General features: G+C 41.6%; 2 protein-coding genes and 1 pseudogene across 3 annotated transcripts; 1 reads left to right on the forward strand and 2 right to left on the reverse strand.

Annotated features, from left to right (window-relative positions):
* Positions 1-13,244: 13,244 nt before the first annotated feature.
* Npepps (aminopeptidase puromycin sensitive) lies at positions 13,245-90,358 on the reverse strand. 2 transcript variants are annotated; one of them, XM_090350718.1, is made up of 23 exons: positions 89,956-90,358; positions 78,382-78,466; positions 65,563-65,640; positions 52,783-52,904; positions 46,301-46,408; positions 43,210-43,410; positions 42,563-42,659; positions 42,411-42,444; positions 41,202-41,316; positions 36,944-37,108; positions 35,704-35,808; positions 34,144-34,204; positions 32,180-32,289; positions 31,622-31,685; positions 28,834-28,973; positions 27,226-27,360; positions 25,638-25,857; positions 19,923-20,065; positions 18,331-18,387; positions 15,558-15,665; positions 14,902-15,057; positions 13,952-13,999; positions 13,245-13,673 (listed from the first exon to the last, which is right to left on the reverse strand). In XM_090350718.1, exons 1-23 carry the CDS (start codon positions 90,220-90,222, stop codon positions 13,521-13,523), a joined length of 2,772 nt encoding a protein of 923 aa, XP_090206844.1. In that variant the 5' UTR covers positions 90,223-90,358; the 3' UTR covers positions 13,245-13,520. The 2 variants fall into 2 exon arrangements, with proteins under 2 accessions (XP_090206844.1, XP_090206845.1); XM_090350719.1 differs by lacking the exons at positions 65,563-65,640; positions 78,382-78,466; positions 89,956-90,358 and adding an exon at positions 55,249-55,334.
* Positions 71,427-72,060, reverse strand: LOC150051657 (small ribosomal subunit protein uS5 pseudogene; annotated as a pseudogene).
* A 36,735-nt stretch (positions 90,359-127,093) lies between the features above and the next one.
* On the forward strand, positions 127,094-140,037 carry Mrpl45 (mitochondrial ribosomal protein L45). Its single transcript, XM_090350720.1, has 8 exons — positions 127,094-127,170; positions 128,141-128,318; positions 129,430-129,547; positions 131,092-131,190; positions 134,300-134,348; positions 137,897-138,046; positions 139,000-139,173; positions 139,376-140,037. The coding sequence occupies exons 1-8, from the start codon at positions 127,105-127,107 to the stop codon at positions 139,460-139,462; spliced, it is 921 nt and encodes a 306-aa protein (XP_090206846.1). The 5' UTR covers positions 127,094-127,104; the 3' UTR covers positions 139,463-140,037.
* Positions 140,038-144,179: the final 4,142 nt, after the last annotated feature.

Raw genomic sequence — 144,179 nt, forward strand, 5'->3', positions numbered from 1 at the left:
CATTATGTAGCTCAGGCTGCTTTTCAAACTCTATCTTCCTGCCTTCTGGGTGCTGGTATTGAGGGGCTGCACCCCCATCCCTCCTAGAAAGGTCTCAAGAAAATTGGAGGCTATATGGAAAGGAGAAGCATGGGTACAGAACTCTGTTTGGAAGTCATCACTATAATCTATGCAGAGTTGATATGAAAAGGAGAAGTATATATGTAATAGTGGAAACAAGTATACGGCACTTAATGACTGACAGGAAGGTGAGGTGCCACTGTGCCCGCTAGATTTCTGGCTTACACGGTATTGATATATGGATAAATAGCACTTTACAATGTCCTTTCCCTCCCTGCCATCTTTCTCCTTTGCTCAAGACTAGCACTCTACCACTTGAGCCACAGCATCAGTTCCCAGCTTTTTCTGTTTTCATGTGGTACTAAAGAATGGAAGCTAGGGCTTCAAGCATGCAAGGCAAGCACTCTACCACTAAGCCACAATCCAAGCCCTGCAATGTATTCTTAAGGAGAATTGGAATTTATTAGAATGAGGAGGGAGTACATGGCTTCAAGTTGTTTCTTTGAACCATATGTAGAATACATATGTTTGATATTATTGTAATTTTATGGATATAAAAAATATTCACTTCATGTCGGGTGCAGTGGCTCACGCCTGTAATCCTAGCTACTCAGGAGACTGAGATCTGAGAATCGAGGTTCAAAGCCAGCCTGGGCACTAAAGACTGTGGGACTCTTACCTCCAATTAACCACTAGAAAAGTGGTGCTGTGGCTCAAGGCGTAGCCTGGTAGACTTGAGCTGAAGAGCTCAGGGACAGCGCCCAGGCCCAGAGTTTGAGCCTCATGACTGAGAAAAACAACATATATATATATGACACACACCAGTGTGCTAGTACTAAGGCTTAACGCAGAAATTTCTTGTTCTCACTTAGCTTTTTTCACTGAAAGCTGGTGCTCTACTGCTAGAGCCACAAATCAACTTCTGTTTTGTGTGGTTAATTGGAGATAAGTGTCTCATAGACTTGCCTGCCCAGGCTGGTTTCAAATTGTAATCCTCAGATCTCAGCCTTTGGATAGCTAAGATTACAGATAATGAGCCACCAACACTCAGCTCTCTAGATTTTTTTTTTTTTTTTTTTTGGCCAGTCCTGGGCTTGGGCTCAGGGCCTGAGCACTGTCCTTGGACTTTCTCAAGGCTAGAGCTCTACCCCTTGAGCCTCAGCACCACTTCCAGCTTTTTTTCTATGTATGTAGTACCAAGGAATTGAGCCCGGGTCTTCATGCATGCTAGGCAAGCACTTTAACAACTAGGCCAAACTCCCCGCCCTCTAGATTTTTTTTTTTTTTTTTTGCCAGTCCTGGCTTGAGCTCAGGGCCTGAGCACTGTCTTTGGACATTCTTTGCTCAAGGCTAGCACTCTGCCACTTGAGCCACAGCACCACTTCTGGCTTTTTCTTTGAATGTGGTTCCAGGGAACCAAACCCCGGGCTTTCCTCATGCTAGACGAGCACTCCACCACTAGGCCATGCTCCTGGCCCTTCTGTAGATATTTTTGATGACAAGTCCTATTTTCTTTTCAGCATACATGACTGGAATTTGGGGTTTTCATTTGCTTGATTTGCAAACAGGAGATATATTGACCCTTTTGGGGGGACAGTACTGGGGTTTGAACTTGGAGCCTTTTCTTTTTTTAATTTATTATTATTTTTTTTTTTTTTTGCCAGTCCTGGGCTTGAGCTCAGGGCCTGAGTACTGTCCTTGGACTTTCTCAAGGCCAGAGCTCTACCACTTGAGCCTCAGCACCATTTCCAGCTTTTTTCTATGTATGTGGTACCGAGAAATCAAACCCGGGTCTTCGTGCATGCCAGGCAAGCTCTCTACCACTAGGCCAAACTCGCAGCCCTAATTTATTATTATAGGGATTAGAATCACACCAGTCAGGCAGCAAGTACATGTCCTTTGGTACAGTGTCTTCTGTTCCCTCATTTTCAGTCCCTCCTTCCCATCTCCACCCATGACTAGTGTAGCTCGCTTTCATCAACAGCTCAGTTTCATCAATGTCCAGTGAACTCCACTGTTGCACTTTTCTTTTTTTTTTTTTTTTTTGCTGCCAGTCCTGGGCTTGAGCTCAGGGCCTGGGCACTGTCCTTGGACTTTCTCAAGGCTAGAGCTCTACCACTTGAGCCTCAGGACCACTTCCGGCTTTTTTGTATGTATGTGGTACCGAGGAATCGAACCCGGGTCTTCATGCATGCTAGGCAAGCACTTTAACCACTAGGCCAAACTCCCGGCCCCCTGTTGCACTTTTCTTATCAAGTTCTGTGTCTTCTTCCCACCCTCCTGAAGATATACGTGTGAATATGTCCTACATAAGCTAAAGAAGACAGAACCAGGGCCCCAGTGTGGCCTAGTTGTAGAGTGCTTACCTAGCATGCACAAAGTCCTGGATTTGATTTCTCAGTGCCACATTCACAGAAAAGGCCAGAAGTGCTGCTATGGCTCAACTGGTAGAGCAGTAGCCTTGAGAAAGCTCAAGGACAGTGCCCAGGCCCTGAGTTCAAGCCCCAGGACTAGCGAGGAGGAGGAGGAAAAAGAAGAGGAGGAGAGAATCATCAAAAACTAAAAACATATCTTGGAATTCATTTCAGTATGTATGGTATTTTAAATAAATATGAAGAGGCACTTAGGTACTGCACCCTGGTATCTCTCTCCAAAGAATATATCCTCTTTTGGTCTCACTGTGCATATCTAGAAGTCTGTATAATTTGTTATATCCCAATGTGTTTTAGATCTAACTTCTATATATCAGAACATGTGCAGTTTGTCTCTCTGAGTTTGGCTTTCCTCATGATTTGTTATAGTTCCATCCATTTGCCTGCAAGTGACATCATTTTATTCTAATGGCTGTGTAAAACATTGTGTATAGGTACATTTTTTTAATCCACTCATCTATTGTGAGGTATCTGGGCTGTTTCTCTATCTTGGCTGTTGCGAATACTGTGGCAATGAATATGGATGTGCCAGTGTCCTTATCATATCCTGTGGAGCCTTATTTAAACTGAAGCCATGCCTCCAGTTCCAGCTTTTTTTGCTGGCTAATTGAAGATAAAAGTCTCCAGGATTTGTCTTCCCAGGCTGGCTTTGGACCTCAATTTTCAGATCTCAGCTTCCTCAATAACTAAGGATTACTAATGTGAGTACAGGTACCCAACTCAAAACCCAAACTTTTGAACAATGATGAATATTCCCAGAGAGATGTGGAAAGATGATTTACATGGAACAAGAATAGGAAATTGGAAGTGGGTTGGGATATTGCAATCATTAAAGCCCAGCGTGAAAACCCGAGTTAGGCAAATGTTGTCTCCTTTTTTTCTTGTGCTTGGAGGCAGACATTATACCACTTGAACCATGCCTCCATCCCTAATTTTTTTGCCAGTCCTGGGTCTTGAACTCAGTGCCTCAGCACTGTCCTTGGCCCTTTTCCTCAAAGCTAGCATTCTGCCACTTGAACCACAGCACTGTTTCTGGCTTTTTCTATGTATGTAGTACTGAGGAATCGAACCCAGGTCTTAGTGCATGCTAGGCAAGCACTCTACCTCTAGGCCAAACTCCCAGCCCCCTAATTTTGTTTTCTTATCTGTAAAAAGCTGTCCAAAATATTCCAAAGTTACATTTAAGCCAGGTAAGTCTTACATGTGTTCAAAGAGGGCTAGCATTATGGGACCTGGCCTATGTCGGGAGATATCTGATACAAATTTGATGCCCTGGGCCTGCCACAAAACCTCACTGAAGGATCTAGATCATGTAGGGACTCCAGTGTGCACACCAATCATAAAACAGTACTCATCTCTCAACATTTATGTCCTTTTTTTTTTTTCAAGAAAAATTAGGAACTTGGATTTGTGTGTGTGTGTGTGTGTGTGTGTGTGTTGGTCCTGGGGCTTGAACTTATATGGGATTGAGCACTGTACCTGAGCTTTTTACTTGAGGCAAGCAGTCTACCACTTGAGCCACAGTTCCACTTCTGGCTTTTTGGTGATTAACTGGAGATCAGTCTCATGATTTTCCTGACCAATCTGGCTTCAAACCATGATTCTCAAATCTCAGCCTCCTGAGTAGCTAGGATTACAGGAATGAGTCATTGGCACACAGCTATTAAAACTTGATTTTTTTTTTGTCCTTTGTGGGGCTTGAACTCAAGGTCTGAGCTTTGTTGCTCAAGGCTAATGCTCTGTCTCTTTGAGCCACAGCTCCACTTCTAGTTTTCTGGTAGTAAATTAGAAATAAGAGTCTCATCCTTTCCTGTTTGGGCTGGCTTCAAACCATGATCTTCAGATCTGAGCCTCCTGAGTAACTATAATTACAAGAGTAAGCCACTGGTACTCAGCTAAAAGTTGAACTTTTTTTTTTTGCCAGTCTTGGGGCTTGAACTCAGGGCTTGAGCACTGTAGCACTGTCCTTGGGCTTTCTCAAGGCTAGAGCTCTAACATTTGAGCCACAGCACGATTTCCGGCTTTTTCCTATGTATGTGCTACTAAGGAATCAAACCTAAGTCTTTATGTGTGCTAGGCAAGCACTCTAACACTAAGCCAAACTCTTGGCCCTGAAACTTGAATTTTTATATAAGATACATTGTTGTTTTTGTTGTTGTTGTTATTGGCAGTGGGGCTTGAACACTGGGCCTGGGCCCTATACCTGAATTCTTTAGCTCAAGGCTAGTGCTCCACCACTTAAACCATAGCACCACTTCCAACTTTTTCCAATTATTTCTGTGTACTTGGTACCAAGGAATCAAACCCAGGGCTTTGTCCCATAAGATACCTTTTTTTTTTTTTTTTTTTTCCCCAGTCCTGGGCTTGAGCTCAGGACCTGAGCACTGCCCTTAGACTTTCTCAAGGCTAGAGCTCTACCACTTGAGCCTCAGCACCACCTCTAGCTCTTTTCTATGCATGTGGTACCAAGGAATTGAACCCAGGTCTTCGTGCATGCTATGCAAGCACTCTAGCACTAGGCCAAACTCCCAGCCCCATACCTTGTTTTAAACGTTTCATTTTCATTGGCACCTGGTGATAGTGTCTTATTGTGTATCCCCTGTTGGCACTGAACTTTTTTTTTGTATGTGTGCTGGTCCTGAGGCCTGAACTCAATGCCTAGACACTGTCCCTTAGCTTTTTTTGCTTAAGGCTAGTGTTCTACCACCACAAATCCACTTATAGCTTTTCGGTGGTTAACTGGAATTAAGAGTCTCATAGACTTCCTACATAGTCTAGCTTTGAACTGTGCTCCTCAGATTTCATCCTCCTGAATAGCTAGGATTATAGGCATGAGCTACTATGTCAAGCTTTGGCACCGAACTCTTAACTCTTGCTCTTTCTGCTTCAGTTTCCCAGGTTCTAGGGTTACAGCCATGAAACACTACCATGCTTGAGTTTTTTCTTTCTTGGTTTTTTCTTTTTTTCTCTTGGTTTTGTTTTTGAAATACTGAGGATTTTCTAAGCTGGTGATTATTTTTTTATTTATTTATTTTGCCAGTCCTGGGTCTTGAACTTGGCCTGAGCACTGTCCTTGGGTTTTTCTCAAGGCTATACCACTTGTTTAAATTTTTTGAATAGACTTAAAAGCATTGTGTAGGGGCTGAAGATATGCTTAGTGGTAGAGGATTTGCCTAATGACACACAAGGCCCAACCTACTATCCTTAACACTACCACAAGAAGAAGGATGGTTTGGAAGTGGTGCTGTGATGCAAGTAGAAGGGCATTAGCCTTGAGCAAAAGAGCTCAGAGATAGTGCCCAGGCCAAGTTCAAACTCCTTATTCCCCCCCCCTCCACCCCCCCCCCCCACACACAAAGAGCCAGGAGTGTGGCCTAGTGGTAGAGTGCTCACCTAGCATGCATGAAGCCCTGGGTTTGATTCTTTGGTACCACATACCCAGAAAAAAAAAAGCCAAAAGTGGTGCTGTGGCTCAAAGGGGGGTACAGCTCTACCTTAAGAAAGCCTAAGGACAGTGCCCAGGCCCTGAGTTCAAGCCCCAGGACTGACAAAAAAAAAGGCTGGCTAAGAATGTGGCTTAGTGGTAGGGTGCATGCTTAGCATGCATGAAGCCTTAGATTTCATTCCTCAGTGCCATATAAGCTGAAAAAGCTGGAAAAGACACTGTGGCTCCAGTGGTAGAGTGCTAGCCTTGAGCAAATCAGGGACAGTGCCCAGGCTGAGTTCAAGCCCCAGGACTGGCAAAAGGGGTGGGGGGAGGATGTTTTGAGCTCACCCCTCCTATTGTAGCTGCTCAGGAGACTAAGATCTGAGTATTGTGGCTCTAAGCTAGCACAGGCAGCAAAGTCCATTAGGCCGCATCTAGTCGGCTGGCATGGTTCAAGTGGTAGAGTGCTACCTGTGTGCAAGTGAGTGAAAGCTTGAAGCACTGAGCAAAATTCCTGAACAGGCAAAGTAAAGGGGAAGAATGAAAGCTTGCAACCTCTAGTGTGCTGTGCTGGGGAGCATTTACAATACACAGTGGCCTCTGGCGAAAGAACTGAGAATCCGGATGTGGAAGTGAGGCCTTAAATGTGTACATCTGTACTTGGGCATTATTGAGTATTTTGCAAGCTAAGAGGAAAAGAGGAAATGACCCAGAATGAACCACTAAACTCTCCACAGTAGCTTGCCCTATTATTTGAGAGGTAAGCCAGGTCCCATCCATTCAGTGAGATTTAACTATGGCTTGTGCATACTTCTTCCACAAGTCTTACTGACTTACAAAATGTGATTTTTCCCTGAAACTTAATGAAGCTGTTAATTGAGATGATAATTTAGCTACGAGCATCTCTGAGGAATGTAAGTTTTTGGTAACTTCTACCAAAATGGAGCTAGTAGATTCTGGGCCAAGCTCTAGCTGGAAGAATTCAAGAAAAATGCTCTAGTTGTCTATTCTGATGAGCTGAAGGAGGCGGAAGACTGATCTTTTCTGGAAGTGTTGTTGAGGAAAATACATTGCCATAAATGGTTGGATCTTTTCCCAACAGCCGAGCTCATCTTCAGGGCTTCATGTTAGAAGTTCTAGCTGAAATACATTTCTTGACTTTTCCATGAGATCTCTGGAATAGGTCAAGATTTTAGACTATGTTCTCATTAGAAGATTTGAACCCTTGGGTTCTATTTAAAAGACAGCTCAGTTATCAGTAGTAATGATGTATTGGTGAAATGCTTTATAATTTACAAATACCTATAACTTGTATCTCATGTTGCTTCCTAACAAGGGACAGCCACTGTTAAAGCCGTCTCTCTAGACCTCTCCAACAACTTTATGTAGTTTTCGTTGTTCTAGCCATCTTGGTCTTTTCTTTTTCTTTCTTTTTTTGGTCCCTTGTGGGACTTGACCTTAGGGCCTATGTGCTGTCCCTGAGCTTTTTTTTCTCAAGGCGAATGCTCTACTACTTTGAGCCACAGCTCCACTTTGGTTTTCAGGTGGTTAATTGAAGATTAGGGCCTCATGGAATTTCCCGCCCAGGTTGGCTTCAAATAGGGATCCTTAGATTTCAGCCTCCTGATTACAGGTGTGAACCATTAGCACTCAGCTTTGTTTTCTTAAAAAAAAAAAATTACAATTTTTTTTTTAAAGTCAGGTGCAATGGCTCATGTCTATAATCCTAGCACCAGAAGTGGTGCTGTGGTTCAAGGAGTAGGGTGGTAGCCTTGAGCGGAAGAGCTCAGGGACAACATCCAGCCCCAAAGATCAAGCCCCACAACCAAAAAAAAGTTTTTAACTATAGGTCCATCACATATACTATTTTTTCTGATTTTCCTTCTCTAACTGGTTGGCTACTTTTTATCAGTCAGCATAATTTTCCCAAGGAAGCTTTTTCAGAACATTCAGGCTACTTTAGATTCGCTAGTAATGTCCTTGGTTCTATAGCTCCTGCACTCATTCCAGAGATTTTTTTTTTTGTGGGTCATAGGGCTTGAACTCGGCCTGGGCGCTGTTCCTGAGTTCTTCAGCTGAAGGCTGCTGCTCTATCCTGGAGCCAAACCCCACTTCCCATTTTCTAGAGGTTAATTGGAGACGAGTCAGCCGGGGCTGGCTTTGAACCTTGATCCTCAGATCTCAGCCTCCTGAAAAGCTAGAATTACAGGTGTGAGCCTCTGCGCCCAGCTCATTCCAGAGAGTCTTTATACTTAATTGTACTTACTTGAGGGCTAGGGATGGGGCACAGTGGTGGAGTAATTGATTGGTGTTCTTGAGGCCGCTATATTGTAATGACTAGAAAAGACAGTGTGGCTCGGTGGTACAATGCTACCAAGTGAGAGACCCTGAGTTCTAGTCCCAAACTCACTCTCTCTCTCTCTCTCTCTCTCACACACACACACACACACACACACACACACACACACACAAAACCAGTGCTGTTCTTTCTAGTCTCCTGTTTCTGTAATACTTACATGCAATGGCAACCTTTATCCAGCATTCCAGGCATGATCACGGGTGGGCCATGAATGACAGGCATTTAAAGCTAACCATGTGTCTAGTGCACAGTTGGGTCATAAACGGCTATGTGTGTTACTAGAGAATGAACTCAGGGCTTTGCACATGCTAAATAAGCCATGCATTCAGCTGAATCTATGGCACATTTGTCATTTGTTGGAAGAAGTGAGGTATAGTCACCAAATTAGTGGGGCAAGCAGAGGAATGGAAGTAACACAGTTGTTCTAGCTGGCATGACAGGCATTTAGCTCCGTTGGGAGGCCTCATTTCAACAGCAAGTTGAAGTCCATGCAGGTTAAGAATTTGTGAGGGAACTTTTTTTTTTAAACCTGTTACCTCACTCTACTGAAGTTTTGGTGAAATTTATCATTTAACATCCTAATTTCAGGTAATTGTGTAACCAAAAATCCATACCTAAACGCTAAGAGAGCAGTGTATAGGATTATAACAATCAGTCTTACAATATCTCCCTTGAGTAAAAAAAATGCCTTGAGTGAATTCATTATATAAACCACTTAAAATAGAGCCAGCCAAGAACCAGTGGTTCATACCTGTAATCCTAGCTACTCAAAAGGCTGAAAATCAGAAGATTGTGGTTCTAAGCCAGCTCTGGGCAAGTCATGTTACTCTTTATTTCCAATTAACTACCAAGCTGTAAATGGAGGTGTAGTTCAAAATGGTAGAACACTAGCCTTAAGCATAAAAACTCGGGGACAGCATGCAAGCTGAGTTCAAGCCCCAGGACCACAAAAACAAGCAAACAAGAAGCTGGGCTTTGGTGGCTCATACCTGTAATACTAGCTATTCAGGATGCTAAGATCTGAGGATGGTGGTTCAAAGCCAAGCCAGGTACAAAAGCCCACCAACCCCCACTCCCCCAAAACTGGAAGTGATGGTATGGCTCAAAGTGGTAGAGTGCTGGCCTTGAAATGAAGAGCGACAGTGCCCAGGTGGAGTTCAAGCCCCTCAACCAAAAAAAAAAAAAAAACCCCAAAAAACGTAATGGAGGTAATTCATCCACATTCCTCAAATGTGGGCAACTTGCCATTAGGAAAGCCAGGCAATGAAGCCATAAATTTAACCAGAAACACCTTCAGGTATACATTTGTGAACTAGGATTTTGTGCCCAAGTAGTCCTTGATGAGCATGACTGTGAAGGCAGCAGGTCTGAACACACAGTTTGAACATCAGAAGGCTGAAAATGTATAGCACTGGTTATAGATAGGTGTCTGGTGACTGGTTCCTGTAATCTGAATAGCTCAGGAGACTGAGATATGAGGATCACTGAAACCAGCAAGGGCAGGAAAGTCGGCGAGTCCCCTATCACCAATTAACCACCAAAAGCTGGAAGTGGGAAATGGCATAAGTTTTTTTTTTTTTTGGTGGGTCAGGGCATGAATTTGGCCTGGGTGCCATCTCTTGAGCTCTTCAGCTTGGTTAAGGCTACCGCCTTACCCTTGAGCCAAGCCCCACTTCCATTTTCTAGAGGTTAGTTGGAGATTAAGTCTCAGGTTGTTTTATGCCGGGTTGGCTTTGAACCTTGATCTTAGCCTCCTGAGTAGCTAGGATCATAGGTGTGAGCCACCATGCTTGGCAAGAAAGGTTTAAATGAAGTTAATGATAAAATGTTCTTAGAGGGCTAGGAGTGTAGCTCAGTGGTAAAGTGCTTGCCTAGCATGCACAAAGTCTTGGGTTCAATTACCTGGTATCACATATAAGTGGTGCTGTGGCTCAAGTGGTAGAGGGCTAGCCTTGAGAAAGCCCAAGGACAGTGCCCAGGCCCTGAGTTCTAGTCCCAGAACTAACAACAACAAAAAGTTCTTAAAGAACAAATTCTACCACATAGAAGAAATATATTACACATACTAGGCATAGAAAAGGATAGTCTAGGCCGGGAGTTTGGCCTAGTGGTAGAGTGCCTGCCTAGCATGCATGAAGACCCGGGTTCGATTCCTCGGTACCACATACATAGGAAAAAGCCGGAAGTGGTGCTGTGGCTCAAGCGGTAGAGCTCTAGCCTTGAGAAAGTCCAAGGACAATGCTCAGGCCCTGAGTTCAAGCCCCAGGACTGGCAAAAAAAAAAAAAAGAAAAGGATAGTCTATCACTTTCAGTGGTGGATACTATCTCCATCTGTACAGTCCAATACATTAGCCACATGCCACTATTTACTGAGTACCTGAGATGTGGCTAATACAACTGAGCAATGTTTTATGTAGTTCAACAGCTGCATATGGCTAGTAACTGCTATATTGGGCAGAATGGTGTGACATCTTTCATTTGCCGAAGAAATAATGTTAGCAGCACAGAGAAAGCTTAACTTTCTCTCTGTAGCCAAGAGATCATGTGAGGACTGGGGCTACAGAGCTCAGAGGGTGAATGCTTGCTTATGATGAGTAAGGCCCTGGGTTTGATTTCCATCTTTGGAACACACGAACATAATGGCCACAGAATCAACTACTTCATCCTACATCCTTTTACATTCTTTCAATCGTGAAAGCTGGAAACGGAGTTGTAAATCAAAGTTGGAATAGAATGAAAGTTGGAAATGGAGTTGTTTCATTCTCCTTTCATTTGTTTTCATAATAGAGCATGAACTAGAATTGCAATTTAAGTCAATACACTTACACAATTTTTCCAACTGATGAAAAACATTACCCAGGCTGGTTTTGATCCTCAATTCTCAGATTGCAGACTCCTGAGTAGTTAGATAACAGGAATAAACCACCAGCACCAGGCTATGGTTATCATTTTAATTGGTGTATAGCTCACCTGCTGTTAGTTATTGGCAACCTCCTTGAGAAAGCACAGATCAGATCATAGTAGTAAACTGTGTTTGCTAATTCCATCCTAATACAGGAAACAAGTTTAGTAGTAAAAGCCATAGCTGCTAAGATACCAGGAATGACGAGACAGTTTTTTACAAGTGGAAAAAATAACCCAAGTGGCTTCAAACTGTGGCTAAGAAAAAAAAAAAAAAAAAGGAAGAAAAAAAAGAAAAAAAAGAAAAATGTTAAGCCAGGCATAGGAGAGCATTTGCCTACCATTTTCAAGGTCCTGAGTTTAATCACAGTATCATGCATGGGGGGAGGGGGAAAAGATGCAGCACTATGAACATCACCAAAAGCTTGTTTTATCTTTTAAAACTTTACTTACTTTGGTTGCTTGTGGTTCTTGTCCCTGAGCTCTTCAGCTCTAGGCTAGTGCCCTGCCACTTGAGCCACAGTGCCAGTTCTAGTTTTCTGGTGGTAATTGGAGATAAGAGTCTTACTAACTTTAGTGCCCAGGCTGGCTTTGAACCGAGTTCCTCAGATCTCAGCCTCTGAAGTAGCTAAGATTAAAGATGGGAGCCACTGGTGTTCTACAAACCATTTCTTCTTTTTACTTTTTCTTTTTTTCCCCCAGCACTGGGTTTTGAACTCAGGGCCTGGGCACTGTCCTTGGACACTTTTTGCTCAAGGCTTGCGCTCTGCCACTTGAGCCACAGGACCACTTCCAGTGTTTTTCTCTGTATGTGGTACCAAGGAACTGAACCCAGGGCTTTTTGCATGCTAGGTGAGCATGCCACTAGGCTACACTCCCGACCCACCAAATTTCTTATAATCCTACTAAATCATGGGAAAGTTTTCAGCCTCTTTTCAAAGAATAAAGGAAATCAGGACATTAGTTTCACATTGACATTTTTATTAACGCCAACTGTTTTTAATTATTATTTTTTAAAACAATAGCACAAAGTTTCAAGGAAGCAGTCTCACAATCTGATGACCTTCCAAAATACAGTTAAGCCACACCAAATATGAATTTCTGTTAATAACAAAAAAATAAAAAAAAACCAGGATAAAGAAAAATAAAAAAGGACAGAGGAAGGAAAAGATTTACAGTTTAAACTTACTGGATTCGGTAGGTGAGGCTCATTAGTAGATACACTGTGGAAGCAGAGTGGCACACATAGTACGTGTAGTCTGTTTTTGAAACCAGTTACCACTAATAATGTGGGTCCTGCAGCAGTTACCACTAGCTTCTCACATGCACACGAACTAGGAGAAGCCAGATTTGGGTTGATACTGTTATAGAGAAGTTCAATAGTTGGCCAGCCAGACAACTAAGGCCATTTTTAGCAGAGTAACTCCTTCAGAAATGTTTCTACTGTCTCACCTAATACACCTTCAAGGTTCTTAAAAGTCATCTTAAAAGAGAAAAAAAGCAATGTATATCAGTTTCTTTTATTCAATGTGGCTATGGGAAATATTTCCTTATTATTTCTTGATCTCTAAGGACACTGGGAGTGGGAGGCTGGGACAGACTTAAAGGAAGGACAAACCCACAACAGGGTACGTTTTACAGTTTTTAATTTTTTTTAAACTTTTTAAAACTTTTATTAACTTTTTTTTTCTTTTTTGGGTGGGCCAAGGGGTCACACAGAAGGGAGGCAAGGAGGAAAACTACAATCCTTGGTTCAGACTGAGTTACACAGGAAAAAGTTATCTTCCTGTTCAGTCCGCATGCCCCTTCCCCTCCAAAAAAAAAAAAAACCCAACAGAAAAAACCCCTTGTAATTATGCACAGACTCTATGTTTTACCTCCTTCAGCCTTTTGTGTTTAGCTATTCCCAGCAATGCACATTACCTGGGGTTGTAGGCTGCTTGCAGAACTCACTTCACAAAATTCCTTTTCCCCAGAAGCCTCTAGTTTCTTTTTGGTAGGTTATAAAAACAGAACATCTGTCATTAGCAAGAGAGTGTTAAATACTTTGAACCACTGACAAGGCTTCAGGAAGTTTCACAGTTTCATTATGCTCTATTTTATTACTATCATATTTACATTTTTATTTTTATTTTTTGCTGAATTGCTGATTTTCCTTTTTCAATAGTATTCAATTCTGGAGTGTGAGCAGGAACCCGTTAACTACATTCATTGTCCAACCCCCACTGGTTTGAAAGAAGACTCCAAATTCTTGGCATATGAATCAGCTGTTCGGTAGCTCCACCTTATCCCTGGCAGGGAAGCAGCAAAACTGCAGCAGTGGCTTGCTCACACTCGAGGTTCACACTGCTGGTGGTGAGGCTTTTCGCTGAAGGAGGTACTGATGGATACTGTCGGCATCTCGCTTTAGCCAAGCAGCATTCAGCAGGATATTTTCACAACACTGCTGGATGGTACGCTCAGCTGAAGGAGCTGGGTGACTCTCAAAGAAAGCCTGGTGTAAGACAACCCATAATGTAGAATCACTCATTAGTTAAATCACAGCTATAAAACAGTATTTTCTGGCACATATATGTAAAATATAAGCCTCAATCATGAGGACTGACCATTGTTCCTCTTAGGCTAAAATAAGTAACCCTTTGGACAGCCTGCATATGGGAATACACCCCCAAATATTAAATATGTAAAATCTAATCTTTAATGAAAAAAAAAGGAAACACTAGGTTAGTGTTATGTTCTAGATTGAAAAAATGAAAAGTAAACACTACTTACCTTAACTTCTCCAGCCATTTTATCAACAGCAAACCCCTCAACTGACAGCTGAAAAAATTTTAAGTAATAAGTGAATACAAGAGATATGAAACAAAATTCCACTCAACATAAAAACATCAGTGTTTTCTCAACAACTTTACTTTGCTATAGAGGATAAAAGGTACAGTCTTGGGGCCTGAACTCTGGGTTTAGGCACTGTCCCCGAGCTTCTTTTGCTCAAGATTAACACTTGAGCCACAGCACCACTTCCTTCTTCTTATTTCCCCCCCCCATCCCCCCCCCCCCCCCCCCCCCCCCCCGCCAGTACCACTCAAAACCTTTTTTTTTTTCTTTGCCAGTCCTGGGCTTGAGCTCAGGGCCTGAGCACTATCCTTGGACTTTCTCAAGGCTAAAGCTCTACCACTTGAGCCTCAGCACCACTTCTGGCTTTTTTTCTATGTATGTGGTACCGAGGAATCGAACCCGGGTCTTCGTGCATGCTAGGCAAGCACTCTACCACTAGGCCAAACTCCCGGCCCCTTCCATCTTTTTCTAAGTAGTGTATTAGAGAGTTCTCATGGACTTTCCTGCCTGGAGCTCTATCACTTGAGCCTCAGTACCACTTTCAGCTTTTTCTATGTATGTGGTACTGAGGAATCGAACCCAGGTCTTCATGCACTCTACCACTAAGGCCAAGCTCCTGGTCCCCTCATTCTCTTGAGTAGCTAGGATTACAGGCGTGAGCCAGCCATGGCCAGAACCTTTTAAATAAATGTAACTATTTGAGGAAACTTTTACTCCCCTAGTCCCTGAACAGAACTCAGAAATTCACTTAGGCTAGTAAGAATTGTGCTGCTGAGCTATATATCTCTAGTCCTTGAGGAAAAACCAGTATAATCTATAGGTCTTATAACTCATGATATCACTTAACAACATCCACATGTTGCAGGCTGCTCAAAAGTTTCACAAACCTTTATTAGTCTGGATATTAAGAAACCTCCTTGGTATCGATTATAAAGTTCTTCCCAGTTATCTTTTATGAATTTCCAAGCAGCTTTCCTCCCATGCTTGCTGCCTCCAGCTACTCCACCAATTACTGACACAGTGTCCTGTGGACGTACCTCTTCCTAAGAAGAAAGAAAAGTAAAAGTCTAACCCATCCAAAATATCTTCTAGTGCCAGAAAGTACTGTTGAAGCATGGAAGAACCACACTGAAGATATTTAATTTCTTGTTTCATTAATAACTGGCACCAGAAACTTACAGCAAAGAAGAAACAATTAACCTAAAGATCGGTTAAACTGAGAATGAGGCACCAAAACAGGAACAAATACCACTAAGGATCCTATAGGATGAAAGAGAGACAAAGTAGGCAACAGAGGTCAGCTTGCCAGTTCATGATCCCTTTCCTCACTGTTCCCACTCCATTATCACCTCTCTCAACAATTGGTATTCTCACAAGTAGTGGGTGAGAACTAGTGGGTGAGGAACAAAAGCTTACAGAGTTTTCCCAGAAGAGGAAGCATTAGTATAGTCTTAAGGTAGCTGTAGAAGATTCTGAATCAAGACATTTGCCTTAGATCAATTAGAAACAGTTCCTTCTAAAAGCAGTTTTCCTTATAACTTACTGAAAGTGCAAAAGTGAGGACTTTTTGAATCAGTTCAGGTGAAAGAGTAGCCCCAAGGACTCTTTCAATTCGGTTTTTCTCTTCCTGCATATCGGCTTGTTTGTGAAGCTATTGGGGAAAATAACAAAGACAGACTGTTAGCTCTTCCCTGGAAATTCTGTACATGCATACCTAAGATTCTCTTCCAGTATGGTAAAACTTCCATCTCTCATTCTCACTGGGTAAGACTGGAATTACATTAAACGGAATACTTGTTCAGATGGCTGGGCACTAGGCACTAATTTTGTCATTGCAGTAAGTCACTAGATTAATAGCCTATCTTGTTTCTAAACTATTTAACATCAAGATCAAAGAAATAAGCTCAGCATCAGTGGCTCACAACTACAATCCTGGTTACTTAGGATGCTCAAATCTGAGGCTTTCATGTGGAAACCAACTCAGACAAATTTGTGAGATTTCTATTTCCAATTTACCAGCAAAAGCTAGAACTAGAGGTGTGGCTCAAGAGGTAGAGCTCTGACCTTAAGCAAAAAAACAAACAAACACAAAACAACAACAACAACAAAAAGCCAATGGAACTCAAGAGGATGTAAATTCAAGCCCCGGTACTAGAGGAAAAACCTAATAAGCTGGGTGCTGATGCTCAAACCTGTAATCCTACTCAGGAGGCTGCGATCTGAGGACAGTGGTGCTGTGGCTCAAAAAGGTGCAAAGGGACAGTGCCCAGACCCAGACTAGCAAACAAAAAACAAAAATACCCAACTAGCTAGTAAAAGATCATAAATTTGGGGCTGGGAGTTTGGCCTAGTGGTTAAAGTGCTTGCCTTGCATGCACGAAGACCCGGGTTCAATTCCTTGGTACCACATAGATACAAAAAGCTGGAAGTGGTGCTGAGGCTCAAGTGGTAGAGCTCTAGCATTGAGAAAGTCCAAGGACAGTGCTCAGGCCCTGAGCTCAAGCCCAGGACTGGCAAAAACAAACAAACAAACAAACAAACAAAAGATCATAAATTTAATTTACAATGACAAAACTTGAAAATAATTGACCTCAGACCACAGTACTATAATTATTCATTTTAAAGAAATGCATTTGAAAGGAACACTGAATAATAGTCTATCTATGGTTGGCATGGTGGTACTTAGACACTTTTAATCGCAGGTCAGGAGTCAAAGGTAGAGCTGAGCTACAAGAATGTTCCTGATAGAAGTGCAAGACCCCATCAAAAAAAAACAAAAAAAACAAGGACCTGAAACTACTGGGGTTTCAACACAGGGCCTCATGGTTATTAGGCAAATGCTTTACCAATCACCTTTTTGCATTGGTTATTTTTGAGACAGGATCTTTACTTTCTGCCCAGGCACTCATCTTTTTATTTCTGCCATAGCTGGGATGACAAACATGTACCTCCATGCCAAGCTTCTTTCTGTTGAGATGAAGTCTCAAACTTTTTACCCTCAGGCTAGCCTAGAACCTCAATCCTCCTGATCTCAGTCTGCCACATAGTTAGAATAACAGGCAAAGGCCATAGTGTCTAGCTACTCATTGACAAAGTCTTGTGAACTTTCTTTTTTTTGTCCGTCATGGAGCTTAAACTCTGGACCTGAGTGTTGTCCCTGAACTCTTCAGCTTAAAGCTAGAGCTCTACCACTTGAACCACAGCACCACTTCCAGTTCTCTGGTGGTTAATTGGAGATAACAGTCTCATGGACTTTTGTGCCCAGACTGGCTTTGAACCACAATCCTCAGATCTCAGCCTTCTGAGTACCTAACTAAGACTACAGGCATGAGCCTGTATATATCTGGAGATCCTTGGTTAATTGGAAGTAAGAGTTTCAAGGACTTTCTTGCCTAAACTGGTTTAGAAATGCAATCCTCTGATCTCAGCCTCCTGAGTAGCTAGGATTATAGGCATATGCCACCTGTAACCTGCTCTGACAGATGACTTCTAAGGGCTTTTTCAGCTCAAAGACTTCACTATTGTACTTTTCCTACAAAGAGAACCTATTATACAAGTCCACTAGATGGCACTTTAACACTGTATTTCAAATATACAATGAATTAGTTCATTAAAATCTGCCACATTATTCCTAAATTATCAACAAAATACAGTCTTTATCTTTCACTATGATTCATTTTTATTTATTTATTTTTCAGTTGGTTGTGGGGCTTGAATTCAAGCCCTGGGCACTGTCCCTAAGCTCTTCAGGTCAAGGCTATAGCTCTACCATTTGAGCCACAGCATCACTTCCAGTTGGTTAATTGGAGATAAGAGTCTCACAGACTTTTGTGCTTGGACTGGCTTTTAAAATGGTGATCCTCAGATCTCAGCCTCCTGAGTAGCTAGGATTACAAGTGTGAGCCACCGATGCCTGGCCTGGTTGCTACCTTTATATTTTATCTGTCTTTTTGCTTTGCAATTATCCTATAAAAACTAGAAGCTATGAAGAAGGCACATGAGTTATTTTCTTGTTCACTGATAATAGACCCTGAAGCATATGATAAACTTTCCTCCTTCCTTCTCTCCCCATTTTCTTGTTTTTATTCCCTCCCCCACACAAAAAGAAAGAACTTTGGTATCATACCAAATAGTAAACAGACATCATACACTTTTCCCCAGGCAAGTACTCTACCACATATCTAAGCTCTCCAGCTAGTCTTTAATATATGCATGTCTGTACCAGTCATGTATTTCTCTTGCCAGAAAGTTTAAAGTTGTATTTTGTACATCCAAACTCAAAGGTGGAAATGAGACCCTGTTTCAAATAAACTCACCTTTAGCATAATGTCTAAGGTAGTGCCATCACCATGCTTCAAAACAGTCAGATAGACCTATGAAGAGATAAAGGAACATTTAAAAAGTCATTTGAGGGGCCGGGAGTTTGGCCTAGTGGTAGAGTGCTTGCCTATCATACATGAAGACCCAGGTTTGATTCCTTGGTACCACATATATAGAAAAAGGTGGAAATGGTGCTGTTGCTCAAGTGGTAGAGAAACTTTGAAAAAGCCCATGGATAGAGCTCAGTCCCTGAGTTCCAGCATCTGGACTGGCAAAAACAAAACAAAAATAAAAACAAACAAAAAAACTTTCATCATCTGAGAAGGTGGGAGTTTGGCCTAGAGTGCTTGGCTAGCATGTACAAAGACCATGGTTTGATTCTTCAGTGCCATATATTTCATAGAAGAAGCCAGGGCAGGCTCTAGTGGTTCACACCTGTAATTATAGCTACTCAGGACGCTGAGACCTGAGGATCAAGGTTCAAAGCCAGCCCAGGCACAAAAGTCCATGAGGCTCTTATTGCCAAATAATCACCAGAAAATTGGAAGCGGCTCAAGTGGTAGAGCGGTAGCCGTGAGCTGAAGAGCTCAGGGACAACACCCAGGCCCAGAGTTCAAGCCCCACAACCAACAACAAAAAAAGAAAGATGGAAATGGTGCTGTGGCTCAAATGGTAGAGCCTTGAGAAAGCCCAAGGATAATGTTCATTTGAAGGCATGAAGGAGTTCTGGAGTTTGAATTGTGGATCTGGTACTTTCTGGGTAGGCACTCAACCACTTGAACAACACCAACCCTTTTTCTGCTTGAGGTATTTTTCAGACAGGGGCTCATAATTTTGTCCAGTGCTTGCCTTAAGACTACAATCCTCCTACTTATGCTTCCATTTATTCAGCTTGATGATTAGATGAAGTTTCACTAAACTTTTTGCCCAGGTTGACCTCAAACTTCAATCTATTGATTCCTGCCTCATCAGCAGCTAAGACTATAGATATGTACAACCATACTCAGTAAAAGGAAGTGATATGAGTTCACTATAACTATCGTAATGTTAACAAAATATATCAAGCAAGTTAAAACATGCAGTCGTGTGGATACATATATACACAAATTATAAGAAAAACTGAGAGCCGGGGGCCGGGAGTTTGGCCTAGTGCTTGCCTAGCATGCACGAAGACCCGGGTTCGACTCCTCAGTACCCCACATATACAGCAAAAAGCTGGAAGTGGTGCTGAGGCTCAAAGTGGTAGAGTGCTAGCCTTGAGAAAGTCAAAGGACAGTGCTCAAGCCCTGAGTTCAAGCCCAGGACTGGCAAGAAAAAACAAAAACAAAAAAACTGAGAGCCTATGAACCATCACAGATGTGGATGACAGTCATGACAGTAGAGCAACAGCACGTCTCTCAAGGGAATGTGCATGGCTAATCATCCTTCAGCACTGAATTATTAACTGAGAAACTTAAAACAAGTGAGAAGCATATGTTAAAATGGAGCTAGACATGGTCTGTTGGTCAGTTTCGTTATTAATAAGCTGTATACTTCACAGAATGAGTTAGGCAGCTAAAAGTCAAGGAAATATATTAAAAAAACTTACAGGACTCCTCAGATCAGCAGAGAGACTCTGTTTTCCTTCTACATGGTCCTTAAACCGACGACGGGCTTCTTCTAATGTTGCCTTATGTCCTGCTTTTCCTAGTTTTCCCAGAACCAAACCCCTCAAGAGTGCATCTAGATGACCTAATTGAAAAGCAAAGCAAGGGACTACTTGAAAAGTCTGTTTTTATAAACTTGCACTTTATAATTGTGCTATACTAACTCTATGGTCTTTAACAATTATCCTAATACTGGTGAAAATATTCATTTAGTTCTCTCTCTCTCTCTCTCTCTCTCTCTCTCTCTCTCTCTCTCTCGGGTCATGGGGCTTGAATTCTGGGCCTGGGCCCTGTCCCTCAGCTCTTCAGCTCAAGGCTACCACAGCCTGAACCACAGCCCCATTTCCCATTTTCTAGTGATTAACTGGAGACAAGAGTCTCACATTCTTTAGTGCTGGGGCTGGCTGGCTTTGAACTTTGATCCTCAGATCTCAGCCTTCTGAGTAGCCAGGATTACAGGTGTGAGCCACCAGGCCCAGATATTCATTTAGATTTCAACTGATCAAATCTTAAAGAAAAAAGGAAGTGGCAAACATTAAATTTGCTGACTTCATCTACACTCAAATGCCAACTGTTAGACATTAGTAAGTGTTCACTCAGTCTGGTTAATAGTACTAAGAATTGCATGTGAAAAGCAGCTTATCTTTTCTCTTTTTTGTTGACTCAAGTTTAAGAAAAAAAGCTGGCCAGGTAGAGCAGTAGCCTTGAGCCGAAGAGCTCAGGGACAACATCCAGGCCCATAGTTCAAGCCCCATGACCGACAAAAGAAAAAGAAAAAGACACATATAGAATTAGCATCCTCTGTGAACAATAAATTGAAATTAAAAAGAAAAAAGGGGGGGGGCAGGAGTTTGGCCTAGTGGTTAAAGTGCTTGCCTAGCATGCATGAAGACCCAGGTTCGATTCCTCGGTACCACATGTAGAAAAAAGCCAGAAGTGGTGCTGAGGCTCAAGTGGTAGAGCTCTAGCCTTGAGAAAGTCCAAGGACAGTGCTCAGGCCCTGAGCTCAAGCCCAGGACTGGCAAAAAAAAAGAAAAAAAGAAAAAAAAAAGGTTTTGAGTGGTACTTATCGTTGAACTTAGGACCTTGCAAATGCTACGAAGACATTACCATTGAGCTACACATATCCCTGCCACCCCCCCGCCCCCAAAATGTAAAATCTAATGGATCATGAACTGGGTATTGGTGGCTCACATCTGTAATCCTACCTACTTAATAGGCTGAGATCCAAGGATCACAGTTTGAAGCCAGTCCATGAGACTTTTATCTCTAGTTAACCACCAAAAGATCAGGAAGTACAGTTGTGGCTCAAGAGGTGGAGTGATAGCCTTAAGCAATAAAAGTTCAGAGACAGTGTCCTGGCCCTGAGTTTGAGCCCCAGGATTGGCACGCAAACAAGCACACACACACCTAATAAATTATTACTCCAAAGACATGCAAAGACCATAAAAAGATGTTCAGTGGACTCAGGCAATAGCCTAAGTTGTAGAGAGCCTGCCTAATAAGCATAAGACCTTAATTTCAAACCCAGTACTGTCCTTCCTCAAAAACAAAACAAAACCACCACCACCACAACAAAAGATGGTGAAACATCATTGGTCATTAAAGAAATGCAAATAATAATCTATACATAGTTTACTACAGAGTGACTGCTTATACTTATACTATACTGAGTGCTTGCATATTAAGTGCAAGTTTAAGCTGTAATACCACCAAAATAAATAAAATAAAAAGGACAGGTAAGGGGGCCGGGAGTTTGGCCTAGTGGTTAAAGTGCTTGCCCAGCATGCATGAAGACCCGGGTTCGATTCCTCGGTACCACATACACAGAAAAAAGCCGGAAGTGGTGCTGAGGCTCAAGTGGTAGAGCTCTAGCCTTGAGAAAGTCCAAGGACAGTGCTCAGGCCCTGAGCTCAAGCCCAGAACTGGCAAAAAAAAAAAAAAAAGGACAGGTAAAAATGTAGATAAATTTGGGGGCTGGGAGTTTCGCCTAGTGGTAGAGTGCTTGCCTAGCATGCATGAAGACCCAGGTTCAATTCCTCGGTTCCACATATATAGAAAAAAAGCTGGAAGTGGTGCTGTGGCTCAGGGTAGAACACTAGCCTTGAGGAAAGCCCAAGGATGGTGCTCAGGCCCTGAACTCAAGCCCAGGACTGGCAAAAAAAAAAAAAAAATGTAGATAAACTTGAACTCTTAAGTCATTTTCTAATAGTTTGGCAACTCTTCCAAGGCTAAGCATAGTTATCACATTTACCTTCAATTTCACTCTTAGATATATACCCAAGAGGAACGAAAGTATGTACACACACACACACACACACTTTGTACACAAATATTCATAGAATTAATATCTGAAAAGTAGAACCAAGACAGGTGTCTATCAACTAATAAATAAAATATGTTATGGTCACAAAATTGAATACTATTCTACACAAATCATTGTGATACTGATATATGCCACAAAATATTGATGAATCTTGAAAACATGCTAAATGAAAGAAGTCAAACACAAGAAAGTCATATATTATATTTATCTATTTTGAATCTACTTATAAAATGCTCAGAGCTGGGAGTTTGGCTTAGTGGTACAGTACTTGCATAGCATGCACGAAGACCAGGGTTCTTCAGTACCACATATGTAGAAAAAAGCTGGAAGTGGTTCTGTGGCTTAAGTGGTAGAGCTCTAGCCTTGAGAAAGCCCAAATACAGTGCTCAAGCCCAGGACTGTCAAAAAACATAACAAAACAAAAAACTCAGAATAGACAACCTCATAAAACAGGAAAATTAGTGCTGCCAAGGTAGTAGGTAAGGACTGTCACTTAGCCTAGAGCTTCTTTGGAAAAAACCACTGAACCAGGTACGGTGGTACATATTTATGCTCTTAGCATTCAGGATGTCAAGGTGGCTGTAAATACTATCTACAGTATAATAACTCCCAAATATTTACCCTGTTTTGCCTTCTGGACTATCTTCACTAAGATGTTAAAAAATCACCTAAAATTTATGCTGGTTGCAGTAGCTCACACCTGTAATGCTACCTACTCAAGAGGCTGAGATCGGAGGATCACAGTTAAAAGCCAGCTCTGAGCACTAAAGTGCTTAAGACTCTTCAACTAACCACCAGAAACTGGTGCTATGGCTCAAGGGGAAGGGTGGCAAGTCTTGAGCTGAAGAGTTTAGGGACAGTGCCCACGCCCAGAGTTCAAGCCCCACAACTGATCCCTCAAAAAAACAAAACAAAACAAAAAAAAATCCCCAAATCACTGACAATTCAAGATGTCCAATACCTCATTGCTTGATTCCTATTTGCATCTAATGTTGCATCTATAGCAGTTCTTTCCTCTCCTGCCTCCCCGCCCTTCCTTTTTCCTTTTCTCTCTTTTTTCATCTCCTCCCCCCTCCTTTCTATTTGTAGTATTGTGGTTTGAACTCAGGCCCTTGTACTTGCTAGGCAGGTATCATTTGAACTATGCCCCAAACCCTACAACAACCGTTTTTGGTTTTTTTTTTTGCCAGTCTTGGAGCCTGAACTCAGGGCCTGAGCACTGTCCTTGGACTTTTCTCGAGGCTAGAGCTCTAACCAGCTTTTTTTTTCTATGTATGTGGTACCGAGAAATCGAACCGGGCCTTTGTGCATGCTAGGCAAGCCCTCTACCACTAGGCCAAACTCCCAGCCCCAACAACTTTTGACTTGATTCCTTTTCCTTGCTACTTGCTAAGTCCTCCAAATAGTTTCTGCACACAATATACTACCCATGAGTGCTCATCACTGACACTCAAATTACTCTTAATGGTTTCTTTTGTTTATTCTTCAGGCAAGTAATTCAAATCATGTTTCTCTGCAAAACTCTAAATTGGCACGTCATATTACATTGTGAAGTAAAACATTACAGTTTAGGTATAGGATCCAATCTTGCTTGCCATCACACTTATCTCTGCCTACATGTTCCTGCCTTAGGTCCTGGGTACCTGCTATTCCCTTTGTCTGGACTACTTTTTCCTAGAGAACCTCACACCTCCATACCTCTCCTCAGGTCTCTGCTTATACTCAAAAGATCACTTCATAAGTTTCTCCAACCATTCAAAAATAGAAGCCCAGTACTCCCTATTTACCTTACCAATTTTTATTTTTACTTACTTAATTGATTTATTTTTGCCAGTCCTGGGGCTTAAACTCAGGGCCGGGGCACTATCCTTGGGCTTTCTCAAGGCTAAAGCTCTGCCACTTGAGCCACAGCACCACTTTTGTTTTTTTTCCATGTATGTGGTACCAAGGAACAGGTACCAGGTCTTTGTACATGCTATGCAAGCACTCTACCACTAGGTCAAACTCCAGCACCGCCCCCCAACCTTTAAAAAATAGAAAACAATATGTTTAATTGTTTTGTTTGCTGGAGTCTCCCACTAGGATCAAAGCCACACAGGGCAATGTTTTTCCTGCTTTTATATCACCAGCTTAAAAAAAAAAAATCAACATTTACTAGTCACATAAATATTTGTTAATTCCATGAAGGAAAGATACAGAGTGAGAGGTATTACAACTAGTTTCCTTATTTCAAAAGACTCTGAGATTAACAAGACTTGAATATAGCTCAGTGGAATAATGCTAGCATGTACAAGGGCCCTGGGTTCAACCCCTAGCATCACCTTCAAAACGAAGCCTCCAAGATTAAAGCTAGTCAGGAGAAAAATACCACCATTATCAGCAGGTGGCAGTAAGTTTTAAAGCCTTCAAATTACCATTTTCAACATTTAAATGGCAATAAAAAGAGAAAATGGCTGGGCACGGTGGCTAATGCCTATAATCCTAGCTATTCAGGAGGCTGAGATATGAGGATCATGGTTCAAAGCCAGCCTGGGCACTAAAGGCTGTGAGATGCTTAGCTCCAATTAAACAGAAAACAGGAAGTGACACTGTGGCTCAAGGGGTAGGGTGGTAGCCTTGAGTTGAAGAGCTTAAGAGTTCAGGCTGGGAGTTTGGCCTAGTGGTAGAGTGCTTGCCTAACATGCACAAAGACTGGGGTTTGATTCCTCAGTACCACATTTATAGAAAAAAGCTGGAAATGGTGCTATGGCTCAAGCGGTAGAGCTCTAGCCTTGAGAAAGCCCAAGGACAGCGTTTAGGCCCTGAGTTCCAGCCCAAGGACTGGCAAAAAAATAAAAACAAAAAAAAATATGTGAGTATAGGCTTGGAGGCATGGCTTAACTGGTAGAGCACTTGCACAGCAAGCCTAAGGACCTGAGTTCAAACTTCAGCATTGCCCCCAAAATGAAAATATACATGATTACAGAAATAATCTAAAGAACACATTCCTTAATTCAGAAAGCTAGCTGCCGTTTCTAAGCATCTTTACAAATTATATCTATGGTAATACAAATAAAATATGAAATTCTTTGTAGCTTTCTTTGACTATAAATAAGCCTCTGGAACTCTATAGAAAACTTTCATTTCCATCATTCTGCAGGAACCTTATTTAGCAATGGATATATACATTACTTTTTCTATGTTGGTGAACCATATAATTCCGCCAGCGTATGTGGAATACTTGTTTTATTTTCTGCTAATTAAATATTTACTAATATCCAACAAATACAAAGAAAATGCTAATTAAATTGCTAACCACTGACTGATTCTTCCCATTCTGAATATTTATTACCTTCTCCAGGTTTGGGGTCCCAGCCCAATCTCTCTCCTATAGGTGAAAAGACATCTTTCACAAACTCCTGGATTTCCTCATAGAAGTCTGTGTGGGACAAGAGAGTTGAGAGAATCCCCAGGTTACAGCTCAGGTCGCTCCATACAGTGTAATTGGGTTCATTCACAAAAGCCTCCATGACTTTTAGAACCTCTACAGTGCTAATGATTCCAGCTCGAGCCTGGGATAGGAAAAGACATAAATTAACCTAGCCTTCAAACAAAACAAGACAAAACAAATGAGCATGTACTTTTGGAATTATCTAACAATGCTTTCAGTTTAAGGACATGAAACTATAAGCTCAGAAGAACATAGTTAAAGCAAATAAAAATTCTATTATGACAGCATCCCTTATTTACTTGATATTTAATTTTCTTTTAAATATGAAACTTCTGTAATTCAGAGCAACATTAAATCAGTTCTATTTCTACTCAGCTTCTAGGACCTTGGCTTTGTCTTGACATTTTTCATACTTTCAAAAAAGCTATAAAAATATGTGGGACTTTAGTTCACCTCTCCTTTACTCTGTGTGTGTGTTGGGGCTTTAACTCAGGGCCTGAGCACTGTCCTTGGGCTTTCTCAAGGCTAGAGCTCTACCACTTGAGTCTCAGCACCACTTCTGGCCTTTTTCTATGTATATGGTACCGAGGAATTGAACCCGGGTCTTTGTGCATGCAAGGCACTCTACCACTAGGCCAAACTCCCAGCCCTCCCTGAGCTCTTTGGCTCTGGGCTAGCATTCTGCCATTTGAGCTACAGCTACTCTCCAGGCTTTCTTCTCCTTTTTTTTTTTTGGGGGGGGGGATGTTTAATTGGAAATAATAGCCTCAAAGACTTCATATGCCCAGGTTGGCTTCAAACTGTGATCCTCAAATCTCAGCTTCCTGAGTAGCTAGGATTATAGGCATGAGGCCCTGGCAAAATACAACAGGACAATTTTATCTCAGTCAAAGACATCCAGGAATTACCTAAATATGTTGGAGTCATAAATACAATCCTACTAAATCTTTTTCTGGAAAAAAACCAAATATAAATATATTTCTCAAGTTAATGTGTTATAAACTAGAATAATAGCAGTGTTTAGTTTTTCGGCAAAGTATACTACTTTATACCACAGTAAAACATAAAATCACTTATTTTTTTCAAAAATCAATAGATAAATTTTCCCAAAACTCATATCTATTTCTATTAAAAAGAAAGGACTATTTGCCTCATAAAAAAGGCTATTTTTCTTTATTTTTTTAAGAGCACAAGAGAAGTTTATTGCAAAGAAAAGATGAAGAAAAAGATGGAAATGGACAGGGGACAAGAGCTGGTGATCCCCAAAGGATGCTTTAAAGATAGCTATAAAGTAAGTGGCTTAAGTGGTGAAAGGCATTTACTTTTGGTAAATTACATAGGACCAATCTTTTTATGTAATTAATAGTAAGTCATTTGCTTGCACCCCAAAGATGCCAAACCTTCAGAAATAACTAATTCTTCTATTTTTCAAAAACAAGATTCTTTAATAATCAAATTCTACCATACTATTTCAGTGACAGATGCTCACCAAGGAAAAGAGGTCATTCTGTAATCCAAGTCGATCCACAGGAGGCAGAGAAAGGTCACGGATGCCTGGTAATAAACTTTCCAGCATGGCAGAGCTATACTGGGTCCTATAAAAGCCAACTGTTCCCAGATTCAACTGAAAAGATCCAATAAACATCATTAACCACTCTCACATTTAAAATAAAAAAAAAAGTTTTATACTGCTGAGGAATCAAACCCAGGTTCTCACACACATGCTAAGCAAATGTTCTTCCATTTAGCTAAAATATTAGCCCCATTTCTTTTCCAGGTTTTGTTTTGTTTTTTGGTGTGTTTGTGCTAGTCTTGAGGTTTGAACTCAAGGTGTGGGTGCATCTGAGTTATTTTGCTCAAGGGTAGCACTCAAGTACTTGAGCCACAGCTCCTTTATTTTGTGGTGGTTAATTGCTAAGTGTCTCACAGACTTTTCTGGCCGCAGGCTGGCTCTTTTGTAATCAGTCATGGGGCTTGAACTCTGGGCTTAGGTACTGTCCCTGAGCTGAAGTCTTCAGCTCAAGGTTAGCACTCTACCACTTAAGCCATAGTGCTACTTCCGGTTTTCTGGTGATTAACTGTAGATAAAAGTCCCATAGATTTTAGTGCCTAGGCTGGTTTTGAGCCATGATCCTTAGATCTCAGCCTCCTGAGTAGCTAGGCTTACAGGTGTAAGCCACTGGCGCCCAGCTCCCGGGCTGGCTTTGAACTATGAATTTCAGGTCCTGAGTTCAAGCCAGGACGGGAAAAAAAAAGAAAGAGGGGCCGGGAGTTTGGCCTAGTGGTAAGAATTGCTTGCCTAGCATGCATGAAGACCCGGGTTTGATTCCTCAGTACCATATACATAGAAAAAGCCGTAAATGGTGTTATGGCTTAAGTGGTAGAGCTCTAGCCATGAAAAAGTCCAAGGACAGTGCTCAGACCCTGAGTTCAAGCCCCAGGACTGGCAAAAAAAAAAAAAAAAAAAAGAAAGAGTCTCACTGACATTTTAGTCATTTTATCTGCTTGTCTACGAATCCCCCCACCTAACATAAGGGGCAGTGTCTGGACAATACTATTTGAAAAATGGCCCTAAATTTTACAGTATTAATGTTTGCCAGGCACCAGTGGCTCATTCCTGCAATCCTAGATACTTAGGAGGCAGAGATCTGAGGATTGCAGTTCAAAGCCAGCCCGGGCACAAAAGTCCATGAGACTCTTATCTCCAATTAACCACCAGAAAGGCAGTGGTGCTGTGGCTCAAGTGTTAAGAGTGTGCCTTAAGCTGAAGAGCTTAGGGACAGTGCCCAGGCCCAGAGTTGAAGCCCCATGACTGACTATCCCACCTCCCCCCCCAAAAAGCAAAACAGAAAAGTTTTTCTTAGCCAGTTGTCAATAACTCATGCTTGTAGAGCGGCAAAACACTAGCTTTGAGCAGGGACAGCACCCAGGTCCTGACTTCAAACCCCAGGACCAGCACACATACAAAAAGGATTTCTTTGAAAAGTCCTAGCCTAAACTGAAGCAGTAAATTTTAGGGACCATCATAAAATATATAAAGTGAGACAGACAAATCATTTCAGGTAAGATAAAATGTCTATGCTATTACTGTACTCACCTTCACCCACTGATCTGGCTTCACATTTTTCAAAACTACATTCATCTCTGGCTTATCCATTAGAATTTTTTGTTTGGCTTGACTGGGGTCTTCGCTAGTAGAGACTGTGATAGGAACCATCCATTGAGGGCAATCTTCTCCTGAGCAAGAAAAGAACAAAAAATTGAAAAATGGTTTTCAATGGAAGAAATTGATTAAAAAGTAGAAAAAAGGGCCCAGGAGAGTAGCCTAGTGGTAGAGTCCTCACCTAGTAAATACGAAGCCCTAGGTTTGATTCCTCAGTACCATATACTCAGAAAAGGCAGAAAGTAGCACTGTGGCTCAAATGGCAGAGTGCTAGCCTTGAGCAAAAAGTGTCTAAGCTCAAGTGGCAGAGCACTAGTCTTGAGTTCAAGGACAGTACCCACGCCCTGATTTTAAGCCCCAGGACTGGCAAAAAAAAAAAAAAAAAAAAAAGTAGAAAAGAGATGTCAGGGGGCCAGGTGCTAGTAGCTCCCACCTGTAATTGTAGCTTACTCGGAAGGCTAAAGATCTAAGGAACAGAATTCAAAGCCACCCTGGGCAAGTAAGTCTGTGAGATTTTCATCTCCAATTAATCACTAGAGAACCAGAAGTGGCTATGGCTCAAAGTGGTAGAGTGCTAGCTTTGAGCAAAAGGACAGAGCCTCGATCTTAAATCCAAGCCCCACAACCAACAACAAAACGAGAGGAGAAGAAAACAATGTTAGATATTGTTCTAAATAGTAAGTCAATAAGAACCTCATTCCTAGTGCTACATAAACTATTCCAGGTGAATTGAACAATACTGGTATAATAGAAGAAAAAAATTACCAACTACAACTAAAAAAAAAAATCACAACAGCCTTAAAACAAAGCAAAACAAAACAGTACTTTCTTGAAGATTTAACAAATGCAGTAGTTTAAACTATATTTTGGGGGAACTGGGTTTTCAACTTGGGGACTTAAGGTTACCCAAGCTATATGCCTAGTTCACACTGATTTAAACTTAACTGTTACTTTCCCCTTATAAAATAGCATTTATAAACCTCTAAGTTATATTCCTTAACAGAACATACACTGTTCAAACTGTGAAGGGTTCTTTTTTTTTTTTTTGCCTGTCCTGGGACTTGAACTCAGCCTGAGCACTGTCCTTGGGCTTTCTCAAGGCTAGAGCTCTAGCACTCGAGCCTCAACACCAGTTTCAGCTTTTCCTTTGTATGTGGTATCAAGGAATCAAACCTGGATCTCTGTGCATGCTAGGCAAGCACTCTTACCACTAGGCCAAACTCCCAGCCAAGGGTTCAATTTTTACTGAAGTAGATAGATCACATCCTGGGAGCTTCTGCATTCTATCAATGAGGTAGCATATCTAAAAGCCAAAGCAACATTTTTAAAACAAAAACATTTTCTTAGATTATAAAGACAGCAAAATAGACTGTATATTAAGATATCAAACAAAAGTATTAATGCTAGTGCACTGAATTATTAAAATAAGTTTCATAGCTAACATTATTTAAACAAGTTATACGGCCTGACTATTAAATGAAACCACAAATCAACCCTCCTCATGAAGGTATTTCAAGTTTTTGGTATGTTGTTGCCTATATTAGTTGTCAAAAATAATTGTGATATGACTATCAATACTGAAATGCAGATTATAGCTATGAAGTAAAAAAAAAAAAGGAATTAAGACACTTAAAGAGATTTATGTGGATAATAAACCCATCATATTATTTGTCAGACCTAAAGAGTAATTCTAGGCCAGGTTTGGGTGGCTCAGGCCAGTAATCCTAGTTACTCAGGAGGTTCAGATCTGAGGGTTGCAGTTCCAAGTCAGTCCAGGTAAGAAAGTCCATGAGACTTTTTTTTTTAGTCAGTCATGGGAACCAAACTCTGGGCCTGGGTGCTATCCCTGAACTCTGAATTCAGCTCAAGGTCCTAAACCTGGAGCCACAGCACTGCTTGTTTCTGGTTTTCTAGAGGTTAATGGGAGATAAGAGTCTCCCAGTCTTTGTGTCTGGGATGGCTTTGAATCCTAATCCTCAGATCTCAGCCTCCTGAGTAGCTAGAATTACAGACGTGAGCCACCTCACCAGAGGAGGCATCATTTCTTTTCTTTTTTGTAGGTCATGGGGCTTGAACCGGCCTGGCCTGGGCACTGTCCCTGAGCTCTTTAGCTCAAGGCTACTGTCCTACCTCTGGGCCTGCCTCTGGTCCTGGCTAGTATCTTGGAGCTGAAGAGCTCAAGGCTACTGCCCTACCCTTGAGCCAAGCCCTACTTCCCATTTTCTAAAGGTTAATTGGAGATACAAGTCTCAGGTCCTATTGTGCCCCAGCTGGCTTTGAACCACAATCCTCAGAACTCAGCTTCCAGAGTAGGTAGGATTACAGGCATGAGCTGAAACCTCATTTCTTAAACATTCCAACCTTTAGTCTCTACAGCCTTCAATAACAGAGATGAAATTTTTAAAAATTCTAAGTGACTAAATACTACAAATACCGTGTAAAACTCTTCTTTGTACGTTTGAAGCAAGGTCTTGCTTTGGAGTCTGGGTGGTCTTGAGATCTTCCCCACCTCAGCCTCCCAATTGCTGATTACAGATGCCACCATTTCCAGCTTAAATTTCTCTTTTGATTTCTTAAATTTCATTTTTATTCTTTCAACATCTCCTTGCTTTTATTTAATCCCACTAAGCTATAAAAATGAATATCATTTCCTATACCTGAAACACTACCAGTATGACACCCCAATTTATTTATAAGCTCCCACTTACAGCTATTTGCTTACCAACATATGGTCCACTGGCACAGAACTTCTTTTGAGACAATTTCAGTAATTTGTCATCTTCTACCTAAAAGACGTAAAACAAATGCTAATAGCATCGATCTCTTCTTTTCCCCCGCCCCCTGTGTATGCGGGGGCATTTCTACAAGAATTAGAGGGTGGAACCAATACAACTAAATGTCTCATGAGTGCATACAATTTAATGGCAATGAAGAGATGATACCATGGAATGGGCAAAAAGCTCACTACTATTCATTTAGGCATCAAAATATTCTAAAATCAGAATAAATTAGGAATAAAAATGTTCTAAATAAAAGCTCAGAGATAAGAGATTCAGGTTGTCTGCATGGGCTAGCTTTGAACCTTGATCCTCAGATCTCAGCATCCTGGTGGCTAAGATTACAGGTGCAAGCCATAGTACACGGCATGGATTTTCTTTTTTGAGACAAAGTTTTGCTGTGTAGCTTAAAGTGGCATCTAATTCCTCATCCTTCCACTTTACCTCCTATATGCTGGATTTACAGGCATGTATACCTTCAGAAAATACTTTTGAAAGTTTACCTGTTCAGCTTCCACATAAATGAGAGGGAATCCCATTTGTTTGGTCCAGGTATTCATCACAGCTGCTATAGGTTTGCCACTAGCACTTTCCAAACTTTCCCAAAGATCCTCTAAAAAATACATGTAAACAATATTAATCTAATTTCCTAAACTATCAGAATTTATTTTATTTACTTTTTTTTTGGTCGTGGGGCTTGAACTCTGGGCCTCGGCGTTGTCCCTGAGCTCTTCAGCTCAAGGCTACTGCTCTACCCTTTGAGCCACAGCACCACTTTCAGTTTTCTGGTGGTTAATTGAAGATAAGAGTCTCACAGACTTCAGTGCATCGGCTGGCTCTGAACTGCAACCCTCAACTCTCAGCCTCAAGAGCAGCTAGGATTACCATGCCCAGCCCATCAGAAATTTTATATAACTGTTAACATATTTGACTCTTCCTTGGTTCTTTTAGGTTCAGGAAACAATAGTTTTAACATCCACCCCTGCATACTGCATCTAAATAAATTTCATATAAAAATTGGTCTTTTAACATGTACTTAATCATTCTGATAGATAACAATATTTCAAATTACAATGAACAACAAACTAATTCAAAGAAAAAGCAGACAGTAACATGTTCATATATACTACTTCATAAAGTCATAAACAATGTCATTAAATTTATTCAATAAACCTAAGTTAAAACATAGTCAATGATAAAACAAATAAAACTTATACAGTCAAACATCACTTCCAGCAGAAAAAGTGCAGTAGAGTTCTATTGATACAGTAATGGTGATATGTATGGTGAAAAGCCAAAGACAATAAAATCTGCAAGAGGTAACTTTTGGTCTGCATCTTAAAGATGAGTTGTCAGACAAAAAAAGGGGAGCATACCCAGGTACAGAGAGCAAATGATCTAGCTACCAACAGGGAAGTATAAGATAGAAAACTTGAAGCAAAACTGGTTGATGCAACAACACAGTGTCTTCAATAAGCTTCAGAATAGGCAACATAGGAATAGGAGCCACATATAAGGTTTTAAAAAAAACTGGTGGAGGGCTGGGAGTTTGGCCTAGTGGTAGAGTGCTTATCTAGCATGCAGGAAGACTCATGTTCAATTCCTCAGTACTATATGCATAGAAAAGCCAGAAGTGGTGCTGTGGCTCAAGTGGTGGAACTCTAGCCTTGAAGAAAGCCCAAGGACAGTGCTCAGACCCTGAGTTCAGTCCCCAGGACTGACAAAAAAATTTTTTTTAAAAATTAAAAGAAAAAAAAACTTAGCAGAAGCCAAAATGTTTAAGCATGGCTTACAAAGAAGGATAAAGGCTCACTCCTGTAATCCTAGGTACTCAGGAGGCTGAGATCTGACGATCGTGGTTCAAAGTCAGCCTAGGCACTACAGAATGGGCCTGAGACTCTTTTATCTCCAATTAACCTCTAGAAAAAATAGGAAGCAGGGCTGTGGCTCAAGGGGTAGCGGCAGCCTTTAGCTAAAGAGCGCAGGGAGAGCACCAAGGCACAGAGTTCAAGCCCCGTTACTGACCAAAAAAAAAAAAAAAACCCTGCCAAGAGTGGTAAATAGGGTAATCAAGTACAGTGATAACACTAGCTAATCCTTCTAGAGAGATATTCATTCTAGCTTTAGTTCAACAGATGAAGTTGAAAGGACTGGGAAAGAATAACTGCAGAACTGTAGTGGAGAAGTCATAAAGTAGACTAGATGGGTTATGTGAAAAGACAGACAACTCTGAAACTTCTGCAAGAAGATAAAGACCATGAGCAATAATTAAAGTATAGTTGAATACCATGTACTGTCTATAAATAACAGGACCAAACAAAAATGTTAAATAATACTGGGCTTTACTATTCAAAGTGTAGCTTACAACTCAGTAACACTAGATTTACCCAGGCATGTTACAAATGTACTCCATACACAGAGTAACAGTTGTTTATCTCCATTTCAAACTCAACCTATTAAAGACTACCTGTGGCAGCATTCTTTTGTTGAAACTTGGTTAAATACATGTTCATTCCTCTCTTGAAGTCCTGAGAAAATTAAAAAAAAATTAAATACAAGAGTCAAATCTCAAGATTTAATAGTATACATGTACATTTGTAGTCAAAAGCAAACCTGGCACTGGTGGCTCAAGCCTGTAATCCTAGCTACTCAGTTGGCTCAGCTATGAGAATCTCATTTTTTTTGTTTTTTTATTTTGGCCGGTCCTGGCACTTGAACTCAGAGTCTGAGCACTGTCCTTGGGCTTTCTCAAGGCTGGCGCTAGTGCTCTATCACCTGAGCCACAGAACCACTTTCAGCATTTTCTATGTATGTGGTACTAAGGAATCAAACCAGAGTCTTCATGGATGCTAGGCAAGCACTCTTCAACTGGACCAAACTACTGGCCTGAGGATCTCTATTTTTAACTAGCCCACACAGAAAAATCTGTAATATTCATCTCCAACTAACTAGCAAAAAGCTGGGCTGGAAGTGTGACTCAAATGATAAGAGTGTCAACTGTAAGTAAAGAAGCCAAGCAAGGCATTGGTAACTCATGCCTCTAATCCTAATTATTCAGGGAGCTGAGATCTAAGGGATATGGTTTAAAGCCAGGCCAGACAGAAAAAAATCCTGTGAGACTCCTATTTCCAGTTAACCACCAAAAAGCTGAAAGTAGAATTGTTGTTCAAGTGGTAGAGGCTAGTCTTAAGCAAAAAAGCTCCTGGACAACATCTAGGCCTTGAGTTCAAATCCTAGAAATGACATTATTGTGTGTCTGCATGCATGCATGCGTGCACACACGCACACACACGTGCACACACACATATGCACATGCACACACACATATGCACATGCACACACACATACACACACACACAGAAATTAACTTAAATACTGAAGTGTCAGACGTACTATAAAATATACAATCCTGGGCCAGGAGTGTAGCCTAATGGTAGAGTGTACCATATACATAGAAAAAGCTGGAAACAGAGCTGTGGCTCAACTGGTAGAGCTCTAGATTCAAGAAAGCCCGAGGACAGTGCTCAGGCCCTGAGTTCAAGTCCCAAAACTGGCAAAATATACGTGTGTGTGTGTGTGTGTATATATAAATGTGTTTATGTAATATATATGTATACACACACACTTCTTTGCTGCCTGCTACCTTAAGACTGTATACGTGCCAGGCTCCTCAGGAGGCTGAGATCTGAGGATTGTCTTTCCAAATCAGCCAGAGAAGAAAGTACATGAAACTCTTTCTCTCCAATTAACTATCAAAAAGGCCAGAAGTGAATCTGTGGTTCAAGTGGTAGAGTGCTAGCCTTAAGCAAAAAGCCCAGAGACAAGTGTTCAAAGTGAGTTCAAGCTCTAGAATGCATATTCTTTTCCTTCTACTTTTGCCTTTAAGTTTTATACTGACCTCCCATTTTTACTCCTGAACGTACTTGCACATCACTATTCTAGGAGGAAATAGTCAATTTAAGAAGAAATATAGATAAGCAAAAAATTTATCTGTGATCAGATAATTAAAAAAAAAGTTTTCCATTACCTGATCCCCGATGTAGTCATGCAGCATTCGGATAACAGATGCACCTTTGCTGTATGATATAGCATCAAATATCTCATCAACCTCGGATGGATGGCCCACACTGACCTGGCAAACAGCATGATCCAGGGTTATGACCAGAACCAGACAGCCTGAAATACCAAATTACCTAAAAAGCTTTCTAAGAAAACCCTTCTAATTCCCTTCTATTTTTTTGCCTGTAACACTCTCATAAAGTACCCGACAATCATCAAAAGTGTAGCTAATTTAAGTTAAAAAAAAAAAATACAAGGATCATGTTATATATTCTAGTCCTGACTGTGCTCTGCTCAGGGGCATTCATTATGATATATTTACTCGTACGAGTATGGGAGGAGGTAAGGAAGAAATGCAGAGATAAAAACATTTGCTTTTTTCTGGGCCAGGAGTTTGGCCTTGTGGTAGAACGCTTGCCTGGCATGCACAAAGACCAGGGTTCGGTATCTCAGTACTACATACATAGAAAAAAAAAAAAAAGCTGAAGTAGTGCTGTGGCTCAAGTGGCAGAGTTCTAGCCTTGAGAAAAAGTCCACAGACAGTGCTCAGGCCCTGAGTTCAGCCCCACAACTGGCCAAACAACAACAACAACATCAACAACAACAAACATTTGGTTACTTACACTGATTATAATTAGTTTATGATTAAAACATTAAAAATTATTTATTTTACAGTTAAATAAAATCCTAGCTAAATATATTAAAATAAGATTATAACTTTCCTTATTTGGATGCAAAATTTCTACATATTAAACTAACTGTAATAAGGATGATAAATCAAGAGGATTAAAACAAACATAAAAACAGTCTAAAATAATAAAATGCCTGGTATTTTCCTTGCAATAATGGAATTATAGTGATCTTCAAAAGATACAGTTTCGGGCTGGGAGTCTGGCCTAGGGGTAGAATGCTTGCCCAGCATGCACAAGGACCAGGGTTTGATTCCTCTGTACCAATGCATAGAAAAGCCGTAAGTGGTGCTGTGGCTCAAGTGGTAGAGCTCTAGCCTTGATGAAAGCCCAAAGACAGTGCTCAGACCCTGGCTCTGAGTTCAATCCCTAGGACTGACCAAAAAAAAAAGGAACAACAAGCAATTTCACCCAGAAATTATCTCTTTATTTCAGAATCCTAAGCATCTCTATAATGAATTATTTATTTTACTAGAAAAGAAAATAATTATAGGTCAATGACTGGAAAATATAACTCACTTCAATAGGATGGCTGTTATCTAAGGCGTCAAGCTCCTGGGCTCGGGTATAATCTGCAGAAACAAACTGAGTCCAGATATCATACTCTGGAAAGCAGTGGTCCACACATAGATACTCAATCCAAGATGCAAAGCCTTCATTTAACCAAAGATGAGTCCACCATTCCTTTTAAAAAAAGAAAAAAAAAGTATAAGCAATAAGTGAGGGAAACAAAATGACTGTAATTCTACTCATTTGAAAAAAAAATTCTTAAAGAAAACAAAAAAAAATGTTCTTCTATATTCCCAAGTTTATGTATACATACACACATTTTTTTTTTTGTGGGTGGATCATGGGGCTTGAACTCTGGGCCTGAACACTGCCCCTGAACTCTTGAGCTCAAGGCTACCACCCTACTCTAAGTCCCACTTCCCATTTTCTAGAGGTTAATTGGAGGTAAGAGTCTCAGGTACTTATGTGCCTGGGCTGGCTTTGAACCTTGATCCTCAAATCTCAGCCTCCTGAGTAGCTAGGATTACAGGCATGAGCCATCAAGCCCGGCTCCAAGTTTATAATTTAAAGAGCCAAAATCCTGAAGCCATTCAGTAAAAAAAAAAAAAAAAAATCTTATTTGTGTCAAAGGATGGGCAAGAAAGGTCAGGTGAGCTGCCGATCTTGGGGGACATTTTCAAAACATTGCAGAAACTTCTTGCTATCATAGATAGAAATATGGAAAAGGAAAAGAGCAGATAAATGTAGGCAAGAGCAGAGAAGTAAAAAATATTATATAAAATTTAGCTTAGTAATCAGCTGTGGTGGCTCATACCTATAATCCCATCTAGAAAGTGGGGGGTATGAGAGGTAACTGTGAGACCCTGTTTCTTTTTTTTCTTTCTTTCTTTCTTTCTTTTTTTTTTTTTTTTTTTTGCCAGTCCTGGGCTTGAGCTCAGGCCCTGAGCAAAAAAAAAAAAAAAAAAAAAAGCTGGCAGTGGAGCAGCTACTGAAGTGGCAGAGGGGAAACATTAAACAAGAAAGCTCAGGGACAGAGCCCAAGCCCTATGTAAAAATTCCAAAGTCATTTAGGGAAGAACTTATTTTTGTATTAACATATGTCTATAAAGGTTGGTGATCTTAGAAATACGCGTAGGAAACCATTTCAAAATGCTTAAGTGGGCTGGGAGTTTGGCCTAGTGGTTGAGTGCTTGCCTAGCATGCATGAAGACCCGGGTTCGATTCCTTGGTACCACATACGTAGAAAAAAGCCAGAAGTGGTGCTGAGGCTCAAGTGGTAGAGCTCTAGCCTTGAGAAAGTCCAAGGACAGTGCTCAGGCCCTGAGCTCCAGCCCAGGACTGGCAAAAAAAGAAAAAAAAATGCTTAAGTAACACTACTTCCATTGTGTGTGTGCATGTGCACATGTGTGCCTGTATGCCGGGAATGGCACTCAAAATCTCACCACCCAAGAGATGGGTACTCTAAGATATACCTATCATCCCAGCTATATGAGGAAGTACAAATTGGTTGGGCCTTGAGCATAAAGTAATCTCAACAACAATGCATAAAGGGGGGCCAGGAGTTTGGCCTAGTGGTAGAGTACTTGCCAAGCATGCACGAAGATCTGGGTTTGCTTTCTCAGTACCACATACATAGAAAAAGCTGGAAGTGGTGTTGTAGCTTAAGTAGTAGAGCCCTAGCCTTGAGAAAACCTAAGGGCAGTGATCAGGCCCTGAGTTCAAGCCAGGACTGGCCAAAAAAAAAAAGGGGGGGGGGACTGGTAGAGTGGCTCAAGTGATATGGTACCTATCTAGCTAGGATAAAGTCTCAGTTAAAGACCAAAAAGACAAAAATCCAAAATTAAACAAAAAGTTAGTGGGAAAAATAATGGGGAGGCTAGGGGTAAAGCTCAAATGATAAAGCACTTGCCTATAAAGTGCTGCACATGCTTTACAGGTTCAATAGTCACTATTAAAAAGAACAAAACGGGCCGGGAGTTTGGCCTAGTGATTGAGTGCTTGCCTAGCATGCAGGAAGACCCAAGTTCCATTCCTCGGTACCACATACATAGAAAAAAAGGCAGAAGTGGTGCTGAGGCTCAAGTGGTAGAGCTCTAGCCTTGAGAAAGTCCAAGGACAGTGCTCAGGCTCTGAGCTCAAGCCCAGGACTGGCAAAAAAAAAAAAAAAAAAAAAGAACAAAACTAGAAAGCTATATTAGGCCAAACAAAAAAAGTTTGGAAAAAGTCAGGTGTCTTGGCTCATTCACACAATCCTACTCAGGAGGCTAAGATCTGAGGATCAAGGTTTAAAGGCAGCCCAGGCACAAAAGGACCTGAGACTCTTATCTCCAATTAACCTCTATAGAGTTCAAGCCCTAGAACTGGAAAAGGAAGGAAGGAAGGAAGGAAGGAAGGAAGGAAGGAAGGAAGGAAGGAAGGAAGGAAGGAAGGAAGGAAGGAAGGGCAGGCAGACAAAGGGGCCAGGAGTTTGGCCTAGTGGTAAGAGTGCTTGCCTAGCATGCAAAAAGACCCCGGTTCCATTCATTGGTACCACGTGCATAGAAAAAGCCAGAAATAGTGCTGTGGCTCAAGTGGCAAAGCAATAGCCTTGAGGAAAGCCCAAGGGCAGTGGTTAGGCCCTGAGTTCAAGTCCCAGGACTGGCAAAAAAGAAAAAAAAGTATCATGTAGTGCAATGATGAATATTAAACATTCGTGTAGAAATTCTCACCTATTACTACAACTAGATGGGGGCTGGGAATGTGGCTCAGTGGTAATTTGCTTGCCTAGCATGTATGAAAACCTGGGTTCAATTCCTTAGTACCACATAAACAAAAAACAAAAATAAGACTACATGGCAAGTGGAATGAACAAAGAATGAGTGACAAAAATTTTGAAGTGTTTAGCCATCAACTTTTTAGAATGATGATTTCAATCTAATTTTCACTGAAGTTGATTAAAGCTCTTAATAAAGTAATATATTAATCCAAGACAGAGGCCAAGGGACTTTTGGTTGAAAAACAACAAGTGCATTTTGAAATTCTAAAAGAATCAGATTTGGGGGAAGGGGATGCTTGAACGCAGGGTCTCACATTTTCATTTAAGCTTTTATGTTCAACACTGGCACTACTCTATCACTTGAGTCATACTTCTACTTTGTTTTTTGTTTTGTTTTTGTTTTTGATGCCTGTCCTAGGTTTGAACTCAGTGTCTGGGTGCTTGTTCCTGAGCTTTTTTTAGCTTAAGGCTGTGCTCAACCACTTGAACCACAGCTTCATTTCCAGCCTTTTGAGGTTAAAGAGATGAAAGTCTCACAGACCTCCTTTCCTGGGCTGGCTCTGAACTGTAATCCACAGAACTCAGCCTCCTAAATGGTCAGGATGATAAGTATGAGCCACTGGACCCCAGCAAAAGGGTTATTTTTTCTACTGGTGCTGATCCTGGGGCTTGAAATCAGGGCCTCAGTGCTGTCCCTGGGCTTTTTGCTCAAGGCTAAAACTCTTATTACTTGAACCACAGCTCTACTTCTGGCTTTTGGGTGGTTAATTGGAAATAAAAATCTTCCAGGCTTGTCTGGCATGGTGGCTCATGCCTATAATCCTAGCTACTCAGGAGGCTGAGATCTGAGGATCAAGGTTCAAAGCCAGCCTGTGCCAAAAGGACCTGAGACTCATCTCCAATTAGCCTCTAGAAAACAGGAAGTGGGGCTTGGCTCAAGGGGTAGGGCAATTGCCTTGAGCTGAACTCAGAGACAGTGCCCAGGCAGACTTTAAGCCCATGACCCACAAAAAAGGGGAAAAAAAAAAAACCTTACAGACTTTCCTGCTTGGGCTGGTTTCATACTGCAATCGTCAGATTATAGACTCCTCAGTAGGTAGGATTACAGGCATGAGCCAGCAGTGCCTGATCAAAGGATTTATTTTTGTGGTGTTACTTTAGCCACTCCTTCCCAGATGTCTCAGTTGTTAAATATCTTTCTTGCTTGCTTATTTCTAAGACATAGGAAAGTTAACTAAATATCTAAGCTAAATATACAACTCTTGTAAAGCCTTCAATGCTGTATTCAGTAAACCCAGGGCCTTGCATATGGTAGGCAAGTACTCTACCACTAAGCCACTTTCCTAACCCTGATAAATACTTTTCAAAGACAGATCTTGAAAATAATACCTTTCTATCACTTAACTATTTTTTTAGAATAATATTATAGTCAAATATTGTAAAAGCCTGTGTGATCAAAATAACATACAACAGGATGAAAATATAGTTTAGCACTTAAAAAATATTAAATACCATAGTAACAAGATTTCCAAACCATTGATGGGCAAGTTCATGTCCCACAACCAGTGCAACCCATTGGCGTGATGAAGAACAGGAATTTTTTGGATCAATAAGCAAAGCAGTCTCCCTGTTTTTCAAAACAAAACAAAACAAAACAATGTCAATATTGCAATAAAAGTAGGCATACGCAGTGGGGAAGATTCTGACAGTAAATGATGTGGCTAGGTTAGGCTTTAGAGATATTAATAAAACATTTCCAGAAAATATAGGGCAGAAAAGATGGGAGTCTGAGGGCTACCATAATAAAATTCATTCAACAAAAGATTAAACCAGGCTTTGGTGGTTCAACCCTGTAATCCTAGCTACTCAGGAGGCTGAAATCTGAGGACCACAGTTCAGCCTGGGCAGAAAAGTCAGTGAGACTCCTATTTCTAATTTACCACCAGAAAACTGGAAGTGGAGTTGGGCCTCACAGTGATAGAACATTAGCCTAGAGCAGAAGAGCTCTGTGACAGTACACAGGCTAATTAGCTGAAGTCCCATGACTGACCAAAAAAAAGATCAAAGACATGAAACAACAAATTTATTAGTTCTTTAATCTGAAATTTTATAAGTATTTCTGATTACAGATGATTATGCTAAACAAAGATATCTTTTCATTAAATGAGGGAAATAGCAGAGGAAAATGCAATCCAACACCCCCAAAAGAACACTGAACAGGCTATCCAAAACTTAGCTCATCTTAAAAGGCAAGTGAAAGTAGAGAACAAAAAAATTGTTTATGGACTCTGCTTCAAAAATTTTGCAAACCACATGTTTGTGTTGTGGTAAAAGACATGTAAAAAATTGGCTAGAAGATACAAAATAAGGGGAGGTTCTTCAAATTGGATAAATAACTGAAACTACTGGAAAGACACCAAAATGAGTAGCTCAGCCAAGAACATAGCTAAAAATGGTACTAATGCCAGATGCTCACTTTCAAAATCTATTTATTTATTTTTTGGCCCGTTCTGGGGCTTAGAATCACTTTCAAACTCTTACACGCTCGGATAGTAGCACCAGAAAGGCAAGTCCATCTGCATTCTTGAAATATTAATGAAACTGAGGGGAGAGGCAGATACCAAATCGTAAAGCAGAAGCTACTCAACTGTGATTAGGAGTGAAGACCTTATGAAGTCAGTGATTGGAAAGATAAGGCAGGGTGACGTGTCATTAACATACCTATAAGTAACAAGGCCCCAGTTCTCCATGGCACCTTCATAAAATAAATATAAACATTTATTGATATATATATGTGCATAGTTTTTCCTCAAAAAAATCATAAAATTCAATAAAGTTATTACAACTTAACAATAAAACGAAATTTACTTTACCAGCTGCAAAATCAGCAATAGCAATGAGATCAATTTTAGGTAGAGGATAAGGAACATTGAAGTACTCTTTATAAAAAGGCAAGGTTTTAGCAGCAACCTACAAAAGCACAAACAAAAGAACCATCTGATGAGTTTTTTTTTAAATAAATCATATAAAAAATCCACAAAGGAAAACCTGCTGCAAGGCAAAGTATCTCAAACTACAAGAAACCAATTCTAGAGAGCCTATCTCCTTCAAAGACTGACTAAGCCCAAGCTTTACATACACTGGACACACTGACCCATTTATAAGTAGGTATGAAAAGTATAACTTATAGTCTCACACTCATTCCCTAAAAAAAGAAATTCTACGTTTATATTCTTTTTAATCAAGAGCTGGGTTTTAACGCACAGCCCTGTGCATGCTTAACATGCACTCTACCACTAAGCTATATTATAGCACTGACTTTTATACTCTCAAAATAATTATAAAATGTTAATGCAACATCAATGTTGACATGTCCAAAATTCTATTAAAAATAAAATGAAAGGAGCATAAAAACGTTCAGACTAAATTATAAATAACTGTACTAATAATTTATCAGAAATGTAAATTCCCCAACCTGGAGTTATGGACTGTTGGAACAATCCTCTTCAAGTACATTTACCTCTAACGCAAATTTTCCTTGTTCTGCTTTGCCAACAGGGGTGTAAACACGGACACACACACCATCTTTTGACCTTGTTTCTACAAAGTCATATTCACCCACAACAAATGCCACCAGATATGTAGACATAACAGGTGTGCGGGCAAACTTCACTTCCACTAAATTTTCATCATCAGGGTATGGTTTCCGGTCAATTACATTCTTAAGGGGGAAAAAAAGGAAAAATTAAACAGATTTTCATTAATATTCTAGAGCAAACACTAGCCTAAAACTATAGGTTTTCATTCAATGTTTTTATCCTGTTAATATCTTTCCTCTTAAAAAAAACTGATCTAAGCCGGGCCGGTGTCTCACACCTGTAATCCTGGCTACTCAGGAGGCTAGAGATCTGAGGCTCAAAGCCAGCCCAGGCACTAAAGAACAAGAGACTCTTATCTCCAATTAACCACCAGAAAACCAGAAGTGGCCCCTGTAGCTCAAGAGGTAGAGTGGTAGCCTTGAGCTGAAGAGCTCAGGGACACCTCCCAGGCCCAGAGTTCTAGTCCCAAAGACTGACCAAAAACAAAAACAAACAAAAAAACCTGAGTCTGTATGGATGGCTCATGCCTATAATCCTAGCTACTCAGGTGGCTGAGACCTGAGGATCACAGTTCCAAGGCCGCTTGCACAAACTTATCTCATCTCCAATTAACCACCCCAAAATTAGAAGTGGAGCTGTAGCTCATGTGTTAGACCATTAACCTTAAGCAAAAAGCTCAGGGATAGTACCCAGGCCCTGAGTTCAAGCCCTGCAATTCACAAAAGGTTAAAAAAAAAGTATAATACACTTACACTAAAAAGTGCAAGTAGCTAAAAATTAGCTACTTATCGATAGCTAAAAAGTTAAAATTCTCAAGTACTTGAGACAAGGGGAATCCATTTATCTTTTTTTTCGGTTGTGGGACTTGAACTCTTCAGCTCAAGGGACCCCCTTATCTCTTGAGGCACAGCTTTACTTCCAGTTTTCTAGTGGTTAATCGGAGATAAGAGTCTCAGGGATTTTTTAGTGCCTGGGCTGGCAACCTGGACCCTCAGATCTCTGCCTCCTGAGTAGCTAGGATTACAGGTGTGAGACACCATGCCTGGATGTTCAATTTTTCTTGAATATATATTATGACAAGCATTGGGATGTTTTCCAGTAAGACTTCAATACTTTTCAAATGAAATGAGGACAGGAAAAAACAATAATAAATGATGCTATATGCCAGGCACTGGTTGCTCATGCATATAATCCTAGCTACTCAAAAGACTGAGATCTGAGGATTCCAAATTAGAGCCAGCCCAAGCAGACAAATAAATCCAAGACACTGTCATCTCTAATTAACTGGGGGTGGGGAGAGAAGGGGAAGCTAGAGTGGAGAACATAGTTCAAATGGTAAAGTGTTAGTCAAAAGCAAAAAAGCCAAACAAGACTACAAGGCCCTCAGTTCATGCCTCAGGACTGACACATACATGCAAAATTAATTAAAAAAATAGACTGTGGAATTTTCTCATCTCAAAAGGTATGGACTTCTAAAGTATTCCTGTACCAAGGCTGACTCTACACAAATGGGTAAAGTTTTCATTTTATTTTTGCAATTTCTAACTTCCCTTTGGTCTAAGCCCTTCTTTTCTACTGAAGCTCTTATTCCCTCAAATTTTATTGTTTCTTCCAACAAAGATTTACATAAGAAAATTCATTTTGGGGCTGGGAATGTGGCTTAGTGGTAGAGTACCTACTTAGCATGCATGAAACCCTGGGTTTGATTCCTCAGTACTACATAAACAGAAAAAGCTAGAAGTGGTGCTATGGCTCAAATGGTAGAACACTTGTGTCTTGAGCACAGAGAGACTCAGGGACAGTACCCATGCCCTGAGTTCAAGCTTTGGCCAAAAAAAGGCCAGGAGTTTGACCTAGTGGTAGAGTGCTTGCCTAGCATGCAGGAAGATTCAGGTTCAATTCCTTGGTACCACATACATAGAAAAAAGCCGGAAATGGTGCTGGGGCTCAAGTGGTAGAGCACTAGCCTTGAGAAAGTACGAGGACAGTGCTCAGGCCCAGAGCTCAAGCCCTGACTGACAAAAGGAAAAAAAAGAAAAAAGAGGGGCCGGGAGTTTGGCCTAGTGGTTAAAGTGCTTGCCTAGCATGCATGAAGACCCGGGTTCGATTCCTCAGTACCACATACATAGAAAAAAGCCGGAAGTGGTGCTGAGGCTCAAGTGGTAGAGCTCTAGCCTTGAGAAAATCCAAGGACAGTGTTCAGGCCCTGAACTCAAGCCCAGGACTGGCAAAAAAAAAAAAAAAAAGAAAAAAAGAAAAAGGAAAAAAAATGCATCTATACTATAAAATATTTGAGATGATCAGAATATAGGCTACAAGTTACCAAACATCATAAACAAGTCTGTCCTGAGTAATATATTTTAAGTAACGAATGACTTACTTTATAAATTATATCAATGGTAACAGTATAAAAAGCAAGTCAAAGAAGATAGGCCAGAAACTTAAACATACTTTATTATACAACTACAACTTCTGATATTTAAATATAAAAGTTGTTTTCTTTCAACTAATTTGTTTTCCATTTGTATTGATAAAAGAACTAAAGGGGCCGGGAGTTTGGCCTAGTGGTAATGTGCTTGCATAGGATGCATGAAGACCCAAGTTAGATTCCTTGGTACCACATACATAGAGGAAAAAAACAAAAAAAGCTTGAAGTGGTGTTGGGTGCTGTGGCTCAAGTGATAGAGCTCTAGCCTTGAGAAAAGTCCAAGGACAGTGTTCAAGCCCTGAGTTCAAGCCCCATGACTGTCAAAAAAAAAAAAAAAAAAAGAACTTAAAAAAAAGCAAATTAACATGTTAATGTATTAAACAAGGATTCCTTATTCTATAGGGGAAATCCCTCCAAATATAAAAGGCTATTGAGCAAAAGAGAGCTCATTGGAAATAAACACTAGTTGTGTTTCTAGTGTGTACTAAGTTACTGCGCTAGGTAATAAAATGTTATACCATCTAATCACAACAAAGCAAAAACACCATAATAAAAATTTAAAAGAGATATAAGCATATACATACCATGTTTGATAAAGCTACTCTGTCTTTAGGAACAACCAATGAGATATCAAAAGTTGCCTTAATGGCAGGTTCATCCCAGCAAGGAAAAGCTCTCCGGGCATCAGTGGCCTTAAGAAAAGAGTATGAAATATAAATAACCACTAAGTTAACATCAAGTATTTCATGAAGCATCTGCCATTTCTATTTTATTCAGTAGTTAGTTCATGTTCAACCAAATATATATTCCTTTTCTATTCAGTGTTAAGCAAAAGGCTATAAACTACAAAGAAAATATAATACACGCTACCACTGTAAAAATGTATCCACATAGTTCTTAGACACTAGCAACCATCCAGAAACAAGGTCCACTACCAATCTGAACAATCTGAGAATCAGAGAGATAGGGAAAGTATGAGTAGAAATGAATTGGCCAAACTGATTTTTCTTATATGCATGCGTGAAATATGATACAACTCCTTTTAACAATCAGCATACTCTTTTTTTTTTTTTTGCCAGTCATGGGCTTGAGCTCAGGGCGTGAGCACTGTCCTTGGACTTTCTCAAGGCTAGAGCTCTACCACTTGAGCCTCAGCACCACTTCCGGCTTTTTTTCTATGTATGTGGTACCGAGGAATCGAACCTGGGTCATCATGCATGCTAGGCAAGCACCTTAACCACTAGGCCAAACTCCCGGCCCTCAGCATACTCTTTTAAAAAAAGGAATATAAGCCAGGTGCAGTGGCTCACATCTGTAATCCTAGTTACTCAGGACGCTGAGATCTGAGAATTGCAATTCAAAGTCAGCCCAGGCACTAAAGTCCATGAGACTCTTATCTCCAATTAACTACTAGAAAACCGGAAGTAGGGTAGAGCTCAGGGACAACGCCCAGGCCCAGAGTACAAGCCCCACCAAAAAAAAAAAAAAAAAAAAAAAAAAAAAAAAAGGAATATTAACAAGTTCTATTATTACTAGGAGGGAAGAAAGTAAATGGAAAGGATGAAGAAAGATGAATATGGTCAAAATACTTCACATGTATGAAAATGGAACAATGAAGCTTGTAGAAATTGGTGTGGAAGGAGGGAAAGGAGGGAAAAGAGTGACAGAGGAAATGACTCTAATCAAGGTACACTGCAGGCATATGTAGACATGTCAAAATGAAATCCCCTAGTAAAACTAATTGGTGATAGTTAAAAAATGTGAAAAGCCTGGGTACTGGTAGTTCACACCTGTAATCTTAGTTACATAGGAAGTTGAAAATCTTCAGACTGAAGTTCAAAACCAGCCTGGGAAGATAAATCTGTGAGATTCTCTCCATTTAACTGGCAAAAAGTCAGAAGGGGAGGTGAGGCTAAAAATGCAAGAGTGTTCAAACAATAATAGAAGGCACCTTGTTCAAGCCCAAACAGCACACATACATACATACATACATACACACACACACACACACACACACACACACACACACAAATAAATAAAACCAACTCTCCCCAAATATGAGAATCAAATGCAATTACACCTGGTTTTATTTTCTTGTGCTAGTAGTAGGGCTTGAACTTAGGGTTTTGACACTGTCCCCTTAGCTTTTTCACTCACTGTGCTTTATCACTTGATCAACACCTCACTTTCATTTCTGTCTTTTCGGTGGCTAACTGGAAATAACTGTCATGGATTTCCCTATATGAGCTGGCTTCAAACATTAATCCTCAGATTTCAGCCTCCTGAATTTAGGATTACATGTGCTAGCCACTAGCATTGCATCCTATTTGTTTTTGTGCAAGTCCTAGGGCTTGATAAATTCAGGGCCTGAGCACAGTCCCTGATGATTTTTGCCAAAGGGTGGCATTCTGCCACTTGAGCCACCCCACTACCACCACTACTGCTACTACTACTACGACTGCTGCTGCTGCTACTGCTGCTGCTACTACTACTACTGCTGCTGCTACTACTGCTGCTGCTGCTACTATTACTACTGCTACTACTGCTGCTGCTACTGCTACTACTGCTGCTGCTGCTGCTATTACTACTGCTACTACTGCTCCTGCTACTACTACTGCTGCTGCTGCTATTACTACTGCTACTACTGCTGCTGCTACTGCTACTAGTACTACTGCTACTGCTGCTACTATTGCTACTACTGCTACTACTACTGCTGCTGCTGCTACTACTGCTACTACTACTGCTGCTACTGCTGCTGCTACTGCTGCTGCTACTACTACTACTGCTACTGCTGCTACTGCTGCTGCTATTACTGCTGCTGCTGCTACTACTACTACTGCTACTGCTACTGCTACTACTACTACGACTGCTGCTGCTGCTACTGCTGCTGCTACTACTACTACTGCTGCTGCTACTACTGCTGCTGCTGCTGCTGCTACTATTACTACTGCTACTACTGCTGCTGCTACTGCTACTACTGCTGCTGCTATTACTACTGCTACTACTGCTGCTGCTACTACTACTGCTGCTGCTATTACTACTGCTACTACTGCTGCTGCTACTGCTACTAGTACTACTGCTACTGCTGCTACTATTGCTACTACTGCTACTACTACTGCTGCTGCTGCTACTACTGCTACTACTACTGCTGCTACTGCTGCTGCTACTGCTGCTGCTACTACTACTACTGCTACTGCTGCTACTGCTGCTGCTGCTACTACTGCTGCTGCTGCTACTACTACTACTGCTACTGCTACTGCTGCTGCTACTACTACTACTGCTACTGCTACTGCTGCTGCTACTACTGCTGCTGCTACTACTACTACTGCTGCTACTACTACTACTGCTACTGCTGCTGCTACTTTTGTTTTTTGTTAAGTCCTGAGGCTTGAACTCTGGGCGAGTGCTATCCCGGAGCTTTATCACTCAAGGCTAGCAGTCTACCACTTTGAGCCACAGCACCACTTTCAGTTTTCTGGGGGCTAATTGGAGATAAAGTTTGATGGACTTCCTGCCCAGGCTGGCTTTGAGATCCTCAGATCTCAGCCTCCTGAGTAGCTAGGATTACAGGTGTGAGCAACCAGCGTCCAGCTAATTATTATTTTTTTGTTATTACTAACAAATCTAAACATCTAGGAAAACTAGGTATGTACAAAGGCACAAAGGCTTTTCAGACACATAAAAGCTTAGTAATCACAATACCCACGTACACTCTTTTTTAAAAAATTGCTTGGAGAGGCCGGGAGTTTGGCCTAGTGGTAGAGTGCTTGCCTAGCATGCATGAAGACCCAGGTTCGATTCCTCAGTACCACATACATAGAAAAACCTGGAAGTGGTGCTGTGGTTCACGTGCCAGAGCTCTAGCCTTGAAAAAGCCCGAGGATAGTGCTTAGGCCCTAAGTTCAAGCCCCATAAAAAAAATTGCTTGGAGAAATTAGAAATGATGATGCATATCTGTAACATCAGAGCTTTGGAAGGTAGAAAGATAACAACAAATCGGAGGCCAGCCTAGGCAAAAGTAATGGGCAAGACTTTCTGCCAAAAAAAACCCCACATAAAATAAATAAGATAGCTGGGTGCCTGTAATCCTAACTACTCAGGAGGCTGAGATCTGAGGATCGTAGTTCAAAGCCAGTCCGAGCACTAAAGTCTTCTGTTAGACCATTTCATATTTCACACACAAAAAATTTTTTTTGGATACACACCAGCCAACATTTCAAGATGAAGTGTTCAAAAGAGTTTGAGACAAGCAATATAGTAATTTCAAATACAGAATTAAGCCTAGACAAGGGGGGAGGGAAAGTGGGAGAGTAACATAGGAAGGGGGTAATAATGTTCAAGAAGTAATTTATTCATGGGGGGCCGGGAGTTTGGCCTAGTGGTAGAGTGCCTGCCTGGCATGCACGAAGACCCAGGTTTGATTCCTTGATTCCACACTCACAGAGAAAGCTCAAGTGGTAGAGTGCTAGCCTTGAGGAATGCCCAAGGATAGCACTCAGGCCCTCATCAGTTCAAGCCTCAGGACTGTATTTATAGAAATAAATACAAGGGGCCTTGAGTTTGGCCTAGCAGTAAAGTGCTTGCCTAGCACCCATGAAGACGCAGGTTCCATTCCTTGGTACCACATACACAGAGCTACTCAGGAGGCTGAGATCTGAGGATCGTGGTTCAAAGCCAGCCCAGTCACTAAAGACCATGAGCCTCTTATCTCCAATTAACCACTATAAAACCAGATGTGGTGCTGTGGCTCAAGGGGTAGGGTGGTAGCCTTGAGCTGAAGAGCTCAGGGACAGTACCTAGAACGAGAGTCCAACCCCACAACTGACAAAAAAAGGAAGGAAGGAGAGAGAAAGGGAGGGGAGAGAGAGGGAGGGAAGGAGGGAGAGAAAGAGAAGGAGAAAGGGAGGGAGGGAGAGAGGGAGGGAGGGAGGGAGGGAGGGAGGTAATTTGTAACTTTATTGGGCTAAGAGCATAGCCTAGTGGTAGAGTGCCCACCTAGCATGTATGAAGTCCTGGATTTGATTCCTCATGCTCGGAAAAAGCTGGAAGTGGCACTGTGGTTGAAACGGCAGAACACTAATCTTGAGCAAAAAAGCGTACAAGGACACTGCCCAGGCCCTGAGTTCAGGCCACAGAACTTGCAGGCAATGAAAGAGGGGGGGGAGAGGGAGAGAGACAGAGAGACAGAGACAACAAGCCAGCCAAGTACCTGTGATCCTCCTAGCTACTCAGGAGGCTGAGTTCCAAGCAACTCAGGCAGGGAAGTCTGAGACTCTTACCTCTACTAAACTACCAAAATGCCAGAAGTAGAGCTGTGGCTTAGGCAAAAGAAGCCTAGACCTGAGTTAAGAGTTCTAGGATTGGCACAAAAAATAAAGCCAAGTGTAGTAGACATGTGTCTAATCACAGCTATTTAGGAGGTAGAGACAGGTGGTTATTGATCTGGGGATAGCACAGGCAAACATACAAAATCCTCTGAAAAACTACAAGCAAAAGGACCGGTGGCATATCTCAAGTGATAGAGCTTTTGCCTTGACAAGTGCCAAAGAAAGAAAAGAGACAATTAGATGAATATCAAATAAACCCTAAGTATAATTATGACTAAAAGGAATTTAGCCTCAAGAATCACCTTAAGGGCTAGGAGCATGGCCTAGTGGTAGAGTGCTTGCCTAGCATCCATGAAGCCCTGGGTTCAATTACCTGGTACCACATACACAGAAAAGGCTGGATGTGGTGCTGTGGCTCAAGTGATAGTAGAGCACTAGCCCTAGAAAGCCCAAGGACAGTGCTCGGGCCCTGAGTTCAAGCTGCAGGACTGGCCAAAAAAAGTCATCACCTTAAATAATAGCATCAAGGGTTGGGAATTTGGCCTAGTGGAGTGTTTGCCTAAATATACACCAAGACCCGGGTTCAATTTCTTGAACCAGACATGGTGCTGAGCCTCAAGTGGTAGAGCTCTAGCTTTGAGACAATTCTCAGGCCCTGAGCTCAAGCCCCAGGACTGGCAAAAATAAATAAAAAATAAAAATAAATCGAATTTTGTCAGATGCTTAATTTAAGAATTATGTTAAGCTTAGTGCTGATGGCTCAAATCTGTAATCCTAGCTACTCAGGAAGCTGAAATCCAAGGATCAAGGTTCAAACCCAGCACAGGCACACAAAAGGACCTTCTCTCCAATTAACCTCTAGAAAATGGGAAGTGGGGCTTGGCTCAAGGGTAGGGCAGTAGCACTGAGCTGAAGAGATACACCCAGGCCCAGAGGTAGGTCGGTAGCCTTGAGCTAAAGAGCTCAAGGACAGTGCAAGGCCTAGTTCAAGCCCCCATGACCCACCAAAAAATTGTTTAAAAAAAGTTCAAAATCAGCCCAGGAAGAAAAGTTTGTGAGATTCTTATCTCCTCGAAATCTACCAAAAACAGTTGGAAGTAGAGCTGTGGTTCAAGTGGTAGAGTGCTAGCCTTAGCAAAAGAAGCTCAGGATATCAAAGCTCCAGGTCTAGAGTTCAAGTCCCAGAAGTGGTACATACAACAAACACATACACAAAACACACACACAAACATGGGGCCAGGAGTTTGGCCTAGTGGTAGAGTGCTTGCCTAGCATCACAAAGGCCCCGGTTAGATTCCTCAGTACCACATACATAGAAAAAAGCCGGAGTGGTACTAAGACTCAAGTGGTAGAACTCTAGCCTTGAGAAAATCCAAGGACAGTGCTCAGGCTGAGCTCAAGCCCAGGACTGGCCAAAACACACACACAGAGACACACACACAGACACACACAGACACATTCACACGGAGTTATATTTTAGAAACAGGTGGCTCACATTTGTAATCCTAGCTACAAAAAGAGACTGAGATCTGTGGATCGCAGTTCAAATCCAGCCCAGGCAAGAAAATCCATGCAACACTCCTGTCGCCAATTAACCAATAAAAAGCCAAAAGTGGAACAATGGCTAAGCAGTTGTAAGATAGCTAGTCTTGAGCACAAAAGCTCAGACTTTGAGTTCAAGCCTGTTTCACCCAAAAATTTATAAGAATTATAGTACGTTAGAAAAGGATAACACATACCTCAAACTGTGTTACAGCAGCATAGCGCACTTCTCCAGAAGGGGTGGTATATTTACTTCTATAGAAACCTTTCATTTTGTCATTCAGCTCTCCAACAAAATCTATCTTTAAGGTTCCTGTACCTGTGATTGAAGATAAATAAATTACTTTTATGGAAATGTTAAGAACAGTTATCAAAAATATGTCCTCAGGATACTATGTTTAGATGACTGTTTACAAAGTTCAAATCAATCTTTTTTTTCTCAAACACTCTTGGCACTGAAGAGAATATTTGGTTGATACAAAAGACAAACTAATCCTAAAATGCCTGCCTCTTCAAACCATGTTTAGGGTAACTGCTTAAAAAATAGTTTCATTAATCTAATCTCAAATACTGAATCCATGAAAATAGGAACAGGAAAGGAAACATTTATTATTAAATGCCTGACACATGCTACTGTGCAAGGGCATTTAAAAATATTTATGTCTATTCATAAAGCTGAATGTGGATATTGTCCCCATTTTTTTTCAGATGAGGAAACAAAGGCTCATATTTTTTTAGTAAGCAGCAAGATTAGGAAGAACATGCCTTAACCCCAAATTTATGCTTTCTGACAATTTACAACATACGAACTGGTCTTTTTGACAGTTTCATGTATGGGAAAAGAAATATAGCCAATTGTTTTATGATGAAAGACAAACACTGCATCTGTTTATTCCAAAGACAACACAATTTGCCTACTTTTGTAGGAACTACAAGAAGACCAATGATTTGGTCTGCAAAATGGCATAATACAAATTTAAAGTCATTTAACCAACTGAATATTGACCTTAAAGAATATATTTAATCAATGTTATTAGATACAAATAAAAGTGCAACCTAAATATGTACCCTATTGTATAATGTACTTTTATAACAGAAAAATATCTAGTGGCCATCTACTAAATTCAGATGAATGGCAAAACAATCCCATTCTATATTTTAAAAATCAAATCTCACACAAAAATTTCAAATGTTGACTTCAGTCCCTATTTATAATAAGATCTTAGGGCATGAAAGTCTAACAAATCAATGAGATGGTATGAGTATACAAATTAGAACAAATTTTTATATCCTATTTTTCTAAACTGTTATTAGAAGTTCTATACAGTATTGACATTTGACATCAACCAAAATGTTTCTGACATGTTCAATCTTGATATTCTTCTAGGTGATCTTAAAGTCAAATGTTCATCTGCTGAAACCAAATTTGCTTTTTGGGAAGGTCCAAAGTCGCCAAGTTTACATATCAACAGAATAGAGGAATGACAAACCATCAAGTGTTTCTACACAAAGTTTGTCTGTAATGTAACTAAACTGATTTCATGTGTCTCAAACTGGTTTTGAAAATAATCTAAGCAAAAATTTCAGATTTTTGTAGCATAGTCACCACTGCCATATTCTTAAAGCAATCATGATGAAAATCAACAACTGAAATCCAACTAAATAGACATCTGTAGTAGCTATTTAAAAAATCAGACATTTGTGAATATCTGAAGGAACAGTGAATACCTGTTTGTATCTGTGGTACTGGAAATAAACCCAGTGCCTCATTAATACTAAGCAAGGCACTTAACCATTGAACTACACAACCAGATTCACTCAGTACTTTAAGTAGAATCACAGATTACTAGGATAGTAAGTATAAGTCCAGCAAGAAACTCAATAGGAACTCTTAAAAATTGACTCTGAAGAGTAAAATGACACAATTTTAAGAAAAAAAATTAAAATTACTTATTCTCTATTTTCTTTAGGAATTCACTGATTTTTTTTTTTTTTTGTCAGTCTTGGGGCTTGGGCTCAGGGCCTAAGTACTGTCCTTGGACTTTCTCAAGGCTTAGCACTCTACCTCTTGAGCCTCAGCACCACTTCCAGCTTTTTTCAATGTATGTGGTACCGAGGAATCGAACCCGGGTCTTTGTGCATGCTAGGCAAGCACTCTACCACTAGGCCAAACTTCCGGCCCCTCACTGATTTTTTTTTTTTTTTTTTTGCCAGTCCTGGGCTTGAGCTCAGGGCCTGAGCACTGTCCTTGGACTTTCTCAAGGCTAGAGCTCTACCACTTGAGCCTCAGCACCACTTCCGGCTTTTTTCTATATATGTGGTATGTGGTACCGAGGAATCGAACCCGGGTCTTCATGCATGCTAGGCAAGCACTTTAACCACTAGGCCAAACTCCCGGCCCCCCTCACTGATTTTTTTAAAGCAGATGTGTTCATGTTATAAAGTTCAGAAGAGAAATCTAATAATTTTTTAATACCTTTAATGGAAATTGTTTGACGGAATTTTACATTAACACTACAGATAAAGTTGGCCTGTTTTCACTATATCACATATTAAAATGTTTTAAACTATAACATATTCATGGTAAGTATACTTTCAATTTTTTTCCTATTTGGAACAAAAGTGGATTCAAAACTCATAACTAAATAAGAAAGGCTGCTTACACTTTTACTCGGTTTTAAATCTCCAAGGCCATCAAACCATAACAAGATATTGATAGTGACCACTTCCAAAAAGTGGCATACTAAACAAAATACAAAGTATTGGAAAGGATTATTACCTGAAATTCAAACAAAACACAAGTTAAAGTTTTAAAAAATCATTAATAAATTCAATTAGTGTCATATTATACAGTACTAATTACAAGTATTTACTGGTGAAAACAGTAGAATTTTAGGATAAGCAAGGAGAAAAAAACTTCTTGACAATTTTAACTTGTTGAATTAATACCAGGATAAAATGATCACTAGTTGTTCTAATTTTATACGTAGTCACACACAAAACTTAAATTATTTCTTCAAATTAGGTATCTTATTGATTTGCATGGTGAAGCTTTTAAAATGTAATTAGCTGATTTATAAATTAAATAACTAAAACTACGACATCTATTGTAAAAATAGAGTAGAACATATAGATATGTTTTGTTTTCCCATTCCTGGAGCTTGAACTCAGGGCCTAGACAATGTCCTTGGGCTTTCTCAAGGCCAGCACTCTACCACTTGAGCCACAACACCACTTTTGACTTTTTCTGTGTATGTAGTACCCAGAAATTGAACCCCGGGCTTCTTGTATGCTAAGCAAACATTCTACCACTAGGCCACACTACTGGTCCCTAAATCTTGATATACTTTAACAAGAAGAAATTTAATAAGCCTGCTAAAGAAGAAAATAAACCTACTAACTGTTATAAAATTAAGAACAATTTATGTAAAAAGGGAATAAAAAATCGTGCTGTTAGGAACAAAATTTCTTCTTATCTCATTCCTCAATCTTTAAAATGCTAAAAAACTACTAGTGAATCTCATATACCAGGAGGCTGAGATCTGAGAATAACAACCATGCCATTCCATGTCATCTCACCTCCAACAAACTACTCAGAAAAGGCCAGGAGTGGTGCGTGCAATCAAGTGTTTGAGCCAAAAAAAAAGCACAGGAATCTCACATAGGTCCTGAGTTCAAGCACCAAGACCAGCACACAAAAAAAGATAACCATTGATTCTATAATTGTTGCTAGACCTTACAGTAACTATAGTATCATACCCTAGAAAAATGTCAAAGATGTTTTATTCAGCTATAACTTAAAGTTTATTGATGTCATTAAAATGTTCATATTTAGTCTATTATCAGACATACCATTTCAGCAATCTGTTAAAATCTGAAAAGAATTTTGTTTTAGATTTCCTTTTTTTTCTTTTTTTTGCCAGTCCTGAGCCCTGACCTTGGACTTTCTCAAGGCCAGAGCTCTACCACTGGAGCCTCAGCACCACTTCTGGCTTTTTTCCATATGTACGTGGTACCGAGGAATTGAACCTAGGCCTTCGTGCAGCTAGGCAAGCACTCAACCACTAGGCCAAACTCCCGGTTGTCATATTTTTTCCTTTTTAATATACAAGCAATGCCTATATATTTAAGGGGTAAGAACTTGAACTCAGGGCCTGGATGCTCCCTGAGATTTCTGTTCAAGCCTAGCACTCTACTACTCTACCACTTGAACAACAACTCCACTTTGGGCTTTTTGGAGGTTAATGGAAAAAAGTCTCATGGACTCTACTGCCCAAGCTGGCTTTGAACAATGATCTTCAGGGCTTAGCATCATGAGTAGTTTTGGATTGCAGGTGTGACCCCCTGGCACCGAGCAGGAACTCATTCTTTTTCTTTTTCTTGGTGTCAGCCCTGGGGCTTAGACTCAGCACCTGGACACTGTCCACAGGATTTATCTGCTCCAGGCTAGCACTCTGCCACTTGAGCTACAGCTCCACTTCTAGGTTTTGGAGTAGTTAGTTGGACATAAAGAGTTTCACTGATTTTCCTGCCCAGGCTGGCTTTGAACCATGATCCTCAGAACTCAGCCCCCCCCCCCCCCGAGTAGCTAAGATTATAAGTGAGCTGCCAGTACTCAGCAAAAACAACAATTTTGCAAAGGAAACCTGGGGATATAAAAAGTTTAGTATTGAAGCACTTGGTCTGACATGTGCCAGGCCCTGGGTTTGAACCTCAATACCGCAAAAATATAAAAATAAAAAGCATAGTGAAGATTGTTTATATTTTCTAAATGAAGCACCTCTGTCAGATCACAAAGTCTGCCAAAATTAGGCTTTACTAGTTAAATATAAGCTTACTAAAACCAAAATACTACAATGTTTTAATATACTGAATGCTTTTGTGTGTATGTGTGTTGCTGGTACTAATGCTTAAAATCAGAGACCGGAGGCTACTAAACAGGGGTTCTTCCATTTAAGTTATACCCCTAGTGTTTTGCTTTAGCTATATTTCAATCTTTTTTTTTTTCTCAGTCCTGGGACTTGAACTCAGGGTCTGAGCACTGCCCTTGGGCTTTCTCAAAACCAAAGCTCTACCATTTGAGCCACAGTACCACTTCCAGCTTTTTCCTATGTATGTGGTACCAAGGAATCAAACCTGGGTCTTCATGCATGCTAGGCAAGCACTCTACCAGTAGGTTAAACTCCTGACAACAACCTTAAGTTTTTGACCAGTCAGCAGTGGATCTCAATCCTCCCACTTAAGCCTCTGGCATAACTGGGACGATAGTTGATATCACCACACCCAATCAATGGTATAAATGTCTCCCTGAATTTATTCATTTATTTAGGCCTAGACTAGCTATGAACTCCTTATTCCTACCTGCCAAGTGGCTAGGATTAGGGCCTAGGTTTGAGCCATTGTACCTGACCTCTAACATTTTGACTTCTTCATATAAACATAACATCTTTAATTTTTTATAAAATAAATGAGATGGCTGTATTTCTTAGTGCTAAACAATACTTATTAAAGCAAAGCATGTTTTTTTTTTGTTTTCTCAGGTATGGGGCTTAAACTCAGGACCCAAGTGCTATTTCTGAGTTCTTTAGCTCAAGGCTACCACTTGGAGCCACAGCTCTACTGGTTTTCTGGTGGTAAACTAGAGGTAAAAGTCTCACAGACTTTCCTGCCCAAGCTGACTTTGAACCTGGAGCCTCAGATCTCAGTCTCCTGAGTAGCTCAGATTACAGGCCTGAACCACTAGCATCCATCCTCCTTTCTTAAATGATTGTTAAGTTTACATATCTTTTCAAACTAATGATTTATTGTTGCTAGTTATAAGGCTTGAATTCAGGACCTGGATACTGATCCTAAGCTTTTTGTTCAAGGTTAGCACTCCACTTCCAGATTTTTTGCTAGTTAATTAGAGATAAGTCTCAAGACTTTCCTTCCTGCCCAGGCTAGCTGTTAACTGTAATCCTTACATCTCAACCTCCTGACTAGCAAGGATTATAGGCATAAGACATCAGCTCCCAGCTCTTGGATTTTTTTTTTTGGTCAGTCAGTTGGTCAGTTTGGTCTGGGCCTGGGTGCTGACCACTTCAGTTCAAGGTTATTGCCCTACCCTTGGGCCTGGTGTTGCCCCTGAGCTCTTCAACTCAAGGCTATTACCCTACCCCTTGAGCAACAGTATCACTTTTCTAGTGGTTAATTGGAGATAAGAGTCTCACTGTCTTTATTGCCTGGGCTAGCTTTGAACTACAATCCTCAGACCTCAGCCTCCTGAGTAGCTAGGATTATAGGCATGAGCCACCATGCAGAACCTCTTGGACTGTTTTTAAACTCAAGTGTTTTAATATCACAATCCTACCTATGTCATTTTTTGTGGGATTTTCTAGTATATAATGAGTTTAAACTCAGGACTACAATCTTGTTAGGCAAGTGCTCTATTACTTATGTCACATTCTTAATTCTTTTGCTTTTATTATTTTTCCATGGGGTCTTGATTTTTCATAGGTTGGCCTAAACTGCAATCCTTCATACTTATGTTTCCTGAGTAGTTGAGACAAAAACAAAGCAAAGCAAAACAAAACAAAAAAACAAGTGCCACTATGCTCAACTTTTTATTAGTTGACAGGATGTATTAGTGTGTGTCATGCTCAACTTTTATTAGTTGACAGGGTATATTAGTCTGTGTGGAGGGGTCCTGAGGCTTGAACACAAGCCTTGGGCACTGGCCTTGAATTTCTGTGCTCAAGGCTAGCACTCTACCACTGAGCCACAGCTCTACTACCAGCTTTTCGGTGTTAGTTGAAAATAATTCTTGAAGACTTTTATGCCCAGGCTGGCTTCAATATGTAAACCTCAAGATCTCAGCCTCTGGACTAGCTAGGATCAAAAGAGTGAGCCAATGGCATCCAGCTTGTAAATAATTTCATCTGTATGATTTCTACTTGAATATACATTATTTCTTCATCGTTCAATCTTATGACTTTTTTCTAAATTTTCTATCACCTTGAAAAGCTAACAATATCTTCATTTTACTCTCACACAAATTAAGTTTGGCTACAGCATTGAATTCTAGACTGAAACTCATATTCACTTAGTATTTTGAGTAAGCAGTAACTCATAAGTGTCTTGTTTCCTTGTTCCTGATCAAAGTCTAGTGCTATTCTGATTCATAAACTATAAAGATACTGTGCCAGCTTTTTCTTCGGTCTCATTCCAAATACAAACTGTCAGAGAGCTTCACTTTATTCAAAGTTCTAAATTTTGCTTATACAGGTTTACAGTGTGCAACTTTTAACATTTTAGTCTTTTTTAAGTGCCAATACAGTATGGGGGGGTGAACTGAGAGGGGGCACTGTCCCTTAGGATTTTTTTTTTCTTTTTAGCTTAAATCTGGTGTTCTACTGTTTCAGCTACAGCTTCACTTCTAACTTTTTGGTGGTTACAGATTAAGAGTCTCAAGGACTTTCCTACCCAGGCTGGCTTCTAACTGCAAACCTGAGATCTCAGCCACCAGAGGGGGGAGAGGAGGGGAAGGTGTCTCTCCAATTTGCCTGCCTAAAATGACTTCAAACCTCAATTCGTATACCTTAGCCTCCAGAGTAGCTAATAATAGCCCACTGGAATCTAATTTTAAGAGCCTCACATTTATGCTAAGCAAGTAGCTCAACCACTTGGGGAACAGCCTCAATTTTTTTTTTTTTGGAAAGGCGATAGGAAAGTTGTGTGTGTGTGTGGGGGTGTGTGTGTGTGTGTGTGTGTGTGTGTGTGTGTGTGTGTGTGTGTTTGGTCCTGGGGTTTAAACTAGGGCCTAGCACTATCCCTGAGCCTTTTGCTCAAGATGAACACTATAGCTCTACTTGCAGCTTTCTGGTGGCTAATTAGAGATCAGCGTCTCAGATCTCAGCCTTCTGAGTAGCTAGGGTTACAGGTGTGAGCCACCAGTACTTGGCAATAAGACAGTTTTATTAGAATAAAAATATGACAGAGAAAGAGTGTATCATGCCAGGGAAAGACAGCATTTCAATCTATCCCTGCCATCTTGGTGGTCTTTTGCTATGTTTGTTCATTTATGCCCATCCTAGGGCTTAAACTCAGGGCCAGAGTTCTGTCCTTGGGCTTTCTCAAGGGTAGCACTCTACCACTTGAGCCACAGCACCATTTCTGGCTTTTTCTATGTATGTGGTACTAGGAAATCAAACCTGTGCATGCTAGGAACGCACTCTACTACTAGGCCAAACTCCTGGCTCCTATTATATTTTTTTACTTGCTTTTTAGATTGGTTCTTACATTTTTCCAGGGGCAAGCCTCACACTGTGATCCTAATGCCTTTCACATAGCTGGGATTATAGCTGTGTATGACGATGTCTAGCTTGTTTGTTGAGATCTAGTCTTGCTAATGTCTGGAGCTAGCCTGGAACTACAACCTCTCCTCTTGAGTTACAGGGAAGGAACTTTGTTTAAATTTTTGTTGGTCATGGGGCTTAAACTCAGGGCCTGAGTGCTGTCCCTGAGTTCTTTTACTCAAGGGTAGCACTGGAGTGGTTTTTATTTTCCTTTTTTTTCCTATTGTTTGTTGAAAATTCTTGATTTTTCTTTCTTTCATTTTTTTTTTTTTTTTGCCAGTCCTTGGGCTCAAACTTAGGGCCTGGGTACTATACTTGTACACTTTTGTTCAAGGCTAGCGCTCTACCACTTGAGCCACAGTGCCACTTCTGGCTTTTTTTGTGTATGTAGTACTGAGGAATTGAACCCAGGGCTTCATGCATGCTAGGTGAATCCTCTAACCACTAGCTACGCTCAATTTTGTTTTCTAAAACTTTGTTTGTATCTTGGCCAGTCCTGAGGCATGAACTCAGGACTTGGGTATTATCCTTGAGCTTTCTCAAGGCAAGTGTTCTACCACTAGAACCACAGCACCACTTCCAGCTATTTCTGTGTATGTGGTACCAAGCAATTGAACCTAGGGCTTCAGGCATGTTAGGCAAGCACTCTGCCACTAGGATACACTCCTGTCTCTCTATCATATCACATTTTCCAAAATTTTTTACTCCAATTCTTCCAGTGTGATAGCCCTCTGCCTGCCCTTGTTTAATGAATGTCAATATTGGGTGTTTCTTAACTATCTAAGGGTACTAACTGAATGTTTCTTTCAACTTCTTAAACTTTATACACTTAATGTTTTGGGCTGGGAGTTTGGCCTAGTGGTAGAGTACTTGCCTAGAATGCACGCATGCACGCAGACCCAGGTTCGATTCCTCGGTACCATATGCATAGAAAAAAGCCGGAAGTGGTGCTGAGGTTCAAGTGGTAGAGCTCTGGCCTTCAAAAAGTCCAAGGACAGTATTGAGGCCCTGAGCTCAACCTCAAGACTGGCAAAAAAAAAAAAAAAAAAGTCTTCTTCTTTATATACTTAATGCTTTGGTTTTAGCTCTACTTTTTAAATTAAAAGTTCTTTCCTCGGGCCGGGAGTTTGGCCTAGTGGTTAAAGTGCTTGCCTAGCATGCATGAAGACCCGGGTTCGATTCCTCGGTACCACATACATAGAAAAAAGCCGGAAGTGGTGCTGAGGCTCAAGTGGTAGAGCTCTAGCCTTGAGAAAGTCCAAGGACAGTGCTCAGGCCCTGAGCCGAAGCCCAGGACTGGCAAAAAAAAAAAAAAAAAAAAAAAAAAAAGTTCTTCCCTCAAATGTCTGGCAATTGCTGCCCCTGTAACTCTAGACTTCTGGCAAAAAAAAAAAAAAAAAAAAAGTTCTTTCCTCAAATGTCTGGCAATTGCTGCCCCAGTAACTCTAGACTTGGTCAAATGACTTGCTTTGGTAAATAAAATGTGAATGGGCTGGGCGCCATGGCTCATACCAATAATCCTAACTACTCAGGAGGCTGAGATCTCAGGATTGAAATTCAAAGCCAGCCGGGCACTAAAGAACATGAGACTCTTATCTCCAATTAATCACTAAAAATATGAAAGGTGGGGCTGTGGCTCCAGGGATAGGGTGGTAGCCTTTAACTGAAGAGCTCAGGGACAATACCCAGGCCCAGAGTTCAATTCCCATGATCTACAAAAAAAAAAAAGGGGGGGGGGCTGGGAGTTTGGCCTAGTGCTTGTTTAGCATGCACGAAGACCCAGGTTCGATTCCTCGGTACCACATATATAGAAAGAAGCCAGAAGTGGTGCTGTGGCTCAAGTGGCAGAGCACCAGCCTTGAGAAAAAGCCAAGGACAGTACTCAGGCCCTGAGTCTAAGCCCCAGACTGGCAAAAAAAAAAAAAAGGTGGGGGGGCTGGGAGTTTGGCCTAGTGGTAGAGTGTTTGCTAGCATGCACGAAGACCTGGGTTTGATTACTTGGTACCACATACATAGAAAAAAGCCAGAAATGGTGCTGTGGCTCAAGTGGTAAAGCTCTAGCCTTTAGAAAAGCCCAAGGACAGCACCGAGGCCCTAAGTTCAAGGCCCAGGACTGGCGGCAAAAAAAAAAAAAAAAGCAAATGGGTATCAAATTTGCACCATTCATGAAGAAGCTTTAAATGTGACTTATGGTTCAGCTCTCTCCCCTACCTCGGACCTTGCCATCTGCCATGTTTAAGAATAGCATGCTCGGAGCTTCGTGGTGGCTCATGCCTGTAATCCTAGCTACTCAAGAGGCAAGGTCGGGAGGATCAAGGTTCAAAGCTAGCCCGGGGAACAAGATGACCTAAGCCTCTTATCTCCAATTAACTTCTAGAAAATGGAAGTGGAGACTGACTCAAGGGTAGAGCGGTAGCCTTGAGCTAAAGAGCTCATAACCCACAAAAACAAAAGCAAGCTTGGGCCAGGAATTTGGCCCAGTGATAAGAGTGCTTACCTAATATGCACTAAGAACAGAGTTTGATTCCTCAGGGCCACATACATAAAAAAAAGCCAGAAGTGGTGCTGTGGCTCAAGTGGTAGAGCTCTAGCCTTGAGAAAGTCCAAGGACAATGCTCATGCCCTGAACTCAAGGCCCAGTACTGGCAAAAGAAAGAAAGAAAGAGAGAGAGAGAGAGAGAGAGAGAGGGGGGGGGGGGAGAGAGAGAGGGAGAGAGAGAGAGGGAGAGAGAGAGAGAGAGAGGGAGAGAAAGAAAGACAGACAGACAGAAAGAATAGCATGCTGCAGAGTGCCTGCTCGTTCCAGGTTCTAAAATGAGAAGACTTGTGAGGTGAAGGGGACCCAAAAAAGTGGGTATATGGCTACAGGTATTCAAACAGTCCTGTGAACCCACATGTTAGCAAGAAATACTGTGATAACACAGATCTGTGATCTTATTTGTAGGCTAACTTGTAAACATATACTCTGTAATACACAGTGTATTTCTGGAAGGATTTACTAAACAATGGAAGTAAAAGAGGGTCAGAAAGAAGTAATCTCAGTTTTCACATGACTGTATTCAGTGTCTTTTAAGATATGCTCAATGTAGAACATTTATTTTTATAATAAAAACACCTGAAAACAATTCCAAAAGTACTAAAAAGATATAACTAGCTCAATTTCTTTTCTGAAAGTATTTTAGTATAGAGCAATAGATGCATAATATAAAGAATTTAACCCAAAAGGTATACATGAATAAAAAACATCAATTATGTAATTTAGACATAGCCCATTGTTTCATTTGTACCATTTTAAAGATATGAACCAAATTAACTATGTAATTTTATATTGTTTTTCAATTTTATATTGTAATGGATACTTCATAGTGTTATGAATTCACAAGCTGTATAAATCTTTTGCCTGTTTTAAACTTCAGCTAACTTGACAAAAACTGGTTTAGTAATCAGTTATTTTGATATGCATTATTACTAGAAAGCTGAGTTATTTCATATATTTAATAAGTCCTCTGAATTTTTATGAATTATCTGTCATTTACTATTCATAATATTTTACAAATTAATTTGCATATAAGTTTTCCTACTATATCAAAAAGTCTTTTATATTCATTATTTGCTTGTTTGTTTTTTGCCAGTTCTGGAGCTTGAGCTCAGGGCCTGAGCACTATCCTTGGATTTTCTCAAGACTAGAGCTCTACCACTTGAGCCTCAGCACCACTTTCCGGCTTTTTTCTATATATATGGTACTGAGGAATCAAACCCAGGTCTTCGTGCATGCTAGGCAAGCACTCTACCACTAGGCCAAACTCTCAGCCCTTCATTGTTTTTTGGTTTTTTTTTTGACTAGTAGTAACATATTAACTAATCTTTCCTTCCTTGCCTCACATCATAATACTTACACATCAAAACAATATGTGGACAGCTGGGACATGGCTCAAGCTGCAGAGACCTGCCTAGCAATAGTAAACCCAAGTGCCTCAGATGAAACTCAAGTACCTCAAGAAAAAAAAAATGTGTATTGAGTAGTCACATCAAAATTGGGATTCAATCAAAAGGTAGAGTTAAATAAATATTTAAGGTTTTTTTGTGTGTGTGTGTATGTGTGTGAGATTCTATTTATACTTCCTGTACAATGAGATGACAGATGCACTATGTCTAGCTTTTTATGGGTTAAGATGCCTGGGTTGGTCTTAAACTGAGATCCTCCCAATTTCAGCCACCTGAGTAGCTGAGATTAACTGCCCCAAGTGATAAATTTATTTTTCAAAAGCTGAAACTGGAAACAAAGTATTTTATTGTAGTACAACAGACCGATCCTTCCATTTTTCTATTTAGTTTACTTAAGAACATTACATAGTGATAGAAAATAGAAACTTCCATAACCCCAAATTCTTAAAAACAAAAATCTTTTGGCATCCTCCATGTTGAAAGGAACCTTCCCCCCTCCCCTTTTTCTTTCCTGTGGTGTTACTGGGGTTTGAACTAAGGGCCTTGTGCATCCTAGGTAGTCATTGTACCACTTTGACCCATCTCCAGCCTGGAAAAGCCCTTTCTCAATCTGCTAACAATAAGGTGGTGGGGGGGGGGGATTACAGGCAATAAATAAAGCTGCTACTTGTGGAATTTTACAAAACCAACATCTCTTACCTGTTTGAAGAGTACTAGGAAAAGACAAGGTGACTTTTTCATCTTCATTTTGATAGTTAAATCCCGTAGCATGTATTTCTACAAGGAGAAAAAAATTACAAATGTTACTTGACTGATAAAATGAAATCTATACTACACTTGTTAACATTTTCAAAAGTACAAACTCTACTAAAATAAAATATTCTTTTTATTTTGTCAGTCCTAGGGCTTCAACTTCGGGCCTAGACAGGGACCCTGAACTCAAGACTAACATTGTACCTCTTTAAGCTGCAGTACCCTTTCCAATTTTCCAGTAGTTAATTGGAGTTAAAGAGTCTCCTGGACTTTCCTACCTGAACTGGCTTTGAACCACAATCCTCAGATCTCAGCCTCCTGAGTAGCTAAGATTACAGGCATGAGCCACCAGCACCCAGCTGAAATATTCTTTTCTTTTCTTTTCCTTTTGCTAGTCCTGGGGCTTGAATTCAGAGGCTGGGCACTGTCCTTAAGTTTTCTCAAGACTAGTGCTCTACCATTTGAGCCACAGAAACACTTCTGGCTTTTTTTATGTGTATATGGTACCAAGGAATCAAACCCAGGATTTCATGCATACTAGACGTACACTCTACCACAGGCCATATCCTTGACCCCCTAGATGAAATATTCCTAATTTAGCAAATCAAGTCTCTATTAACAGACAATGTCATTTCAACTTAACATATTTTAGGTTATACAACCTAAGTGAAATAGTTATATATTATTTATCCTTAAATAAGTATACACAGAGTCGGGCACTAGTAGCTCACACCTGTAATTCTAGCTTCTAGCCTGAGATCTGAGGATCACGGTCCAAAACCAGCCCAGGCACAAAAGTTCTTGAGACTCTTATCTCCAATGAACCACCAGAAAGTGGCACTGTGGCACAAAGTGTAGAACAGTAGCTATGAGCTGAAGAGCTGGATGCTCAAGAGCATTAGAAGCATTTTTGCCCAAGGTTGTCATTCTACCACTTGAGCCATAACACCACTTCAAGTATTTTGGTTGGTAACTGGAAATAAGAATCTCAGGACCTAAGGCCTGGGAATTTGGCCTAGTGGTAGACTTTTTGCCTAGCATGCATAAAGACCCAGGTTCGATTCCTAGGCACCACATACACAGAAAAAAGCCAGAAGTGGTGCTGTGGCTCAAGGGTAGAGTTCTAGCCTTGAGGAAAAAGTCCAAGGACAGTGCTCAGGCCTTAAGTTCAAACCCTACAACTGGCAAAAAAAAAAAAAAGAATCTCAGGACCTAGCCCAGGAGTTTGGCCTAGTGGTAGAGTGCTTGCCTAGCATGCACAAAGACCTGGGTTTGATTCTTCAGTACCACATACATAGAAAAAAGCTGTAAGTGGTGCTTAGGCTCAAGTGGTAGAGCTCTAGCCTTGAGAAAATCCAAGGACAGTGCTCAGGCCCTGAGGTGAAGCCCAGGACGGGCAAAAAAAAAAAAATCTCAGACCTTTCTGAGACTGTCTCAGAACTGAAATCCTCAGATCCATCACCTTAGTAACAAGGATTAGAGTCATAAGACACTAGCTTCTGGGCTCCAAAGTTTTGCTTTCTATGCTGCACTCCTCTAAGAGGAAATCTAAAAGATGTTTTGGCTGAACCCTGCACTAGCCTGGCTTCAAGAATTTTAAAGATCTAATCAACTGCCAAGATTTGGGTACTGAAGATGTAGAATGAATATTCTGTCCCCAAAGATAGATAACAACTCAAGTCAGGTGTGAGTGGCTCATGCCTGTAATCCTAGCTATTCAGGAGGCTGACATCTGAGGATCATAGTTCATAGCCAGCCTGGGCACAAAAGTCTGTGAGACTCTTATCTCCAATGAGCCACCAGAAAACTGAAAGTGACTCTGTGGCTCAAAGTGGTAGATCTTGATCTGAAGAACTCAGGGACAGCACCCAGGCTGGGAGTTCAAGCAACACAATGGGGAGGGGGGGGGTTGCTGGGACGGGAGATAGATAACTCAAACTAAGATATGAATCACATGTACTTCTGCTAAAACTTTTTGTTTTCACATTTTACACAAATAAAAAGGATCAGAACACACTGTATGGGTTATACTAAGAGTTTATTTACTTTCTCCCCTGCCATGAGGCTGATTCAAATGATTGGTACTTTACTGTACTTAGTTGTTGACACATTAAGGAAAGGACTTATGAGCCAAGTTCAACCCATTCCAAATGAAAACCCAGCCAAAGTAGATTTAATAAGCATATGAGTAGATATTCAGTATCATTAAACATTAGGCAAATCTGAATCAAAACCACAATGAAATACCACTTCAGATCCACTAGATGACTGTGATCCATCTGGGCAAAAGCAGATCCCACCCCAAACATAATGTTAGATGTGATGGTTCATACCAGTTATCTCAGCCACTTGGTAGGTATATTTAGGAAAATTGCATTCCAAAACTCACTTTTGACATAAAACAAGAGATCCTATCTAAAAGCAAATCAAAACAGGGCTTGAAAGTCTACACAAGACTTGCTCTGAAATGTTCGTGTTAGCATTACTTATAGCAGCTCCAGAGTAAACGCAAATATTTAAGTGTTATTCAAATATCCATCAATTGATGAATACTAAAATGTGATGAGCTGGGTGCTGGTGGCTCATGCCTGTATCCTAGATACCTAGGAGATTTAAAGCCAGTCCAGGAATGAAAATCCATGAGACTCTTATCTCAATTAACTACCAGAATAGTGGAAGTAGTGCTGTGGCTCAAGGTGGTACAGCGTGAGCCCTGAGCTAAAGGACAGTGCCCAGGCCCAGAGTACAAGACCCACCACCAACCAAAAAAAGTAGTGAGTCCAGAAACTTAAATGTTATTTAAAGTAACGGCATATTAACACATGCTACATAGTGACAGATTTGAATACATTATAATAAAGTAAAGAAACCATACATAAGAGGTCAGGAGTGTGGTAGAGTGCTTGCCTATGCCTAACAAGCCTGAAGCCCAGGGTTCGACTTCTCAGTACCATATACACAGAAAAAGTCAGAAGTGGTGCTATGGCCTAAGTGGTAGACTGTGCTAGCCTTGAGGAAACTCAAGGTCAGTGCCAGAAAACCTAAAGTGACTGTGGCTCAAAAGGTAGGGTGGTAGCCTTGAGCTGAAGAGCTCGAGGACAACACCCAGGCACAGACTTTCAAGTCCCACAACCAAAAAAATAAAGAAATAAAAAATAAAGGAGGGGGGGGAGGGAGAGAGAGAGAGAGAGAAGCCACACACAAAAACCATATATTCATGGGACCAGGAATTTGGCCTAGTGGTAGCGTGCTTGCCTAGCATGCACGAAGACCCAGGTTTGATTCCTCAGTACCACACACATACATAGAAAAACCAGAAGTGGTGTTGTGGCTCAAGTGGTAGAACACTACCCTTGAGAAAGCCCAAGGACAGTGCTCAGGCCCTGATTTCAAGCCCCAGGACTGGTACCAAACAAACAAACAAACAAAAAAATACCCACGTATTCATGTATGTGCAGAACAGACAAATCTACAGAGACAAAGGAGATTGTACAGGGCTGGAAGACTGAGGGAAATGAGCAATGACTAGTAGGCACTTTGTTTTTGGAGTTACAAAAATATTCTAAAATTGATTCTGTTGATGGCTATAGAACACTATAATATACTAAGAACAAATGTTGAATTGTATATGGTTTAAAGAATACACTGTATGATACATGAACTATATCTTAGTAGGTAGACAGGATTTCAAAATCATTGCTTCAAACATGTCTTTTAAAGCTAATATCTGTACAAAGCCAATGAGTAACTGTAATTTCATATTTATGTAGCCAGTCCTGTGGCCTGAATTCAAGGACTCACACTCTTGATTGGCTCACCCAGCCCAGAATTTGTTCGATAACTGAAAATTAATTTCCAAAGACTTTTCAAACCCAAAAGCTAACTCAAATTTCTCCATATCTCAGCTCCTGAGTAGCTATGGTTATAACATGAGCCACCCAAGCTTATAATTTAAAAATTTTAAAGAATTTTAAAGTGGGGGGAGGGTAATGGGTACCAAGACATGTGAAAGGGTATCAATGTATGTGAATTAATGCACCTTCTATCTGGCAAATATCATGTAACCCTTCTATTAATTACAATAAAAAATATTAAAAAAAAGAATTTTAATCCTCAAACTAACCTTTTTTATTTTATGAATGAAGAATATGAGGTACATAAGAGATTAATAGGGCAGGGAACATAGCCTAGTAGTAGAGTGCTTAGGGGCTAGCATGCTGGAAGCTCTGGGTTCAATTCCTTGGTATCACATACACAGAAGCTGAAAGTAGCACTGTGGCTCAAGTGGCAGTGTGATGACACTGAGCAAATAGTGTCCAAGAACAGTGCCCGGGCCCTGAGTTCAAGCCCCAGGACTGGTTGAAAAAAAAAAAAAAGGGAAAAGAATCTCACAGACTTTGCAGCCAGGACTGGGATGAAACTGCAATCCTCAAATCTCAGCCTCCTAAATAGCTAAAATTACAGGTGTGAGCCACCAGTGGTCAGCTCTTATTACCCACTTAACAAAAGACCAGAAGTTGAGTTCAAATGGTACAGCACCAGCCTTGAGTAAAAAACTCAAGCAAGAACATAGGATTCTGAATTCAAGCCCCATATTAGCACAAAAATAATGACTTTATGTATTTTTAAAACAAACCCAAGCTAGCTGGGTGCCAGTGGCTCACACCTGTAATCCTAGCTACTCAGGAGGCTGCGATCTGAAGATCATGGTTAAGTTCGTGAAACTCAACCACCAAAAACCTGAAGTGGTGTTACAGCTCAGTGGTAGAGCTGAAGAGCTCAGGGACAGCATTCAGATCCAGAATTCAAGCACCATGACAAAAAAATTTTTTTATTTGAATTTAAAAAATTAAATCAGGGACCGGGAGTTTGGCCTAGTGGTTAAAGTGCTTGCCTAGCATGCATGAAGACCCGGGTTCGATTCCTCGGTACCACATACATAGAAAAAAGCTGGAAGTGGTGCTGAGGCTCAAGTAGTAGAGCTCTAGCCTTGAGAAAGTCCAAGGACAGGCTCAGGCCCTGAGCTCAAGCCCAGGACTGGCAAAAAAAAATAAAAATAAAAATAAAAATTAAATCAATGAGAAGGTGTTGCAATGATTGTTAAGTAATGCACCTTCGAGCTAGTGAATATAATGTAACCCTTTTATTGATTACAATAAAAATTATTTTTAAAAAGTAAAAAAAATTAAATCAAATAGATTTATACGAGACATGTATTTTTTTTCAAGCTCGGATTCACTTCATTATTCCTGTATAAAATCTTTTATTCTGGGGCTGGGAGTTTGGCCTAGTGGTTAAAGTGCTTCCCTAGCATGCATGAAGACCCGGGTTCGATTCTTGGCACCACATACATAGAAAAAAGCTGGAAGTGGTGCTGAGGCTCAAGTGGTAGAGCTCTAGCCTTGAGAAAGTCCAAGGACAGTGCTCAGGCCCTGAGTTCAAGCCCAGGACTGGCAAAAAAATAAAAAAATAAAAAATAAAAGTTTAATAAAAAAACAATCTTTTATTCTATTTATTATTTTTTTTGGTGGGTCATGGGGTTTGAACTTGGCTTGAGCACTGTCCCTGAGCTCTTCAGCTCAAGGCTACCACCCTACCCCTAGGCCTGGGCCCTGTGCTTTTTCAGCTCAAGGCTACCATCCTACCCTTGTGCCAAGCCCCACTTCCTGTTTTCTAGGGGTTAGTTGGAGGTAAGAGTCCCAAGTCCTTTTGTGCTCTGGCTGGCTTTGAACCTTAATCTTCAGATGTCAACCTCTGAGTAGCTAGGATTATAGGCGTGAGCCACCAGAACTGGCTTCCTGTATAAAATCTTATGTTGTGGCCACAGCTGGAGCTTGGGTCCTCTGCACAGAGACTCTGGTGTGGGTTTTCACAAGATGGTCAGAGAATTCCTAGTAAGGAGATTTGGTGAAGACAATCTCTTTCCAGGTCAGGTAACTGTATGTCTTAGAGATGGCATCAAAGGTGGCTTTGGCAAAGTTGCCCAAGGTGACAGTATAGTTCCTAGCTGAGGCGTAGCAGTCATCCACTCCAGCCATCATCAACAGCTTCTTGGGGACAGGAGCTGAAATGATCCTAGTGCCTCTGAGGGCAGGGATGAGATGTACTAGCACACAGCCACAGTGGCCTGTCACCTTGCATGGAACGGGCTTGCCAATCTTGTTCCTCCAGTGGCCTCTCTGCACATGACCATTGTAGTTGCCAATGGCCACAAATGCCTTGAGCCTGATGTGCTGGCCAGCGTGGGTCTGCTTCTGCACGGGCATGACCTCCAACATCACATCCTTGATGGATGCCCCCAGGGAGAAGTCAGTGACCTCAGACTCCTTGATGGGTAGGGAGAAAAGACAGTCTCCTCCAAAGACTTCATGTCCTTAACCAGGCAGCCCAGTTTGGGGACAGGGATCTACTCTTGTCTTCGGCCTTACCTCCACAAGAGCCCCCAACCCCCTACCACGACCTCCAAAGTCTGCTACCTAAAACTCCACAGAAGCCGGAAGCCACAAGGACTCCTACCAGGGCCCTCCCGCTGCACTGGCGTTGTCTTCACAGAGAAGAAGGGAGACATGTATTCTTTGGTTCAGCCTATCTTATTTGTTTGGTCTCATTGAGAACTTTGGTTTGGAGTTCTTATCTTATATTTTCATAAGTAAAGTGATACTGAAATTCCTTTCACTTAACTTTGTGTATGCATGTGCCCATGCACGCACACACAAACACAAGTTTAAACTTGAGGCCAAAGCTCTGTCCCTAAGCATTGGTACTCAAGACTAGCACTTCAATTGCACTCATCTGAATCAAGGCCCCACTTATGGCTTTTGTAGTTAACCTGAGATAGTCTCAGACAATTCCTGCCCGGACAGGTTTTCAGATTCAATCTTGAGATCTCAGCCTCCTGAGTAGCAACAATTACAGGTGTGAGCTACTGATGCCTGACACATTTACAATTCCTTTATGGGACAAGTTTCTTCTTTCCATCTTTTTTTTTTTTTTTTTTTGCCAGTCCTGGGCTTGAGCTCAGGGCCTGAGCACTGTCCTTGGACTTTCTCAAGGCTAGAGCTCTACCACTTGAGCCTCAGCACCATTTCCAGCTTTTTTCTATGTATGTGGTACCAAGGAATTGAACCCGGGTCTTCATGCATGCTAGGCAAGCACCTTAACCACTTGGCCAAACTCCCGGCCCATCCATCTTCTTATTTTGAGAGCTACATTACATGTGTATTCAGAGAACGAAGACAGCTAGGCACTGGCGGGTATAATCCTAACTACTCAACCGGCTGAAATCTGAGGATCGTGGCTTGAAGGAAGCCAGAGCAGGAATGACGGTGTGACTTTTTTTGGGGGGGTTGGGGGGAGCCAGTCCTGGGACTTGAACTCAGGGCCTGAGCACTGTTCAAGGCTAGAGGTCCACTACACGAGCCACAGCACCACTTCCAGCTTTTTTCTATGTATGTGGTACTGAGGATTTGATCTGGGGTCTTCATGCATGCTAGGCAAGCACTGTATGTACCACTAGGCCCAACTCCTGGCCTCTGTGTGACTCATCTCCAGTTAAATGACAAAAAGGACAGAAGTGGCACTGCAGCTCAAGTGGCATGAGTGCTGCTAGTTTTGGGCAAAAGAGCAAAAAAAAAAAAAAAAGTAACAGATAGGGCCGGAGTTTGGCCTAGTGGTTGAAGTGCTTGCCTAGCATGCATGAAGACCCGGGTTCGATTCCTCGGTACCACATACATAGAAAAAAGCCAGAAGTGGTGCTGAGGCGCAAGTGGTAGAGCTCTAGCCTTGAGAAAGTCCAAGGACAGTGTTCAGGCCCTGAGCTCAAACCCAGGACTGGCAAAAAAAAAAAAAAAAAAAAAAGTAACAGATAAATCTACTGCAAAGAGTTAGCTGTTAATGTTTTTAGTTATCTGTTAATGTTTTTTAGTTATCTGTATGTAATTGGATAAGAGGATGTATATTAAGAGTTGCATAAAGGTGTATGCATTTACCAAATATGAAATATCATTCTTTTGTCAAGTTAATGGTTTTGTTCTAAAATTATTGGTTCACAATATACTTAAAGTGTTTTTGTTTCAGGGGGGGTGGGGGGGAGGGTAATGGGTACCAAGACATGTGAAAGGGTATCAATGTATGTGAATTAATGCATCTTCTATCTGGCAAATATCATGTAACCCTTTTATTAATTACAATTAAAAAAAAAGTGTTTTGTTTCATTAGACACATGCATACTCCACATGCACACATTCAAACATACAATTGTACTTCAAAAAATGTTAGCATTTATGTGTCTTCAAGGAGAAAATCAAAATACTGCTGGCAGATTTGAAGTTAAGCATTAGAATTTTGATGAAATAATATATCATCAATGAAAACATTTTCTAACACTGATAAATTTCATAAACTAATATCTAACAAAGTATACTGGGATACAGGTTGGTACAAAATTTCAAGTAATCATTTTCTATGTGTTTTTACCAAAAGCATTTATTAATGATAAATTAAAAGGCTCTTTATGGGCTGGGAGTTTAGCCTAGCAATAGAATGCTCGCCTGGCATACACGAAGACCGGGGTTCAATTCCTTGGTACCACATACTCAGAAAAAGCCAGAAGTGGCACTATGGCTCAAGGGGCAGAGCATTAGCTTTAAGCAAAATGTGTCCAAGGACAGTGACCCAGGTCCTGAGTCAAGACACAGGACTGGCAAAAAAAAAAAAAAAAAAAAAAAAAAAAAAAAAAAAAAAGAGCGCCAGGCACTGGTGCTCATGCCTATAATCCTAGCTATTCAGGAGGCTGAGATCTGAGGCTCATGGTTCAAAGACAGCTCAGGCAAAAAAGGTCTGTGAGACATCTATCTTCAACTAACCACCTGAAAATCTAATGACACTGTAATTCAAAGTGGTAGAGTATTAGCCTAGAGCAAAAGAGCTCAGGGACAGCACCGAGGCCCCAAGTTCAAGCCCCATGGCCAGAAGCCCACCCATCCCCACCCACAAAAAAAGACAGTATCAACTGGACGCTGGTAGTTCATGCCTGTGACCCTAGCTACTCAACAGGCTGAGATCTGAGGATAATGGCTCAAAGTCAGAACAGGCAGAATAGTCCAAAAAAGCCAGAAGTGGAACTACAGCTCAAATGCTAGAATATCAGCCTTGAGCACAAAAGCTCAGGGACAATACACAGGCCCTGAGTTCAAACATGAGGACAGACACTGACAGACTGACAGACACCACACACCCACACCCACACCCACACACGGAGTGACATTTTTCTTTTTTTTTTCCCCTTAGATTGGGACTACCTTTTGTTTTTGCTCACTGGATGGGTATTCTACCACCTGAGCCATTCCTCTAACCTTAACAGGGTCTTAAGACACATGCCAATACCTTTTACAGGATTGCTGCCCATATCAGAAAGTAACATAACTTACAATGAAAAGTAACAGTTTTGGGGGCCGGGAGTTTGGCCTAGTGGTTAAAGTGCTTGCCTAGCATGCATGAAGACACGGGTTCAATTCCTTGGTACCACATACATAGATAAAAGCCAGAAGTGGTGCTGAGGCTCAAGTGGTAGAGCTCTAGCCTTGAGAAAGTCCAAGGACATTGCTCAGGCCCTGAGCTCAAGCCCAGGACTGGCAAAAAATAAAATAAAAAGAAAAGAAAAGTAACAGTTTTGGAGCCTGGAGACTAGTGGTAGAATGCTCACCTAGCATGTATGGTATGAAGCCCTAGGTTCGATTCCCTGGTACCATATACGCAGAAAAAGCTGGAAGTGGTATTATAGCTCAAGTGGCAGAGCACTAGCCTTCAGCAAGACGTGTCCAAAGACAGTGCCCAGGCCCTGAGTTCAAGACCCAAGACTGGCAAAAATAAATAAATAACAATTTTACACCTTCAAATAAGTTTGATTTCCCTAAAGTGTCAGAATTTAATGGCTACAAATATCTAAATCAAGCTTGTAGAACTTTCTACAAGAAGTATTAGCACATACTGAACATCATTTGCTGGGTTTAAAAAAAAAAAGGTATAATCCAATTAACTTCTTTATTCCCCTTTACCAGTATACAGTCTTGGAAAGACCAAGTAGTCAAACTTGTAAGGTAAAAAAAAAAAAATCATAAACTGCTATTTTGTTGAAAGGCAAAATTAAGCTATATAGGTATAGATATTTTGTGTAGAAGTCCAAATCTATCCCTGTACTTGAGTCAAGCCTTAATACATCAATTAATACATCCTCTAAATAGGCTTCCAAGTGACTTCCAGATTTTTCTTGTTGCTGTAGGAGAACAAGGTTAAATAATGTATCTTTGTGGCTGGGAATGTGGCCTAGTGATAGAGTGTTTGCTTACCATGCATGAAGCCCTCGCTTTGATTCCATGGTACCAAATACACAGAAAAAGTGGGAAATGGTGCAATGGACTCAAGTGGTAAGCACCAGCCTTGAGCAAAAGAAACTCAGGGACAGTGACCAGGCCCTGAGTTCAAGCCCCAGGACTGGCAAGAATTAGCTCTATCTGATGAAAAATATTTCATGTACTTACAAATATATAATGCTTTATCTGAATAAGTCCTCTGAATTCTTTTCCTGGGATGTTGGTAGGGGAAAATTTTTAAAAATTAAACAAATAAGCAAGCTGAAATCATTGCACCTGGAGGGCACCTTGAGCTTAAACTCAGGGCTTAGGCACTGTCTCTGAGCTTTTATACTCAAGGCTAGCACTCTATCACTTAGCATCACAACACATTTCTGTTTTTTTGGTAGATAAACTAAGATAATGATTTCATGGACTTTCCTGTCCTTTCCTCAATCCTCAGAGTTCAACCTCCTGAGTAGCTAGAAGCACAGGGTAAGTTACCTCCTCCCAGTATGTACACTTTTAAATCATGTGCTGAATTGAAATATTTTCTGCCTACAATAAAGAAAGCTTGTCTTGATGTGTTTGGTTGAAGTACTTTTAATTTTCTTTCACTATTCAAGAAATTAATTGCTTTTTCATTAACAGATGAATTTTTTTTAAGCTGGCTCTCCATGAAGTCTATTTAAAGGCCTTGTTCCTGTAAACTAAAAACAGCAGCAATTTGATCTAATTTGCAATCAACTGAACATATTTGTGACAACAGTATGGGTACCTCTACTACTACATCTTTCTATGGACAATATAACTTTTTTTTTAATTTTTGGTGGGTCACAGGGCTTGAACTCTGGGTCTGGGCATTGTCCCTGAGCATTTCAGCTCAAGGCTACCACTTTACCCCATGAGCCACAGCCCTACTTCTGATTTTCTAGTGGTTAATTGGAGACAAGGATCTTACAGACTTTAGTGTCCAGGCTGGCTTTGAACCACGATCCTCAGATCTCAGTCTCCTGAGTAGCTAGGATTACAGGCGTGAGCCACTCTACCCAACTCAGTATCAATTTTTTTAATCCTTTTTTGGGGGGCCAGTCATGTGGGGGCTTGAACTCAGGAGCTAAAATAGTTCTCATTTTAAAGATGCTAAGATAGTTCCCATATATTCTATACTATACTTTTTTTTTTTGGCCAGTCCTGGACTTGAGCTCAGGCCTGAACACTATCCTTGGACTTTCTCAAGGCTAGAGCTCTACCACTTGAGCCTCAGCACCACTTCTGGCTTTTTTCTATGTATGTGGTAGCGTGAAATCAAACCCGGGTTTTCATGCATGCTAGGCAAGCACTCTACCACTAGGACAAACTCCCAGCCTACACTCCTTTTTAACATAGTCTCCTCCTACAACTAATACTATTATCTAGTTCTAATATTCATATTTGGCTTCATAAAGCAAGGATTCTTCTTTCAATTATGATTAAGACTTATTTCATGGCTCAAGGGAGAAAGGAATCTTATGAAAAATACATATAAACTATAAACTAAGTTTCTTAGAACCTTTCATGTTCAAATTATTTTGAAAATAATTTATCAACTTTATCATGCATATTAACATTTCAAATATTTCTCATAAATACCTACAGAATATCTCCATGCATCTATCGCCCCTTTTTTGGGTCCCAGTACTGCAGCTTGAATTCAAGGCGAGGCATTGTCCCTTGGGTTTTTCATTCAAGGATGGCTGAGTCTACCATTTGAGCAACAGCTCTACTTCCTGCTTTTTGTTGGTTAACACTGGAGATTAAGAGTTTCAGGTTTTCCAGCCCAGACTGACTTTGAATTGAGATTCTGACTTTAGCCTTGCTGAGTAGCTAGGATTAAGGACACAAACCCTGCTTCCCGTTTTCTAGAGGTGGGGATTGGAGACATGGCTGAAGTGGTAAAATACCTGCTTAGCAAGCACAAAGCCATGAGTTCAAACCCCGGCACAACCACTTCAGTCATCTTATTCACATAGCCTTTTTTTTTTTTTTTGGGGGGGGGGGGGAATGTCATGCGGTTTGAACTCGGCCTGGGCACTGTCCCCGAGTTCCTCATCTCAAAGCTACTGCCCTACCCCTGGGCCTGGGCACTGTCCCTGAGCTCTTCAGCTCAAGGCTACCACCCTGCCTTTGAGCCAAGCCCCACTTCCCGTTTTCTAGAGGTTAATTGGAGATAAGAGTCTTTAGTGCCCAGGCTGGCTTTGAACCTTGATCCTTAGATCTCAGCCTCCTGAGTAGCTAGGATTGCAGGTGTAAACCACCATGCCAGTTCAAATCGTCTTATTCTTAAAGTAGCAAACATAGATGTCTAAACCTGGCAGTATGTATTACTACCACATGTTAACACATACACTGAATTAAAATGGAAAATAGTTCTTACCTTCATCTCCTTCTGGTGCATATGAAGCTGTAATAATGTCAATATCAGCACAATTCATCACAATTTGATTGGTCGCCTGCCTCACCTAAAAGAAAAAGAAAATCAATAATCAAAAACAGCCCAGGTTAGTAACATATACACCTTTATCTTGGATTAATATTATAGGTAATTTTTCTCTTTTTTGATTTTACTATATAGCCCTAGCTAACCTGAAACTCACCATGACCCAGGCTGGCTTCCAACTGTCAATCTTCCTGCCTCAGCTTTCTGAGTATGTGATAATATATATATTTATCACTGAACTTGACTTTGAAGGCAATCCTCAAATCTTAGCCTCCTAAATAGTACTGTTGGTGTAAATAATCAGCACTCCAAGTTTGCAGACAATTTTTTAAAAACCTAAACTTCATTGAACCTAGACTATTTATGTATCAATGGCAGAAATTAATAAGTTGGGTTTTGTTCTTTTTTTGTTGGTCACAGTGCCCCTTCCAGTTTTCTGGTGGTTAATTAAAGCTAAGAATCTTACATATTATCCTGCCTAGACTGGATTTGAACAATAATCCTCATATCTCAGCCTCCTGAGCAGCTAGGATTATAGATATGAGCCACTGGTGCCTAGCTATGCAAGTTGGTTTAAAGAATTAAAACAACTCATTAGGAAGTAGCACTGTGGCTCAAAGTGGTAGAGTGCTAGCCTTAAGCAAAAGAAAGCTCAGGACGGGCTGGGAGTTTGGCCTAGTGGTTAAAGTGCTTGCCTAGCATGCATGAAGACCCGGGTTCGATTCCTCGGTACCACATACATAGAAAAAAGCCGGAAGTGGTGCTGAGGCTCAAGTGGTAGAGCTCTAGCCTTGAGAAAAGTCCAAGGACAGTGCTCAGGCCCTGAGCTCAAGCCCAGGACTGGCAAAAAAAAAAAAAAAAAAAAAGAAAGCTCAGGACAAAGCCCATCAAGCCCCATGACCATCAGAAACAAAAATCTCAGCCAGGAGTTTGGCCTAGTAGTAGAGTGCTTGCCAAGCATGCACCGGAGACCCAGGTTCAATTCCTCAGTATCACATTCATAGAAAAGCTGAAAGTGGTGCTTTGGCTCAAGTAGTAGAGCATTAGCCTTGAGGAAAGCCCAAAGACAGTGCCCAAGCCCTGAGTTCAAACCCCAGGACTGGTTAAAAAAAAAAAACAAAATACCTCATTAAGTTAGGTGATGATAGCTCATACCCATAATCCTAGCTGCTCAGGAGGCTGAGCTCTGAGAATCACAGTTCAAAACCAGCCCGAGCAGGAAAGTCACCCACTTGAAAACCATCCCTTTGAGCCAGGCACCGTGGCTCACACCTGTAATCCTAGCTACCCAGAAGGCTGAGATCTGAAGATCGTGGTTCAAAGCCAACGCAGGCACTAAAGAACCTGAGAACTTTTATCTCCAATTAATCTCTAGAAAATGGGGTATTCAAGCCCCTGACCCCCCCACACACAAAATAAATCATCCCTTTGTCCTGCATATCCAAACTATGTAGAGTACCCATTTAGTTAAATCAGAAGCCTCCTAGATTATCAGACTGACAGTTGAGATATGGTATCCAAGTAACTTTCATTTTACTTAATAATGGCACAAGGTTTGAGAGTAGAGAAAAAAGGAAGCCAGGCCAAATTCCAGGCCCAATGCTACCATTTTTTTTGAAAAGCGAAGAGTAAGAACCAAAGGAATAAAAATACTTATTAAAAACTGAACTCTAGGGCCGGGAGTTTGGCCTAGTGGTAGAGTGCTTGCCTAGCATGCACAAATACCCGGCCGGGTTCAATTCCTCGGTACCATATACATAGAAAAAAGCCGGAAGTGGTGCTGAGGCTCAAGTGGTAGAGTGCTAGCCTTGAGAAAGTCCAAGGACAGTGCTCAGGCCCTGAGCCCAAGCCCAAGACTGGCAAAAAAAAAAACAAAAAAAAAAAAACCCTGAACTCTGGGCCAGGAGTTTGGCCAGGTAGTAGAGTGCTTGCCTAGCATACACAAAGACCAGGGTTCAATTCCTTGGTACCACATACATAGAAAAGACCAGAAGTGGTGCTGTGGCAGAGTGCTTGCCTAGCATACACAAAGACCAGGGTTCGATTCCTTTGTATCACATACATAGAGAAGGGCAGAAGTGGTGCTGTGGCTCAAGTGGTAGGGTTCTACCCTTGAGAAAACCCAAGGACAGTGCTCAGACCCTGAGCTCATGCGTAGGACTGGCAAAAAAAGAAAAGAAAAAAACAAAAACATAAACTCTAGTTGAGTGCTGGTGGCTTACCCCTGTAATCATAGCTTCTCAAAAGGCTCAGATCTGAGAAGAACTGTTCAAAGCTAGCCTGGGCAGGAAAATCTTATCTCCAAATAACCACCAATTAACCTAAAAGCTGAAAGTGGAGTGGAGCTGTGGGTCAAGCAGTAGAGTGTTAGCCTTGAACTCTAAAGTTCAGGGACAGTGCCCACGCCCTGAGTGAAGGCCCAGGACTGGCACAAAAACAATAAAAATAGGGCCGGGAGTTTGGCCTAGTGGTACAGTGCTTGCCTAGCATGCACGAAGACCCGGGTTCAATTCCTTGGTACCACATATACATAGAAAAAGCCAGAAATGGTGCTGAGGCTCAAATGGTAGAGCTCTAGCCTTGAGAAAGACCAAGGACAGTGCTCAGACCCTGAGCTCAAGCCCAGGACTGGCAAAAATAAATAAATAAAAACAAATAAATAAATGTAGAAATAAAAAAAAATAAACAAAACTTCACAGAACATGGTGTACTACTGTTATCCCAGTACTGGGGCAGCTGAGGTAGAAGAATCTTAAGTTCCAGGATAGTCTTGAGTTTGAGGCTGGCTTGAATTCAAGACAAGCTTGAGAGAATAGCATAGAAAAACGGTCTCAAAAAAAAAAAAAAACAACCCCAAAACCACATCATTCCGATTAAAAAAATAATAATTCAGGGTGCTGGGAGTTTGGCCTAGTGTAGAGTGCTTGCCTAGCGTGCACGCAGACCCGGGTTCAATTCCTTGGTACCACATACTTAGAAAAAGCCAGAAGTGGTGCTGAGGCTCAAGTGGTAGAGTTGTAGCCTTGAGAAAAATCTAAGGATCATGCTCAGGCCCTGAGCTTAAGCCCAAGACTGGCAAAAAAAAAAAAAAATCAGTATATAATATCCTATATTAGAGATTCACTGACATAAAAAGTTGAACAAACAGGGCCAAGAGTTTGGCCTGGTGGTAGGGAGCTTGCCTAGCATGCACAAAGTCCAGGGTTTGATTCTTCCACACATAGTAAAAGTTGGAAGTTGTGCTGTGGCTCAAGTGGTAGAGTTCTAGCCTTGAGAAAGTCCAAAGACAGTGCTCAGACCCCGAGTTCAAGCCCCAGGACTGGCAAAAGAAAACCCCTAAAACAAAAAAGTTGAACAAACAGGGTAACTGGCTCATGCCTAGCAACTCAGGATGCTGAGACCTGAGGATCACTGTTCCAAGCTAGCCCAGGCAAGAAAGTTTGTGACTCTTATCTCCAGTTAATCACAGAAAAAGCCAGAGGTGGTGCTGTTGCTCCAGGGGCAGAGAACTAGCCTTGAGCACAAAAGACTCAGAATTAGTGCCCAGGCCCTGACACAAAAAAATGGGGAGTAGGGGAAGATAATTGGGTTGAGGTCAGGGTTCAAGTGACAGAGTGCCTATCTAATACAAACCCAGATCCTAACTGTCTCCCACCCCAAATAAAAGAAAAAGAGAAGATAGTCTATGGAAAATGATTATGAAAAAGAGTGATTGTGTTAGTACTTACTGCCTGACAGTGATTACTATCGCTTGATTTTTTTAATCTTATTTATTAAAGAATTTATTAACATTGATTTTTACATCATATTTCAAATGTCATATTTAACAAACAAGTATTCAAGAAAGGAAATCTCTATATAAAGTCACTGGCACATAGATTTTAGAACATAATTAAAATTAAGCTGAGGGTTTGTATGTCATAGTTACATATTCATATATGTAGTAAAACATTATGTCTATAGAGTATATAGCTCATCATAGATTTTTATGTCTATGTAGTTATATCTCCAAGACCATGTCCATAACCTTAGGTACCCAAATATTGAGTCATCGCTGTTGTACTGTTTGAATCTAATATGCACATAGCTTAATTAATTCTATTAAGACATACACTCAAACCTGAGAACATTAATCATGTCCTAAGAGCATTCACCTAACAATTTATACAGTTCTTGATTTAAAAAAAATATGAAATTGGAGGGCTGGGAGTTTGTCCTAGCATATGTGATGACCCGGGTTTGATTCCTTGGTACCACATACATAGAAAAGTTGGAAATGGTGCTGCAGTGGCAGAGCGCAAGCTTTGAGGAAAGCCTAAGGACAGTGCTCAGGTCCTAAGTTCAAGCCCTAGGATAGGCAAAATAAATACACACACACACACACACACACACACACACACACATATACACATATATACATACATATATATATATGAAATTGAAGAGCTATTTGCTACTATATAGCACTTTGGTTATCAGTATGTATTTTCTAGGGAAGGTAATTTTGAAATATTCATATTGACGTAGGCATATATGTTGACTTTAACATAGTATTATTTTCTGTATTTACCCAACAATATAAAAACACTGCTGTGATGATATAGTATGTGTTTACTCATATTCTGACACAACTATGTTAGTAAATATTGTGTGTTCCACTAACAACAAAAAAATTATAGCCAGGAGTTGGTGGTTCATCGTTCATGTCTGTAATCCCAGCTACTCAGGAGGCTGAGATATGAGGATTTCATTTCAAAACCAGCCTGGGCAGGAAAGTCCAAGAGACTCTTATCTCCAGTTAACCACCAAAAAGCACTGTGGCACTCTTTTTGCCTTGGAGCAAATAGAGCTCAGGGACAGCACTCAGGCCCCAAGTTCAAGCCCCATAACCAGAAAAAAAAATTTTTTCTTTAATTCAAATAACTTCAACATAAAAATCTTAAGTTTCCAGGCCAGGAGTTTGGCCTAGTGGTAGAGTGCTTCCATATCAAGCATGAAGACTGGGGTTCAATTCCTCCATACCACATACATAGAAAAAGCTGGAAGTGGTGGTGTGGCTCAAATGGTAGAGCATCTAGCCTTGAGAAAGCCCAAGGAGAGTGCTCAGGCCCTGAGTTAAAGCACCAGGACTGGCAAAACAAAACACCTCTTAAGTTTCCAACATTAACAAGTGCTGAAGTTGGCAGGCAAACTGTGTTGATAACAAGATCACTCTCAATTTTTCCATTTGGTGTTATTAAAGGACAAAATGTTATTATATCCCTTCTTTGCTTCAACCCAGGGTTAAATCTTTTTAAACTCCTCTACAGACTGTACTTTAACTGAACCACATGCTAAGCAACAGCTGTTCTGAAGAGGCAGCATGACCCTTGGTAACAATTTTACAATGGAAGTTTCCTATGAGCTAGGGATGTAGCAATCTGAGACAACTTATTCCTGAATGACTCTTTACTACAATCACTCAAAAATACCTCTGACATTTGCTTTAGTGAGACTCAATTCATTTTTTTCTGACAAAGTCCAGAGATATTAATAAAAGAAAATATCCAATGTGATAATTCCAAATTACAATCCATCAGGAGCCTGAGTCGCTTTCCCAAATTAATTTTATTACTAAATTTTTATAATAGTAGTTGCCCTGGTAAAACAGTGATATAATTTCTCAATTCAACAAGAAGCAAATAAAAGTTAATTCAAACTGAAACCAGTTTTCTAACAAGAAAATTTGAAAAGAGCACATAAGAGGAAGTAAAACAAAAGCAATATTAGTGTAAGAAAGTTTATATAAAATATTTACTTGATTACAGAACATTATATATGACATTAGTGGCTATATGCCTACTCAATAAAAGTTTAAAACTCTATGTAGGAAAAAGTAACATGGGAAAACATGCAAATGAGTTTTAGTAGTAACTTTTACATTTTATTTTCCCAAAAGTAGAATGAAGCAAATGGGGTAAACATTAAATCTCAGTGGTGGGTTACTTTTCTGTATTTCTAAAAATATCTGCTGATTAAAAATTTGAAAAAGATTACAAATGATCAAATAAATAACCACATGTTTACAAGGTATTCAAAACAAAAACCTCTAAAATCTGGAGAATTAATCTCAGTTAACAACAAAACAACTATTAGAAGGCTCATGTACAGATTAAGATTTACTTTACATTCGATTAGGCTCAATAGCTTGCCCTTTGCTCATGCCCAGTAACCCTAGCTACTCGGTAGTATGAGATCTGAGGATCCCAGTTCCAAACCAAAGAAGGGAAGTTCATGCAGCTCTTTTCTCCAATTTAGCAGAAAAAGGCTGCCATTTGAGACACACACACTCCCCCTACTCCCCTCCACCCTACACCACCCCCCACCCCAACCCCCTCCCCACCCCACCCCCTGCCCCGCATTTATGTGGCAAAGTTCAGAGAAGTTTCACAGATAATTTACAACTCAAGACTACATTTATCCAGGTTGTATTAGACAATTTCTATTACGCAGAACCAGGAAGTAAAAAAAAAAAAGGCCCATATGCAAACTTAAAATAGATGATACAAAGTTCATATAATAAAGCTCCTGCCCTTTACTCAAGACAATTCAACAAACTCTCACTTAAAATATTAATTTTCAGCTCAATCAAACTTATGTATCTAGTTACACAGACCTCTTAGCTCAAATACAGTAAAACTAAAGAGTGAAGAAATTACAAAATAAGCAGCAACAAGGCACAAGTGACAGCAATAATAATCTGAAAGGAAAATAAACTGCCTTCAAAAAGGAATAAATTACAGTGCATAGTTTGAGATAACTTATGGGAAAGGAGGAAAGGAAGGGAGACAAGAAAGGAGTGAAGGATAGAGAGAAGATTATGAATAAAGTTATAAGGTGTATTTTAGGAACTTATCCACCCAAATCACAATTTAAAACCTAGATTCCTTAAAGGATAAGCTTCATTTATTTGGAAAATTTGCTACAGAATATGGTGCCAGATAACATTAGACAAAGCTTAAAACATCAAGGAAGCTATTTGAGTGAGTGCAGGTACTTTTACCAATACTTTTTTCATAGATATATTTCAAAAGCCTGAACAATGCCTCACAACCAATATTCCAAATTTCATTTTTTGAGGGAGTGTTGGGAATTGGACCCAAGGCCTTTTTTTTTTTTTTTTTTTTTTTTGCCAGTCCTGGGCTTGAGCTCAGGGTCTGAGCACTGTCCTTGGACTTTCTCAAGGCTAGAGCTCTACCACTTGAGCCCCAGCACCACTTCCGGCTTTTTTCTATGTATGTGGTACCGAGGAATCAAACCCGGGTCTTCATGCATGCTAGGCAAGCACTTTAACCACTAGGCCAAACTCCCAGCCTGGACCCAAGGCCTTTTAAACATGTATTTTAACTACTAAGCTACCTCCCTCAACCTAATATTTAAGACCATTTAAAAGATCTGGCACAATGCTAACAAATTATTAATTTTACCATTTTTTAAAGTAACAAGAAGAACAAAAACAACAACAACAACAACAAAAAAAACCAGTAAAGCCTGGGCAGAAAATTTTGCAACACAGGGTTGACAATAACATCCACTTAGGTGCCAAGTTTTTAGCCTGCCAAACAAACCACTGTATCTGTAACTCCTCTTAGTGCCAATTTAGTCATCCCAACATGAATATTTCATTGGTGGAGACCAGACACAGGATAGTATATCTGGATTTTTAGTCTTCATGGATGAAGTTAATTTCTCTGGTACAAATAAAATAGTTCCATAAGAGGAAATCCAATTACTGAACCAATCACTATACATTCACAATCAAGAACTATAGTCACACTCATGGAAACCTATAATCCATTTTTAATAAAAATGGATGTTGGTGTCTACAAAACTTCACTGATCTCAAATATCCAATGTAAAAAGGAGGGAAAGAAAATGAAAAGAATTATAGACCTTAAATTCTGGTCTAAGTACCAAAAATTCATCCAGGCCCATAAAAAACAAAATTTCAAAATCTAATGAATTAGAGGGGCCAGGAGCTGGGCCAATGGTAGAGTGATTGCCTAGCATACATCAAGACCCCCGTTTGATTCCTTGGTACCACATACATAGAAAAAGCCAAAAGTGGTGCTATGGCTGAGGTGGTAGAGCTCTAGCCTTGAGAAAGCTCAAGGACAATGCTCAGGCCCTGAGTTCAAGCCCAAGGACTGGGGGGGGGGGGGAGACAACAAAAAAACTAATGAAATAGAAAATATTCACTTTATGTCAAAGTCAAATAGGTTTTCCCCCAACAAATTCTTAAATCACTGAATACTTTTTTTTTCCCCCACCTTTTGGAAAGTCCACACCCCAGGCCAGGTTAAAAATATACTAAGTTTCTAATATGTAACCTGTACAAATACTCTACTCTTATCATAAAATTTTGCAACTAAAGCAACCAAGCAACTTGCATACTTTGTGTAAAGTGATTCCAACTGTTAGAAAAACGGCCTACTATCAGCTATAAATGTAGGATTTTTTTTATACTTTTTTTTTTTTTGGCCAGTCCTGGGCTTGAGCTCAGGGCCTGAGCACTGTCCTTGTGCTTTCTCAAGGCTAGAGCTCTACCGCTTAAGCCTCAGCACCACTTCTGGCTTTTTTCTATGTATGTGGTACCGAGGAATCGAACCCGGGTCTTCATGCAAGCTAGGCAAGCACTCTAGGACTAGGCCAAACTCCCAGTCCCTAAACGTAGATTTTTAAAAATAGGAGTTTTGTCAATTATTTTTAATTTCTCCAGTAAGATACCATATATAATGCCACAATTTCAACTTACAGCTTCGATTTCTGTGTTTTTAAAACACTAATAAAATATGCTTCTTGTTAGTTCTTACAAATGTTAACTCTTCTCTCACACTTCCAAATGTGTCGACAGGTACAATTTAAAATTCACTATGGTGCCATCTTTATATTACTACCTAGCTTGAAAAAATGATTTCTAGAAAAAAATTCTATGAAAAGCTCCTATTACTAAAAAGATCCATTTGTTTTCTTGCATCAAATAAATAGGTCAGCCAAGCACAGTAGTTTGTTCCCATAATCCCAGCTACTCTGAAGGCAGGAGGATTAAAATTAGAAGCCAGTCTAACTTGCTACACTGAAAAACACATCAAGATCCTGTCTCCAAAAACAAAACAAATTAACAAGTTCCTGCTATTACCTAACATATTACCACCTTATGTTCAATAGCAAAAAGCAGTCTTCCTAGCTGGGCCCAGCAGTTCACATAATCCTAGCTACTCAGGAAGCTGAGATCTGAGGATCACAGTTCCAAGCCAGCCTGAGCAAGAAAGTCTTTAAAGAGGCTCAGAGGCAGCACCCAGGACCTGAGTACCAGCCCCAGGATGTGCCAAAAAAAAAAAAAAAAAAAAAGACAATCTTCTTCATACTTTTCATCTCTGGAAAAGTGGAGAAAGGGCAGGGAAAAGTATATCATTCATTTTTTTTGTTCTATATAAGAATTCAATAAAAAAAAATTAAGTCTTAGTAAATAACCACTTAAAAATCTGTACATTAAGCTGGGCACAGTGGCTCACACCTGTAACCCTAGTTACTCTGGAGGCTGAGATCTGAGGATCGCGGTCCAAAGCCAGGCTGGGCACTAAAAAGTCTGTGAGACTCCTATCTCCAATTAACCATTAGAAAACCGGAAGTGGCGCTGTGGCTCAAGGGGTAGGGCGGTAGCCATGAGCTGAAGAGCTCAGGAATAAAACCCAGGCCAGAGTTCAAGCCCCACAACCGATTTTTAAAAATCTATACATTGTTTTCTTGAATTTTTTTCCCTACACATTTATCTCTCTTTTGGAGATATGAAGCCATCTGAGTTAACAAATTACTCTTTAATGTTGGTCTTTTCACATAATGCAAACTCATCCATAGTGGCTAGGTTCTTCTTCCAAAGGTTTGCCAAGTCACAAGACATTCTACTGTTTACAATCCCTCCCATCTGCCCCATTCCAACAAGTATCAAACAACTCTAATCACTTGGCTTAAACCATTTTCCTAAATAACACTCTCAAATTCTACTCAAAATGCATTCATATATCTGGCTGGCTGTCTTGGGTCTTAGAACTAAGTCCTGGGCTGTCTGCAGGCTGGGGTTTTTTGTTGTTGCTTTGTTTGCGCTTTATTTGCTAAATGCCAGCGCTCTACCTCTGAGCCACAGTTCCACTCCAGTTTTTTGGTCGTTAACTAGAGATAAGATTTCCCTGCGGCTAACTTGGAACTGAGGTCCTCAGATCTCAGCCTCCAGAGTTGTCAGAACTTACAGGCCATGAGCCACCAACGCCCAGCCTGATTTATTTTCTTAATGGAAAAATTTGAAATCACCTGACTTTTGAAGAAGTTCTGCCTCTAGATGCAACCGAATTCTAGAGCCCTTATATACTTTCAAATCTACGCCTGAATCTACTTTCTAAATTCTGTACTTTTTAGAAACATTTTCAATCTGAGCATCAAACCCTCTTGGTTTTCATTGGCAAGTGTTAACTTTCAATTCATTCCAGCATTAGTTTACATTTCTTTTATTTCATTGCTACACACATACCTTGATCTTTCAGGTTAAGGTTTATTGATCCTCCCCCCCCCACCCGCCGCCGCCTTGCAGTCGGAAAAGAAAATATATTTATCACCATATAGCCACTTAATAGCTTTACAGCATTTTCTTTTCCATTTCAAACTTCATGTAAAAAACACACACATCGTGAAACTCTATTGTTCAGAACCTTTGTAGAGTATCTACGCTAACACTCTCCAAAGTCAAACAATACTTCAGATAATGCTGCGAGACGCGGGGAGGAAAGTATGATTCACCAAAAACTGCAATGAGAAGTAATGGAATATTTTCACCAGTGGTATATCCTAAAACTGAGCTTCTTTCAGCTGATACTGCTAAGCAACCATCACTGTAGCAATAAATCCACCAACTTCAAAGGCTGCAAAGCCAGGAAGATAGGGGGGAAGCGCGGAGAAGGGGGTTCTCCTGCGGCTCCTCTAGAGGTTAGGAGAGAACAAAGTCAATGCTGCACTGTCACTAGAGGGGAAGGGGGAGGGGGCGGATCGTCCTGAAAACCCAGCCTCCGGGCTGGAGCAGGCGGGGAGAACTCGGCGAGGTTGCCTGGGATTAACATTCTGGTTCCACTCAACACCCCCCCCTTCTAGAAGCTCCCCTCCTCGCTCCAGCGTGGCGGCCCGGCTCCCCGAGGCCCCCTCCAACCTCTCCCCCGTGGGGCGTTAGGACCACCGGAGCCCAGAACTGAGTGGGAAGGTGGGGCCCCTCCTCCCCGCCCCCCGCCCGCGACCTTCCGCAGCCGCGCACGGCGAGGGGCGCCCCGCACAGGTGTGCTGGCCGGGGAGGCGCGCCGGGCCCGCAGCGCGGCCCTCAGCCGGCCCCGCGGCCGCCGCTCGCCGCCCCCGCCCCCTCCCCGCCCAGCCCGCCGGCGCGGCCTAACTACTCGCCCGCAGCTCGCCCCCGGCGCCCGAGGGTCGCCGTACCTGGGCGGCGGCCTCCAGCTTGCCCTCGAAGGTGAAGTCCAGCAAGTCGGGCTTGAGGCAAAGGCTGTAGTTGACGGGAGACACATCGGCGGGCAGCCGCTCGAAGGGCCTCTTCTCCGGCATCTCGGCGAGGCCCAGGCTGTGGAGGTGGAGGCGGCGGCGGCGAAAGGAGCGGCTGAGGAGGAGAAGGAGGAGGGGAGGAGGCGGAGGGCCGTGGAAGAGCAGGCGGCGAGCGAGGGAGGGGGCGGCGGCGGCGGCCAGCCACATCCACCGAGCGCGGGCGACCGCCGGAGGAGAGCCACCGGGGGAGCCTGGGGGCGGGGGGAGAGAGAGAGAGAGACCCAGCCCGAGCGCCAGGGGCCGGGAGGGCGGCTGTGCGAGCGGGCGGGCGGGCTGCCTACGGGGAAGGGGGCGGAGGGGAGGGAAGGGGAGGAGGGCCCGCAAGAAGGGAGGGAGGCAGGGCAGGAGGGAGGGAGGCGGCGGCAGCGGTAGCTGCGTGCGCGGCCCCGCCGGCCGGGCGCGCCCCCGCGGCGAGCGCACGCGCGCGCGCGGAGCAGGGGGCGGGGCGGCGAGGGCGCGGCGCGGCGCGGCGAGGGCGCGGCGGCTGGCGCGCCGGGAGAGCGCGGGGCGGGCCCTGGCTCTGCACCTGTCCCGCGCTCTGCGGGGAAGGGGGCGGGGGAGGCCGGCGAGCCGGAAACAGCCCGGAAGAGCTGGGAACGCAGCGAGGCCGGCGGGAGGGACGGAGCTGCCGGGGAGGTGGAGGCCTTCCCTAGCTCCTCAGGTCCGCTGCAGGGGTACACGGGCCCGTGGAGCGATTCAAAGCAAACCCCAGACTAGGCTCTGCCGCCACACCGGCTGGAGCTCTGACCCCACGGTCCTCCTGCCTGTGTCAAAACCATCGGGGAGAATTGTTTTGAACCTACAATCCACGTTACTTCAACCAGTGGCACTTGAGCCTTTAACAAACCGTAGGCAGACGGTCGTACCCGCGATGCAATGTTTAAGTGTAATAAAGGACGGTGGGTGAGTTTGAATGAGGTTGGCGATTGTGAAAGCAGTGAAATACGTTCAAGTTCTTTGGGGGGGAAAGGGGAAAGCGAGAGGAAGAGTCAGAGTGTTGTAAAACACTTGGGAATGTAACAAGGAAATCCCCCTTTCAGTAAACGGATGTAAAACAAATGATAATGTGTTCAACCTTTTTTGCAGGTGAGCCTTGAGCGCATTAGGCAAGCACTTTGTCACTCAGTTATACTGCCCAGCCCTTTTTCCAGTTTTTATCTCTGCTTCCTCCTTTTTAAAGCTAAACCTTTACCAATTGTGACCTACTTAATGATGAACCAGCTATTGCTCACTCCATTCCGGAGCTATCCCACAAGGTCAGATCTATATATTAACAAGTGCCAAGGGTAAAGGGATTGATATAATAAACCATATTCTTTTTTTTTTTTTTTTTGGTCACTCCTGGGGCCACTTCCGGCTTTTTTATGTATGTGGCACCAAGGAATTGAACCCAGATTAATGCTAGGTATGCACTCTACCACTAGGCCAAACTCCTGGCCCCAACCATATTCTTTTTATATAACTTCTCATAATCAAAGTTTAACTTCCAGAACTCAGGATGCTGCACTGGACCAGTACTGTGGGATCAAAATATAGTGTGGGTCTCTAGGTGAAATTAAATTGTTAATAAGGGGCCAGGAGTTTGGTAGAGTGGTAGAGTGTTTGCCTAGCATGCCCAAAACCCAGGTTCAATTCCTTGGTACTACATACATACAAAAAAGCCAGAAGATGGGCCGAGAGTTTGGCCTAGTGGTTGAAGTGCTTGCCTAGCATGCATGAAGACCCGGGTTCGATTCCTCGGCACCATATACATAGAAAAAAGCCGGAAGTGGTGCTGAGGCTCAAGTGGTAGAGCTCTAGCCTTGAGAAAGTCCAAGGACAGTGCTCAGGCCCTGGGCTCAAGCCCAGGACTGGCAAAAAAAAAAAAAGCCAGAAGTGGTGATTAATTGGAGACAAGAGTCTTATGGACTTTCCTGCCTGGACTGAAACTCACTTAATTTTGAAAACATTGAGGCATTTGACACCAGGGGCACATGCCTGTAGATCCTCACTACTCAGGAGGCTGAGATCTGAAGATTGTGGTCTGTGCAGAAAAATCCACGAGACCTTATGGCCAATTAACCAGAAAAAGCAAGAAGTGGAACTGTGGCACAGGTAGTAAAGTGCCAGCCTTGAGCAAACAAAGGATGTTGCTCAGCTGGCCCTGAATTCAAGTTCTTGAGTAGGCACACACATGTGCATTTACACACACATAGCATTGAGATAGTTTACTTTTTTCATTTAGACTTTGAAATTCACTGTATATTTTACATTTCAGCATATCTCATTTCTCACTGGTTACATTCCAAGTGGTCAAGAGTCATATGTGACTAATGGCTATTGTATTTGGTAGCAGTTTTGTTTTTTTGTTGTTTTTTGCCAGTCCTGGGGCTTGAATTCAGGGATTGAGCACTATCCTTGGACTTTCTCAAGGCTAGGGCTCTACCACTTGAGCCACAGCACCATTTCCAGCTTTTTCTACACATGTGATACCAAAGAATTGAACCTGGGTCTTCCTGCATGCTAGGCAAGCACTCTACCACTAGGCCAAACTCCCAACCCTGGCAGCAGTTTTGAACATTGGCCTGCCCTGTTGTACTCTGAATTATATGTGCTAGTTTTGCAGGGATAGCCTGGAAAACTGAATCCTTCTGATCTAAGATGGATACATTTTTTTTTTTTTTTGCCAGTCCTGGGCTTGAGCTCAAGGTCTGAGCACTGTCCTTGGGCTTTCTCAAAGCTAGAGCTCTACCACTTGAGCCTCAGCACCACTTCTGGCTTTTTTTTTTCTATATGTGGTACCGAGGAATCGAACCCGGGTCTTCATGCATGCTAGGCAAGCACTTTAACCACTAGGCCAAACTCCCGGCCAGATGGATACATTTCTACCACTACTTTAGTCACAGAAACAAAATAATGTAATAAATATTTAACATAAATAATTTAACATAAAATAGTAATTTAGATGTTGTTGACTATTTGTTGGCTGCTTGTTAAACACTTTCACATAGTCCCTTAATCTCAGAAATTCTATGAGGTGGACACTTCTGTTTTACAGATGCAAAAATTATAGGCACAGAGAAATCCAATGTCTTGCCCTAAACCTTGTGGCTAAAAACTGGCAGATTTGGAATTAGGACCCAGGCAATTTTTATCTCTCCTCCAGCATTTTAGAGTAGCATCCCTATATTTCTAACTCCAGTTGTTATGTTCTAATCCATCTGTGTATCAGCTTCTTAAAATGTCAATTTCATTATGCAAGAACCCAACTAGCTTCCTCTTGTCTATTAAGGCAAATTTGATTCAAAACCATTTAAGGCTGCCCACTAACTATTCTTACCATTTTCGTACACTTCTGTTATTCTCTAAACATACATTTTCTAGCATTTATGAACCAACCTGGTTGTTGTTCAGCCCTTACTGCATGTTCATTTTTTGTGTGTGGGTGGGTCATGGGGCTTGAATTCTGGGCCTTGGGCATTGTCCCTGAGCTCTGCCCTACCCCTTTGAGCCACAGCCCCACTTCCCCTTTCCTAGAGATTAACTGGAGATAAGAGTCTCTCAGACTTTAGTGCCCCAGCTGGCTTTGAACCTATGGTTATCCTCATATCTCAGCCTCCTGAGTAGCTAGGATTACAGGCATGAGCCACCACACAGGGCAGGGTTTGCTTTCTTATACTACTTAGGAGGCTCTGTAGGTTCAGAGATCAAGGTTAACCAAGGCAAAAATGTTGTCAGACACCTTCTCAACTAATAGCTGAGCATAGTGGTGCATGCTGTCATCACAGAAACAGCAGGAAATATAAAACAAGAGGATGGAACTAAAAGCATGCACCCAGTCAGAAATGGAGATCCTGTATCAAAATAATCAATATAAACAATATAAACAGTGCTTTAGCAGGCACTGTACCTGAGTTCCAACTCTAGTATACCAAAAAGCAAAAATAAAACAAATTAAAACAAGTTTACTTTCTAATCATTTTATTTCTCTCAATAGTGGGCCCTACTCAATTTTTATTGAGTTGACTGATCAATTGACCAAGAGAATATTTTCATCAGTCTGGAGGCTTTCCTTTTTGTATCAGACATGTGCTCCACAAAGACACTGTATGAATCTAAGACTAGATACACTTGTTTATAAAATCAGAACTAAAATTAAAAACAAAAGCACGCATGGACTGAAAATGTAGCTCAGTAGAAGAGCACTTGCCTAGCATGTGCAAGGCCCTGAGTTTGATCCCCAGCACAGGAAGAGAGAGAGACCAGAGCAAAAGAATTCATGTCAACAAAAATTATTACCATGCTGAGAAGGGAAAAACCTTAGTTGGCCCTGTCCTTGGACTCTTGACCCAAGGGATTTCAGGCAGCAAGTTATGGATAAATCTATACCTACAACCCACAACTCAAGATGGGGAGTGGAAGGTAACAGTTCCCTAATCTTATGACTGGATGACATTTAATGTATGTTACATGTAGACTTCTGTGAAATAGTTGACATGAATTGAAGGGCCTTTCTTTCTTTTTTTGCTCTCCCACACTTTCTTTCCTTCTTCCTTTCCCTCTTTCTTTCCTTCCTTCCTTCCTTCTTTCCTTCCTTCCTTCCTTCTTGCTAGTCCTGGGATTTGAACTCAAGGCCTGGGCACTATCCCTGAGCTTCTTTTTGCTCAAGGCTAGCACTCTACCACTTGAGCCACAGCAATATTTCTGGCTTCTTCTGTTTATGTGATATTGAGGAATCGAATCCAGGGCTTTATGCATGCTAAGCAAGAACTCTACCATTAAGCCGCATCCTAGCTCTCAAGGGCCTTCTTAAACTCATTTGCTTCTATGATGCTTCTGTAGGCAAAGGAAAGTCAATAATATCTCTAGATCAGTAGTCCACAAATTTCAATAAAAAGAAAGTTGGGATGGTAACTTTGTGATAGAGTACTTGCTTAACATGTTCATTTGTGGCTTAGGGCCGGGATTTTGGCCTAGTGGTAGAATGTTTGCCTAGTATGCAGAAAGACCCAGGTTCAATTCCTTAGTACCACATACACAGAAAAGCTGGAAATGGTGCTGTAGCTCAAGTGGCAGAATGCTAGCCTTGAGAACAAGCCCAGGGACAGTGCTCAGGCCTTGAGTTCAAGCCCCAGGACTGGCAAAAAAAAAACATAATTTCAAAAGAACAAACAAACAAAACCCTATCTTCGTGCCAGGTGCCAGTGGCTCACATCCATAATCCTAGTTACTCAGGAGGCTGACATCTGAGAATCACAGTTTGAAGCCAGTCCAGGCAAAAAAGTAACTATTAGATCCAGCAAAAGAAGCTGAAACTAGACATGTGGTTTCTAGTGGAAGAGCATTCATGAAGAAGCCAAGTGAGAGCATGAAGCCTTGAACTTAAGCCCCGGTATTAGCACACACACAATTCATCATAGCAAAAGCGGTTTAAACATTTTTAGTAAAAGATTTATAGAACAAATTTAAGTCACTGAAAGGCATTTCTTTGCGTCTTTCTAAGCAAAGAAATATAAAGGAGGAGTTTGGCTAAGGGAGCCAAAACAGAAAGAATTTGGAGACCGATACAAAACCAACTATATTAGATCAAAACAAAATACTACCAAAGTTATTGTCTTCCTGACTTAGAAATAATGAGCTTCATTGTCCATTTCAAGCATGGAAACTACAATTCTAATTCTCCTAATTTAAGTCTTACCTTCGGAATATGATGAATGGATTCCAAAAGCGAGGGACACAAAAAGATAGAGAGCAATCCATAGAAAATAGATACCATAGATCCTAGCCTTGACTTGTTCCTGAAAATAAAATGGCTGTTGGAATGACAGTTGGAAATGTGGGTAGATGGAATGTCTCCCCTGCATCCTGTGTTTTTTATGAAAGAGAAGTTAATTCAATATGTTTCTCAAAGTATTACTAAATTATGTGGTAACTGTATATGATATAATAATTTGTAATACTATGTACAATATATAATGATATAGAGCGAGAGAAAAAAGAGAGATTTATGAGAGGGGTTAATATGACAACTAAATCCAGCTATAACTAAAGATCCAATCTGGTCTGAAAGATTTCTATTTATTTTAATATCTTTCCATCTGGAAATTGAAGAAGTCATACATTTCTACCACTTCCTTTCCCCTTCCCCCCCCCCTTCTTTTCAGTACTTTTGTCCCTTCTCACAACCACTACTTCAGATTTTGTTTACTGAGCATGGTCCTGAATGACTACCAGCTGGATGACTTAAACTCAGCACCTTCCTTGAGGATGAGCTTGTTTGGCTATGATCTCTCAAGAAGGATTAGCCAGGCACCAGGGCTTTGCAGAATGTTGATTGGGGAGTGAAACCAACACCCTCTGCATGCAGGCAAGAATGCATCTGATGCGTGGGTCTCTGGAATGCTACTGCAACATTTCTTGTGGAATCCCAAGTCTTTAAAGGTTTCAGTGTTCTGAAGCTAGCATGTTTGTGTTATATTCACAATGAAGGTTGTCTTGACTTAAAAGAAAAAAAAAAAAAAAACCTCACTGGGGGCTCAAGTTGATCAGATCAGTAGAAAAAGTATCAAGGGGATAAGAAGTCTCCACAGCTTGGCAAAAATAAGTCATCAAGACCCCATTGGATCTATTTCTGTTTGCTTTTTATTTTTTTTTGCCAGTCTTGGGACTTGAACCCAGGGCCTACGTATTCTTGTTGGGCTTTCTCAAGGCTAGAGCTCTACCACTATATCCAGCTTTTTTCTATGTATGTAGTATGGAGGAATCAAACCCAGGTCTCCATGCATGCTAGGCAAGCACTCTATCATTAGGTTTGCTTCGTAAGTCTCTGACAAGAATTAGTCTTCACTATCTGACCTCATGCCAATGGAGAAGAATAAGCTTGACCCTTGTCCAACCTCAGATTGAGGGTGGGGTAAAGAGTAAAAAAAAAATCCCAGACATGAAGGCCTGCCCACCAGCCTGGTAAGATTCTCATCTTGTGGGTTGTGATTTCACAACAGCAATTTCCCTTGTTGTCTCAGCCACAAGAATAGCTGAAAATGAGACTCTTCTGCTGTCAGCCTCCCAATTGAGTTTGCATAGGAATTAAGATTAACACACTATTAAGTGCAAGGGAAAACTAGGAATTGGCTTGTGACCTGTTTATTTACAGGACTCAACTGAAGGTCAGTTTGTCCCCAATAAACAAATAATACTAGCGCTAAAGAGGTCACTCTCTAGGGTCCATTCATTTTCAGATATCACATATTTCCTTAGAAAGTAGTCTTGATATTGAAGCCAGCTTCTGGGAACTGCAGTTGCCTTCTTTATGTTTTTTATCTAAATAGTAACCTATCTGTATTGTATTGAAGCCAACGAGACAAACATCATTCAAACTGCTTTTTTTTTTCCTTTAGCCCTGAAAATTTGGACTAGTGGATTTCTGGATATGGTCTATTTTAGTTGAAAGCGTGATCACACTGTATAAAATATACATTTACTGAGAATGAGGCAGATACCCTTGGGACCTGACATCAGGAATTAGGGCAAGTCAAAAAAAATTAGACAAAAAGGCACAAACAATTCAAGAGTAGTTTATGAGCTGGGCATTAGAACCTCAGAGCTGTAATACTAGCTACTCAGGACTCTGAGCCAACTGGAAAGTTCATCATTTGAAGCCAGCCATGGCAGAGAAGCCTGAAAGACTGTGTCTCCAATAAACAGCAAAATGCTGGACTGGACATGTGGCTGCAGTAATAGAGCACTAGCTGTGAGCCACCAAGGTGAAGAAGAGTATCACTCCCCTGAGTTCAAGCTCCAATATGGTTGTATGCGTGCTCACATGTATGTGGGTACACAGGCGCGCGCGCGCGCGCGCGCGCACACACACACACACACACACACACATACATAGGCAGTTTTGGAGAAATTCTATACAGGATGGGTGCTGATATGAATCTTACAGGTTGTAGGCCTGAAAGCTGACACATGTCACCCTTCTCATAAACAAGGGATGAAGCATGTATGAGGCTCTGGGTTCAATCTTGTCAGGAATTCAAATGGTAAAATCTTCAAAGCCTTTGTTTTCCACAACCTTCTTTCCTGGCCCAAACTTCTAGCTTTTTCTACGCATATGGTACCAAGGAACTGAACCCAGGTCTTCATGCATACCTAAGAATGTTACAAAGCCTAAGATTCATAAGTTGTATTTTTTTTTTGCCAGTCCTGGAGTTTGAACTCAGGGCCTGAGCACTATCCTTGAGCTTTCTCAAGGCTAGGGCTCTACCACTTGAGCCACAGCACCACTTCCAGCTTTTTCTGTGTATATAGTACTGAGGAATCAAACCCAAGGCTTTGTGTATGCTAGGCGAGTATTCTACCACTGGGCCACACTTCTGCTCCCATAAGTTGTATTTTAAGGCCAACCAAAGTAAGCTGGAAATGAGTTCCTTTTTCTTTGTTATCATTGTTATGCATTCTTCAAATCAAAGGAGAGAAGCAACTGACAGAAGATTAAAAAAAAAAATAGATGCAGCAATTTACTCAGGCTAACTGCAAAGCAGACTGGAGCCATGATGAAAAGGGTTTCTGATTTCCAGCCCTATCACCTTTCCAAATGTCCTTGTCCTAGGTAACTGACAGAGGTTAAAATAAAAGGCAGACCACCCAAGTCCTAGATTTTGTAGAATACTTCTGCAAAATATTCTCCACTGTTTTCATAAACCATGTAAATGCCGTAGTAACTCTAATATGCATTTGAATTTTTAAAAAAGGAAAAGATTATATGCCAGAGTAAAGGCAAAGAGGGCACATGAATAGCTGGTGACAAGGTCAGATAACAAGAAGGAGACAGAAAGATCTGATTGCTGGAATAACCAGGCAGCTCAAATGAGAGTAACAGAATCCCAGGCTACAGAGCATCAGCTGATGCTGAAAAGAATGCCCTCTCCCAGAATGTTTCAACCAGACTCATAGCAGCACTGCTAGTTTCAACCCACCCTGGGCTACTGCTGCTCCAGGCTTCTACCCTGCAGATCTGACAATGTATGATAGGCTGGCTTTATAAAAGCCAAATTATCCCTTTAGGGAAAGAGGTGGGGATGACTTCATTAGAACATCAGCATTTTTGAAGTCTTCAAACTGCTTTGCGAAATCAACTCTCCTCCTAGGAATAGTAAACCTAGCAAGAGAAACAAGTTCTCTAGGTTTGTAAATCTATATGTTTAATACTAGGCTCTTAACCTCTGCACAAACAAACCTAAACCAATCGATCCAAATGAAATACACCATTTGGTACAATGAATCTATTGACACTCTGGATAGTCGCAAATATATTTAAATGGTTTTCACAGTGTAAAAGGGAGTAGAAATCCATGGAGAGGAGAATTATTCAGTTTGCTTTTTAACATCATGGCTAACTGTAGTAACCACACCACATTCTTATCAGCCAGGCTTTGGTATCTCGTTCTAAGGAGTAATGATGAAAGAGCTAGACCAAGAGATTCTTTCCAGTACTATGATTGCAAAAATTTAAAAAAAAAACCTATACATCACCCTTTATAATATGTTTTTAATTTGGCAGCTTAGAAAAAAAGAATGTTGGAGCTGGTTAGAAGTGGCTCAGGCCTATAATCCTAGCTACTCAGGAGGCTGAGAGCTGAGGATCAAGGTTCAAAGCCAGCCCATGCACTAGAGAAGGTAAAACTCTTATCTCCACTTAATTACTAGAAAATAGGAGCAGGGCTGTAGCTCAAGGGGGACAACAGGGGTAGCTTAGAGGTGAAGACCCCAGGGACAGCGGCCTAGGGACAGTGCCCAGGCCTAGAGTTCAAGCCCCCATGACCCATAAAAAAAAAAATTGTTGGGACCCGGGAGCATGGCCAGGTGGTAGAGTGCTTTTCTAGCATGCATGAGGCCCTGGGTTCAATTCCTTGGTACCACATACATAAAAAAAAGTCGGAAGTGGTGCTGTGGCTCAAGTGGTAGAGCACTAGCCCAGAGAAAGCCCAGGGACAGTGCCCAGGCCCTGAGTTAAAGGCCCAGAACTGGGGGAAAAAATGTCTAGTTAAATTTGAATAAAAAAAAAAAAAAGAATACCCAATAACTTTTTAGCCGAAGTATGTTTCAAATATTTCATGGAACTAAAAATACACAGTAAGTTTTCAATAAAAATAATAGATTGTTGGGCTGGGAGTTTGGCCTAGCGGTAGAATGCTTGCCTAGCATGCACAAAGACCTGAGTTCTATTCCTCAGTACCACATACATAGAAAAACCAGACGTGGTGCAGTGGCTCAAATGGTGGAGTGTTGGAAGTGGTGCTGTGGCTCAAGGGGTAGGGAAGCAGCCTTGAGCTGAATTGCTCAGGGACAATGCCCAGGCCTAGAGTTCAAGTCCCATGACCAACAAAAAAAAAATTACAAAAGAAAAAAGAAAAGATTAGAATTAATTCCACATGGTGTGTTGGGTTGATAAGTCTCTCAAATGGTGGAGTGGTAGCCTTGAGCACAAGGAGGCTCAGGGACAGCACCCAGGCCCAGAGTTCAAGTCCCACGACCCGACAAAAAAAATAAATAAAAAGAGATTACTTTTTAAAAATACACAATAACTACTCAGGAGGCTGAGATCGAGGATCACGGTTCAAAGTCAGCCTGGGCACAAAAGGACCTGAGACTCTTATCTCCAATTAACCTCTAGAAAATGGGAAGTAGGGCCTGGCTCAAGCATAGGGTGGAAGCCTTGAGTTGAAGAGCTCAGGGACAATGCCCAGGCCCAGGGATAGGGTGGAAGACTTGGACCAAAGAGCTCAGGGATAGCACCCAGGCAGAGTTCAAGCCCCATGACCTCCCTCCTCCCAAAAAGAAAAAGAAACCCTGGGGTTGGGGATTGAACTCAGTGGAAGAGTGCTTGCTTAGCAAGAGCATGGCTCTGAGTTCAGTCCTCAGCACCATAAAAACATAAATCAATCAATCAATCAATAAATAAAGTGAGGGGTTGGAGATTTGGCTCAGCGGAAGAGCCCTTGCCTGGCAAGTGCAAGGCTCTGAGTTCGGTCCCTGGCTCTGGAAAAATAAATAAATAAATAAATAAAATAAAGTGAGAGTAAAAAGGGGTTAGGAGACATGGCTCAAGTGGCAGAGTGCCTACTTAGGAATCAGTTCAGTAGGGCTGCCTTCAAATCCCTGTACCACCAGAATAAGTAGGATTCATTTTTATAGTAAGAAGTATTGATTGCTTATCTGAAGTATATTTTGTATATTTTACTTGCTAAATCTAGAAACTCCACTAGCCCTCTCTGCTTTCAGATTTTGAAGGTTCTACCCCAGTGACTTTCTTTTTTGCCAGTCCTGGGCTTGAGCTCAGGGCCTGAGCACTGTCCTTGGACTTTCTCAAGGCTAGAGCTCTACCACATGAGTCACAGTATTATTCCCTGCTTTTTCTTTGTATCTGGTACCGAGGAATCGAACCCTGATCTTCGTGCATGCTAGGCAAGCACTCTACCACTAGGCTAAACTCCTGGCCCCCCAGTGACTTTTGAATTGGTTGATTTCATAAAAAGGGAATTTTAAAATAGCTTTGTATATTTCAACAACATTTCTCTTAAGAGCTGATTGGCACTCGGTCATGTCTAATTTTCCAGGCTGTAAAACCCTTAAGTGGATTCTCTGATTCTGTTCTGGTTTTCTTATGCCGCAGTGTATTAGCCTGAGTGAAAAACACCCTACGTTAATGTCAGCTGGCTCTATAAAAATCAACCTGCCTCTCCAAAATTTTTCAAATACTTTAAATCCTGTTTCTGAGATTAAATGTCCATATTCAGAATAGGGTGGCAGGGTGCCATCTTTTGTAAGAAATTAGTTTGAGAATGATGGTGGCAAGATTATGTCAGCTACGAGCCAAGGGCTGACATACTACACTGGGAAACAATGATTATTTTTGACTCCTTTCTCTACCACTGCTACTCAGTTAACATACTTTTAGCATTTTGACTTATCTGAAAATGATACAGACAGACATATGAGATCTGATTCTGCCACTTCTGTAAATATCAAAGTTTATATATATATATATTTTTTTTTCCCAGTCCTGGGGCTTGAACTCTGGGCCTTGGCAGGATCCCTGAATTTCTCCCCCCCCCAACTAAAAATTTCTTTTGCTCAAGAAGAATGTGCTGCCACCTGAGCCACAGCACTACTACTGGCTTTTTCTGCGTAGTTTATTGAAGAGTCTCATGGATTATCCTACAAGTGACCCTCTGATCTCAGCTTCCTGAGTAACTAGAATTACAGGCATGAGCCACTGGTGCCAGCTTCCTTGAGGCTTTTTTTTTTTCTTTGCCAGTCCTGAGGCTTGAACTCAGGGCCTGAGCATTGTCCTTGAGCTTTCTTTTGAGACTCTTATCTCCAATTAACTTCCAAAAAGCCAGAAATAAAGCTGTGGCTCAAGTGGTAGAGCACTAGCCTTTAGTGAAAAAGGTAAGAAACAGCACCTAGACACTTTACAAACAAGCATACACTGTAAAGTGTTTAGTTGTTGAACACTTTTTAAAAAAAAAGTTGACTCTCTCGCGTGCTCTCTCTCTCTCTCTCTCTCTCTCTCTCTCTCTCTCTCTCTCTCTCTCTCTCTCTTCTCTCTTTCTCTCTCTCTCTCTCTGCCAGTCCTGGAGCTTGAACTCAGAGTCTGTCTGTGAGCTTTCTCAAGGCTAGAACTCTATCACTTACTTGAGCCACAGCACCACTTCTGGCTTCTTCTGTGTATTTGGTACCGAGGAACTGAACCCACGTTCCTGGCCCTCTGTATTTTTTTTTTTTTTTTTGCCAGTACTGGGCTTGAGCTCAGGACCTGAGCACTGTCCTTGGACTTTCTCAAGGTTAGAGCTCTACCACTTGAGCCTCAGCACCACTTCCAGCTTTTTTCTTTTCTATGTATGTAGTACCAAGCAATCGAACCCGGGTCTTCGTGAATGCTAGGCAAGCAACTCTACCATTAGGCCAAACTCCCGGCCCCCCTCTGTATTTTTTTATTATTAATTTTTATTGTTATAACAAAGATCATGAACAGAGGAGTTGCAGTTACATAAGTCAAGTAAAGAGTATATTTCTTTTTGAACAATATCAACCCTTCTCTTATTTTTGTTGAAAAGGTATTGCTTTTGTTTTTTATTTTTGGTGATACTAGAGTTTGAATTTAGAGCCTCCTCACTTGCTAAAAAGGCTCTTCACTACTTTACCAGCCAGCCAAAAAAAGGAATTAGATTCAGCTCATGGTTTTGGAGCTTTAAATCAGAGATCAAGTGTTCCCATGTATTCAGAAACTGGTAGAATCTCCCTGGTTGCATTATAACATGGTAAAGAATCAGAAAGGAAAACAAAATTCTCTATTCAGTAGGGCCCAAGCCTACAGGCTAGCCTTGCTTTATATCAACTAATTCTGGGGGGAAAAAAAGGAAGAAAGAAGGAAGAAAGAAAGAAAAGAAGGAAGGAAAGAGAAAGAGAGACAAAGACAGAAGCAGGGCACACTGATGGCTCATGCCTGTACTCCTAGCTATTCAGGAGGCTGAGCTCTAAGGATCATAGTTTGAAGCCAGCCCAGGCAGGAAAATCTATAAGATCCTTATCTTCAATAAACTATTCAGAAAAATCCAGAAGTGATATTGTAGCTCAAGTAGTAGAGCTTAGCCTTGAGCACAAAGAGGCTCAGGGTCAGTGCCCAGGCCCTGAGTTCAAGCCCAAGGACCTGTCAAAAACAAAACATAATTTTTAAAAATATTTATTTATGGGGACCAGGAGTTTGCCTAGCATGCATGAAGACCTGGGTTCGATTCCTCAGTACCATATGCATAGAAAAAAAGCTGGAAATGGTGCTGTGGTTCAAGTGGTACAGCTCTAGCCTTGAGAAAGCCCAAGGACAGCACACAGGCCCTGAGTTCAAGCCCCAGGACTGGCAAAAAACAACATATATACACATACATATATATGTCATTTGCAGGTTTGAACTCAGAGCCTGGGCTTTGTTCCTAAACTTTTTTATTTTTGTCAGTTATGGGGCTTGAACTCAGGACCTAGGTACTGCTATCCCTGAGCTGCTTCTGCTCAAGGCTAGGCCTTACCACTTTGACCCACAGCATCACCTTCAGTTGTCTGCAGGTTAATTGGAGATAAGCGTCTCATGGATTTTCCTGCCCTAGCTTCCAACCTTGGTCCTCAGATCTCAACTTCCTGAGTTGCTAGGAGTACAGGCATGAGCCACCAGTGTCTGGCCTATCCCTGAGCTTTTGTTCTCAAGGCTAGCCCTCTACTACTCTGAGCAATAGCTCTACTGCCAGCTTTTAGGTGATCAATTGGAGTCTCACACTTTCCTGCTTGAGCTGGTTTCACACTTTGATCCTCAGATCCCAGCCTCCTGAGAAGACAGGGTTATAGACATGAACCATCAATACCAGACTGAACCACAATTTTTTGATAACCTCTAAAAGCAATACCCCAAATGAATCATCTTTTTTTTTTTTCTGTCAGTCCTGGGGCTTGAACTCAGGGCCTGAGCACTGTCCTTGGGCTTTCTCAAGGCTAGAGCTCCACCACTTGAGCCACAGCACCACTTCCAACTTTTTCTATGTATGTGGTATTGAGAAATCAAAACTGGGTCTTCGTGCCTGCTAGGCAAGCACCTACTAGGCCCAAATTCTCAGTCCCCTGAACCATCTTCTATTAGGTCCCATCTACCACTCATCTTGTCACACAGAGCCAAGTTTCCAAGATATGAACCTTCCATATACACACTCAAATCATATCTAAACCACATAAAGGATTAAGTGTCCAAAATATAAGCTTTTGGAGGATACATTCAAACCATATTTGAAGGGAAGAGACAGAAGCACAATTTAGAGGAAGAAGTTGAACTGGAATATTGTCCCAGAAGCCTCCCTTGGCCCTCCAGAAAGCACAAAACTGAACCTGGAATGCCTTTTCAAGGATGTTCTAAGTTTGGGAACAGGGGTGGGCCTTTAGATACCTATGTTGATTAGTCATTGGATAAAGGCCACCAAGAGAAGAGGAAATGACCTTACACAAGTCAGGGCTCTTCAGATGAGGCAGTCACTGAAGTAGACTGACAGTTGAGGGCTGTTTCCTGGCAGCCTTCCCAACAGCTGAGGAAGTCTTTCATTCTGAAAGGAGAATCTGGGTGACACATCATAGCAGTTACTGCCAGTGCCTTTTCCTGTCTTACTGGTAGTTGATGTAATTTTGTGAAGGATTTGTTCAGATCTTTGGCCCTTTTCTTTTTTTCTTTCTTGTCAGTCATGAGGCTTGAACTCAGAGCTCAGGTGCTATTCCTTTTCTCTTTTGCCACTTTAAGCCACAACTCCAATTCTGGGTTTCTGGTGGTTAACTGGAGATAAGAGTCTCATGGAGGGCTGGGAAAGTGGCTTAGTGGTAGAGGGCTTGCCTAGCATGCATGAAGCATTGGGTTCCATTCCTCAGTACCACATGAGCAGAAAATTCCCAAAGTGGCGCTGTGGTTCAAGTGGTAGAAGGCTAGCCTTGAACAAAGAAGCTCAGGGCCAGGCCAGGAGTTTGGTAGAGTACTTGCCTAGTGTGCACGAAGACCTGGGTTTGATTCCTTGGTACCACATACATAGAAAAAGGCAGAGTGGTGCTGTGGCTCAAGTGGTAGAGCTCTAGCTTTGAGAAAGCCCAAAGAGAGCACTCAGGCCCTGAGTTCAAACCCCCGGACTGGCAAAAAATAAAATAAAATAGAGTCTCATGGACTTTCCTGCTTGGCCTGACTTTGAACTGTGATCCTCAAATCTCAGTCTCTTGAGTAGCTAAGATTACAGTCATGAACCACTGGTGCCTAGCTTCCTTGGCTCATTTTTAAATTGAATAGTTCATTTTTTAATTGTTGGTTTATACATTTTTCTTATATTATCTAGATATGAATCTTTTGTCAGGAATATGTACTATGGATTTTTTCCATATTTTTGTTGGTCCATTTATTTTCTTTTTTTTCTTTTGCCAGTTCTGGGCTTGAGCTCAGGACCTGAGCACTGTCCTTGGACTTTCTCAAGGCTAGAGCTCTACCACTTGAGCCTCAGTACCACTTCCGGCTTTTTTTCTATGTATGTGGTACCAAGGAATCGAACCCGGGTCTTCGTGCATGCTAGACAAGCACTTTAACCACTAGGCCAAACTCCCGGCCCCGGTCCATTTATTTTCTTAGTGATGCTTCTTGTTGAAAAGAAATGTAATTTTTTTTTTAAAGTCCATTTTTTTTTCCTTTTATACCTAGTACTCCTTTTTTTTTTTTTCCCCCAGTTGTGGAGCTTGAACTCTGGGCCTGGTCGTTGTCTCTGAGCTCTTCAGATCAAGGCTACCACCCGACCCTTAAGCCAAGTCACTCTGCCCATTTTCTAGAGTTTAATTAGAGATAAGAGTCTCAGGTCCTTTTTGAACCTTGATCCTCAGATCTCAGCCTCTTGAGTAGCTAGGATTACAGGTGTGACCCTTGGAGCCCGGCGATATGTACATTTCTTTCCTGTTGTTTAGTATCAGCTGTTCCCTCTTTCTCTTCCATTTCTTCCCTCCCCTTACTGTTCTTGAGCTTCTTAGTTCACTTTCTTCAATACCTAGTGCAACTAATGGGTACCGTTGCTGCACTTTAAAAAAATCTTTTTAAGGGCCAGGAGTTGGCCTAGAGGTAGAGTGCTTGCCTAGCATGCACAAAGACCCGGGTTCGATTCCTTGGTACCACATACGTAGCAAAAAGCCAGAAGTGGTGCTGTGGCTCAAGTGGTAGAGCCCTAGCCTTGAGAAAATCCAGGGCTTGGGCCCAGACTGGCAAAAAAAAAAAATCCTTTTATGTACTTACATAATAGACAGAAAGACAGACACACACACACACACACACACACACACACACACACACACACGGTATATATGATCTATTCATTTAATGTATTAACAGATTCATGATATTAAGTATCTGGGGTATTTTTTTTGCCAGTCTTGGGACTTGAACTCAGGGCCTGAGCACTGTCCCTGAGCTTCTTTGCTCAAGGCTAGCACTCTACCACTTGAGCCACAGCACCACTTCTGGCTTTTTCTGTATATTTGGTACCAAGAGCTTTGTGCATGCTAGGAAAGCACTCTACTACTAGGCCACACTCCTGCCCTGAAATTCAATTTTTTAATATAATTTTATTATTTTGTTTATGTGGTACTAAGAAATTGAACCCAGGATCTCATGCATGCAAGACAAGTATTCTACCACTAAGCCACATTTCCAGCCCCCTGAAATTCAGTTTTTTGCTTTAGCAAAAAAAGTTTGATATTTATCTCAGTGGAAAAAACTGAGCATGATAGCATTTACCTGTTTCCAGCTATAGAAGGAACATAAATAGGAGGATCATGGTCCAGGCAGAAAGGGAGACTCTATCTCAAAAATAATCAGGGTAAGACAGGCGCTGGTGGCTCATGCCTGTCATCTTAGCTACTCAGGAGTCTGAGATCTGAGGATCATGGTTTAAAGCCAGCCCAAGCAGGAAAGTCTTACCTTTAAATAACCACCAGAAAACTAGAAGTGGTATTGTGGTTTAAAATGGTAGAGTGCTAGCCTTGAGTGAAAAAGCTCAATTCAGTGCCCAGACCCGGAGTTCAAGACCTATGACTGATAAAAAAAAAATAGAAAATAAAAATAATCAGCCGGAGCTGGGTGTGGTGGCTCATACTTGTGCCCAGGTTGGGCACAAAAGGACCTGAAACTCTTATCTCCAGTTAACCTCTAGAAAACTGGAAGTGGGGCTTGGCTCAAGGGTAGAGCAGTAGTAGCCTTGAGCTGAAGAGTTCAGGGACAATGCCCAGGCCCAGGGGTAGGGCAGTATCCTTGAGCTGAAGAGCTCAGGGACAGCACCCGAGCCCAGGGTTCAAGTCCCATAACCAACAAAAAAAATAAAATAAATAAAATTAAAAAATAAAGATAGCCAAAGCAATAAAAAAAAAAAAAGCCTGAACACATGGCTCAAGTGTGAAGTGGTAGAATACCTGCCTAGCAAGTGTGAGGCCATGAGTTCAACCCATAGTATCACCAAAAAGAAAAGGGGGGTAGGGAAGAAGAGAATGCAGAGAAAAAAAGAGGAGGAAGTGGAAACGGGAAGAAGAGAATGAGGGAGGGAAGTTGGAAAGGAAAGGAGAGAAGGTTTTACTCAGCATAAAAACCAAAAGGAGATTATATTCACAAGGATAGCACAAACTTGAAGTCCTCTTTTCACCTCTTCTTCTTTCTCCTAGTACCTCACACATATAACAATTGTTTGAGGCCTTTGTCCTGACTGTACTCTTACTTCCCTTCCTCTACTGCTTCCTTTCCCCATCATTTCCTCCATCCCCAAACATTCTGGTAAATTTCTTACTTTCCTGAAAATATTTTATCTTTTTCATGTTAATTAAATCAAAACTGCACTTCATTTTTTCCAGGACTCCAGACCCTCATTTTACTCACTTAGCAGTTAAACATTCTTTTTGACTTGTGGGAAAAAAGGAAGTTATGACTATTACTTCTTGCTACATTTTTTCCATCATATAAAATACCTATATAAACAAATTTGTATCTTTCCCCTCTACATATTTTACCATAAAAGTAAAAACTAAGGCAAAGAATGCTAACATTATTTTTTTTTAGGTTCTTCATATCCATTGCCATACTGCCTTTCAGAAATGTACCAATTTAGCATTCCTCTCAGAAATAGGCAAGAATATCTTCATCAATACTCTACAGTATTGAAAATACTTAGTGTCAGGCACTGGTGCCTCACACATATAATCCTAGCTACTCAGAAGGCTGACATCTGAGGATCATAGTTCAAAGCCAAGGTAGGCAGAAAAGTCCCTGTGAGACTTTATTTCTTTATTTTGCCAGTTCTGGGGCTTGAACTTAGGGCCTAGGCTCTGTCCCTGAGCCTCTCTGTGCTTAAGGCTAGTGTTCTACCACTTGAGCCACAGTGCCACTTGCAGCCTTTTCTGTGTATCGTGGTACTGAAGAATTGAACCCAGGGCTTTATGCATGCCTACTACTTACCATTAAGCCACATTCCCAGCCCTAATTTTTCTAATCTATTCCCTCTGTCCTGCTAACTGATCTTTTCCCTTGATACACTGCAGTGTTTGAGGGAGAGAGAGAGAAAGAGTATGAGAGTGCATGTGGGCATGTTTGTGTATGAATGTTCTCCTTTTGTTTCTATGATCAAATTCTGTATGTTTCCTCTTCCCTTTGTCTCTTTTTCTAGATTCTTCACTGTTCCCTTTGTATCTGTTCTCTATTCATTGCTATAGAAATTGTAAAACAGTTATAAAAGTCTGAAAATAGACTATATTTGCTTGTTTATGCCTAGCCTGTGGCCTGAACTCAGAACCTTGACACTGTCTTTTTCCCCGTAGGGTTAGTACTCTACCACTTGAGTCAGCTCTCTTTCCAGCTTTTTGGTGGTTAGTCTTCCAGAGTTTTTTGCCCTTGCTAGCTTTGAACTATACTCCTAGAATCTCAGGTTCTTAGCCTGGTGCTGGTGGCTCACGCCTGTCATCCTACCTACTCAGGAGTCTGATATCTGAGGATCTTGGTTCAAAGCCAGCCCAAGCACAAAAGGACCTGAGATGCTAGTCTCCAATTAACCATCATAAAACCAGAAGTGGTGCTATGGCTCAAGTGGTAGACCAGTAGTCGAGCTGAAGAGCTCAGGGACAATGCCCAGGCCCAGAGTTCAAGACCCACGACTGACCAAAAGTCTCAGGCTTTTGAGTGTTAGATTATAATTTTTACAGGTGAATTCCCAGGATTATTTCTTTTGGAATATAGAGATTTATTCAGTAAAAATCAGAGTTAATCTGAGGCAAGGCATTATATGCTCATTGACAGGACTTGATAGAAATGCTGCAAGTTGGTTGAAGTATATTGAACTAAACATTCCTAACAGAGAGTAATATGCTAGATCTGAGGATCTAGGTTTAAAGCCAGCTCAGGCAGAAAAGTCCCCATGAAACTCTTATCTCCCATTAACCAATCAAAATCTGAGAGTGGAATTGTGGCTGAAAGTGGTAGAGCCACTAACCATGAACAAAAGAACTTAGGAACAGCACCCAGTTTAAGCCCCACAACCAAAAAAGAAAAAGAAAAGGAAATATATATGTATATATATATATATATATACTGACCATATCTCAAAATATTATTGGAAATTGCACATATTGTAATATATACAAACCTCTTATTATGTATATTCACCTATATTTTCAGATTTTTATTTTGGAAGTCCTAGGGCTTGAACTCAGGGCCTAGGCACTATCCTTAAGTTTTCTCAAGTCTAGTGCTCTACCACTTGAACCATAGCACTACTTCCGGCTTTTTCAGTGTATGTGGTACCCAGGGCTTTATGCATGAGCACTCTACCACTAGGCCATGCTCCTGGTCCCTATTTTCACATTTTATGGCCAACTGTATTTCATCAGTGCATTTTTCCCTAGTCCATTCTCATATGTAATACATACATGAATATATGATACATATATAATACTGATATACATATATTTGAGACAGAGTCTCACTATGCAACTCAGCTGGCCTTGAACTTGAGATCCTCCTGACTGAGCATGACAGACTTGTGCTGCTCTGTTTGGCCAATGACCTAGCTTTGGGGGAAAAAAAAATGCTAAGTGAAGTCTATTGAGAACAAGAAGTTGTAGAACAGTTAAGTTCTATTTTGGCCCTTGTTGGCTTGTTTGGCTTGTGTCAACAGCCAAACTTTCTGTCCCAGTTAAGAGAAGGAAGTTACTCAAGAGAGGCCCCTTAGCAGTTTCCAGCATCCATTTTGAAGTTGTATATTAGCCATGGTCAATTTACTTTCCTGAAACAGCCTGAGATAGTATTAAAAACAATAAAAATAAATCTCTGCAAAGTATTGTTTCCTGAGGACATTAAATGTTTGCTATTCTTTCCTTTTTTCAGTATCATTGAGAGAGAACAACTCCCACCGCACAAATAAGAAATAATATACATATAGGTTGTAAATTTGTAAAGCTCAGAGAACTTGGGATAGCTCAAAACCCAGAAATTTCATCTCTCTGGACTCTTATCCAGGGTTTAAATTTACCAGAAGCTGTATAGTTAATGTTGACAATGTGACTGGTTTATTCATTGCATTTGAGAAATGAACTTCTCTTCCTACCTGAAACTAAACAGAACTAAGCTACTGACAATAGCCTCACTATGTTAAATGAGCAAGAGAGAAAAAGACTTCAGAGCAGTCTGCTTCTGGAATAGCCCGGGTACTAGTTAGCCAGCCACCTAGAGGTAGAAAAGTAATATGCATTAATGATTTCAGTGATTTTCCCCACCATCAGCAGTTATATTAATTTCCAGAAAAGCTACCAAGAAAAAGCAGGATGATCTCGATCTCGATCCCTCTCTCTCTCTCTCTCTCTCTCTCTCTCTCTCTCTCTCTCTCTCTCTCTCTTTCTCTCTCTCTCTCTCTCCACCCTCCCTCCCCCTTCCCCCCCCTCTCTCACAGACACACACGCATTCATAGGTCTTGGAATTTTTCCCAACTGTTCTTGCCCTCATACTTGCCTTCTGCTCAGCATTTCAAATAAACAGGTAAGGTGTTTTTGCTTTTTGTTTCTTTTTGGTTTTGTTTTGTTTTTACCAGTCCTGGGACTTGAACTCAGGGCCTAGGCTCTGTCCTTCAGCCTCTCTATGCTCAAAGCTAGTGCTCTACCACTTGAGCTTCAGCACCACTTCCAGCTTTTCCTGTGTATGTGATACTGAGGAATCAAATCCAGGGCTTTATGCATGCTAGGCAAGCATTCTGCCATTAAGCCACATTTCCAGCCCCAGGCAAGATGTTTGACTCATGTTCATTTGAACTCAGTGCTCTAGGAGGTGCCTCACTTTGCCAGTAGTCCTTTCTGACTTCTTGCCCTAACTTGGATTGTTTCCTTAGAATCAGAATCTCCAGGGATAAGCACCTTATCCTACTTTCCTTTTTCCCTTTCTCCTCTCAACAGCTCTTACTCCAAACAATACAATCAAGACTCTACCTATTTAGGGACTTGTTGCATTTAAGTAACGGGCAATGTTGCATTTAAGTAAAGGGCAAATGAAGTGCTAATCTTCATCTATAAATCCTGAAACTCAGTTATATTGTACTCCAACACAGCAGTGGCTAGCGCATTTGGGGGATAATAACAAATGTTAATAAATATTTGTTGAATAGCACTTGGCCACAGGCATTTCCTGAATTTCACAGTGGGCTGAGTTCCAGGGAAAAAGGATACCAACTCACAATGCCAACTGCTCCCTTCCTGTCTGAGAGGACCCGCCCAGAGTCATAACTGGAGACCACACCTTTGCAGAGGGATAAGCCTAGCCTGATGTCCCCCTGTGTCTGTGATCCCATCTATATCTTTTCTATTACAGGCTAAGGCAGTTCTGAAACTTTTTTTTTAAACAGAACAGGCTGTGTAGGCTAGGTAGCAATCAAGATAGAGGTCAGGGCCTGAATTATAATGCAGAAATCAGGTTAAAATGGAATAGGGACCCAAGTAGAGCAATCCAAGAGGAATGTCTGTCTAGAAGGATTAAGAGGATGGTCTCTGGGACCTATCTAGGTCCAAATAGTATCAATACAATATTTTAACTATGCCAAGTTATACAAGATACAGCCTTGCTTTGCAAGGCTGAAGTCCTTAAGTTGAAACTCCAGTACTATCAAAATAACCCCAGAAGACTGAAGCACAGTTATACATATTTATGAGTATGAATTTTTTTTTTCAGTCATGGGGCTTCAACTCTGGGCCTGGGCATTGTCCCCGAACACTTCAGCTCAAGGGTACCACCCTACCCCTGGAGCTACAGTGCCACTTTCTGTTTTCTAGTAGTTAAGTGGAGATAAGAGTCTCACAGACTTTAGTGCCTGGGATGACTTTGAACCTCAGTCCTCAGATCTCAGCCTCCTGAGAAGCTAGGATCACAGGTGTGAGCCACCTCGGTCAGCTTAAAAAGAATTTTATCCTAGGCAAGAGAAGCGAAAGGAGCCAATGATAATAAATAGTTGAACAAAACTCTAAGATACTGAGTCTAAACACTTAGAAGAATGGGGAGCTGGTGGCTCAAGTCTGTCGTCTTAGCTAATCAGGAGGCTGAGAACTGAGGCTCGTGGTTAAAAGCCTGCCCAGGCAAGAAAGTCTGCGAGATTCTTATATGTAGTTAACCACCCAAAAGCCAGAAGTAGAGGTGTGGCTCAAATGGTAGAATGCCAACCTTGAGTGAAAGAGCTAAAAAGATAGTGCCCAGGCCCTGAGTTCAAGCCCCAATACCAGCATAAACAAACAAACAAATACCTATGTACATGAATGCATACATAGTTGGAATAATTTAGGTTTCATGTCTTCAGTGGTTGGTAGAGGTAACAAAGCCTCTCTCAGAATTGTTGAAGGGTCAGCATGATGACAGGAGGAGAATTTGTAATGTGGAGAGGTTTTCAATTCCTTTATATGAAGCTATGTTTTTGCTCACTTTCAGAAATGTGTGATGTGGGTGTGTGAGTGAGTGTGATTGTTTAATGACTGGGTCAGGAACAGAAAGATGGAATTAAGAAAATGAATCTGGGAGACTGGGACTGTAGCTTAGTAGTAGAGCACTTGCTTAGCATATGTAAATCCCTGGACTCAATCTTCAACACCACAATCAATCAATCAATCAATAGGAAGAAAGAAAAAAGGGTAGGAGGGATAAAGTAAAGGTTGGCTTCCTCCTTGGGAGTTATGGATGGATTAGAAAACAATACTCCCAAAACAAAGCTCTCAGAAGCTAAGTTTTTCTCTGATCTTCCTTGTGTGTGTGTGTGTGTGTGTTGTGTGTGTGTGCATGTGCACACATGCATGCATGCCAGACCTTGACCTCAAGGTCTGTCTCTCTGAGCTTCTTTTTTCTCAAGGCCAGTGCTCTACCATTTGAGCCACAGCCCCACTTCCAGCTTTAGGAGGTGGTTTATTAGACATAGGAATCTCACAAATTTTTCTGCCTTGACTGGCTTTGAACTATGCTTTTCAGATCTCAGTCTTTTGAGTAGTTAAGATTGCAGGGCCCGGGAGTTTGGCCTAGCGGTTAAAGTGCTTGCCTAGCATGCACAAAGACCCGGGTTCGATTCCTCGGTATCCCACATACACAACCAAGCCGGAAGTGGCAGAGACAAGACTGCGACGGCGACAGAAAGCGAAAGAAGCAAGCTGAGCTGAAGTGAACAGAGCCCAACCGAGTGGTGGCCGGAGCGAGCGGGGCCAGAAAGAGAAGGGGGCCAAAAAAAAAAAAAAAAAAAGATTGCAGGGCTGAGCCACCGATGCCTAACAGCCTTCCTCATTTTTTTTTCCAGTCCTGGGTTTAGGCTCAGGGCCTGAGCACTGTCCCCGGGCTTTCTCAAAGCTAGAGCTCTACCACTTGAGCCACAGCACCACTTCCTGCTTTTTTTCTATACATGTGGTACCAAGAAATTGAACCCGGGTCTTTGTGCAAGCTAGGCAAGTACTCTACCATTAGGCCAAACTCCTGGTCCAAGCCTTCCTCATTTTTGACCCTTGTTCTCTCCTTAGGCCAGTCACAAAAACTAGGATTTCTCCTTCCCCAAGATGGTCATAAGAATGAACAAGTGTAAAAATGTCCTGTCCTCCAAACTAACCCTGGAACTTCAAAATACTAACTCATCCCTACTTTTTTGTGTCAGGGATGACTACAAAGAAGTTCTCTGACCTACTTTGCTTGATTATAACTCATAAGCTATCCCACCCATTCCAAAAAGGATCTTGCCTCATACCTGGGAGCAATGAATGTTGCACAGAGAAGCCAAGAATCTCAACAGACAGGCCTTGCTGGATTCCTCCACCAACGTTTATTACTCTTAGGTCATATCCTTTTCTCTTCTATTTTATGGTGCTGGGATATGAACTCAAGGCCTCCCATTTATTCAGCTTGGTTACTTGGCTGGTATTCTGCCATTTGAGCCATGCCTCTAGCCTGCTTTTTGCTAGATGGTTGATTTTGTTTTGGGAGATGGAGTCTTAGCAGAATTTTCTGCTAGGTCTGGCTTTGAACTGCTGTCTTCTGACTCTCAGTCTCCTGAGTAACTAGGATTATAGGCATAAGCTTTATTGCCTGACGGATCATATTTGATCAGTGCTATTAGTACTATTAGTGTTATTAATGCTATTATTTATATGCCTAGTTTCTATGTGACACCAATGTTACATAGAAACTAGGAATATAAATAGTTCATACTAGGTCTTTGAGTCTTTAGTTTCATGTCACATAAAATGACAAGTGCAAAGAAGAAGAAGGAGGAGGAGGAGGAGGAGGAGGAGGAGAAGAAGAAGAAGAAGAAGAAGAAGAAGAAGAAGAAGAAGAAGAGGAGGAGGAGGAGGAGGAGGAAGAAGAAGGAGAAGAAGAAGGAGAGGAGGAGGAGGAGGAAGAGGAAGAAGAGGAATATTAATATGAGCCTGAGGGTATAGCTAAGTTTTGTGTACTTGCTTGATATGAGTGAGGCCCTGGGTTTCACCTCTAGTACCATGAAAAGAAAAGGATTATTAGTAGTATGATATCTACAACCAGAGAGGCCGCACTATCCCTAGGTAAACACTTTTTTATGTGTGCTGGTTCTGGTACTTGAACTCGGGGCCTGTGCCCTGTCCCTAAACTACTTTATCATTATTATTATTATTATTATTATTTTGTCAGTTGTGGGGCTTGAACTTAGGGTCTGGGTGCTGTCCCTGAGACTCTGTTCTCAAGGCTAGTGCTCTACCACTTGAGTCACACAGCCACTTCCAGTTTGGGGTGGTTAACTGGAGAAAAGAGTTTCATGGGGACTTTTCTGCCCCGGGCTGGCTTTGAACCATGATCTTCAGATCTCAACCTCCAGAGTAGCTATGATTACAAGTGTGAATCACCAGCATCTGGCTCACTGAACTTCTTTTTGCACAACATAGGTAAACTTTTTAAAAATATAATAGGATAGATGATAGAAGCAATATTTCAAATTATATATATACATATATAATATATACATATATATATATTTATCATGGGGCTTGAACTCAGGGTCTGAGTGCTATCCCAGAGCTCTTTTTGCTCAAGGCTAACTATTTTGAGGCAGAGTGCCACTTCTAGTTTTCTGGTGATTAATTGAACATGAGTCTCACAGACTTTTCTACTTGGGCTGGATTTGAACCACAATCCTCAGATCTCAGATTCCTGAGAAGCTAGGGTAACAGGCATAAGCCACTGATGCCTGGCTAATCTTTAAAAAATTAACTTTTATTTTTATTCACAAATTAATAATTGTGAATGAAATTATGAATGTTATGCAGTGTGATATTTTGATATATGTTTACAATGTGATCAAATCACCTGGATAGAATGAACAAAGTGCCAAAATCAACAAGATAAAATTTATTTTATTTATTTATTTCTTTTTGCCAGTCCTGGCTTGAATTCAGGGCCTGAGTGCTATCCTTGGACTTTCTCAAGACTAGATGTAGGCAAACACTCTACCACTAGGCCAAACTCCCAGCCCTAACAAGATGAAATTTAATGCAGGTAGTGAAGATTTACATTTAGATTTAAAAATAAAGAAAAAAAAATCAGTTGACTGGCTTGATAGCATTTTAGGTGAGAAAGGTTTAAACATCACTAAACCAAATTCAATCCAGTTTCATGAGAGATGCCATTTCAGATAAAAAGGGATAATAATCTCACTGTATTTTGAACTGATTAGTTCTGGCTCTACCAGTTAAGAACCTATTGAGGGGCCGGGAGTTTGGCCTGGTGGTAGAGTGCTTGCCTAGCATGCACGAAGACCCGGGTTCGATTCCTCAGTGCCACATACGTAGCAAAAAGCCAGAAGTGGTGTTGTGGCTCAAGTGGTAGAGCCCTAGCCTTGAGAAAATCCAGGGACAGTGCTTAAGCCCTGAGCCCAAGCCCAGGACTGGAAAAAAAAAAAAAAAAGAACCTATTGAGTAATTAATACATACCTAGTGAGGGATAAAAGTAAAAAGGATATAGTAACTTTATGAAGTGAGAAAGAATTTGATGGACTTTAGATATACTAAATAGGAAAGCGAAGATTAAGGCACTAATAGCTGTCCTCAAATTGCTGATCCTCAAGCATAAGACTGACAATATGAAATGAAATGAAAATCTGCCCCCTTTTTTGTGTGCCATTGTTGAGGCAGAACCTAGGGCCTGGGCACTATTGCTGAGCTTCTTTTTTGCTCAAGGCCAACACTCTACCACTTGAGCTACAGCCCCATTTCTGGGTTTTTCTAAGTGGTTTATTGGAGATAAGAGTCTCACAGACTTCCCTGCCTGGACTGGCTTTGAACCACAATCCTCAAATCTCAGGCTCCTGAGTAGGTAGGATTACAAGTGTGAGCCACAGGCACCTGGTCTGTTTTGATCAACAAAAATAGCCATTTCATTTGGTTTGGCCTAATAGAAAAGGATGAATACTCATTTCGAAATATTACAGAGGACAAACAAGAACCATCAAATGAAAGAGAAGAGCGTGTATTACACCAATCCAGGAAGGAATGTGTCTCAATCTGATGCTCAAAAGTAGAATGAGGGGTCAGTGGTTTAGTTCAGGGAAGGGCACTTGCCTAGTAAGTTCCAGGCAAGTTTGAGTTTGGTCCCAAGCATGGAGAAAGCAAAAGCAAAAAGCATAATGAGCCACCATACAAAGATCTAGGTTCCCTGTCTGTGAGAAAGTCCAGATAGACTGGGTGACAGATTGCTAGGGGCATTCAGAATTGTCTGCCTACTGGAGCCAACTCCCTGACCTAGCCTGAATCTGTAACCTGTGTAGCTGGTCCCTACATTACAGGGATGCTGCACCAACCTATTCAAGAGAATTCTGGCCATTCCAGGTAGTTTCATAGTGTTAAGCTAAGCCTCACACCTAAAATTTCATAGCTCCCTGTTAGGCAAATTCCTAGTCATCTCTCCAGACTCAAGTGTGGCCCCACCTAAATTCCCCAGATCAGTCAGGCTGTGTCCTTTACACAACCTTGAACCTTGTGCTTGCTTCTGTAGTGGCTCTTACCATCCTTTCTTCTCTGTCTCTCTGTCTGCCTCTCTGTCTGTCTCTCTTTGTTTCTCTTCCTCTTTCTCTCTTTTCTTTTGGTAGAGTATGGGCCTTGAACTTAAAGCCTTGGTGCTGTCCCTGAACTTCTTTTGCTCAAGGCTAGCACCCTACCACTTGAGCCATTGTTAGTTTTAGTGGAGATAAGAGTCTCCCAGACTTTTCTGCCCAGACTATCTTTGAACTGCAACCCTCAGATCTCAATCTCCTGAGTAGCTAGGATTACAGATGTGAGCCACTGTCATGCAGCACTCAGCATTCTTTTGCAAGTTCCAGTATACTTACCTCCTCACACCAAGTACGAGCTACCACTGAGCCAAAAACATGTCTCATTCATCCTTGTACCCCAGGGCAATGTATGCTACATGGTACTCCATAAATTCTCATTAAATAAGTGAAATTAGATACTTTTATTTTGTTTTATTTTATTTATTTTTGTTGGTTGTGGGGTTTGAAACTCTGAGCCTGGGTAATGTCCCTAAGCTCTTCAGCTCAAGGCTCAAGGCTAGAGCCATAGCACCACTTCCAGTTTTCTGGTGGTTAACTGGAGATAAGAGACTCACAGACTTTGGTGCCTGGGCTGGCTTTGAACTGAGGTCCTCACATCTCAGCCTTCTGAGTAGATAGGATTACAGGCGTGAGCCACCAGCACCTAGCATAAATACTTTTATTTTATACATGCCTCATTGAAAAGGTTATGTGTATGTACATTGGGTAACATGTTAATCAACCAAAAAATAATGTCTTTACACTGATATACTCTAGTCTATATTTTATTTTATTCGTTCGGAAGAGGGTTAGTCGTGAAGGAAGAAGCCAAGTGACACAGTATGAGGCCCTGAATTAATTCAGCCTCACTACTGGCACAATCAAGTAAAATACTATAAAACAGAAGGAAACTTCTAAGGTGGCATAGTTGAGACGGATAAGGACATATGAAAGGTAAAGGACTGAGCTAGACCAGGTGATGTACACCTGAAATCTCAGCTTTTAAGGCTGAGGCAGAACAGTGAGTCTAAGGCCAGTCTAGATTGCACAGTAAGATTCCTTTCTCAAATAAATAAAAGCATAAACAAACAAGGAATAAAAGAAATTCTGGCAAAAGCTTAGGAGGAAGAGAGAGGTGCAGTAATGCTGGGTTTCCAGGCCTGTGGAATCTGATCTTTTCAGACCATGGAGCTTGGAGTTCCAGCTGTAGTTTTCTTTTTCCCTTTCAGTGGCTCACTTCCCATCCTCCCCTTTAGGCAGCTTTTATGGAAATTCTGAAACTCTTTTCCTTTCTTCCAGATGGGGAGCTCTGGCAGAAAGAATGTTCTGGCTTGTGTGCAGTGACTCCATTCTCTCTGCCAAGGGATAAAGCTAAAAGCAGCTTTTCTGGAAACCAGCTAATATCTTTAGGAAGCACAACCCTCATTTGTGAGGGATTAGAACCTTTGAATAAAATGAAGGTAGGAAAATAATTCTCAACATCTATGGGTAAAGGGACTTACAAGCATATTAGAATCTTGAACACCAAATGATTTAAAAGTGCAGTCTCTGAGATCTAACCTCAGAACCACAGACCAACACATTGGTCTTCTTTGAATATTAGATTACTATAAAGGTTGTTTTTGGCAAATTGTCTAGGAGGCAACACAAAATATATCTGATATTTTCCACAGGAGGAAAAGGACCAAATATAAAATCCAGAAACACAATAGAATTGATTTCCCATTGAACCCTCAGGAATGTGGCAATTATAAGAACTCTTTTAACGTCCAAAAAACCTAGAGTATGACTGAAATTCTGTAAGTAAGTAGACTGAGGGAAAGAATAGAATTTGGGGTGAGGTTACTAAACCTGAGTTATATCACTTGATAAGTTACTGACTCACTGTATAATAATGGACAGTCATTTCCTAGCTCCGTGCCCCCATATTTCTTGCCTCCTTCCCCCAATTCACTTTCCTTGCCCAAAGGGAGTAATAATTTTATTCTTTCTGGATAAAGTTAAATATGACTTTTTTTTTTTGGTTGTAGGGCTTGAACTCTGGACCTTGGCACTGTCCCTGAGCTCTTCAGCTCAAGGCTACAGCCCTACCCCTGGAGCCACAAGGCCACTTCCAATTTTCTGGTGGTTCATTGGAGATAAGAGTCACATGGACTTTAGTGCCTCGGCTGGCTTTGAACCTTGATCCTCAGATCTTAGTCTCCTGAGTAGCTAGGATTACAGGCATGAGCCACTGCGCCCGACAAATATGATTATTTCCATAAAGTAATTGGAAACATAAGTCCCTCATGCTAGAATTTTAGATGATCTTTTTCATTTTATAACCAACAGAAGCTCCTGGATACTATAGTGGAACCATGAAGACTATGAACTTTGTGTGTGCTGTTGGAGCCCTCGGAGGGAGATGAAATAAATAGTGGTCTGCTTCCTGCTTTTCCCCTGTCTGGGATCCCTCTGTCATGTGGTATGGCTAGCATAGGATTCTGGAGAGATATTTGGGAGATAACTGAGTAACACCCAACTAGGCCAGAGAGTGAGTCAGAGCTCAAGGACTCGATACTAACCTCTCCCACTCCTGCCAGGAACCCTTTGGGGTGAGACAGAGATGAGAGGAGCCAAGGGGGCGGGCCTCTGGGCTGCTTGCCTAGGGCCTCTGCCTTGTGGTTTCACCCCCATTTGCCCTACAGCTGTAACGTGTCTCCTGACACGAAAGCCCTGGACACCCAGTCCCTCCCCATTCCCAACCCGCTGCTCAATCTCAGAAATCCCATAGTGAGTATAAGAGAAATGAAAGTAAAAGGGAAGGACAGAATGAGGCAGGGCATGTGGCACTTCAGGAAAACACAGGGCAAAATATAAGAGCTTTCTACAGGAGGTGAGTAGGAAATAGAAACACACTTCCAAGGAAACAAATATAAAGAAAGGGTGGAGGATCTGGCCAGCTCATACTCAGGAGGCTGAGATCTAAGGATCTCAGTTCCAAGCCAGCCCCTGGAGGGAAACTTATGACTCTTATCTTCAATTAAACACACCCACACACCCACACACACACTCTGGAAGCTGAGCTGTGTGTATCCCTGAGCAAAAAGTGCTCAGGGATAGCACCCAGGGTCCTGAGTTCAAGCCCCAGTACTGACACTCTCCCTCCCCCACCTCCCAAAAAAATCTTGCAGGTTTGTAGGCCGGTGCCACTGGGCACTACCCATCATTTCTTTGTTATGTTCTGTCATTTACAGCAGCCTGCCCTTCCTCTTTTTTTTTTTTTCCCTACCACTTTGAGCCGCAGCTCCACTTCCAGTTTTCTGGTGGTTAAGTGGAAATAAGAGTCTCATACTTTTCTGCCAGGGCTGATTTGAATAGAGATCCTCAGATTTCAGCCTCCTGAGTAGCTACTATTTTAGGCATGAGCCACCAGTACCCAGCCAAACCTGTAAGGTTTAAGATTAAAAACAATAACAAAAAAGCAGCAATCTTATAAACGCATTTCTCTTTACTCAACACAGTAATTTCTAATTTGCAGCATGTCTTAGAACTCTCTTCTGTTGTATAAAGAGTTTTATACCTGTGTTCTTCCATCACATTTCTGTATACTCTGAGGAGGTCAGCTTTGTGATCCTTATTTTATTTTATTTATTTATTTATTTTTTTGCCAGTCCTGGGCTTGAGCTCAGGGCCTGAGCACTGTCCTTGGACTTTCTCAAGGCTAGAGCTCTACCACTTGAGCCTGAGCATCACTTCCGGCTTTTTTCTATGTATGTGGTACCGAGGAATCGAACCCGGGTCTTCATGCATGCTAGGCAAGCACTTTAACCACTAGGCCAAACTCCCGGCCCGTGATCCTTATTTTATATGTGAGTCCACTGAGCCATAGTGGATTTAAGCAATTTGCTCATAGAGTTTGGAAATCATGGAGCAAGATCTGCATCGATTAGTTGCCAGATATAGTTAAATCAAATTGAAATGATGCCAAAATCGTAGAGATATCTTGAGTTTACCAAGGCACATTAAGATGTGGATCAGGTAATGAATGGAGAACTCTTGTAGACCTCCCTGAAATCTGAGATCCCAGTGCAGCCTTGGTACCCTCTAGTGGAAGGTTCCTGCATTCGCACACTATCTTCCTGACATTGGAAAGCATCCCAGACATTTGTATGGCAGGGTCCATATGATGGTAAGAAACCAGTAGAATGTGTGCCACGTTCCTAATTCACAAGGCACCTTCTGAAGTGTCATTGTCAGCACATAACTAGCTAAGGGTTTTGTGCATTATTAGTAGGAGTTCACTATGCACCATACTCTGGATCTAGAGAAAGACATTTTTCCTTTTCCTTTCCTTTTTTTTTTTTTGGCCAGTCTTGGACTTGTGCTCAGGGTCTGAGCATTGTTCTTGGACTTTCTCAAGGCTACAACTCTACCACTTGAGCCTCAGCACCACTTCTGGCTTTTTTCTATGTATGTGGTACCAAGGAATTGAACCCGGGTCTTTGTGTATGCTAGGCAAGCATACTACCATTAGGCCAAACTCCTGGTCCTTTTTTTTTTTTTTTTTGGTGGGTCATGGGCCCTGTCCCTGATCTCTTCAGCTCAAGGCTACTGCACTTCCCCTGGGCCTGGGTGTTGTCCTTGAGCTCTTCCACTCAAGGGTACTGTCCTACTCCTGGAGCCACAGTGCCACTTCCAGTTTCCTAGTGGTTAATTGGAGATAAGAGTTTCTCCTTCTTTAGTGCCAGGGCTGGCTTTGAACCATGATCCTGAGATATCAGCCTCCTGAGTAGCTAGGATAACAGGCATGAGCCACTACACCTGGCCCTTTTCTTTTTTAATTTGGTGGTACTGGGGTTTGAACTCAGAAACTTATGCTTGCTTGGCAAGCAGTCTACCACTTGAGTCACTCTTCCAGTTCCTTTTTGCATTTTTTTTTTTTTTCCAAGACAGGTTCTTGCTTTGTGTCTGGGCTGGCCTGGCCTGCCATTTTTCTATTTGTGATTTCCCTACATAGATGGGATGGCAGATGCATGCTACTGTTCTGTTCAATGTAATTATTAAATGCTTATTATTTCTAAACACCAAACATTGCTTTTCAAGTTTATGGGTCTTTTTTCTTTTTCTGGGTCTCTTCTATTAGCATGTATTAATTGTACAAAGGGGTTGCCTTTTGGAATTTCTATACATGTAGCATGTAGTATACTTGATTAAATTCATTTCCTCTATTACTCTTTCTTATTGCTCTTCTCATTTCTATAGGCCCTTTTGCAGGGTATGCTAGCATATGGGTAGAGAGGGCTCCCAAGCTTCTTGGGACTTTTGAGTCCTCCAAGACACTCTAAAGCTTCCTCCTCTAACTAAGGTGTTAGATTTATTTCTATCTCCCTCCCCATGCAGAGGTAATCCCTGAGAATGGAAGTGGGTTAGAAACAGATTACTCTGATTCAAGGGCTTTGCTCTCTCCTCTCTCAGCATGATGTGTGTGGGGGGGAGTGGGGGCAGGGTGTGTACAAACAGCTTGACATTTCCCTTTAGGATTATTGCTTGATTTAGCCTGCTGTGGTGAAAGTGGAGCAAGATGAGGCAGGAGATTAATTCTAGGCCTAGCTTGAGCAGCAGAATGCATGGGCTTCTTTGCTATCTGAGCCAGAATGAGTAATATGTCGTCCCAAATACGCCTTTAGAATAAGGCAAGGAGAAAGAGGCAAAGGTTTTGTACTGAATAGGAGTGAATGAAAAGATGAAAGAGAGTGAAAAGCCGCAGCCAAAAGAATGAAGTTGAGTAGCATAGAAATAAGGAATCAGATGGGCCTTGGTGACTCATACCTATAATCCTAGCTACTCAGAAGGCTGAGATCTAAGGTTGGCAGTTTAAAGCTAGCCCAAGAAGAAAATACCAGGAGACTATCTCCAATTATCCCTTCCCTCAAAAAAAAAAAAAGTGCTTAAAAATCGGAAGGGAACTATGACCTAAGTGGTAGAATGCTGTTCCTGAACAAAAAAGCTCAGGGACAGGGCTTAGAACACACACACACACACACACATACACACACACACACACACACACACACACACACACACACACACACACAATCATTCTGGGGCTTAACAATTATCTGAATTAATTTCAACTGAGATGAGAACTCCTTTTGGGGGGAAGAGACATAACATGTGGAGTTTTCCGAGGATTTCCGGTTCTTATCTCAGCTTAAGAACATTGCTCTGGGGGCAGAGATATTATCTGTGTCCAGCACAAAGTGCAGGACTCTGCTAGACAACTCATACTTCTTCCAAGGCTATCATGGGACTTGGAAGCAGAGACTGTATATACCAGAGTGGAACTGTGTACTCACTCATTTAATTTTAAATGGTTAATAATTCTGAAGCCAGGCACTGGTGGCTCACACAGGTAATCCTAGCTAACCCAGAAGACTGAGATCTGAGATTCGAGCAAAGCCAGCCCAGGCAGAAAAAGTCCATGGGACTCTTAGTTCTAATTAACTACCAGAAAACCAGAAGTGGAGCTATGGCTCTATGTGGTAGAGTAGTATCCTTGAGCAAAGTAATTCAAGGACAGCAATCAGGCCCTGAGTTAAAGCCCCACAACTGACAAAAAACAAAAGCCCACAATTTAAGCTGGTGCAGTGGCTCACGCCTGTAATCCTAGCTACTCAGGAGGCTGAGATCTGAGGATCTCGGTTCAAAACCTGCTCAGGCACTACAAAGCTGAAAGACTCTTATCTCCAATTAATCACTAGAAAATGGGAAGTGGCGCTGTGGCTCAAGGGTAGAGTAGTAGCCTTGAACTGAAGAGACAATGCCCAGGCCCAGGGTAAGGCGGTAGCCTTGAGGTGAAGAGCTCAGGGACAGTGCCCAGGCTCAGAGTTCAAACCCCATGACCCATAAAATAAATAAATAAGCCCACAATTCAGAGTTAGGTACCAAATTATCCTTTTTCTGTAAGCAGGGAAAAGTAGTGGAGCTAAAATGTATGCACAAGTACGATACGATGGTTCTTAACCACTATATGAGAACCACAGATAATTAACCTAGGGTAACAAAGAAGCCTGTGGACATTGCTAGCAAAAGATCAGTTGAAAAGACTTCCAAGAAGTAAGGTTTATTATTTCTTCTAGGTTTCCTAGACTTGGACAACTTACTTCTTTTGCTTTCGGTAGTTTTCCAAAAAGTCTATTGCTTGCTTGGTTGAATCCAACAATTAGACTATGCTTCCTGTTCTTCAGAAGAAAAAACAAAATAAAAATGACTATATACTCCCACTGCTCACAGTGAGTAATAGCCTTTGAGGGGTCTCATTTAGAAGTTTTAATATGACAATAAGGCACATATGTGATGGGAGAAACAGGAAATTAACTTTACCTTATCAGATTTCGTGTGTGATACTCTTTATTTATGTATTTTTAGCAATACTGGGGATTGAACCCAGGGTTTCATGCATACAAGGCAAACACTTTACCACTTGAGCTATGTCCTCTAGCCAGTCCTAATTAATTTAATTTTATTTGTTTTGGGGGGGGTTTGAACTCAGGGCCTGGGCTGAGCTTCTCTGTGTTCAAGTGATAGAGTGCTAGCCTGGCTGGTCTTGAACTTGAGATCCCCCTGCCCAGCCTACTGAGTGCTGGTCTTATTGTCCTTAGAGTATTCTATGCGCAAAACTGTCCTTTGTTAAGTTGAGCCCTTTCACCATTCCTTCTCCCCCCCTCCCTCCCTCCCAGTCCTGGGGCTTGACCTCTAGGCCTGGGATCTGTCCCTGAGCTTCTTTTTTTTTTTTTTTTTTGGTCAAGGCGAGCCCTCAATCACTTGAGCCACAGTGCCACTTTGGTTTTTTTCTGAGTCGTTTATTGGAGATAAGAATCTTATGGATTTTCCTGCCTGCGCTTGTTTTGAACTGGGATTCTCAGATCTCAGCTTTCTAAATAGCTAGGATTGTAGGCATGAGCCACTGGCACTTTCTTCTTCTAATTGTAGAGTTTCCTTCTCTTGTTCCCATCATGGAGGTAAGATTTTTTTTTTTACCTTGCCTTGAGACACATGTAAACTAGTGTTATAGGATTAATAAGTATCTTTTGGCGGTAATTTCCCAACAGAAACTTTCCAGTTATCTTTGGAGTTAAGTAGGAGAATCATATGACTATTCTAAAATAGAAGCTAATCAAACAATACTCACTTATAGTCCATAGTTTAGAATAAACTAAATGATATTGGTTCCCCTTATTATTTAATTCTAGCTGACTATAACAATTTTGAGATACTGAGAAATGGATCAGAGGAATGCCCTGATCTGGGATGCCCTGGTTACTGTGTGACAATGAACATGGCAATGGAGTAGATAATCCCAGATAAATTATTTCAATGTTCTAGATTACTAAAAAGCCATTCATTCATACAGTAAGGTTTCTTCACTTCTGTAGCTATACCAGGAAATAATTCACATTTTCTAGTGAATAGACAACTGGACTCGAATAGTAATTGAGCCACTCATTTAAACACTTAGAAACTATTCCTTTTTATCTTTTCCTTTTTCTTTTCACTTAAAGTAAGTCATGTGCAGCAAGGAGCCAAAGAAACAACACAACCACCACCTTACAAGTCCAGCCAACCTCGTGCGCAGGCGCAGTTCTACTTCAAGCGCTTCCCCGACTGGCGCGTGACAGCCGTGCAGGTCACCCTACCCCCAAGATGCTCTTATGCGCACGCGCGTGACGGAACTCCACCCTCCCCCACTTTTCCAACCCCTCCCACCCGCACGAGCACGTGCGCGTTCCCGGCGCTCACAGGTTCGCCGAGGGCGCGCGCGCCCTGGAAAATTCCACTTGGGAGTTCGCTCCACCCAGCCGGCGCCCTCCCCTACCTAACGTCCTTTACGCTCCGCCCCTATCCCAGCGGCCTTTGCGGGACCAAAATGGCTGTCCCCATTCCTCGGGGGTTGGCTCGCTTATCCAAGGCTTTGGTGTGGTGGTCTCGGCAGGTGGGTAGAGACAGAACGGAGAAGACTCGAGGGGCTCGAGGCGGAGGATACAGTGAAGGGAAATACTTGATGTGCAGTTATCCTTGGAGTCAGCCCTAGGCCGGGACAAGTGTGAGGTGGACGAGATCAGGGGCGGGTTGGGGTGGGCCTTGGTGGAGCCCTGGCGAGGAGGGGCGGGAGGGGGAAGGTGTGGCTGGGAAGGTGAACGCCCTCCTTGGTATTCTTATAAATGCGTTAACTGAAACGCAGGTGGGAAAGAAGGAGCCCTGGTAGACACGCTCTCCCTGTCCCAGCAAACCTCGTGAGAAGAGGTTGCTGGCCCTTTCATTGTTGCGTGGCAGGTGAGGCCTTAGCCCGGAGAATCCTTAGATGGAACGAAATGCAGCTGTGGGGGAGATAACTGTAATGGCCTGGGAGCGAGAAGATCCCCGAGCAGGTCAAGAAAAGGGCGTTGCTGATGTTTAAATAATATCAGCTTATCTTGATAGTGTATTCAAGTTCCCCATCATATTTTTATTTTTATTTTTTTGCCAGTCCCGGGCTTGAGTTCAGGGCCTGAGCACTGGCCTTGGGCTTTCTCAAGCCTAGCACTCTACCACTTGAGCCTCAGCACCACTTCTGGCTCTTTCTATGTATGTGGTACCGAGGAATCGAACCCAGTTCTTCGTGCATAATAAGTAAGCACTCTACCAGTAGGCCAGACTCCCGGCCCCATATTAAAAATCTTTTTGAAAGCAGACACTTTGCTTTATACAGTGCACCCCCCAGAACTGTGGAATGTATTAAACTTTGCTTTAGAGGTTTTTAATTCAAGCACAGTCCAGTCTTCTCCCTCCTGGAATTGTTTATTCCTGAAGCATTCCATAGCTATACCCTTTCTTATTATAAGGCTTTACTTAAGAGTATGTCCAAGATACATATTTTCCTTTTTCTAAGTTATATGTATTTTAACCTTTCCCTCACTTTTCAGCCAGTCTTGGTGACTCAGTCTGCAACTATTGTGCCAGTTAGAGCAAAAAGACGATTCACACCCCCTATATATGAACCCCAATTCAAAACAGAGAAGGAATATCTAGAACATGCCCGGAAAGCAGGGTTGGTTATTCCTCCAGAAACCTTGGATCGTCCAATACATGTGGCCTGTACGGGTAAGGTTTTAAGATTTCTAGGATCTTGAGATGTAGAGCTTGGAATGGGTTGGAGTATGATTGACAGCACTAAATTAGCTACTGAGTTCAACCTCTATAATTTATAGTTAATAAGGATTTTAAAAAATTTTTTTGAAACAGTGTGCTTCTTTGTAACTCAGGCTGGCTTCAAAATCATCCTCCTGCTTCAGTATCCCAAGTACTATTACAGATGGATCTTTATTTTATGTATATTATTTATAAACACTATATATTTACATATATTATAACATATGTAAATATATAATAGGGCTGAGAGTTTGGCCTAGTGGTGGAGTGCTTGCCTAGCATGAAGTTCTGGGTTCAATTCCTCAGTACCACATACACAGAATAGGCAGGAAGTGGTGGTGTGGTTCAAGTGGTAGAGCTCTAGCCTTGAGAAAGCCCAAGGACAGTGTATATGTGTATACACACACACACACATATTTGTGTGTGTTATGGGCCTTGAACTTAGGGCCTGGGCACTGTCCTTAAGCTGTTTAGCTTAAGCTTAACACTCTACCACTTTGGGACATAGCTCCACTTCTGGTTTTCTGGTGATTAATTGAAGATGAGTTTCACATACTTTACTGCCCAGCCTGAGTATGACATAGTTTCCTCTATGTGAAAATCTATTTGTTATCTACTTTTTTTTTGCCAGTCCTGGGTCTTGAACTCAGGGACTGAGCACTGTCCTTGAGCTTTCTCAAGGCTAGAGCTCTACCAATTGAGCCACAGCACCACTTCTGGCTTTTTCTATGTATGTGGTACCGAGGAATTGACCTTGGATCTTTGTGCATGCTAGGCAAGCACTCGAGGCCAAACTCCTGGCCCCATTTTGTGTGTGTGTGTGGGGGGGGGGGATAGTATTGAATATTGAAACTAGAGCCTTGAGCTTGCTAGGTAACGCTCTACCATTTGAGCTTTGTCCAAGCCCCTTTGTTGTTATTTTGTATTTGAGATAGAATCTTGCTAACTCTGCATGGAAAAGCCATGAACTTAGGATCTTCTCTACTTTCTCATATCAATTTTATAAGAACTCAAGTTGACTTTTCAGTCTTCCACACTTTAATTTCTTCTTTTCTCTGTATAGCGGGCATCTTTGATGCCTATGTTCCTCCTGAAGGTGATGCCCGGATATCTCCTCTTGCAAAGGAAGGACTGAAACAGAGAACTGAACGATTAAAGAAGAATGTGACATCACGATTGTCGTATGTGTTTGAAACAACTAGCTGTTGATATTCTGTGTCAAGTGAGAGGATTGTGTAATATTTGATCTTTATTCTGTAGATGTGGCATAGTACACTAGTTAATTTTTAAATGTTAAGCACACTTTAGATTCTTAGAATAAATTCCACTTGCTATTTCTCATCTTCTTAATATGCTTACATTGACATTTTAATGAAATCGGGATCCATTTATTATATTACAACTTAAAATGTTGACAGCTGAACATAGTCATCATGATTACTTTCCTTTTTAAGCATAATACTTTTTTCTGGAAGTTATATATCTTTTATTTATTTGCCTACAGAACCCAATGTTAATTTATTCTGGGGGCATCACCCTACCTCTGGAACCATAGCCCCACTTCTCGTTTTCTTTTTCTTTTTTGTGTGTGTGTGTGTGTGCGGAGGTCATGGGGCTTGAATTCTGGCATGGGCGTTGTCCCCTGAGCTCTTCAGCTCAAGGCTACTGCTCTACCCCTGGGCCTGGGTGTTGTCCCAGAACTCTTCAGCTCAAGGCTGCCTTACCCCTTGAGTCACAGCCCCACTTCCACTTTCCTAGTGATTAATTGGAGATAAGAGTCTCTGGCTTTTTTTTTTATTGCCCTGACAGGCTTTGAACCTTAATCCTCAGATCTCAGCCTCCAAGTAGCTAGGATTATAGCACCTGGATGTTGTTTTGTTTTTGGTATATGTGTGCATATGTGCAGATCCTGGGGCTTGAACTCAGGACCTGGATTCTACTAGCACTCTATTATTTGAGCCATAGCTCCTCATGTTCAGCTTTTTTTTTTTGTGGTTGATTAATTAGAGATGAGTCTTATAGACTTTCCTGCCTGGACCAGATTTCAAACCTTGATCCTCAGATCTCAGCCTCCTGATGTGCCAGAATTACAGGCATGAACCATCAGCATCCAGCTTACTCAGCATTCTTTGTTAGGAAGCTGGGAGAAAGTGTTCTACTAAGGCCAGGCATGGTGGCTCATGCATGTAATTCTAACTATTCAGAGGCTGAGATCTGAGGATAGTGGTTCAAAGCCAGCCCAGGCACTAAGGTTTGTGGTGATAATCCACCAGAAAACCAGAAGTGGTGCTGTGCTCAAGGGGTGGCATGGTAGCCTTGAGCTGAAGAGCTCAGGGACAATGCCCATGCCCAGAGTTCAAGCCCTACAACTGACCAAAAAAAAACAAAGAAAATGCGCTCTACTAAAGTAAAAAAATAAACTATAAGCCAGGTGCTAGATCTCAGAAGGCTGAGTTCTAAATCAAAAGATAGTAGTTCAGAGCCAGGCTGGGCAAGACAGTCTGTGAGACTCTTCTCTCCACTAACAATCAAAAAAGTGCCCAAAATGGAGTTGTGGCACAAGTGGTAGGATGCTAGGCTTGAACGAAAATACTGAAGGAGAGCTGAGTTCAAGCCCCCATCCCCCCAAGATTATTGAATAAGTTGGCATTTACAGAAGTTAGTGTAAATTCTTATTATGGGGCTTATGTGAAGACTTTCAGAATGGTTCTGCTTAATTTTACAGAATCCAGAAGATAAAAGAATATGATGCTAATTTTAAAACAAAGGACTTCCCTGAAAGAGCTAAGGATATCTTTATTGAAGCACACCTTTGTCTAAACAAGTAAGTGAGTTCCTATCATGTGTTCATTGATTTTTGGTGGAACTAGGGCTTGAACTTCAGAATTGTGCAAGTAACACAGATGCTCTACCACTTAAGTCATGCCCCCTAGTCCTCCCTTGCTTTTGCATTGTCCTACTATGGGCAAGCCTTTGGGTTCAATCTCCAGCACCATAAAAAAAAATTAATTGTGAAGTATTTGAAACACACACAAAAATGTATATCTTACGAAAGACTAGCAAAATATAGACATTCAGGGCCGGGAGCGTAGCCAAGTGGTAGAGTGCTTGCCTAGCATACATGAAGCCCTGGGTTCGATTCCTCAGTACCACATATTCAGGAAAAGCTAGAAGTGGTGCTGAGGCTCAAGTGGCAGAGCTCTAGCCTTGTGCAAAATGTGTCCAAGGACAGTGCTCAAGCCCTGAGCTCAAGCTCCAGGACTGGGGAAAAAGAAAAAATTGAAAATTTCAATTCAGGAAGCACCTGGATTTTATTTTATTTTTATATTTATTTATTTTTATTAAAGAATTTATTGACATTGATTTTTACATCATATTTCACATGACATGTTTAACAAATGTTATCTATATACAGTTACTGGCACTTAGTTTTTAGAACATAAAGGCTAAGTGTTTGTATATCATAGATAGATATTAATTTATGAAACAAAACATATCTAGAGTCATAGGTTTTGTTTTTTTTTTTTGCCAGTCCTGGGCTTGAGCTCAGGGCCTGAGCACTGTCCTTGGACTTTCTCAAGGCTAGAGCTCTACCACTTGAGCCTCAGCACCACTTCTGACTTTTTTCTATGTATGTGGTACCGAGGAATCGAACCCGGGTCTTCATGCATGCTAGGCAAGCACTTTAACCACTAGGCCAAACTCCCGGCCCCTAGAATCATAGGTTTTTATGTTTATATTTCCAATACCATGTCCATAGCACTTGAATTCAGACCCTGAGCACTATCTTTGGGCTTTCTGAAGACTAGAGCTCTATCATTTGAGCCACACAACACCACTTCCGGCTTTTTCTATGTATATGGTACTGAGGAATCGAACCTGGGTGTTTGTGCTTGGTAAGCAAGCACTCTACCACTAGGCTAAACTCCCTGCCCTTGGATCTTTTTTTTTTTTCTTCCAGTCCTGGTGCTTGAGCTCAGGGCCTGAGCACTGTCCTTGGGTTTTCTCAAGGCTAGGGCTCTACCTTGAGCCACAGCACCACTTCCAGCTTTCTTCTATGTATGTGGTATTGAGGAATCGAACCTGGGTCTTCGGACATGCTAGGCAAGCATTCTACTACTAGGCCATGCTCCCAGCTCCATGGACCATTATTTTATACATAGCTTTCAAAAAATTTTTGTAGCTTTTATCCTTTTTTGGGGGGGGGGGTGTTATGGGGCTTGAACTCAGCATGGGTGTTGTCCCTGAGTTCTTCAGCTCTAAGCTATTGCCTTACCCTTGAGCCAAGCCCCACTTCCCATTTATTAGAGGTTAATTGGAGATAAAAGAGTCTCAGGTCCTTTTGTACCTGGGCTGTCTTTGAACTTTGATCCTCAGATCTCAGCCTTCTAAGTAGCTGGGATTACAGGCGCGAGCCACCGTGCCTGACTATTATTATTATTATTATTATTATAATTATTGCCAGTTTTAGGGCTTGAACTTAGGGCCTGAGCACTGTCCCTGAGCTTCTTTTTGCTCAATGTTAGCACTGTACCACTTCTGGCTTTTTCAGTTTATGTGGTGCTGAGGACTTGAACCCAAGGTTTTATGCATGCTAGGCAAGCACTATACTGCTAAGCCATATTCCTAGCCTCTGAAACATTATTTTTTAACATTCAACTCTTTTTTTTTTTCATTGTTGTTTTTGTTTTTTTCCTTGTCAGTCATGAGACTTAAACTCAGACTAGGTACTGTCCCTGAGCTTTTTTTGCTCAAGGCTAGAGCCACAGCTCTACTTCTAATTTTCTGGTGGTTAATTGGAGATAAATAGTCATAGACTTTCTTGCCCAACCTGGTTTTGAACTTCAGTCCTTAGATCTCAGCCTCCTGAATGGCTAGGATTACAGGTGTAAGCTACAGATGGTGAACTCGACAGTTGCTTTCTGTCAGCATAGTGAAGATATCATCTTTGTTCAACAAACTTATAGTCCTAGCACTTGGGAAGCTGAGGTCAAGATTCAAAGTTAAAAATTGACTTGGGCAATACAGCTATTACATAGGCCAATAAAAAGACAGGTGCTTATCTTGTATTAGGTCCAAGGATGAGAATGTACGATATAGGGCCAAGCTGATTGGTACTGATAGTGCATGAAAGGTAATTGTAAGGAAATAACACCCAACTTTTATAGGTATATAGTCTTTGGCTTTGTTCCCACACTAGCTTAAAGTAAGTGAATTCCCATGATCCACTGAGGATACTTGCCTTTCTTAGAGATGTAATTTCAGAGAAATTTCTTTCTGTTTCAGAGGGACAAACATATTACTGTGCCATTAAATTCCAATGTTTTTTGATAAATCACATTACTCATCTCTGTGTCCCTAGAACAGACCATATTATATGTCTTACAGGAGATGTGCAGAAAATGTCTATAAAAATGAATTATTTAGGGGGCTGGGAGCATGATCTAGTGGTAGAGTGCTTGCCTACTATGCATGAAGCCCTTGATTCCTTGGTACCATATAAACAGAAAAGACTGCAAGTGGTACTGTGACTCGAGTGGCAGAGTTACAGCTAGCCTTGAAAAAGCCCAAAGACAGTGCCCAGGCCCTGAGTTCAAGTCCCAGGACTGGCCAAAAAAAAAAAAAAAGAATTATTTTGCCATGTGCCCATCTAAGGATTTCAGTTTCAAGTCAGCTGGGACAGGAAAGTCTGTGAGATTCTTATTTCCAATTAACTATGGAAAAGCTACAACTAGAACTGTAACCCAAGTGGTAGATTGCTAATCTTTAGGGAAAAAAAAAAGAGCTCACAGATAGCTTAGGAGCTGAGATTAAGCTCCAGCAACAGCATAAAAACAGAGAAGAAATTTTCGCTTTCATGGATATATTTAACTTCTATTACAGGGTATCATAAAAGCAGGAATCAGTGATGGAAATATGTCTTTCTTTCCTAGCTCAGACCATGACCGGCTTCATACTTTGGTAACTGAACATTGTTTTACGGTAGGTTCTTATCCTTGGAACTTCATTATGCCAAATATTATTTGTGGCTTGTGTTCTGTATTTTGTTTTGTTTTATTTATTTATTAATTTTTGGCAATACAAGAATTTGAGTTTGAATTTGAAACATCATGCTTGTGAGGCAAGTGCTTGCGCTTGAGTCACCATCAGCCCTTTTTGCTTTTTAATTTTTTAGGTAGGATCTCACTTTTTTTTTTTTTCTGGTTCTTGAACTCAGGGCCTGAACACTGACCTTGGGCTTTCTCAAGGCTACACTCTACTACTTCAGCCACAGCACCACTTCCAGCTTTTTCTATGTATGTGGTACCAAGGAATCAAACCTGGGTCTTCATGCATGCTGCTAGGCAAGCACTCTACCCCGAGGTCAAACTCCTGGTCCATGGATCTCACATTTTTTCCTGGTTCTAGCTTCTACCTGTGGCTTGAACCTTCTACCTGTGGCTTCCTGCATAGCTGGGGACACATGCCAGCATGCTCAGCTTATTGGCTGAGATGGAGCCTTTACCAGCTTTCCAAATTGTGATCCTCCTGATCTCAGCCTCCTGAGTAGCTGGGATTAGAGCCTTGAGCCACCTGAGTTCTGGGTTTTTATTTTGTTTAGTTTTTTTTTTTTTTTTTTTTTGGTTGGCCATGGGGCTTGAACTCAGGGCCTGAGTGCCAGCACCTTAACACTTCTAGCCACAGCATGACTTACTGTTTGCTGGTGGTTAACTGCAGACTTTCCTGCCCCTGTTGGCTTTGAACCTGGATCCTCAGATCTCAGCCTCCTGAGTACCTAGGATTATGGGTATGAGCCACCAGCTCCTAGTGCTGACTTTTTGTTTTTAGGCATGGTCTTACTATATAGCCCAAGAAGTTTGTCTCAAACCTTAGTCTCTCATTTGCTTGATTACAATTGATTACATACATGAAGCAACACATCTGGTTCTGGTTTTTCCTCAGAAATACTGGTTTTGAAAGTGCAGAAAGGCATAATCATGAGTCTTATTTTTTGCTGACTGATAATGACTCAGCAGAGGTTGGCAAAGACCTGTGGCAAATGACGAAATAGAAAGTTTCAGTGTGTAGTACCAAACCACAAGGCATAGATCTAGAGGGCAGGACAGGCTACATGATGTGGCACTTATACATGTTTATACCACAGTGAAGCATTTAGCTAGATCCAGCATTTAGCTGGATACCCAAGAAGGTGGGTTATGTTGGTTCTGTTAGAAGCTCAATAATAAGAACTAATAAAGCTGGGTGCCTTTGACCAATGCCTGTAACCCTAGCTAATCAGGAGGCTGAAATCTGAGGATTATGGTTCAAAGCTTTCCATGCAGTAAAGTCTGTGAGACATTTTTTTTTTTTGGGAGGGGGGATCATAGGGCTTGAACACTGAGCCTAGGCGCTGTCCCTGAGCTCTTCTGCTGAAGGCTACTGCCTTACCCTTTGAGCCACAGCCCCACTTCCCGTTTTCTTTAGCAATTAATTGGAGATGAGTCTCTTTTTTTTTTTTAAGTTTGAGATATTTTATTGTATCTAGTAAATTTCTTTTTTTTTTTAATTTCTACTTTTATTTTTACTTTTTTTTTATTGTAATTAGTAAAAGGGTTACATGATATTTGCCAGATAGAAGGTGCATTAATTCACATACATTGATACCCTTTCACATGTCTTGGTACCCGTATCCCTCCCCCCCCCCCCGCCCCCCCCCCCCCCCGGAGATGAGTCTCTTGTTCTTTAGTATCCAGGCTGGTTTTGAACCGTGATCCTCAGATCTCAGCCTTTTGAGTAGCTAGGATGACAGGCATGAGCCACTGCGCCCAGCTTGTGAGACTCTTATCTCTAATTAACCACTAAAAAGCCAGAGGTGGAGCTATGGTTCAAGTGGTAGAGCACTAGCCTTCAGCAAAAAATTGCTCAGGCATAGTGCCCGGGCCTTGACTTCAAGCCCCGGGAATGGCACACACACAGCAATGTATAAGAACTTCATTTTTAACCAGGTGTTTGTCGTTCATGCCTATAATCACAAGGACTAAGGAGACTGATCTGAGAATCAAGGTTCAAAGTTATCTTGGGAAGGAAATCTGTGAGACTCTTTTGTGTGTGTGTGTGTGTGTGTGTGTGTGCGCGTGCGTGTATGCGCGCGCGTGTGCATGCGTGCGTGTGCCTGCGCCAGTCCTGGGCTTGAACTCAGGGCCTGAGCACTGTCTTTGGTCTTTCTCAAGGCTAGTGCTCTACCATTTGAGCCACAGTACCACTTCCAGCTTTTTTCTATATATGTGGTACTGAGGAATTGAACCTGGGTCTTTGTGCATTCTAGGCAAGCACTCTACCACTAGGGCATGTTCCCAGCCCAGTCTGTGAGACTCTTATGTCCAATTAACAACCAAAAAGCTAGAGTTTGGTTCAAGTAATAGAACACTAGCTTTGAGAAAAAAAAAAAAAAAAAGCTCAGAGACAGTACCCAGGCCCTAAATTCAAACCCCAACACCCAAAGACCCCAAGTCCCCAAACCTTCATTTTTCTGAAATTTACCTTTACTTTCTGTCAATAAAACTTAAATTTCTACCATTTTCTCAAGTATTAGCAGAAGGGGGCTGGGAGTTTGGCCTAGTGGTAGTATGCTTGCCTAGCATGCATGAAGACCTGGGTTCAATTCCTTGGTACCACATACATAGAAAAAAGCCAGAGGTGGTGCTGAGGCTGAAGTGGTAGAGCTCTAGCCTTAAGAAAAGACAAGGACAGTGCTCAGGCCCTGAGCTCAAGCCCAGGACTGGCAAAAAAAGAAAAAGTATTAGCAGAATAATCCTTAATGTCCTTACAAAATTCACCTTTTGGGAGTGGTGCTGTGGCTCAATGTGGTAAAGCAGTAGCCTTGAGCTGAAGAGCTCAGGGACAGAGTGCGCCCAGAGTTTAAACCCCATGACTGACTCTCTCCCTCCCCCAGAAAAAAAAATCACCTTTCAGTGCTAAAACATGTTGGGGGTGGAGGGGATAGGCACTCACCAGAAGCATATGTATATTTATGAATGTATAAGTGACAATTCATGGTGTATCGGTTATCTTCCCATGTGGAGAATGAAGAGTCCTCCAAGAGACGGCAGGTCTTCTTCAGTCTTGATTTAGATGAAATGAGAGTTATAAGATGAGCTTGTGTAGTCATTTAATCAAAACTTGGGAAGAGCCTGGGTACTAGTATCTCCCATCTATATTTCTAGCTATTCAGGATGCTGAGACCTGGGAAATCTTGGGTAGAAGCCAACCCTGGACAGAAAAGGCTACCAGGTTTATCTCCACTTGACCAGCAAAAATCTGGGCTAGAGGCATGACTCAGCTGGTAGAGTACCAGTTATGAGCAAGCCAGCAGAGTGAGAATGGAGGCCCTGAATTCAAGCCTCAGGATCATCATTTAAAAAAAACACAACTTAGGGAAGAAAATAGGTACATTTAGCTAAAAATGCTTGTTGCCTGTAGTATTGCCAAGAAGCAAGTACAGGTACAAGTACAGAGAAAACTCAGTTGACTTTGTTCTCCTTTGCCCTTAGGATATGGTCTGGGACCTCAAATATAAGACAGTCCGCTGGAGCTTTGTGGAGTCCTTAGAGCCAGCCCAGGTGGTTCAGGTTCGCTGCTCAAGCCTGTTGAAGCACAGCAACGTGTACGGCCAGGTGACGGTCCGCATGCACACTCGGCAGGTAGTGTCACTTCATTTTCTTCCCCAGCTTTTCTTCATTCAGGATGGGTACCTGTCCCTAGAGTATTCAGTTCAAAGCTGCTCTTTATTTATTTTGTTTTCTCCTTGAATTGTGGCTGGAACACAAGGCCTTCTATGTTAGGCAAAGTGTCCCCCCACTGAGTTATACTCCCAGCCACAGACTGTAGGTTCTTCGGAAAGGTTTGTCACAGTCTTCCTTGTATTCCCCACTGCTGAAGTTTGCTCCACTAAGACATGATATAAGGATATTCTGGTCTACCTCCACTGTTTAGTCCCACCAGAGACCCTCTTAATAAAGAAGTTTTAAGCCAAGTGCCAGTGGGGTGGTTCACAGCTGTAATCCCACTGAGACCTAGAGAATCTGGATTTGAAGCCTGACTAGAGGCTCAAGTGGTAAGCAAGAAAGCCAAACAAGGACTTGAGGCACTGAATTCAAGCCCTAGAACCAGCATAAAAACGAATCAATATAAAAAAGAATTAAGGGGGGCTGGGAGTTTGGCCTAGTGGTAGAGTGCTTGCCTAGCATGCACAAAGACCTAGGTTCTATTCCTGGGTACCAAATATATAGAAAAAAGCCAGAAGTGGTGCTGTGGCTCAAGTGGCAGAGTGATATAGCCTTGAGGAAAAAGCCCAAGGACAGCACTCAGGCCGAGTTGAAGCCCCAGTACTGACCAAAAAAAAAAAGTGGCGCTGTGGTTCGGTGGTAGAGTGCTAGCCTTGAGCTGAAGAGCTTAGGGACAGTGCCCAGGCCCAGAGTTCAAGCCCCAAGACCAACCCCCCCCCCCAAAAAAAAAAAAGAATTAAGTGTTACGTTGATTAGAAATCTGAGATAATTAAAAACATTAATTTTATTAAGAGTATTCAAAAAATCATGTATAGCAAAACAAAACAAAATCCCAAAGCAGAAAAGCAGATTTGCTTTCACTCTTGCAGACTCTGGCCATCTATGACCGATTTGGCAGATTAATGTATGGACAGGAAGATGTGCCCAAGGATGTCTTGGAGTATGTTGTGTTTGAAAAACACCTGATGAACCCTTATGGAAGCTGGAGAATACATGGCAAGATTGTGCCCTCGTGGGCACCCCCTAAGCAGCCTATCCTCAAGGTAAGGTAGTTTGTACTGTGTGAGCCCTGAAGCAATGGTTGCGGCATCCTAAGCCACTTCTCCTGGGCTCCACCTAGTGGAGAGATGTGATGATGCCATGCTTTGGAAGGGGATTGTGGGTAGAGATGGGTAAAGATAGGGATGAAGCCTCTGGGTGGGCCATGAGCTTGGTTGGTAGGTAACTCAGTGATTCCTCTTTCAGACGGTGATGATTCCTGGTCCCAAGCTGAATCCAGGGGAAGACTATGAAGAGTCACAAGGAGAGGCCCATAAGCCTCAGCTAGTCTAATAGCAAAGTGACTCCTGAGGGGCAGCCTGGGTGATGCAGTCACTGGAAGCTGGGAGTCATCCACAATCATCAGGCTTCCATTGTTCCCTCTTGTTCTGCTTGGGTCTTTTCTTCAGACTCATCCTCACAACTGTAGTCTAGGCCCAGGTGGATGGCTGGAATGCACAGCCACAACCCTTCTTTCTAAAAGTACTGAATCATGGGCTGGGAGTTTGGCCTAGTGGTAGAGTGCTTGCCTAGCATGCATGAGGATCTGGGCTTGATTCCTCAATACCACACACATAGAAAAAGCTGGAAGTGGTGCTGTGGCTCAAGTGGAAGAGCTCTAGACTTAAGAAAGTCCAAGGATAGTGCTCAGGCCCTGAGCCTAAGCCTAGGACTGGCAAAACCAAAACAAAGCAAAGCAAAAAAAAAACAACTGAATCACATGAAGGCAATATGTTTCAGAGAATAAACATCAAATACCAGCTTTTTCCCAGCAGGAACTGTGGGAACAAATTGGCAGCATTCTTTTTTTGTTCATGGGGCAGGGATCACAGTTTAAAATAAAACACTGTTAGTGTGTTGGACACATTTTGGTGGGTTCTGTATGCTTTTCCTGCTTCAGATTGTGGGTGGAACAGTCTTCCCAAGACAAAAGGAAGACAAGCCTAATTATGAAAGATGTTAATGCTAGGAAATCTAGACTTGGAAAGAATAGTGTTTAGTAGGGTATCACTTAAGAAAGTCTTAATAAATCAGCATTTGTATATAAATCTAGAAATCAGTTGAATATAAATCCTAAGGTTTTGTCAGTCCTAGGGCTTGAACTACGGGCCTAGGCACTTCCCTGAGCTCTTTAGCTCAAGGCCAGTACTCTACCACATTGAACCACAGTTCCACTTGTGGTTTTCAGATGGTTAATTGGAGGTAAGAGTCACATGGACTTTACTTCTTGGGCTGCCTTTGAATCATGATCCTCAGATTTCATCCTCCTGAGTAGCTAGGATTACAAGCATTAGCCACCGGCTCCTGGCTTAATCCTTGCATTGGTAATTATTATAAGCTGTTTCCTGGTGTGAACTTACAAAGTTTGGGAAGAGGTAAGGTCAAGGGGGGATTGTTACATATAGAAAGTTCATCAAGATTTGATTCCCTAATTTATCTCCTGAAAATGAAGATGATAGCCTAGGATGGTGAAAGCAAACACACCAGAGTACAAACTCCTGTAGAGTAAAATAGCCCAGCCTCTTTGTTCCTTAGCTCAATGTGGACTGTCAGAAGAAGGATGTGGGGTACACATTCTGTCTTCTAGGTTGAAAAAGAGAAAGTTTAAGAATCCAGTCCCTATTTTTATTTTTATTTGTTTATTTATTTATTTTTTATTTTTTTATTTTTTGCCAGTCCTGGGCTTTTAGCTCAGGGCCTGAGCACTGTCCTTGGACTTTCTCAGGTTAGAGTGCTCTACCACTTGAGCCTCAACACCACTTCCGGCTTTTTTCTATATATGTGATACCGAGGAATCAAACCCAGGTCTTCATGCATGCTAGGCAAGCACTCTACCACTAGGCCAAACTCCTGGCCCAGTCCCTATTTTTAAATAGGAATCTACACTGGACTGATAAAATCTGTAGCACGGTAAGTCAAGCTGGAAAAAAAGCAATTTCTGTCAGGCGCTGGTGACTTATGCCTATAATCCTAGCTACTGAGGAGGCTGAGATCTGAGAATCACAGTTTGAATTGAGCTCAGAAAGTCTGAGACATATCTCTAATTAACCACTATGGCTCAATGTGGTAGAGCACTAGCCTTGAGCAAAAGAGCTCGGGGACAGCACTTAGGCTCTGTGTTCAAGCACCACAAAATAGTGATTTCCCTTGTTACACAGGTGACCCAAGACAGAACATAGATTTTAAGGAGTTTTGGAAACATTTTCTTTTACTTTTTTTTTTTTTTTTTGTGCCAGTCTTGGCTTGAACACAGGCCCTGAGCAATGTCCTTAGGCTTTCTCAAGGCTAGAGCTCTACCACTTGAACCACACCACCATTTCCAGCTTTTTCTATGTAAGTGGTAACCAAGGAATCAAACCTGGGTCTTTGTGCATACTAGGCAAGCACTCCACCACTAGACCAAACTCTTGGCCCAAGAACATTTTCTTTCAAGAAGTCTGTCCTATAAGAATGAGATTAATCTGTTGACATTGTCTTGAGAATAGAGGGCAGAGAAACTTGAATCAGGATAAGAATAAATAACAACTATTCTGAGGCTACCATTTCAGCAAAGCAGCAAGTAGATGAGATCTGACTAGAGAAAATGGGTGTTTAAGACCGGCACTGGTGGCTCAGTCCTATGATTGTAGCTACTCAAGAGGCTGAGATTTGAGGATCATGGTTCAAACCCAGTCTGGGCCGGAAAGAATATGAGACTGCTGTCTCCAACTAACTACCAGAATACTGGAAGTGAAGCTGTGGCTCAAAGTACTAGAGTGCCAGCCTTGAGCAAAAAAAAACTTGGACAGTATCCAGGCCCTGAGTTCAAACCACATGACTAACAAGAAAAAAATAAGTGCTCTTATAATACCTATTGAGTGTAGAATATGGAAATAGAGATACATTTATGCTACAGGAGTGACAGCACTTGTCAGGTGGTGGTTCTTGCATGTAATTCTAGCTACTCAGGAGGCTAAGATCTGAGAATTGCAGTTCAATCCCAGCCAGAAAAGTCTTTGAGTCCTATCTCATTAACCAATGAAAATGCTGTACTGGAGAGAGAGCTCAAGGTAGAGCTCTACAAGTGAGCAAAAATGCCAAGCCAGAGCTCAAGGCCCTAAGTTCAAGCCCAGGTACTATTACAAAAAAAAAGTGACTGGACTAGTGGGCTAGTCATGCTATTCATTCTTAACCCTTTTGGCTTAAATGTACATCAGTTTATAGCACTATAACCCAAGTGAAGTTTGGTCAGCTAGATCCTATTTGCCTGAGCTGTGGATTAAAGCAAAATGAGAAGTGCTTTGAGCAGCATCAACAGCTGGAGTATGGAGGGGGGAGGTAAATAAAAAGAGGACACTTAGTGGGCAAACATTGATTTCTCTTGAATGTATTAAAACTGCTCCAAATAAGCTATTTCATCCCATTCCCCTGGATCTATCTCAGGGGTCTCGAGATAATCCTAAATAGCAGCTAAGCAGTGGCCACCAGGGAACCAAGAGATAAGTGCAATTTTTCATTTTCCCATGGGATCAAATCCAGCTGAGCAAATGGTCCCCGATGTGAAGGATTGGCTAGAAAGACTGGGCAGAAGGCATCTGCAATGTCAACTACAGTTCTGGGCAGAGAATTAGCCAGACTACCTTGAGTCCTAAGGCTGCAGAAAGATTATCGTGGGCTTTTGGAGCAGGCACTGTTTTATCTATTTGCTGCTCCTGTGTTGGAAAAATCACCATCATGAATAAGAGCTAATGGCAATGATTGAGAAAAAAGCATTCTTTTATTCTCCTCATGGCTTATTGCACAGCAGGAAATGAGGGGCAACTTTGCTCTTTTCAGCTAGACCAAAGTCAGTAGGATTTTTTTTTTCAGGGTGCAGTTAGCAAAGTACACATTGACTCAGAAGCTATGGGGTTAAGTAGTCAGAGCCTGGAGCAATGTATTTCAGTTAGTGCTGTAAAAGCCTAAAGGTAAGCTGGAGAATTCAGCATGGGAATGAGGACATCTGGCCCCCAAAGAAGAGAAGGTTACTCCATTCCTCTTCTTTTTGGAAATGGAACACTCAGCTACTTTTACTATGAAATCCTGAATCTGCACAAAGAATTCACATTGCAAACTTCTTTTGCTTACTGGATATTTAGTCTCTCTTTTTTCTCTCCATTAATGACATTCATACCCATACTGAGCTATTTCTAATGTCCACTCAGCTCTGCTATATTAGCTTGCCTGTTTTCCCCACACCTCAATTTTCCCAAGCCCTAGAACTTCTTTGTATGCTTTATTCCTTTCTCATTTCTCTTGGGAGTCATCTGATCCTAGTATTCTGCTATCTTGTACTGCTTGAGCAGCATAGACTGAACTGTTTAGAAGAGAGCCATGCTAAGAAGCTGCCTAAGAAAGAAGGCTTTGTATTTATATTATGCCTTTCCAGCCTTCTGGCTTCTAACCTATGCAGAATGTTACTCTTTCTTAGAGCAGCAGTAGCTGGACTACTAACTATTAATAGGGTCTCCTTTCTCTGACTCCTCTGGGAAGGAGACTGATGTGGACTCTTGTTACCAGGCAAAAACATTACAGTGGATCTTGCAAGAGACTTCCCCTGGGCTCTGCACTGGCAAAAGAAGGGTCTTGTTGCTGACAGCACTGAAAGGCTAGGAGGAGGAGAATGGAGAATGAGGCAGTGAGATAAGCTTTGGAAACTGGTAAGAGCTGGGGCAGGAGGAGGCGTGGCCCGGGCTCTGTCCCTGACCCTCTCTGTGCTCAAGGCTAGCACTCTACCACTTGAACCACAGTACCACTTCTAGCCTTTTCTGTTTATGTGGTACTGAGGAATCGAACCCAGGGCTTCATGCATGCTAGGCTACATTCCCAGCCCCAGAAGAGCTTCTTTGCCCAGTGTGGGGAGGACCTAAAGAAGTCGCTTTTCCTTCTCTGTCTCTGATGTCACTTTGGATACTAGATGCAGACATGCTATCAAAGTGCCCACTTATCTCTAATTCTGCAGGTTTGCAACCCGGGCAGGCATGAGGAGCAA

The sequence above is a fragment of the Megascapheus bottae genome, chromosome 17 (assembly GCF_031878675.1).
Source record: "Megascapheus bottae isolate mThoBot1 chromosome 17, mThoBot2.hap1, whole genome shotgun sequence".
In the NCBI taxonomy this organism is placed as follows: Eukaryota; Metazoa; Chordata; class Mammalia; order Rodentia; family Geomyidae; genus Megascapheus; species Megascapheus bottae.

What these genes read in the sequence shown, in the direction of transcription:
- Npepps (XM_090350718.1), bottom strand. Translation starts at nt 90,222, where the DNA reads ATGTGGCTGGCCGCCGCCGCCGCCCCCTCCCTCGCTCGCCGCCTGCTC. An exon ending in AGCTGGAGGCCGCCGCCCAG is followed by an intron (nt 78,467 to 89,955) that starts GTACGGCGACCC and finishes TTTTTCTTTTAG; the next exon opens with GTGAGGCAGGCGACCAATCA. An exon ending in GAGTAGCTTTATCAAACATG is followed by an intron (nt 43,411 to 46,300) that starts GTATGTATATGC and finishes TTCCCCCTTAAG; the next exon opens with AATGTAATTGACCGGAAACC.
- Mrpl45 (XM_090350720.1), top strand. Translation starts at nt 127,105, where the DNA reads ATGGCTGTCCCCATTCCTCGGGGGTTGGCTCGCTTATCCAAGGCTTTG. An exon ending in AATGTGACATCACGATTGTC is followed by an intron (nt 129,548 to 131,091) that starts GTATGTGTTTGA and finishes TTAATTTTACAG; the next exon opens with AATCCAGAAGATAAAAGAAT. An exon ending in GCACACCTTTGTCTAAACAA is followed by an intron (nt 131,191 to 134,299) that starts GTAAGTGAGTTC and finishes TTTCTTTCCTAG; the next exon opens with CTCAGACCATGACCGGCTTC.